Consider the following 144,179-nt stretch of genomic DNA (forward strand, 5'->3'; position numbering starts at 1 on the left):
GGGCTGACAAGCTGCCCTCCTGGCCTAGGGTCATGGAGAGAAGCCAGAAATCTGTAGGTTCCTGGCGCGACTCCCAGTAGAGCATTATGCATGGTACTAATGTTCAATTGGCCATGTTTGTATGGAGATTTCTGGGTTTGAAAAGGGCTGTTTTAACATTAATAAATGGCATAGTAACCTTTATTATTTTTCTACTTCCAAGTGTTTAATTTCTGTTTACATGACAAAGAAGTTAATGATAGCAGGAGCATAACTGAGGATTTCCCATGCTTCTGGCATGTTTAAAAAAATCTCTACACTGAATCCATAAACATTGGATTGTATATGTGATTAGGCAAATGCTTTTGGCAACAATTAGACAGACAGCAGCAAATACAAATGATTAATACAAACCACAATATGCATTTAGCACACACCCTTATTAACCTCAGGGCAACTTAGATGCGTGTGTGTTGGAACATGATTGTGTACATATTATTACAACAATGTATTCCACTGTAGGCAAAGTTGTGTTTTATTACATAGACCAGTGCTGTCCAACTTCTACGGTGCCGAGGGCCGGAATTTCTCTAGCATACACGGTGGAGGGCCGCTAATGGAAGCCAGTTTTGACCACTCCCCTTTTTGAAACCACACCCACTTCAAACCACACCTATTTTATCACAATGGTGGTAGCACAGCAAAATCCCAAATGCTTGGTCCTTACTGTGGGGATATCAACCATCATTCATATGTGAAAGAATTATGTCATATTAAGATATACCCTTAAATTCCATATGCCTCCTCCTCCCCTGTGGATAGCAGAGCAACCCCCAGTACATAATTACAAACCTTTTGGACCATTTAATGGCTATTTCCAACTGCTAACAAACTCCCACAACAAACCCCTGCCAGGTTCACCTCCCACAAGCAGCATAGGGCAAGCAGAGTACGGCACACACAGGCAGCACTCTGCCTGTCCTATGCTGTCTGTGTGTGCCATACTCTGCCTGTCCTACCCTGCCTGTGTGTGCCATACTCTGCCTTCCCTATGCTGCCTCTGTGTGCCATACTCTGCCTGCCCTACCCTGCCTGTGTGTGCCATACTCTGCCTTCCCTATGCTGCCTCTGTGTGCCATACTCTGCCTGCCCTACCCTGCCTGTGTGTGCCATACTCTGCCTTCCCTATGCTGCCTCTGTGTGCCATACTCTGCCTGCCCTACCCTGCCTGTGTGTGCCATACTCTGCCTTCCCTATGCTGCCTCTGTGTGCCATACTCTGCCTGCCCTAGCCTGACTGTGTGTGCCATACTCTGCCTGCCCTACCCTTCCTGTGTGTGCCATACCCTCCCTGACCTATACTGCCTGTGTGTGCCATACTCTACCTGCCCTATGCTGGCTGTATGTGCCATACTCTGCCTACAGTACCTATGTCTGAGGTGTGAAGAAGTGAACAATGGGAGTGATTACAGTCTGAGCCTGAGGTGTGAACTCTGCAGGGGGTGAACAATGCGGGTATTAAAAGGTGTGAAAAACACAGGGGATTACATTTTTAAACAATACAGAGGGATTACAGCCTGAATCTGAGGTGAGAACCATGCAGGGGGCCAGTTAATCTCAGTAATGATACCATTTAATGCTCACTCAAAGGTAAGCCATCAAAGCAGCCAGACAGGTGGGGGGCCACACAGAGGGGGGTCGCGGGCCGCCAGTTGGACAGCACTGACATAGACCATAAATGCTGTGTGACGGTAAAGGGTAAACCAGTCAGTGTAAACTTAAAAAAGAAGCATAAATATATAATTATATGTTTCCTTTATAAAAAAAAAAAAAAACACTTTGAAAAAGCACAGGTCTAAGGTATTCAGCAGGAGGCAAATATATAAATGCCATATAATCATCACCCTTGGGAATGCAGCCTTGATTGGAAGCTGTTTTCAACACATGCTGTAACATCTAAAGCACCTTCATTAGGGGTTTCATTTCAGTTCTTAAGTGTGAAAGTCATTTGGGTATATTAAAGATTGCATAACCTTTGATATTAATGTTAGAATTATGATATGCAATCTTTGTTAAATTAAGGCGCCCTGATAATAACTTAATTTACCTTTTGCAAAAAAAATACCTTGTGTACAGTTGTAGGATCCATTATCCGGAAACCCAGTATCCTGTAATCTGGATTATGGAAAGGTCATCTCCCATCGACTCCATTTTAAGCAAATGATTCTAATTTTTAGAAATAATTTTCTTTTTCTCTGTACTATTAAAACAGTACCTTGTACTTGATTCCATCTAAGAATCCAACAAGATAATTAATCCTTATTGGATGGAAAACAATCCTATTGGGTTTATTTAATGTTTAAATTATTTTTTTTAGTAAACTTAAAACATGGAGATCCAAACTACAGAAAGATTCCTTATTCGGAAGACCCCAGGTCCTGAGCATTGTAGATAACAGGTCCCATACCTGTACTAGAAATTTGCCGTGAATCCATGCCTCATGGAAAAAATTCCCCATCCCTAAACAGTTTAGTTAAACAGGTATTGGACCTGTTATCCAGAATGCTCAAGACCTGGGGTTTTCCGGATAAGGGATCTTTCCGTAACTTTGGATTAATTTAAATATTGAATATACCCAATAGGCTTGTTTTGCCTCCAATAAGGATTAATTATATCTTAGTTGGGATCAAGTACAGGTACTGTTTTATTATTACAGAGAAAAGGGAATCATTTAACCATTAAATAAACCCAATAGGGCTGTTCTGCCCCCAATAAGGGGTAATTATATCTTAGTTGGGATCAAGAACAGGTACTGTTTTATTATTACAGAGAAAAGGGAATCATTTAACCATTAAATAAACCCAATAGGGCTGTTCTGCCCCAATAAGGGGTAATTATATCTTAGTTGGGATCAAGTACAGGTACTGTTTTATTATTACAGAGAAAAGGGAATCATTTAACCATTAAATAAACCCAATAGGGCTGTTCCGCCCCCAATAAGGGGTAATTATATCTTAGTTGGGATCAAGTACAGGTACTGTTTTATTATTACAGAGAAAAGGGAATCATTTAACCATTAAATAAACCCAATAGGGCTGTTCCGCCCCCAATAAGGGGTAATTATATCTTAGTTGGGATCAAGTACAGGTACTGTTTTATTATTACAGAGAAAAGGGAATCATTTAACCATGAAATAAACCCAATAGGGCTGTTCTGCCCCCAATAAGGGGTAATTATATCTTAGTTGGGATCAAGTACAGGTACTGTTTTATTATTACAGAGAAAAAGGAAATCATTTAAAAAAAAACAAAAAAAACCAGAATGATTTCTTATAATGGAGTCTATGGGAGATGGGCTTCCCGTAATTCTGAATTTTCTGTATAACAGGTTTCTGGATAAGGGATCCCATACCTGTACAGCAATACTGCATTAAGCACAAACCGCTACGCTATAGGTTGCACTATGCAAAGCACTGCCTTGTACTGTATAATCAAGCTCAATCACAGTTGGCAGGGTGATCACACTAGATAAAGATATTGTGAGTGAAATTAAGGAACTAATGTGAGTTCTATGCTGAGTTTAATCCCATATGGTTATGTATTGTGGTTGTGTGCTTGCGCTTTTATTGCCAGACAAGAGTGCCAATAGATAGTCTTTTCTCTTTTTGCTATACCTTTCAGACACAACAGAATACCTTCCGAGTAGAAGTTTTAGCATGTGTTGCAAATGATGTTTCTTTAAAGAATGAAACTGTCTGGTGGTAGATAATTAATCACCGCTAGCCTTTTCCAGGTTTAATAGTAACGCATTCACACTTAGCTCATTCGCTCCTGTATCCTACAGCTTGCCACTTTGTATTTCCGTCGCTTATCTTAAATTATGACGAACAGACACTCATTTTTATTGTTCTATCAAGATTGATGCATTTCCCTCACTCTTTATTTACTTCTCCTGCATTTTAGGATGCTTACAACAAGGAATACAATATGTAACCTATAGTTAAGATGTATTTGGAAACCTAATTCTTTGCTTAAATGGCCTACTTCATTACAATTATTTAACAAAATGTATTTTAGTAATTGTCATTTTTTATATGAAATAACATTGAAATTCAGTCCTAGTTTTATTGTATTTCTTTCCTGCATTTACTTTTTTTCTTTGACAGTGAAAATTGATCAACTGGCCTCTAATATCATTTATAGTCATGTCATTGAACATAAATATATTTGAGAACTGCCTTACCTTACTGGTTGGTTTCACTCTGAGAGTGATGGTGTCCTCTGCAAGTCAGGCACCAAATGCCTAAATACAATAAGGAAGAAGAAAAAGAAGTTTATGGCAAAATGTTGGAAATGTTGGTAGAACCCTAGGTGATGGTTATAGGGAATAAGGGCTAGTAGAGTGGGAAGCAAAGCCTCACTAAGAAGCTGAGATCAGGACAGAGAGCAGAGTAAGAGCAATTTCCAGAGATCAGTGCAGGCCATAAGAAAGAGCCAAAGATGAGTACCGGTCTCCAATAGTGATGGGCGAAATGTTTCGCCAGGCATGGATTTCCGCGAATTTCCGCGTTTCGCCATTGGCGGATTGTTTTGCGAAATGGATGAAAAAAATTTGCCACGCAAAAAAAAATTGTCGCCGGCATAAAAAAAGAATAGTCACGGGCATCAAAAGAATAGCTGCGCGACGATATAATAGCCGCAAGTGACAAAATAATAGCCGTGCGACTAAATAATAGCCGCGGGCGTCAATTTTTTTGCCGCACGACATTTTCGCCGTTTTGCGAATTTTTTGCCGTTTCAAGGATCTTTTGAAAGATTTGCGAATTTTGCAGCGAAGCGAAATGGAACAGATTCGCTCACCACTAGTCTCCAACAGAAAAATCAGAATTTAGAGCCAGAAATTAATCCTCCCAGTAGCTAATATATTACCAAGCAATGAGAGCAGGAAGAGGCTCCTAATTCCTGAATTACCAGCACCTAGTCTTGATACAGGGACACAGAGCTGATGGTTATGGCAGTTATAGGCACAGTACATTACCCAGCTTCCTGTGGTTCAGACAATGGAGAAGAGGACTTCTTATGCACGGCAAAGACTAAAACCCCCTCTTACAATATCATCTTTTCGTAGGTATACACATTAGTAAATAAAGATACTGACTAAGAAATTTTGTACAAATATAGATGCATTGCTCATATGAGAAGCGTGAAAAATTTTCCAAGTTTCTCCAATACTAGGAATGCATGATAAATACAGAAAGAGACTTTATTCATGCTAGATACATGGTCATGTTTATTGAAAGGTGAAAAAGAGCTTGTCACAGTAGTCATCAGTAGGAAATATCACATCACTGGTATGGGATTTTTAAAGATGTATTTTTACATCTTTACTTATTTATTATAGGTGTTAACTCTCATCAGTTAGTGAATATGAAGTATACAGGGACAACATTTGGGGCATGTATCAAAAGATTAAACAGAGGTAGTCACAGTTCACCAGTGAAATCTCACAATCGTGTCTGCTCTCTCTTTCTCTCTATTTTATTGGGAATATAATGTGAAAAATAGGAAATTTTCCCGAGCCATTGATAAAATTGCTCCTTATGGTATAAATGAAGTAGGTTTTATTAAAATATTTGGCACTTTTGATGAGAGACAATTCTTTTCAATGTGAGAGACAATTCTTTTCAACGCGAGAGATAATTATTTTGATGCGCAGCAATACGTTTGATGTGTGATGACAATTTTTGCACACGGGTGACAATTTTTGGATGCATAATGGCAAAACGCGGAAATTCGCCACAAATCCATGCCTTGCAAATTTTTTCGCCCATCACTATTAGTCTCCCTCTGTAGATAAGATTTCTCGTGGCCGACTAACCTAAATGTGTGCCATTACCCTTACAGACAGGTCTTCTTCCTGCTCTATCACTCCTGTGTTTTTCTAATCAGAAAAAAAAATGTTCTTCTTTTCAGCTTTCTAAACATTGCCAGCTATAAATTAACAGTGCGAAACTTCCCCTTCCATTAAAGCTAATCAATTAACCACCAAAGTATAGCAATTAAATTTTATATGAACACATATTTTTCTGCAGACAAAAAAAAAACCCTCATCCCTTTCAGTAAAGCATGGATATAGCTAAAGTAAAAGCATTTGAAATTAGATTTGCGTAATAGCAGCCAAATTATTTCTCAGAACAGATTACTGGTAAACACTGATTAAATTCAACAGTTTATTCAGAGTAAGACTGGCCATGCAGCGTATCATTACACTACAGTACACGAGACACAACTAATCCGCACGCTGTTCGGAGCACGTGAAGATGGGTTTATAGCAAACAAAAAAATGGAAGCAGTTTTTCTGGTTCCTGTAGTTTTACAGGTCTGTAAACTTTTTTTTGGAATGCAATAAAGGTCTTAAAAGCTTAGGGAACTGATAGTGGTTTCAGAAAGCAATGATGTAGTACTGGCATAAGGTAAGGAAAAGTAGGCGGACATTTTTATATTGAAGTTTTGTTTTACTGTTATTTACTTCATAAAACACTTGCTTGTTAAGTGTGTTTCTCTGATAAAAGTTTCAATCTTATGGGCTTTTTATCCATAATAGAAGATGCATCTACCTGCTTCCAAAGGCAGAATTGGGACAAAAACATTACAAACTCACCAACTTTAAAACCAAAGACAAGAAAGCAAGAAGAAAGAAGGAAGGAAAGAAAGGTAAACGCAATTATATAATTAAACTAGCAATTTAACATATGCATCTGAACCGTTGTGGTTGCTTAGTTATCCATTTGATTTCATTTTTGTTTCAGTTACCATATATATATATATACTTGCGTATAAGCCGATCCAATTTAAGCCAAGGTACCTGATCATTGCTAATACTGGTAAATACTGTACTTATCTACTAATTATAGGTAATTATTGATTGAAGTTAAACACACATGATATGTGTTTAACTCCAAATATGATTACCTATAATTAGAATCTATACGTATCAAATATAATCGGAACCGTTATATAGATATAAATCTATCACTGGTACCTTGGAAGACGTGGCCAGGATTAACTGCAGGGGCGCATGATGTCACTTCCGCCCCAGGCGCCACTGCGGCATGCAGAAGAGCGCACTAACAGGTCGGGTTGGCAGGGGCAGCAGGAATCATTAGTCTGGAGGGACCCATGGCACCCGACTCAAGTACAAGCCATTTTGGGTGCTGAAAAACTTGAGTATATACGGTAAAAGCTATTCAGCCAGTGTAACCAGTAAAACCTGTCAGTGGCTCACCACATACCTATGCCATCTGCTGCCAGGTAAAAAAAAGTTGAGGGAATTACATATAGTTAAATAAAATATAGAATATACTGTTTGGAAACTTCTACTGTTTGTTTGTGACTTTATGGTCAGTGGAAGTTATGGTTGGGTGGAAGCCGTTTTGGTTCTAGACATTTTATTAATCTGGAACTATAGCCCTTGTTTGTCCATGGACACTCACCACAGGTGCAGCCTAAAGGTTATCTAAAGGTGATTAGATAACATGTATTAGAAGTAAAAAGAATATTCCTATTACTATACAGACATCAGTTATTCCACAGATTTAAACAAAACCATGATAGTATTTTTTAGTAGCAAGTAGAAAATATTTCCCCGCCCCCTTAGGTTTGCAGAGTTGAACCCTTCCCTCACATTTTGAATGAAAGGACTTGAAGTGATTCTGTTTCCAAAGAATCTGAACCCCACCCACTACAGAAATCTGAGGAGAATCCAAAATCTATCATATCCCAGGTCTCAAGCATTCCAGATATTAGAGCCCATACCTGTATGTGTAAATATGCTGGGGGCGGGAAATCAGGTCTTTCTGCAGAGTTATATGAGTAACTATATATCATTCATTTGGAAATAGAAAGCAACAACACTTTTCAGGTATCGACAACAACTACTTTTCCTCTACAAAACATCATTTCCTTATCTACGATGGCCACCAAAGAGTCAACAAAATATGTACCTTGGAGTTTAACTTACCATACATATTTAGTAGATGATTATTTTCGATGTACTTATTTGCTCATTATTTACAAAATAACATTAGGGGTCCAAAGTCATATTTTAAGGATTTGACTTTTTTGAAACTGGGTATACTTACTGTATGTTAAAAACACTGTCATGTAATAAAAACAAGATTGTAATAAAGGACACCAAAGCATTTGTTACACACAGTCTCCTTTGTCCAAGATTAATACAATTGCCCCAAAGTCTGTCTTGTAGCTTAGTGATGAGTAGGGCTTTTCTAATTTTTTTAATGGGGGCTAGTTTCATAGGTTTTAATTAATTGTTTGTAAGCTAGGATCTGGATGCTTTCTTTACTCATTATTATGTACCCTACTGGTTTGGTCTTGCTCAATAGATTCTTACCCCACCTATATATATATATATATATATTAAAAAAAAGTTTGCCGCACTCATTGCCAAATGTTCTATCGAGATGCACGGTCATAAAAATGCATATATTTTGTAGGGCCAGCACTCTCTTGTATTAGACTTAGAACAACAAGATTCACATATAACTAGTGCCCAATGTTTTGGTCTATATTAGGATGTGGGAGGATTGCTCAATTAAATAATGGATTCTTAACCCACCTTATTGGTGGATCGATCAACGTTTCAGTCCCCCCATGGATAATACATTCTATACCTGTATTTACATGTATAACTGCCTGTAAGCCTTATTTATTAAATGGCTGCATGCCACAAAAGAATAGAGCATGGCACTTTCCCCCTACTAGTAGCTGCCACATTATATGTGAGCCTTTATTCCTGTGTCTCTTAACATGTGGAATCTAGTCCTTGTAACTGACTTATTCCCAGTGTCATACAAGGGCTCTCATATGTATGTATGTATGTATGTATGTATAACTTTATTTATAAAGCGCCACAAGGGTACGCAGCGCTGTACAGTCTTACAGAATACAAAATTACACACAGGGAGGACAAGTGATATAATAAATAAATACAATAAATACATATATGTATATATATATGTGCCAAGAAACCCATGATGGGGTACAAGAGACACAATAGTCTCAGAGACCTCCTGGTCAAAACGGACTTTAAAGGCAACCCTTCTACCCAGACGGATTGGCTCTCGGCACATAAGAAACTGGGCTGCTATAAATGCCCAGACTGTGTAACCTGCAGATGCCTACTCACAGGACCCGACTTTCCCCATCCATATACGGGCAAACGTTTCAAAATAAACCACAGATTGACTTGCACTTCAACATATGTCATATATATTATCACCTGCCCATGTGGCAAGTACTACGTGGGTAAAACTATCACTACGCTTCGCGAACGCATCGGGAACCACCGTTCTGCTGTCAGCAGAGCTATAAAAGAAAACAAAGCGGATCAACCAGTGGCTAGGCACTTTATAAGTATGAAACATCCCCTGCCCACTTTCAGATGTATGGCTATAGACTACCAACCCCCCCTCTCAAGAGGAGGGAATAGGGAACAAGCCCTTCTTCAAAGAGAATCTAGATGGATCTATAAGCTGGACTGTGTAAACCCCAGGGGTCTGAATGAAACTCTACCTCTGGGATGCTTCATCTAACTCATATGTCATAATTTACACTTAGCTACATTGTGTTCTGTCTGTGTATACGTTAGTTCGATACATTTATTACAGTGCTACACTTAATGGCTACATGAGCTAGAGAACTATTGGTTTTGCTGTACTTTTATCGTTTTTCCCTTTTGTATGTGTCTTCATGTCCTCTCTTTTCCCTACATGTGTACTTGGGCGGTCATCATTCCCCGCGGTGCATATACCCCTAATTGTGCATTTATACTTGGGTAGCAGGCGTACCCGTCTACTCTACACGCTTTTGCCTTATGCGTCTAAGGACAGGACCGAGTGTAATCCCGTTACTCTCCAAGCCCTGAATAGGGCCTTATCCTACCATTGGCACCAGCATTCTCCGACCCGGGTTCCCCTGAAACCCTGGACCTCTACGGCGAGGTACGGCCTTCCGGCTTAAACCGGCAGAACCGTACCTCACACTGATCCACAACAACAGCGCACGCTGCGCATGGGGCTCGTGACCTATTGGGTGACGTACGGCCAAATATGGGGACCCGCGACGATGGTACTGAGCGATGTTGCTATGGCTGCCTCATACATGGTTACGGATCCATCACTGCCCCCTAGTGGGCAATACGGGTGATACATGGTCCAAGGCGTTTCCCTTCATTCAAGTGAATATGGCGCTACTATGACGGCCGCACTCAGCGCTGGGTTAGGACATGCACGGGGATTCCGAATATTGACGCCACACACATGTCTGGTACTTTACTTCCATTCTTTTATTCTCTTTTACTTTTCTTTCTCTCACTGTATTTGCACTACCTGTATGATAGCTTTTTGCATATTGTATCCTAGCAACGGTATATTGGCGCCAAAAGGGCTATTTAAATCTCGCTCTAAACGCTGTACTGTCATCCCTGACGAAGGTTTCAGTAGGAAACCGAAACGTAGGATCAATAAAAAACCTCTGTTCACCGTATCTTTACATCTCTGTTATTTTGACTCAACTTTGAAAGACCCGTGAGTGCTGTCATTTTTGTTCCTGCATTTCACTTACTGCTCTGGCACCCGGGTATCGTCACTAAGAAGGAGTGCTTCCAAACCTGGACTTCCCTATATATATATATATATATAAGTGCCATGTGGTATGAGACACAGTAGGAAGGAGGTCCCTGCCCCGTAGAGCTTACAATCTGAGTGGTTGGGTAACATACAGGCACAAACTGGAAGGTAAGAGTGCACCAGGTATGGGCATTTGCCCTTAAGCGCAGGACTGGGCAAAATAATGTTTTAGTGCTCCAGAAGGTAACAGCTGAGTTTTTTCTTAAAGAGAGTGGGTGAGTTTTCCCTACGGAGGGATTCAGGGATAGAGTTCCAGAGGTAAGGAGCAGCGAGATAGAAAGGTTTAAGACGCAGTGGGTGTGGATGGTGTAAAGAGACGGAGGCTCTGAGAGGAGCGGAGGAGACGACCAGGAACATGTAGGGAGACCAGTGAAGAAATGTAGTGAGGAGCAGAGGAGTGAAGGGCTTTGAATGTCAGCAGAAGGATTTTGTAAGCTATTCTTTGCTTGACAGGCAGCCATGCTAGTGAGCTTAATTGAGGCTGAGCAGGTTCCCTCTTAGGAGAGAGCAGGAGGATCCTGGCAGCAGAGTTTAAGATTGATTGCAGGGGAGAGAGGTGGGAGTCTGGGAGGCCGGTTAGTAGGAGATTGCAGTAATCTAAGCGGGAAAGGATAAGGGCATGGATTAGTGTTTTAGCTGTTGCTTGTGAAAGAAAGGGGCGTATCTTGGCAATATTGCGGAGGAAAAAGCAGCAGGTTTTGGCAGTGTTATTAATATGGTTAGAGAAGGAGAGTGACTGGTCAAAGATTACCCCAAGACAGTGTGCAGAATTTACAGGGTTGATGGTCATGCCATCAATAGTAATGGTGAAAGGAGGAGGAGGGCCAGGTTTGGGCGGGAAGACCATGAGCTCTGTTTTAGCTAAGTTAAGTTTGAGCTGGCGTCGGTTCATCCAGGAGGAGATAGCCAGGAGGCAGTTACCAATCTGGGTTTGGACATCAGCAGTTAGTGCAGGGGTGTCTAAATATATCTGGATGTCATCTGCATATAAGTGGTATTTAAGAAATAAATAAGGTCTCCTAGAGAGAGAGTGTACAGGGAGAAGAGCAAAGGACCAAGCACAGAGCCCTGAGGCACCCCCACACTAAGCGGAACCGGGGTAGAGGATTTGTTAGTAAGAGCGACAGAGAAGGAGCGGTTAGAGAGATAGGAAGAGAACCAGGATGCTGCCTGATCCCGGATACCCAGAGAATGGAGAATTTGCATAAGAATAGAATGGTCGACAGTATCAAAAGCAGAGGAAAGGTCTAGGAGAATGAGAACCGAGTAGCATCCTTTGGCCTTCGCAGTCTGGAGATCATTTGCCACTCTACATAAGGCCGTCTCAGTGGAGTGCGCAGGCCGAAAACCAGACTGCATAGGGTCCAGCAGATTATGGGTGCAGAGGAAGTTAGTGACACGAGAAAAGACAAGACGTTCCAGGAGTTTAGAGGCTAGGGGCAGGAGAGAGACAGGACGGTAGTTAGAAAGGCAGGACGGGTCCAGCGTAGCCATTTTAAGAATGGGTTTGACACATGCTTGTTTGAAGAGAGAGGGAAAAGTACCAGAAGCCAGAGAGGAATTGAATATGTGGGTAAGAGCTGGAGTAAGGGCAGGGGCACACTGTTAGTAGGGACGAGGGCATAGGATCCAGCGAGCAGGTAGTAGGCGGAGAGGATCGGAGAAGCTGAGAAACTTCAGACTCTGTTACGAGACTGAAGAAGCTGAATACGGAGAGAGGAGATTTAGGAAGGTTGAGATTACTGGTATCTGAGGGTTGGGAAAATTGATTGCGGATAGAATCGACTTTGCTTTTAAAGAAGTCAGCAAAGTCCTGGGGGGTGTGTTCAGATACGATTGATTCATTAGGTGAGGGATGAAGTAGCAAGTTAAATATGGAGAATAAGCGCCGCGGGTTTGATTTATTATTATTTATAAGTGTGTTATAGTATGCTTGCTTGGCCTGGGATAGGGCAGTATTGAGGCACACCATAAGAAATTTATAGTGGAGGAAGTCAGCTTTAACGCGTGATTTCCTCCAAATGCGCTCAGCAGATCGTGCACAGGAGCGCAGAAACCGCGTCTGAGGGTTAAGCCAGGGACGGGGATTGCGGGCACGACTGCATTGGGGCTGCAGGGGGGCATGGGTGTTAATTGAGTTGGGTTGATAAAATTGAGTTGTAGGTACTTACCAGTAGCTCAGGATCAGAGGAAGCACAGGAGGAGGAGGGGCTAGAACTAAGAGAGTTAGAGAGAGCAGTTATATCAACCATTCGCGTGTTGCGAATCAGGGTTTTAGGCTGAGAGTTAGAGGGAGAATGAGCCACGTGCGAGATAGAAAAGGAGATAAGATGATGATCTGAAAGAGGAAAAGGCTCACTGTTAAATGTAGATAGATCTAGATTTTTAGAAAAGACCAGATCTAGAAAATGACCATCCTTATGGGTAGCTGTATTAGTCCATTGCCGGAGATACAGGTATGGGATCTGTTATCTGGAAACCCATTACCCAGAGTTCCAAAATACGGAAAGGCCATCTCCCACAGACTCCATTATAAGCAAATAATTCTAATTTTTAAAACTGATTTCCCTTTTCTCTGTAATAATAAAACAGTACCTGTACTTGATCCCAACTAAGATATAATTAATCCTTATTGGGGCAGAACAGCCCTATTGGGTTTATTTAATGGTTAAATGATTCCCTTTTCTCTGTAATAATAAAACAGTACTTGTACTTGATCCCAACTAAGATATAATTACCCCTTATTGGGGGCAGAACAGCCCTATTGGGTTTATTTAATGGTTAAATGATTCCCTTTTCTCTGTAATAATAAAACAGTACCTGTACTTGATCCCAACTAAGATATAATTACCCCTTATTGGGGCCAAAACAATCCTATTGGGTTTATTTCATGGTTAAATGATTCCCTTTTCTCTGTAATAATAAAACAGTACCTGTACTTGATCCCAACTAAGATATAATTACCCCTTATTGGGGGCAGAACAGCCCTATTGGGTTTATTTAATGGTTAAATGATTCCCTTTTCTCTGTAATAATAAAACAGTACCTGTACTTGATCCCAACTAAGATATAATTAATCCTTATTGGTTGCAAAACAATCCTATTGGGTTTATTTAATCTTTAAATTACTTTTTAGTAGATTTAAAGTATGGAGATCCAAATTATGGAAACACCCCTTATCTGGATACCCCAGGTACCGAGTATTCTTGATAACAGGTCCCATACCTGTGTCACAGGGTAGGAAAGATAATGACCAAATGATAGTAAACCAAAGAATAAAAAGAAAACCTAACCCCAGAATGAATACTTAACCAACAGATAGTTCATGTCATATTAAGTGGTCTAGTAAAGAGTCTAACCAAACTGTAATATATATCAGTAAATATTGCCCTTTTTTTTTTAAGTATTCTTTATTTTGATTTTTGCAGAGTAAATGAAAAAGTAAAAAGGGGGTACAGAAAAAAGAAGGGTAAGGGGTAAGTATTTTGTTTTTATCTTCAGTTACAATCAGCTTACAAATGTAGGAGATAACAATAAGATATTCCTAAACAATAAAATTCAATAATTAAAGTCGTTCATATTATGAGAATGAGTGTCTATGTTGTTGGTCAACGGGTATGTTATGTGTGGTGAGATGTTATGTATGTGGTCCATGGTTCCCATAGCCTTTTAAAGTCTGAGCTCTTGTTTTGGTTCATAAAGGTGATCTCTTCCAGTTTTCTTATTTCTTCCACTAAATGGATCCATTCTAGATATGTTGGGGGGTTTCTAGCTTTCCAGTGTCTCGGGATTAGGGTTCTAGCTGCATTTAATAGTTGTTGTGTTAATGTGTCTGGTATAACCGTGTTCTTAGTGGGGATTAAGTTTAATAGTATGGTTGGTATTGCATTTTCTTTTATTGATATTTTTGTTACAGATGATATGGTTTCTAAGATTTTCGGCCAGTATGATTGCAGTTGTGGGCAGGTATACCATATGTGCGTATGGTTGCCTATTTCCTCCTCACATCTCCAGCAGGTATCATTGCTATTTTTGTAAATTTTGCGTAGTTTTGTGGGGATATAGTGCCATCTTGTGACTAGTTTAAAGTTCATCTCTCTGACCCTTACAGCTCTTGATGATTTGTGGATTACAGTGAATATTCTAGTCCAGGCTATTTCTGGGATTTCTATCTCAAGTTCCTTTTCCCATTCTTTGCAGAAGTGTCTTGTAGGGGTCTCGGAGTTATTTATCAAGAGCTTGTATAACGTGGAGATGGGTTTTTCTATTGTTTTAGGGAGTTCAAGTAGTATTTCCCAGCTTGTTAAGGGTCTGCCCCAGTTCTGACCTCGGGTAGTTTGGATGAAGTGATGTAGTTGTTGATAGTTCCATGTATCTCTAGGATGGGTTCCCCACCGCTTTTGGATTTCGGCTAGGGGTATTACTTTGTTGTCTGAAATAAAGTCTTTAATTTTGGTTGGTTTGTCTTTGTACGTATGCCATCTTCTGAAAGTGCCTTCCAGGCTAGGTGAGAGTTCAGGGTTTTGCTCTAGCGGCTGGAGGATATGAGGCGTGGGGGATAGAGTGTACGGATGGTTGTATTTGGACCAGACTTGGAGTGTGGTCCCTGTTAGTGGGTGACTTTTCACTAAGTTGGGGAGAAGATCTGCTTTTGCCCACATGTAGTTTTGTAGTGGGATGTCGGAGGCAGAGTTTTCCAGTGTAACCCAAATCTTACTTTTGTTGTTGTGCCACGCTAAAATCCGGGATAGATGGACTGCAATCATATAAGTCTGGGCGTCTGGGAGGGTTAGCCCTCCTTTTTCTTTAGGTAGAATTAATTGTTTGTATTTCAGTCTTGAGTTTTTCCCTTGCCAGACGAATTTATTAATTATTGCTTTCAGACTTTTAAAAAAGGCTTGTGGCACCTTTATTGGGAGAGCTTGCAGTGTGTACAATATTTTGGGCATTAACATCATTTTTATTGCTTGTATTTTTCCAAACCATGATAGGTTAAGTTTTGCCCAGTAGTCGGCTGTTTTTTGAAGAGATCCTATTAGTGGAAGATAGTTGTCTTGATATAGCCTGTTATGGTCTGCTGCTATCCTGACTCCTAGGTACTGGATGTTTAGGTTGTTCCATTTGAATTGGAAGTTACTTTCTAGTGTATTCTGGAGCGTCTTTGGCAGGTTTATGTTCAGTATTTCGGATTTGCTAAAGTTGACTTTAAAATTGGAGAGGGAACCGTATTCATTTAGTAGGTTTAATAGTATCGGGAGGGAGATTATTGGTTTAGTTATAAATAGAAGAAGATCATCTGCAAATGCTGCGATCTTGTATTCTTTTGTTCTAGATATTATTCCTGATATGTCAGGATTGAGCCTTATGTGGGCTAGTAAGGTTTCCATGGCTAGGACAAATAATAATGGGGATAGGGGGCAACCTTGTCTTGTACCGTTGTGAATATGTACGGTTGGTGAGAGTATACCATTTACTTGTATACGGGCCGTGGGGTTTTGATAAAGCGCCAATATTCTTTCTATCATTTTTTCCCCTAGACCAAATCCTAATAAGGTTTCTCTAAGAAATGTCCATGAAACTCTGTCGAACGCCTTTTCGGCGTCTGTGGTGAGTATTATGGTAGGGATTTTTTTTGTTTTAGCTATTTGGATTAATGATATCACTTTATAAATATTGTCTTTCCCCTCTCTTTTAGGTATGAAGCCTGCTTGATCTTGGTTTACCAGGAAAGGTAAGTGTTGTTTCAGTCTGTTGGCTATTATTTTTGCATATGTCTTTAGGTCTATGTTTATTAATGAGATTGGTCTGTAACTTGCCGGTTGTTGGGGGTCTTTTCCTTGTTTTGGTATGACTATTATGTGCGCTTCATTTGCTTGGGGGTGGAATCTATGTTCTCCTTCTATGGAATTAAAGTATTCACGTAGTAATGGAGCTAGTTCTTCTTTGTATACCTTGTAGTATAGTGTAGTGTAACCATCTGGCCCTGGGCTTTTCCCAGCTGGGAAGGATTTTAGTGTATCAACTATCTCGTGGGTGGTAAAAGGGCGGTCTAGTATATTTTTTTGTTCTAGTGTCAGCGTGGGTAAGTGTGCTTCCTGTATAAATAGTTTCAAATTTTCTAGATGATCACTATTCGTACCTTGGGTCTGTAATTTGTATAGGCTTTGGTAGTATTGGTGAAAGATTCTAGCGGTACCTTTTGTATCATATGTGGTCTTTTGCTTTGTATCTTTTATTGATTGGACATGGGAAAGAGGTTGAATTTTCTTAAGAATTCTCGCGAAATGCTTATTGCATTTATCTCCCAGCTCGTAGTATTTTTGTTTTGTTTTCATATAGGCCTTGTATGTGTATTGGTCTATCAAGGCTTTGAGTTGAATACGTTTTGCTTCTAGTTCATTGTAAGTGTTTTGTTCAATTCTTGCCTTGTGGGTTAGTTCTAGTTTGCGGATGTCATTAAGCAGGTCATTAATTTTTTTCTCTCTTTCTTTTTTTAGTTTACTGCAGAATGAGATTAGTTTACCTCTCAAGACACATTTTAGGGTTTCCCATAATGTTGCCGGTGATGTGTCAGCCGAGTTGTTTTCTTCTATTGTTTGTCTTATCATCTTTTCAATCTTGGATTTGTTTAAATATTGCCCTTTTACACCCTTTCCCTTGAGCCGCCATTTAGGGATGGGCTAATCAGAGATCAGCTGACAGGAAGTGATGCAGCTCTAACTGTAACAGGAAGTAGTGTGGGAGTAAAACACGGAACTTGGGCCACTAATTGGCAGATGGGGCCTAGCATGTATGTGTGCCTTGGCTTGTTTGTATTCCTGAATCCTATGGCCCTTAGTAGTTAAAATGGTAATTTTCTATTTATCATTACCCAATGGCACATACTACTAAAAAGTATATTTTGTTTATGAAAATGGTTTATTTGTATGAAGCAGGGTTTACATATGAGCTGTTTTATGTGATATTTATGTGTATATTTTTATAGAGACCTACATTGTTCAGGGGCATAGCATCCTTTAATGCATATCAAGACATTGTATAAACTACAAAAATGCGACAAAGAGTTAAGATTTGTTATTTTTCTGGCATTGTGTGTTGCACATTTGGAAAAGGAGCTGTAGCTAACTGGAGCATGTCTAAAAAGTTGCTCTCCAGTCGAGCAGAAAGCTGAAAGATCAAGTAAAGCCCTGAACATAAGTTCACATTAGATGGAAGGGATTATTGCATAGTGCTGAACCACATTTGAGATTCAACCAATTAATGATACATGCCATATTAATGCTTGTTGCTTGCTGCTCCAGCTCATGGTCCTCTCTCTATCACTCAGCAAAGCACATATGTCATTTAGATTTGGCCAGAGAATGTACCTCAGAGTGGGGCTTGTGAGTGAGTGTGACTGTGCATCGTCAGTTGAGTCGGCTATTTCTTTTGACCTGAAAGGGTTCCCAAACTCCCACCCCCCCAGGAGGCAATAAGGACAACCAAGGTTGGGATAAAAACAGGCCACAGCTTTCTTAACAAATTGTTAAGATTTTACAATACCAATCAACATTGTATCAACATTATTTCCCCACCCGGAATGCTTGCCCTCCGTAAGACCACCACTAACTGGGCTACCTGCCATGCCAGCCGCCTGTCACAGGAGCAACAGGTGGGCAAGTGGGAGCAGGTAACCATAAAAGCACCGTCCTGGGACCCTTGTCTGAGAAAACCATATCCACCTAAATATATGCCTAAAACTGGTGCATATTTGCCCTTCCCCATCTCTATCCCTTGCACATGCCTGATTTAAAGTCAAAAAAAGAATTCAAAGTATTTAACCCCTTGTGACTCATCACTTAAGTTTTTTTCTACAAAGGTGATTGGCTAGTTAGTGACTCTTTACAATTGGTTGTGCAAATAAATGAATAGTATAATGTGATTGGCCTATTCTTTTGGGATTTCCTGATTGGCCACCAGGACTTTAAATAGTGTATGTCTTTGTGATGAAAAAGCAGCCTATGACTAAGTACCCTCTAGGTACAAAACGCATAAGGCTACTGCTGTTGTTGTTTTATATGGATTGAATAAAAATGCCGTTCTAGACTTCATTCACACATTTTTTGGATACCAGATGTGCCTGCCTGTTGTTTGTTCCTCTATATTCCTATATGGCTCTCTAAGCTGAAGGTCTGGGGCATGAGCACCTGGACCCACTATTATCAGGGGTAAGACTCTACATAAATACATTACTACGATTATGCCTATGTCCTGTGAACAATCATGTGTATTCTTTACATGTCTGACCTTCCTCACCCAGTCAAGGCCCTTCCTTTTAATAAGTCTGAGCCCCATTACAGCTAAGCTACTATCAGTAGCATTCCGTTAGCTCTATTCAGTGATCTATTCATTCTAGTATTAATTCACAGATACAGAACAGTTTATATAGGAATTGGTTTTAGATGTATCTTATGTTCAGCCACACCATTTAAACAGGTTATCATAAAACCTATTTCCCTTAACATGAATGCTATAACATATTGTGCCTTTGTGGGCCATGGTACGCAATGCGACCCATATGATGTCAAAGCAAATTTTGTTTCATTAAATGACGTGGCCCATAGGTCAATGTCACACAGAGCAATCAATCAGTTGCTCCTCAGGTGGGAAACAAAATGCTCAGTATCAACTGGGGACCAACTGAATTGTGGCCAAGTGATTTGTTTGGAGCTATTGTTTGACCTGGCAACAAAATCCCTATTTCCTATTCTCATGCCATTACTAATAATTAATAAAGTAATACTGTGCAAATTTGCTCCACTTCCTAGCAACCAGTCAAAGATCCAGTGTCATTATTGTAACTGCAGTAGACCAACCAAGGGTCTAGTTGTCAAGAGCTGCAAAAGGGTAAACAGTTTTACAGACTAAATCCACTATTACCCTTCTTAGCAACTCATCTTAAGGATTACTTATGCTATGGACATTCTACAATGAGATGAAGACTATAACTTGCCTCAGGCTAAAATATGAAGTGACCCGTCCTTAAGAGCAGAACTTAGGTAGACCACTGAATATTACCTGCTGTGCAGTGGGGTTATAATATTTGGCCACATCACGTGATGTTAGAGCCTTTATTGCTGTCATGGCAATAAGATGGAGCACATACACCAAAAGATGACCTGGTCCAGGCATTTTGTTATTTTACATGCTCCAGGTTGGCAGTGACAGCAGTGAAAGCTCTGATAAGGAAGTGAATTGGCCAAACATAGCAGCCAACTACCCCGCAGTGCAGCTCTGCCTTTTGGCACTAGTATGAAAGAGCAGGGGCACCTTCTGGAAGTCTGATGGAGTACTTGGGGAAGGTGAACTCTTATCTACTTAAATACTGCAGAGATATGTATATTGTTGAAGTCGTAAGGTAATTTCTTAGAAACTGGTATTGCCCATAAAGATGATGGTGGTCTTGTGCAGCAATTTTAATAATAATCCGGATAGTGATGTTGCAGCCTGAGTAAGTTAGGTATCGAATGGGAAAATGTTGCCCTGGGGTGACAGTGGATGAATGTGTGGTGGCTCTATTTCCATCTTTATCTTGTTCTCAAATGGCAGAGGGTAAAGATAGTGGGTTGGTGAAGATACTCAAAGCTGACAATGGCGATGCAACTCTACTCGTAGATATTATTTATCTATGGAGTAATGACATTTACAATGTGCTTTTTAGACTGCATTCTACTGCTCGGATAATACGCCATCTGATGCACAACATGTGAGGCCATAAACCGACCAAATGTAATATGTTATTTTATCCAATAGTAGTGGTTACTGCTTAATTGTATCCTTTTGTATTCTCTATATTTAGTGTTACATGTGGGAAATGGCATGGGGACTGTCTGTCCATGTCACAATAAATTACTGGTGGGGCATTTTGTTATATATGGCATGGGTGCTGCTGCAAGTTGCATTTTATCTCCTTTTGGGGTATAATATATTGTTAATTTGCTATTTCTGTGCTATGTGCTATTTTTTTCTGCTGTTGTTTCTCATCATATCTGCAGAACCTATTTCCTTAAGAACTATGTTACTTTATTCAATGGCAAAGACATGTTTTAGGCATACTGGAAAAACTGTAACCCAAGCACCTTTGCATTTATTTTGTTTTTAGACAAATGTATTTTCACTTGAGTGTTTTTTTAGGCAACGTTGTGGCCTTGACAACTACAAAAAAGAATAAAACAGCCATGTGTCAAGGAGTAGAGCACAAATGTAAATACAGACACTTCAACAAACACTAACTTACCCTTTTAGGAGAAATAAACTCATCAGCTCACTTCCATCTTAATAACGTGAAGTATAAAAAGCTGCCCTATGGCTATGCTAACGGTGTGCTGGGTAATCTACATACTAACATTGAATCCTACATCGGGGGAGTTAATTTGATATAGGAAGGCCAATTTGTGGATTGCTTAACCCTATGAGGGAATTATTTAGCCCCCTGTCTCTTGGTTGGATGGATCCAGAACACAACAGGGCTCATTTACATCTACAAGTGCAATTAGAAAAACACAATAACCAATGTAGTGGGGTTTTTTTTTCCAGGATTGCAGTAACATTGCGGTTGCAAGGGGGTGATACGCTTGCCACTGCTCCTTTCATGATTGCATCCAATTCACTAAAATAAGTGCATTTCATTGCAAATCACACTCAGTTGTGCTGAAGACCATCAGCCGATATTTCCAGTATTCAGTGTGCGATTGACATCTACGTCTTAAGGCGCAAATGTGCTGCACCTATTGATGCTGGCCATGAAGGGAACTAGTGTCAGACTGGGGTGTCCGAGGCCAACTGGGGTTACTGTCTGGGAGTCCCCTACCCCAGTCCGGAGCTGCTACACATCCTTTCTCCCCTCCACTGAGTACCACACTTCCTCCTTGCGGCCATGATGGGAGGAGGAGATTGGTGCCCGAAATTATTGGTGGGAGAGGGAGTAGGCCGACACTGAAGGGAACCCTGGAGTTAGAAGGTGGCAGTAGCTCCAGGGTTTTCCGTGTCAATAGTTGCGGCAGTGCTCTATTTAGAACAAAAAGCAGAAAGCACTAAGCAGCACCGAGCGCAATCACACGGAAGTGCAAGGGACAAATTTTGACACAAGTACCTTCAATAAAAGTGGTTTTAAGACAGGTTCAGAATGGGCCAGCGGGACACTGGGAAGAATCCCGGTGGACCGCGGCTCTAGTGGGTCCCAGTGACCCAGACCCAACCCATGCCGGCGCTCCACCTGCCCGACCGCTCCTCCCCTGACGCGTTAAATTTACGCGCTCGGGGGAGGACGTCTGGTGGGGGGCCCTACGACGGGGCCTAGGGGGGCGCGGGCACCTGCAGGGCCCCTGGGGCAGCCCTGTTTTAAGATCAACTGACTGTGGTGAAATTGTAGGGACCACAACTGCCCTTGCAGATCCAAATGAGTAAATGAGCCCTGATCTTTTTTTTTAGGGATCCGGTTTAATTGTACTGCATATGCCAACCCCCCCCCCCAATATATGGATCTCATATGCAGCTGGTAAGGATAGAATAGTAAGTATCATATAGTGTTGACATAGTGCAGTGTGTACATAGTAAGGAGGCTGTGTGTGTATAAGGAAAGGTTAAAAGGCAAGTTGGGAAGACAGCACGCATGTGTTAATCTCTGCAGCAGCAGCAACGTGCAGAAATTCCACTCTGACCTCCTGGTTAATCTGCATTCAGTCACAGGCTTCTCTCTCCCTCACAGATCTGCGGCTGCTACTGTGTGTGTGTGTATATGTGAGAGTGTGTGTTGTTTTCTCCCAGGCTTCCCTTTTTACCGTTCTATTTATTTCATTGCCCCCCCCCCCCCATACCCCTGTGATTCTCGCTGCTCTCACAAGCGGAAGGCGCACTTCGACGATCAAACGCGGATCTGCCGCCACAAGACGCGGAGAGCGGATCCCTTTCCTTAAATATTAATTGGCGCAGCCTGGCGGAATGTATCATTGCAGTCTATGTACCTGGTAGGGGGTTGGGGGGGGCACGACGGGACTATTCCATTTGCAACAAAGACGAGCGACAGAGGGGGGGAAACGAGAGGAGAGATGCGTTCACCAAAGAAGCCCAATTCTGGAAACGATGCTTTATCCGCTTCAGCGTTTTGCCACCGTAAAATGATCGTGAGGGTATTGCTGATCCTGTCTTTCATCCAATGGTAAGATCGAGTGGCCTTTAGCCACAGACTGATGCTCTCCTTTATATCATGAACCGATCATCTGCTGCCCAATGTATTCATTATGAGCGATACTAGCGATAAATGGCGTTTATTGAGCGGCTACAGTATAGACCATAAGACAATGGCCCGATGGTTATCGGTGATAGGGGGCAGCTTTAATGGACGTTGGGGAGAGACAGGGAGGGGATAAGTGTAACTGGAAATAGTCTGTATGTATTTATGTTATATTACATAATGCCTGGGATTTAAGTCTTTTAGTGATGGTGCTGTTTGCCTGCAGCGTTTGGGAGCAGAATGGAAGGCAAGGAGTTAATGGGGGGTTCAGCACCATGGACAGTGTCTGCTTCCCCAGCCGGAGAGAGAGCGCTTTATGGCTGCAGTTAATCAAATGCTCTTAAACGCTGGTTTTGTAATTGCCACCGCTTAACGCCGCAATGCTGTAAATGGAGGGCTGGTTGAGGTTTGCTTTTTTTTTTTCTTTGTTGGATCTTTTTATTTCACACCTTGTGTCTGGGGCCAAACTGCAGTGCCAGGGATTGTGCTGATCAGCCTTTCCTGGGAGAGAATCCTTAGGTAGGCTGAATGTGCAGCTGGGATGGCGCTAATAAGCAGGAGGCGCTGATTTCAGCATTGTGTGATTCATATATTTAGTATTGACACGGCTTGAATTTCCTCTGTAGGCATTCAACCTCCTCCAGTTGCTGCACTAGCCCCCAGCCACTCAGGGCTGCCATGTTGAAATGGTTTGTTACGGAAATGAGCACACCATTTCCAGTGGGTTTCCAGTAGTGGAGCCTCCACTATTCATGGGGATGGTTTATTTGCATCCTCACATTTTCCCCCCACTCAGATGAATCATGCTGGCTATGGGGCTGGGGGCAGGGAGACCAGTAAACCAAGGGGGATGCTGTATTTATAAATGTGAAACGACAGAGCAAAGACACTGAAAAGATGAGCAGCCTTAAACAAGACCCTGTGCTGCTGTGTCATTTATATTATTGTGGAATTTCTGTACTTACCACCTCTCTCAGACAGGCTCTCACACACATATGTAATGCTAAGGATGAAGCAAATAGAAAAGGGAGATGAGAGGAAAACTATGAGGACCATGGTTTACCAATAATTTTACTGGGCCTCGATAGCTTGAACGTCCTACAAAGGTGGTCACTACTGTCCAAATGAGAACAGTTTGTCCAGTGTTGGACCAGCCCACCAGGATATCTACCAATGGGCCCAGGTGTCAGTGAGTCTTCGTAGTCACTCTCCTATTTGGCCTTGTATCTTGATGGTTCCTCCTTCTGTATGTATAATAGTATGTAAAGAGGGAAGCTGGATGAGGAGAAGAAGAAAATATGTGGAGAATGGGCCTAAGATTTCATTGACATCCCAGTCTGACACTGTGTATGGCACAATTGTATCTTCCGGCAATGTAGGTACCAGGACTGTTTAGAAGAACCTACTACTCTTGTCCACTTCATGGTCTTTTTCTAAAGATGTGTATTGGTTCCCAATATTTGCCTTAAACCTATACCTATAGTATTCATCTAAATCAGGGTTGTCTAACTGGATGTCCATGGGCTGGATGTGGCCCTCCGAAAGCTTTTGATGGCTCCCAGTTTGCTTAAGGGCTCTATAGAGTTCACTGTATGACATCATCATTTTAATTAAATCTGGCTCTCCATCATGCTATATAAGAAATATGTGGCCCACTCCTTGTAATAAGTTGGACAGCACTGATCTAAATGATATATATACATTACTTACATTACATTACTACATATATTACTTACATTTAGTTGCAACCATGGCCTTATTTACATTGATAACATGAAGTTGTCATGTTTGCACTATGTAGGTGTCTGAAGTTTTCAGAAAGGCCCAAACTAAGTGCTGAAACTTACCTTAGTACTAACATTATCAGTACAACTTAAATAAGTGCAAGTCATATGTATGGATAATAATCCAAAAATTAGGGACTACCCACATTCTTCACAGTGGCTCTTTCATTGTTAAAGATAGGGGTGACTGGTAAGGAATCAAGGTTTTGGCAGGAAAACCTTTGTGCATTGGGGGGGAGGGAGCGGGTTCTGAGACCAAAAAATGTTTCTGAGAGAAATCTGTGTAAGGCAGAGGCCACTTACTAAGGTTTGTAGCTTGCTGAGGCTCAGTTTATGCACAATGCACTGCATTTCTCTATAACGAAGCACAATTTCCCAGCATGCATTCTCTATATATTCAAGAAGATTTGTTCTAACATTGTAAATGGCAGTGTAAGGCTAAACTCCAGAGCAGGACACCTCGGTACTTAATATCTACATTAGGGCCCTGTGCATGTCCAGTATGTTAGCATCAATGTGTCTGTTGTGTGATTTTGCACAATGAGGCAAGCTGAGAACCTTTCTTCAGACAGAACTTACTAGGGGGGCAAATAGTTCAACTGTTTTAGAGACTTGGCCCCCTAGTTCTGCTCCATGCACCTGATACTTTAGTGCAAGGGGATGGGGGGAGATCTATCTATCATCTATCTATCCATCTATCTATCATATATCTATCTGTCTATCTATCCTCCTTCAGGACCCACAATTTCAAAGAAAGCTTACTCTCCTGGAGTTATGGTTATGAAATCCAATTGTGTGAAATTAAGTTATTTATAAAGAATCACAAATTAATTAGTGACTGGCCAGTCTACCAATACATACATATTAAAAGGCTAAAAAAAATCAAATATATACACCATATAGCATTCATATAATTGCAATTCATTAACTTTAATAATTGCTCACTCAAATTAATATTAGGTAAAAGAGCCGAAAAAAACGTTTTAGTAAACAGTCTTTTCAAAAAAGTTCCAGTTCAACATGAAGGGTATAGCACTTCTCCAATATTTGAAAAATGTATGGTTATAGACTTCATTCAAATGTATACTTCATTTAATCTATCTATCTATCTATCTATCTATCTATCTATCTATCTATCTATCTATCTATCTATCTATCTTCCTTAAGGACACACTATTTTAATGAAAGCTGACTCTCCTGGTGTTATTGTTATAAACCATTAACATTTATACTTCATTCATATAATTAATTTTCTCTGTATCAGACACAGTCACACGTTTTTGTAAGAAATTCTTTTTATAACAAAGCCAGTGTTTTTAGTTGTTTCTACAACCTTTTTCAAGATCTTCACAAGGGTTGTGGGCAACAACTGAAAAGTTTACTTTTGTTTACAATAAATAAAACATTCTTGCAAAAACTTGTGAGTGTGCCTGATACAGAGAGACATATCGATGTACAGATAAATAGATAGATTGATATATAGATAGATAGATAGATAAATTGATATATAGATGATAGATAGATAGACTGATATATAGATAGATAGATAGATAGATAGATAGATTGATTGATATATAGATAGATAGATAGATAAATTGATATATAGATGATAGATAGATAGATAGATAGATAGATAGGCTGATAGATAGATAGATAGATAGATAAATTGATATATATAGATGATAGATAGATAGATAGATAGATAGATAGATAGATAGATAGACTGATATATAGATAGATAGATAGATAGATAGATAGATAGGCTGATAGATAGATAGATAGATAGATAGATAGATAGATAGATAGATAGATAGATAGATAGATAGATAGATAGATAAATTGATATATATAGATGATAGATAGATAGATAGATAGATAGATAGATAGATAGATAGATAGATAGATAGACTGATATATAGATAGATAGATAGATAGATAGATAGATATATAATTGATAGATAGATAGATAGATAGATTGATATATAGATAGATAGATTGATATATAGATAGATAGATAGATTATCTATCTATTTATTTATCTATCAACCTATCTATTAACATATCAAGACTTTAGACTGCAGTAAGAGCATTTTAAACAGTTCAGGTTGACTACTTATATCCCCTCATATTATAGCAGGTAGTGGATTATTTTTAGAATTCATACATTTTAATGACACGTGACAAAATTGACATCCCTATAACGCTTTCATTACTAAGCCCTTGTTTGCAGCTTAATCGTTTCTGGGGGGGGAGGAAACTAAGGGCAAATGCACATAAGATAGTTTGACCCCATTAACCTCAGTAGGAAGTGCTTTTTTTTACCTGCTACCTGTATCTGTGATCAAAATGCCTGCTAGTTGCTGTGAGTAATTTACAAATGACATCAATAAGAAATGCCTTTAGTTGCCCAGCCCTAGCAGTTTTAAGTTAGTAATCACTGATGTAGTATAGCCTGCAGCCCCTCTCATTCACATCAGTGGGAAGTGACCCACAGCCTTTTAATCACTGATACAAGTAGCGTCACAGAATTATATTCCATACCGTAACAATACCGTACAACTTACACTAAACCAGGACCCAAAACTAATTAGAAGCCTAATACATAGTGTAAGACACCTGCCTTCTCCTCCCTTATTAATTTCTTCTTAATCATTCATTGACAGACAACAAATGGATATTTCTTTCTATCTTCTTGGCATTATATCATTTTCCATTTTGGCAAGCCTAATTGCCTTTGGTCATGGTTTTTGGCTTTCTTATAATCATTCAAAACTATTTTGGCTAATTCTGCTTTGTGAACATTAAATTTAGACTTTATCCTCATCCACTAAAAACCTAAGTAACTCTGAGTAAATAATCAAAGAGGTGACAGTGTTGTGGTTCCTACTCCCTATACTCCTTCATGGAAATGAATGCTGCATTATTGTTAAGCGCAAGGTTTACTATATGTCTAGAGCAAAAATATAGTCTGAAATCCAACACATTATTTCAGGAATACCTGTACTTTAAATCTGACATTCATTTATCATTGTAATGGTAGAAGTAGTTGCCCTGCATTGTTCTACGTGTTGTTATCACTTTTTTCTGCCCAATAAAATGAATGTTGGCATAGAGCAGATTAATCATATGCTTTCATAGTGTTTGTCACTCTGTTGCCAAGCTGCTTAAACCTTTTTATAGGGACTAGTGATGAGCGAATCTGTTCCGTTTCGATTCACCGAAAAATTTGCGATTCTTTCAAAAGATCCGCGAAACGCAGAAAAATTCGCGAAACGCAGAAAAATTGTCGCCTGCGACAAATCTTTTGTCGCCGCGGCTATTATTTTGTCGCGCGGCTATTGTTTCGTCGCCCACGGCTATTATTTTGTCGCGCGGCTATTGTTTCGTCGCCCGCAGCTATTATTTTGTCACGCGGCTATTGTTTCGTCGCCTGAGGCTATTATTTTGTCGCACAGCTATTATTTCGTTGTGCGGCTATTCTTTTGACGCCGGCACCAATTTTTGGACGTGCGGCGAATTTTTCCGCAGCGAATTTTTTCAGCCGTTTCGCGAAACAATCCGCCAATGGCGAAACGCGGAAATTGGCCGCGAATCCATGCCTGGCGAAACATTTCGCCCATCACTAATAGGGACCTTGATAAAGTCTGGGATTCAGCTTTGTGACCCCAAATATTGTTTGGAAAAAAAGAGCTGTCCCGTAACTAGTAATGTGTACTAACTAAATGCAGAGTATTGTTGTAGGGGAAAACTTTGTTGCATTAACTTGTAATGATCAACAGGCTTTAAGTAGCCATGCTTATAATATAATATATACATGCTTATATACAGTATAATATAAATTATTGCCTGGCCATCACTCCACATATTAATTCCCCAAAAGAGAATTTACCACTCAGTCCTATGCTGCTATTTGTTAATATTTGATCTGCTTTGCTGATGCCTCCAATAACTGTGCATCATTTATTGACAGATCATGGACAATAAATCATAATATCAAATTACATTTTAACTTTTATTGTTTCTCCTGAATATGGTTAAAAAATAGAAAGCACTTATTGGTTACTATAGGTTACTGCCCAGTGTGGGTAAATGATGTATATTGGGATTATCTGTAACCATATATGTTACATGGAACTCACATGCATCCTGCCTATCCTGAGATCCATTGGTTCAGCCCATGGCTGAAAAGGGCAGGTATTAGACATCAAAACATACATCTTGGTCCATGAGAAAATCTTGTTGTTTATCTTATAAAAACTCAATAGGAGTATATGGGGAAATCTAATTTATTGTGGCTCAGGGTGATAAATATAACAAATGAATACACAACATGGAGCTAGAAACCAAAGCAAAAGTAAAAACACCAAAAGAGTTACCAAAAAAGACCTTCCCAAGCTCAGATTTGTCTGGAGGAGAGTACAATTACTCATCACAACATGGAATCCAGTCCCTTCCCCAACAGGCAGCCAATAAGTTCAAACCAAGACTAGTCCAAGTTGGCCACCCCTCGTCCCAGTAGGAAGGATGTTGGCCAAGCTTTCTTGTGTGTGATCAAATGATGAAATATCTGTTGGATATCACACTATTTCTTTGACTTTTTAGGTGTTAATAAGAGTTAAAATCCTGTATATAGCATAATTCATATGTGTGTTGGAAGTCCCATTTCTAATATTTTTGTATGTTCTAAATAAAATATTTAGGTATGAGGGTTTGGTTAACATGTTGGTGTTTATTTAAGTAGGTTAAACAGAGCTTGGAGAGAGTTGTGTGACGAGTATAAGATCTGTTTTTCTTTTAGAGTGAGCACTTTCATTGTAAATTCCTTGCAGAGAAGATTATTGTCTTAGAAAAGAATGTAATTATTTAGCAGCTTTGATTGCAAATGCAAATGATTCCTCTTTCAAACAGATTTATTTATCTTTAAACCTCTTAAGTTTTTGAAGAATACGAAAGTAGACGTCTGTTGCATCGGCCTTTTTTCTTATTGCAGTGAGTACACAAAAATATGCCTCCAAATCAAACACCTGGCCTGAATGGCCTTTGTGTTAACAGATGCCCTGTATTAGGCGTTTTTCTTACAGCAATTGATCTGTAGCGACAAGAAATAAGATTGAATTTTTTTCATCAATAATTAATGAAACACAATATAAAACCTCCTGAATGCTTGGAATCCCACCTCCCTTGGGAAGAAACAGTTGTACATTCCACATCTTACAGATGCACAGGCACCCACCCTATGTTTTGGTTGTCAAATTCACCAGGGTCAATAAAACATATTGATTAACATTATTCAAAGCCATTTTTCCTGTTTAACAAAAAGGTTATGTTTTTTGTGGTCTAAGAACAGAAAGATAGTTTTTTTGTTGCTCTAAATTGTATTGAATTGTGATGATGGAGGGGTCATAACCACCATCTTTAAAAAATGGACCATTTGGTATCATATTGCTCTGCGGTGTTAGTGAAAATTAAGTAGCAGAAAGCTGCCTCTGCTAAAAGCTTTTATAATCCGTTATTATCTGTTGGTTCCAAATTCAGCTTTACATTCTGGTGATTTTTTTTATTGGTTAATTATATGGTCATATTCTGTAAAGTTAGTTGGGCTTATTTATGAATGCAACTAGGGGACTGATTTATCAGTGTTCGAATTTCAATTTTTGGACTGATTAAAAATTTGAATTAGGGCTTCCAAAGCTTGAATGTTCAATATTTATTAAGCGCAAATTATTCAAAAACCTCAAAAGTGAAACTTCACCATCTATCAGCTTGCGAGTTCATGTAGAAGTCAATGGGAGTTGTCTTAGGCAAAACTGAAGTGATTGATTTCAATTGGAATATTTTACATTTTTTGTAGACCCATTGAAAATAATAAGTAGAATATGAAATTAAGACATTTGAGTTTTTTTTCACAGTTTTGAGTTTTTTAGATTCTAAATTTTTAATAAAAGAGTAAAAATACAAATCTCAAAAATTCACGAATTCAGATTTTGATGAATAAGCCTCCAAGAGTGTAGCACACTAAAATGGACACACAATTGTACATGCCTTAACATTATTTAGAAGAGGTACTTGTGCTTATACATGTTCCTTGCTCTTCTGGGTAGTGGCACATACCAGCCTGTTCTGATGAATAGTGCACAAGGGTTGATAGAAGGGAGCTCTGAAATTGCAGTTAGCCTGAATGTGGTGGTAGAACCAAGGTTCCATTAGCATGTTGCATCAGGGGCTACAAACTTGCTCCAAAAACAGCATTGCTGAGAGCAAGCTACTCTTAAACTAGGCATAATCTGCTAAAAAACTAGGAATTTGGAGAAGATTGTGGCCTTCCACCTCATTCCTGTTCTTTTTAATATGGGAAGAGACAGGAAAGGAAAGGAGAGTCAAGCATTGAAGTCCCAAGATCCAAGAGAAGGGGTCCCATACCTGTACTCAGTTTACGCAGTACAGGTATGGGATCAGTTATCTGGAAATCCAGAAAGCTTTTTTCTCTGTAATAATAAAACATTACCTTGTATTTGATCCCAACTAAGATATAATTACCCCTGATTGGGGGCAGAACAGTCCTATTGGGTTTATTTAATGGTTAAATGATTCCTTTTTCTCTATAATAATAAAACAGTACCTGTACTTGATCCCAACTAAGATATAATTACCCCTTATTGGGGGCAGAACAGCCCTATTGGGTTTATTTAATGGTTAAATGATTCCTTTTTCTCTATAATAATAAAACAGTACCTGTACTTGATCCCAACTAAGATATAATTACCCCTTATTGGGGGCAGAACAGCCCTATTGGGTTTATTTAATGGTTAAATGATTCCCTTTTCTCTGTAATAATAAAACAGTACCTGTACTTGATCCCAACTAAGATATAATTACCCCTGTAATAATAAAACAGTAAATTGTATTTGATCCCAACTAAGATATAATTACCCCTTATTGTGGGAAGAACAGCCCTATTGGGTTTATTTAATGGTTAAATGATTTCCTTTTCTCTATAATAATAAAACAGTACCTGTACTTGATCCCAACTAAGATATAATTACCCCTTATTGGGGCAGAACAGCCCTATTGGGTTTATTTAATGGTTAAATGATTTCCTTTTCTCTATAATAATAAAACAGTACCTGTACTTGATCCCAACTAAGATATAATTACCCCTTATTGGGGCAGAACAGCCCTATTGGGTTAATTTAATGGTTAAATGATTCCCTTTTCTCTGTAATAATAAAACAGTACCTTGTACTTGATCCCAACTAAGATATAATTACCCCTTATTGGGGGCAGAACAGCCCTATTGGGTTAATTTAATGATTAAATGATTCCCTTTTCTCTGTAATAATAAAACAGTACCTGTACTTGATCCCAACTAAGATATAATTACCCCTTATTGGGGGCAGAACAGCCCTATTGGGTTTATTTAATGGTTAAATGATTCCATTTTCTCTGTAATAATAAAACAGTACCTGTACTTGATCCCAACTAAGATATAATTACCCCTTATTGGGGCAGAACAGCCCTATTGGGTTTATTTAATGGTTAAATGATTCCCTTTTCTCTGTAATAATAAAACAGTACCTGTAATTGATCCCAACTAAGATATAATTACCCCTTATTGGGGGCAGAACAGCCCTATTGGGTTTATTTAATGGTTAAATGATTCCCTTTTCTCTGTAATAATAAAACATTACCTTGTATTTAACATTTATTGATTTTCAAGTAGACTTAAGGTATGAAGATCCAAATTACAGAAAGACCCCTTATCTGGAATATCCTTGGTCCCAAGAATTCTGGATAATGGGTCCTATACCTGTTCTTTACATAGGCAGTAGTATTTTTTTAAGTTTATTGAAATTGAATCTCTTCATCATTAATTCTATTTTGCAAGATACCCTTTGATGTCATGGCACACCCCTTGCCCTAGGCGTGCCTACTTATGGCTTTTTGAATAGTCATTGTAACATAATAGAATAGACAGAGGTAGTGATAAAAAAAAAAATAGTGGCATCCTGTCTTTAGTTCACTGGAAGCTTAGGCAAGGCTTCATCTGAAACCTAGTGGAAAGAAAATACATTAATAATCCATTTCTATTAGAAAAATAAAAATGAAATTAAGAAAAAAGTAATAGGTGTCCTTTAAAAATATACTTTCTTTTACATTAAGCAAAATTAAAAAGGGCCAGCATTGCTTAATACCAAAAGGTTTCCCAGGCCATAGAAAGAAACAGACATAAAAGAAATATAAATTAAGAAAATATATATACATTCGGTCTAACAGCTAAATTATAGAGTAAAGATGAGGCTAAGCCACTGTGAAAATAGCGTTTCTATTGTACCCTCCAGACCTATTAATATGGTTCCAAGATAATATGATTTTTCAGGGCACAAACTCCTGTTATTTTTTCTCTGTAAGTCTAATGAAAGGTCAGTTTCTTTTTTAGCAGCTAATCAAAATAATAGAAGAAAATGAATCCCACTGGGAGACAATAATTAATATTGCAGTTTGTGGGTATTATACTTTTCTTTAATTAAGAGGTCAGAAGCATATAGGAAAAGTAAACGGTTTACCTGCGTTTACATATATACGTTGCTCTGCATTTCTACAAAATTCTTCATGATATCTACAAGCTTTGAACATTTTATTCAACATAGTCAAATTAGATCAAAAGTATTTTCACTGGATAGAAGACAATGGGCCTGATTCACTAAAGTGCGATAAAAATTGTCGCACGCTTTTTTGCGGTAAAAAAGACGATAATTTGCACGCCATTCACCATAGTATAAATCGCATGCGATAAATAACCATTTTCGCATGCGGTATTTCTCGCGCTAATTTTACCGCACGCGCTGAAAAGTATATGATCGCATAATTCACTATAACTTTTGCGCGCTAAATATCGCATTCGGCTATGCGAAAATTAACACCTACTACAGGCAGGCGATAATTATAGAAAAGTACAGTAAATGAGTTTTTTGCAATAAAATATGGACTTACAGTGCTATTTATTGAAGTCTGTGTTTCCCCTAGAGTGACGCAGCCGCCAGTTTGCAGTGAAATGTTCATTTTTTAAACAGTAATTTTCCGCAAGTATTGGCGTGTATGGCTAACATGGCGTGCGTTCATTTGCGCGACTATTTATATTTGGCTACAAGTGATGAAATGTTTCGCCAGGCATGGATTCGCAGCAAATTTTTGGATGTGCGTTTTATTTTTTCGCGGCGGATTTTTTCATGCGTTTCGCAAAACAATCCGCCAATGGCAAAACGCATGAAAAAATTTGCCACGCAAAAATTCAACGCACATCCAAAAATTTATACAAGCGTCAAAAAATAATAGTCACGGGCAACAATTTTTTTGCCCGCACAACATTTTTGCCGTTTCGTGGATCTTTCGAAAGATTTGCTAATTTTTCACTTAAGATAACCAGAACACATTTGCTCATCACTAGTGGCTACTATTTATAAGCATCTACTATTTATATGATACCATTTATATGTGGCTAATAGGGATGTAGCGAACATCGCCAAAAATGTTCGCGGACCCGTTCGCGGACTTTCGGCAAAACTCGCGAATATTCACGAACTTTGCGAACCCCATAGACTTCAATGGGAAGGCGAACTTTAAAACCTAGAAAAGCCATTTCTGGCCAGAAAACTGATTTTAAAGTTGTTTAAAGGGTGCCACGACCTGGACAGGGGCATGCAGGAGGGGGATCAAGCAAAAATTTATCTGAAAAATACTTTGTAAAAAAAACGCAAAAAAAAAAACGCAAAAAAAACCCGCCAAAAAATAACGAAAGAAAAAAAAAAACGCAAAAAAATAACGCCAAAAAAAAAACCGCGGCGAACCCAAAATGGCAAACATCGCCAAAAGTTCGCGAATTTGTGGACTTGCGAACACCCGATGTTCGCGCGAATTAGTTCGCCAGCGAACAGTTCGCTACATCTCTAGTGGCTAATATTTATATACACTATTTATATGTGGCGACAATTTTTATACACGATTTCTATGCTACCATTCATATGCGGCGACTATTCGCGTGCGTAATTTAGCGCATGTACCGGCAAATACCGCATTGAAATAGTCTTCGCGAGTTAAACAACGCATGTAATATCGCGCGTAAAAAAGCGTGAGTATGCTTATAGTGAATCGTGCGAAAAATCGCCAAAATTAAGACGCGGTAAAATTTATAGCGCACGCTATAAATAGCGCACATTTTATCGCACTTTAGTGAATCAGGCCCAATGTATGTCACTTTTTAAATGTCATTGTTTACTATTTGATAATTTGTTAAGTTCTAAAGGCTGCCTATCATGTATGTATTGTTATAAACATGTATTTATGGAGTTCCAACATATTTAACAGTGCTTTACAATAAATGGGTGCATACATTGAATATACAAATTACATACAAAAATAATAACCAATATAAGAGGTAGAGAGGGCCCTGCCCAAAAGAGCTTTCAGTCTAAAAGTGGGAGTATGAGATCCAAGCTTTATGGATAGGCAAGATCAGAAGATGGCAAGGTGAGGGATGTAGCACTTGGAAACTATGCTTAGCTTACTGAGTGTAAGTTTCTCTACAGAAATGTGTTTTAAGAGATTTTTTGAAGGCAGAGAGATTGGAAATAAGTCAGATATAAAGTGAGAGAGAGTTTTAGATCTTGCAAAGTCTGGAATGCGAGTGTCTGGGGAGGTCATGAGAATAGTGTTGACAGGCCAATATAGGAGAGTAGCAAGTGCTTGGGAGAGTTCCTGGAGACAGTTTCACAGATGTAGGAGGATGGGGTAGAGTTATAAACAACTTTTGTACAGAGAGAGTTCTATACAGATAGAGTTTTGACTCAATTTGGGTTATGCATTAGGGGATGATTTGTAAACATTCAATTTCTTTCCACAATTCAAATTTCTTTGAGCTATAACTAATTTGATTAATATTCGAATTATGCTTCAAAAACTGAAATGTTTGATATTTATTATGTGCAAGAAATCTGATTGAGTTTGCATTCATGGCTATATGGTTAAAATCTATAAATGAAAGAACATTTATTCTTCAGTCGTTACCTAATGGAGGTATCTAATTTGGCCAATTAATTTACATGGATTTAATTAATTTGCATTTATACAGTATATTATTTCTTGCAACTTTATATAACTAAAATTCTCTGTGATTTATGTTTTCATATAAGGAATTATGGGGTATGAAATCAATGAGGTTTAATAAATTTAGCATTTATTTAAATTGAAAAAACTCCAAAAATTCACAAAATCAAGTACTGATAAATAAGCATCTATCAGCTGATGTGAAAATCTGTGAATTATGAGGATAGGATCACTATATAGCCTTGTAAGCAATAATATGGGAAAGAAAGGATTTGCCCCTAACTAGAGAAGAATTAAAAATATGGCAAAAAAATCCTGACTAGAATTATTTTCACAGAATTTGAAAAGAAAGCTATTTCCCCTTTAAAAAATCTGCTCCATAGACTATATCAGTGCTGTCCAACTGGCAGCCCGTGACCCCCCTCTGTGTGGACCCCCACCTGTCTGGCTGCTTTGATGGCTTACCTTAGAGTAAGCTTTGAGTAAGCTTTAAATGGTATCAGTACTGAGATTAACTGGCCCCCTGCATGGTTCTCACCTCAGATTCAGGCTGTAATCCCCCTGTATTGTTTAAACATGTAATCCCCTGTGTTGTTCACACCTTTTAATCCCTGCATTGTTCAACCACAGCTTTGTTCCCACCTCAGGCTCAGGCTGTAATCACCCCCATTGTTCACACCTCAGACATTGTAGGTACTGCTTGGCCTATGCTGCCTGTGTGTATGGCACACACAGGCAGCATAGGGCAGGGAGGGTATGGCACACACAGGCAGCATAGAGCAGGCAGAGTATGGCACACACAGGCAGCATAGGGCAGGCAGAGTATGGCACACACAGGCAGCATAGGGCAGGCAGAGTATGGAACACACAGGCAGCATAGGGCGGGCAGAGTATGGCACACACAGGCAGCATAGGGCAGGCAGAGTATGGCACACACAGACAGGGTAGGACAGGCAGAGTGCTGCCTATGTGTGCCATACTCTGCCTGCCCTATGCTGCCTGTGAGAGGTGAACATGGCAGGGGTTTGTTCTGGGAGTTTGTTAGCAGTTGGAAATAGCCATTTAATGGTCCCTAAGGTGTTTAATTATGTGCTGGGGGTTGCTGTGCTATCCACAAGGGAGGAGGAGACATGTGGATTTAAGGGTATATCTTAAAATGACATAATATAATTCTTTTACATATGAATGCCGGTTGATATCCCCGCAGTAAGGACCAAGCATTTGGGTTTTTGCTGCACTACCACCATTGTGATAAAATAGGTGTGGTTTGAAGTGGGTGTGGTTTAAAAAAGGGAAGTGGTCAAATGTGGCTTCCATTAGCGGCCTTCCACTATGTATGCGAGAGAAATTCTGGCCCTCGGCACCGCAGAAGTTGGACAGCACTGGACTATACCATTAGTTTTGTTTTAATGTGCAGTAAATGCTTGCATTTTTTAGAGACAAACAATGGCTCATCTTCCTAATAAGTATATTACTGATAGATAGAGAGATAGCTAGATAGATAGAGACAGATAGATATGCTATTAAGACATTTTGTATATAAAGCCAGTAAATAATGCCTCCCTTTAAATAAAACAGACACTGTTTGTCCATATATTGTAATATATTTAAGCCAAATACATCAAAGGTATCCCTGATCTGGTCAATCCTACACTCACTTTTACCTTCCATTATTTATAGGGGTTGGGTTATAGTTGCAGCTGCATTTCTAACATTAAACTTACCAAATGCCCTTTTTATTGGACACCACAGGGATAACCTGTTGCGATTATCAGAGCTACAAAATCCATAATAAAATATGGGTATGGGTTCCCTTATTCAAAGACTCATTATCCAGAAAGCTCTGATTACATGAATACCATTTTCCCTTGAGCCTATTCTAAGTAAACTGCTCTCATTTTTTTAAAACAGCATCTTGTACTTGATAGTAATTATGCTGAATGAATGAACAAATTATGAAAAAACTCGTACCCATAAAATTCTAGGTCCCACACATTCTGGATAATAGGCCCGATACCTAAAATTCTTAATAAAAAATCCATAATTTATATATTTGTCCAAATACTCAAAAAAGTTTTGGCTGAATTCTGAGATCCTGTATTTAATCTCTAATTTTTGAATTATTATTGTGAGCTAGCATGTAGCTTTAGGGAATGATGTATGTATAACTTTATTTATAAAGTGTTACAAGGGTACGCAGCGCTGTACAATCTTACAATATACACAATTACACACAGGGAGGACAAGTAATAAATAATAATAAATACAATAAATAAGTATAAACACACAAAGATTAAGGGGCACATTTACTAAAATTCATTTTGTTCTGGCCTTGAAAGTCATATAAACCCGACATGGTATAAATTCGAATTAAACTCGATCACTGCTGTATTTATAAAATGTCACAATAATGCTTGAATCCTTCCAACAAATTTATGAGTTTACATGCGAAATTCCCAAATTTTTCGATTTGAAAGCATTGTTAAAACTTGAAAACATTGAGTTTAAACTGACATTTGTTTCAATGAATCCTCTTTATTTTTCCAAAACAGGAATTGCTCCAGCAGCCATTTTAGTAGCATTGGCACTATTAGAAAACAGTAATGTGTTTAAGTTTCACTTTAAAGAATAAGTAAATCAGTAAAATTCTAAACAGCCTCCAGAATTACCTACCTTTGTCCCAGCATTCTGTCTGACCTGGTTCCTCAGTTAGAAGTTGATCATTTCCCTTGCTTCTTTGTGCAGAGTGAAGGCCCCCCCACTTCCTGTTCAGTTCTCTCATGACTTCGACTACTGTAGTCAACCTGGAGAGCATTCTGCACATACCTGGAGGCAGCAGGAGCCAGTTTATGCACAAGCAGGTGGGGGCGTGACTTCACTCTGCACAAGAAAGCAAATGAAACGAATAACTTCTTACTGAGGAACCAGGTCAGACAGAATGCTGGGACAAAGGCAGGTAATTCTGGAGGCTGTTTAGAGTAATTTTACTGAAAGGTTTACTTTTTCTTCAAACTGAGTGAAACTGAAAACAATGATAGGGTTAACTTCCCCTTTAAAAGCTTGAACCTGAAAACAATAAGGGGATTAAATTCCCCTTAAGGGCTCTGGCACACGGGGGAGATTAGTCGCCCGCGAACAGGGAGTTTTATCGCGGGCGACTAATCTCCCCCGTGTGCCAGAGCCCTAAAAAGTGTGAAACTGAAAACAAACAATGAGGGGATTAATTTGTCCTTGAAGGACAGGCTGTCACTGACTATTCTATTCCTCTACTATTCTAAGCCTCCATAGGACTCAATGGTACTGGACAGATCAAACCTGTTTATTTTCAAAAAAGTTAACTAATAAATCACGAATTATGGGAGTAATTTTCGGAAAACTCAACTTGTAAATCTTGAAATTATCCAGAAGTATGAAAAAAATCCGACTTTATCTCATAATTGCTTAGTAAATGTGTCCCTAAGTGCCATGTCGTATGAGAAACAGTAGGAAGGTCTCTACCCCATAGAGCTTACAATCTAAGTAATGCTGGTTATTTATTTAAACGAACTAACCTATAGCAATACTTTTCACAGTATAGCTTATATTATTTTATAGTATAGTTATACTATAGTATACATTACTGTCTTAAATAATGGCAACTGAGCATTTAAGCAGAGCCAAATGACTAAATGACTAAAGCATTCAGCACCTAGCCATTTTCTACTTATACATCAAATTGTTCCTCTATTCTGTGACCTACCAAGGGAGCTTGCTAATAAAATATGATTTAATAATCAAAAGAATATGTAACTAACTAAAATATTGTGAAAATCCACTAGTGCTTTATTTATTCAAATCATTTAGTACTGCAGTATGATTTGCAGAACAAAGAAAATAGTTGTGTAAATGCGTAAATAAGACCAACCTTAAATTCTAAGAAAACCAGAAGAGGCAGAAAACATTGTTTAGGTTCATAACTAAGAAGATGAAAGCTTCATGCAACTAGTTATTTTTAAATAGTCACTGTTTTTGTTAAGTACGAGGTGAGGTTTATAAATAATAAATTGTGGCTGCTCTCTGTATTTATCTCATTCTTATTATCTTGCAACAAGAACAAGATTAATTTTCATTGGCTGATGATAAAGTAGAGATTATTATTCCAGATGCCTAAAATGATGTTATTTCTAGACTGTCATAAGACAAATGGAAAGTCTTTTGGACTGGATTGACAAATGTTATTGAGGTTTTTCTATACATTTGACTAATAGTCTCACTGCTAGTTCCAAATACAGTACCTATTCTGTTTGTACACCAAAAGCACAATGTTATGCAGCATTGATCTTGTAGTCACATTTTGAAGGCTCATGAAATCTGCTTACTAAAAGATTAAAGGGGTCCTCCACTCAACAACTGCCTTTGCATAATGAAAAAAATGCATTTCTAAGCGATTTTCCAATATGCATTCATGTTATTGGTTTTAAACTTATTTGCAAATATAAGTGTTCAGAAAAGAAGTATCTACCTGGCTATTTAATCTAGCGGATTAACAGGCCTGGAGAAGAAGGGACTTTTGCCAGCTGAATTTTTTAAATATATAAATAGTAAAAAAATGAAGCAAGAAAAGGGTGGGAGTAATTTTCGGAAAACTCAACTTGTAAATCTTGAAATTATCCAGAAGTATGAAAAAAATCCGACTTTATCTCATAATTGCTTAGTAAATGTGTCCCTAAGTGCCATGTCGTATGAGAAACAGTAGGAAGGTCTCTACCCCATAGAGCTTACAATCTAAGTAATGCTGGTTATTTATTTAAACGAACTAACCTATAGCAATACTTTTCACAGTATAGCTTATATTATTTTATAGTATAGTTATACTATAGTATACATTACTGTCTTAAATAATGGCAACTGAGCATTTAAGCAGAGCCAAATGACTAAATGACTAAAGCATTCAGCACCTAGCCATTTTCTACTTATACATCAAATTGTTCCTCTATTCTGTGACCTACCAAGGGAGCTTGCTAATAAAATATGATTTAATAATCAAAAGAATATGTAACTAACTAAAATATTGTGAAAATCCACTAGTGCTTTATTTATTCAAATCATTTAGTACTGCAGTATGATTTGCAGAACAAAGAAAATAGTTGTGTAAATGCGTAAATAAGACCAACCTTAAATTCTAAGAAAACCAGAAGAGGCAGAAAACATTGTTTAGGTTCATAACTAAGAAGATGAAAGCTTCATGCAACTAGTTATTTTTAAATAGTCACTGTTTTTGTTAAGTACGAGGTGAGGTTTATAAATAATAAATTGTGGCTGCTCTCTGTATTTATCTCATTCTTATTATCTTGCAACAAGAACAAGATTAATTTTCATTGGCTGATGATAAAGTAGAGATTATTATTCCAGATGCCTAAAATGATGTTATTTCTAGACTGTCATAAGACAAATGGAAAGTCTTTTGGACTGGATTGACAAATGTTATTGAGGTTTTTCTATACATTTGACTAATAGTCTCACTGCTAGTTCCAAATACAGTACCTATTCTGTTTGTACACCAAAAGCACAATGTTATGCAGCATTGATCTTGTAGTCACATTTTGAAGGCTCATGAAATCTGCTTACTAAAAGATTAAAGGGGTCCTCCACTCAACAACTGCCTTTGCATAATGAAAAAAATGCATTTCTAAGCGATTTTCCAATATGCATTCATGTTATTGGTTTTAAACTTATTTGCAAATATAAGTGTTCAGAAAAGAAGTATCTACCTGGCTATTTAATCTAGCGGATTAACAGGCCTGGAGAAGAAGGGACTTTTGCCAGCTGAATTTTTTAAATATATAAATAGTAAAAAAATGAAGCAAGAAAAGGGTGGGACCCTTATTATCACAGAGGGGTCACTTTGTTGATGAGAACAGGGAAAAAGCAGAAATACTGAACTCTCATTTTTCAGCTGTCTACAAATGAGAAGGCAGGTAATCGAGGCTTCAATTTTAATAGACCCAATTCTAGTGATATAACTACTGATGCATGGGTCACTCAGCAGGAAATTCAAAATTTAAAAGTAAACAAAGGTCCAGGACCAGATGGTATTCATTCCAGGGAATTAAATGAGCTTAGCTCTATGATTCCTAAACTTCTTCACTTCATTTTTCATGATTCATGGAGGTCTGGCATGGAACTGAGGGACTGGCGAATTGCTAATGTGGTTCCATAATTCAAAAAGGGATCCCGTTCTCAGCCTGAAAACTATAGGCTTGTTAGTCTGACATCAGTAGTAGGAAAGCTTTTGGAAGGGGTAATAAGGGATAGGGTACTTGAATACATTTCAAATCACAATACTATAAGTTTGTGCCAGCATGGTTTTATGCATAAAAAATCTTTATGCAGTATCTTTGACCAGTCTCTCTCCTTCTCTAACCATATTAATAACACTGCCAAAACCTGCCGCTTTTTCCTCTGCAATATTGCCAAGATACGCCCCTTTCTTTCACAAGCAACAGCTAAAACACTAATCTATGCCCTTATCCTTTCCCGCTTAGATTACTGCAATCTCCTACTAACCGGCCTCCCAGACTCCCACCTCTCTCCCCTGCAATCAATCTTAAACTCTGCTGCCAGGATCCTCCTGCTCTCTCCTAAGAGGGATCCTGCTCAGCCTCAATTAAGCTCACTAGCATGGCTGCCTGTCAAGCAAAGGATAGCTTACAAAATCCTTCTGCTGACATTCAAAGCCCTTCACTCCTCTGCTCCTCACTACATTTCTTCACTGGTCTCCCTACATGTTCCTGGTCGTCTCCTCCGCTCCTCTCAGAGCCTCCGTCTCTTTACACCATCCACACCCACTGCGCTCTCTCGTCTTAAACCTTTCTATCTCGCTGCTCCTTACCTCTGGAACTCTATCCCTGAATCCCTCCGTAGGGAACACTCACTAACTCTCTTTAAGAAAAAACTCAGCTGTTACCTTCTGGAGCACTAAGACATTATTTTGCCCAGTCCTGCGCTTATGGGCAAATGCCCATACCTGGTGCACTCTTACCTTCCAGTTTGTGCCTGTATGTTACCCAACCACTCAGATTGTAAGCTCTATGGGGCAGGGACCTCCTTCCTACTGTGTCTCTTACCACATGGCACTTATACATATATGTATTTATTTATTTAATTATTATATCACTCGTCCTCCCTGTGTGTAATTTTGTATTCTGTAAGACTGTACAGCGCTGCGTACCCTTGTGGCGCTTTATAAATAAAGTTATACATACATACATACAATTGCCTGTTATGAGGAGGTGAGCAGGAAACTCAATGCTAGAATGGCAGTGGATGTCTTTGGATCTACTTGGAATTTACTAAAGCATTTGATACAGTACAGCACAGAAAGTTAATGATAAAACTGAGGAATATTGGCCTAGAACATAATATTTGTAATTGGATAGAGAACTGGCTGAAGGATAGATTACAGAGAGTGGGGGTAAATGGAACATTTTCTAATTGGGCCAGTGTGGTTAGTGGAGTACCGCAGGGGTCAGTCCTTGGTCCTTTGCTTTTTAACTTGTTTATTAATGACCTGGAGGTGGGCATAGAGAGAACTGTTTCTATTTTTGCTGATTATACTAAATTGTGCAAAACTATAAGTTCCATGCAGGATGCTGCCGCTTAGATAACAATTTGTCTAATTCTAAGCAGCGTCATTCTGTGACTACTAAAGCAAATAAAGTGCTGTGTTGCATAAAAAAGGTCATGGAGTCAAGGGATGAAAACATATTTTTGCCCCTTTATAGGTCCCTGGTAAGGCCTCACCTTGAGTATGCAACCCCGACAGTCTAACCTCATAGCTTAACTCTCCCATCCCCTTTACCAGTTTAGTTGCAGTTTTGGGCTCCAGTCCTTAAGAAGGATATTAATGAGCTGGAGAGAGTGCAGAGACTGCAACTAAACTGGTAAAGGGGATGGAAGAGTTAAGCTGTAAGGTTAGATTATCAAGTTTATAGATCAAGGCATTTGCGAGGGGACATGATTACTCTGTACACGTACATTAGAAGGGATTATAGACAAATAAGGGTGTTCTTTTTTTCCCAGAAAAATGATCATCACACCAGAGGCCTCCCTTTTAGATTAGAGGAACGGAGCTTCCATTTGAAGCAGCGTAGGTGGTTTTTCACAGTGAAAGCAGTGAGTTTGGGGAATGCCCTTCCTAGAGATGCTGTAATGGCAGATTCTGTTAATGCTTATAAGATGGGCCTGGATGTGTTCTTGAACAAGCATTGTATTCAAGGCTATTGGGATACTAAAATTTACAGTAAGTATTGATGTTGGTATATATGGTCTGTATGTGAGTGGATAGATAGGTCAGTGTGGGTCTGTATGTGAGTGGATAGATAGGTCAGTGTGGGTCTGTATGTGAGTGGATAGATAGGTCAGTGTGGGTCTGTATGTGAGTGCATAGATAGGTCAGTGTGGGTCTGTATGTGAGTGTATAGATAGGTCAGTGTGGGTCTGTATGTGAGTGTATAGATATGTCAGTATGGGTCTGTATGTGAGTGGATAGATAGGTCAGTATGGGTCTGTATGTGAGTGGATAGATAGGTCAGTATGGGTCTGTATGTGAGTGGATAGATAGGTCAGTATGGGTCTGTATGTGAGTGGATAGATAGGTCAGTGTGGGTCTGTATGTGAGTGGATAGATAGGTCAGTATGGGTCTGTATGTGAGTGGCTAGATAGGTCAGTGTGGGTCTGTATGTGAGTGGATAGATAGGTCAGTATGGGTCTGTATGTGAGTGGATAGATAGGTCAGTATGGGTCTGTATGTGAGTGGATAGATAGGTCAGTATGGGTCTGTATGTGAGTGGATAGATAGGTCAGTATGGGTCTGTATGTGAGTGGATAGATAGGTCAGTGTGGGTCTGTATGTGAGTGGATAGATAGGTCAGTATGGGTCTGTATGTGAGTGGATAGATAGGTCAGTATGGGTCTGTATGTGAGTGGATAGATAGGTCAGTATGGGTCTGTATGTGAGTGGATAGATAGGTCAGTATGGGTCTGTATGTGAGTGGATAGGTCAGTATGGGTCTGTATGTGAGTGGATAGGTCAGTATGGGTCTGTATGTGAGTGGATAGATAGGTCAGTATGGGTCTGTATGTGAGTGGATAGATAGGTCAGTGTGGGTCTGTATGTGAGTGGATAGATGGGTCAGTGTGGGTCTGTATGTGAGTGGATAGATAGGTCAGTGTGGGTCTGTATGTGAGTGGATAGATAAGTCAGTGTGGGTCTGTATGTGAGTGGATAGATAGGTCAGTGTGGGTCTGTATGTGAGTGGATAGGTCAGTATGGGTCTGTATGTGAGTGGATAGATAGGTCAGTGTGGGTCTGTATGTGAGTGGATAGATAGGTCAGTGTGGGTCTGTATGTGAGTGGATAGATGGGTCAGTGTGGGTCTGTATGTGAGTGGATAGATAGGTCAGTATGGGTCTGTATGTGAGTGGATAGATAGGTCAATATGGGTCTGTATGTGAGTGGATAGATAGGTCAGTATGGGTCTGTATGTGAGTGGATAGATAGGTCAGTATGGGTTTGTGTGTGCTGGGTTCACTTGGAAGGGTTGAACCTGATGGACTCTGTAAAATCAGAACTAGGGAACAGAAAAAGCTTCTGTCTCTTTACTGTCCTCATACTATGGGTAACTCTAATTTATGGCATCAAAATTACCCTCTCATTTAGCTGATATGAGCCAATGTGCTGAGTAACCACTTGCAAACATAGTGAGGTAAAACAAAAGATTTAATAATGGAAAAAGCAGAGACAATAACCAAGCAGAAATGAAGATAAAAAGCAGACCGTTAAACAATATCTGAGTAAAGGCAGTGGTCTGAGAAGGCAGCAAGAAAGTTCATTCATTAGGGCAGGGCAGGCAGCAGACAAGCAGAAATTTAAAAAATAGGCCAGGGGTCAAAACCCAGACTATGGGGAACAAGGGCAGGGCAGGAACAGACTTTGGGTCCTTTGGAAGGTTTGTCTCAGCAAGAGCTTAATAATTCAGCACAGGGTATAGGAGGAAACAGCCTTAAATTGCCCTTTCATTGGGCTCTTGTCTATAGATGGATCATAATTGTTGTCAGCAGGGAAAATGGATAGGTGGGGCCCTAATCTTTAGCTCCTTTTCCCACCCACACACTAGGACTATAGATGTAGCGAACTGTTCGCCGGCGAACTAATTCGCGCGAACATCGGGTGTTCGCAAGTCCGCAAATTCGCGAACTTTCGGCGATGTTCGCCATTTTGGGTTCGCCGCGTTTTTTTTTTGGCGTTTTTTTTTTGGCATTATTTTTTGGCGTTTTTTTTTTTCATTATTTTTTGGTGGTTTTTTTTGGCGTTATTTTTTGGCGTTTTTTTTTTGGCGTTTTTTTGCCGTTTTTTTTACAAAGTATTTTTCAGAGAAATTTTTGCTTGATCCCCCTCCTGCATGCCACTGTCCAGGTCGTGGCACCCTTTAAAATCAGTTTTCTGGCCAGAAATGGCTTTTCTAGGTTTTAAAGTTCGCCTTCCCATTGAAGTCTATGGGGTTCGCAAAGTTCGCGAATATTCGCGAGTTTTGCCGAAAGTCCGCGAACGGGTCCGCGAACATTTTTGGCGATGTTCGCTACATCCCTAACTAGGACAGCAGATTCAGATGAACTGAAGCTAAGGGTAGGAAAGAAGAGGTATTTATCCAGCGCCAATCACCATTGTACCCTAGATACACTGACTCCTGCTCAACCTGGAGGAACAGCAGCCAGTACACTTCAGCTTCTCAGTCTCAGACCAGGGAGTTCCTGACACAGGCCTCTCTTACACACTATACCTTCTACTATATTCTGTTCAGGGAAGAATGCCTTTCCCATTTTATTCTAGAAAACTTATTTTGTTTTAACTCACCTGTCCTTTGAATTAGGGATGCACTGATTCCAGGGTTTGGCTCAGGATTTGGCTGAACCAAATCCGAATCCTTAATATCACACGCCTTGTTGTCACATAAACAGGGACGTTGAAGTGCTCAGTTCTCTTTAACACTTTCATTTCCGTATTTGCATTTGCAGTATTTGGATGAATCTTTCATGAAGGATTTAGGGTTCGGCCGAATCTAAAAATAGTGGATTCGGTGCATTCATACTTTGAATGGAAGCTCTCGGACAAATCAGTGCATTAGTAAGGTTTAGTTTTATATACAAGCTTATACTACTCTGCATAAGATATTTGGCTTGTGCTAAAATTTATTGGATCTCCCCTTCAGAGTAAGTTAATGTATATGTAATTTACAGTTACTCTTATATTAGAATTGATAGACACTTTGGCTTATGTAACACAAGATTTTGTTGGAGGTGATATTGGGGGAAGGGTGTACATGCTTGAGATAATCTTTTCAATGTAGGAAAATGTATTTTTATTAGATATATAAATAGCGATTGTATTACATAATACACAAAGCTGCTGAGTGGAGACATCTGTTAAATGCCTAATGGAACATCCCTGTATAGCGGGCTTATGTAGGATTAGGGATTTCCAGAATTCCTTGCAAAGAATGTTTCATAACTCATTGAGGGATCCTAGTGAAAGTGAAAGCACTTGTTTTGCCTGCTACCTGCCCTACACTTGACTTGTATTCATTTAAGGGAGTTGATTCTATCCTCCAATGAGTTATTAGGGGTGATATATGAATATAAAATGTGAATTATATTTCAGATGAATAATCTAAATTTAAGAAAAACTACGATTTAAAAACATGATCAGTGCAAATGTGGCTATGATGAACTGGCAAATAATAGGTAGGTCTTTAAAAATATTAAAAGGTATCTGGTACAGGGATGGCTGAGTTCTGTCCTTGGTTTGGAAATACTCATATGATTTGAATTATTCCATTTTCTGCCAGCACCATTTTTTTTCTTTTACTGATCATCAATAGACTCCAAATTTAAAATATAACGTCTTAATATAGTTTGTATATTTTGCATGTGTATTTTTTTATTTACTAAATATAAAAACTAAACTGCATTTTCAAGATTATTTTGCAATCAGCTGAATAACATTATTTACCATAGCATAATACTCAGCGGAGAACAACTTCCTTATTAAGGAACATTCATAACTCTTTGTTAGGTCCTATGAATGGTGAAAAATGACTTACTGGAAAGGTTTGTGAGCTGAAATATGATTTGTCTGACAGTTTAATATTAGCATTACTAACAGTGTTGGATAAACATAACCTGCCACCTACCATGAAAATTACAGAGACCGACAATTCTCAGTTTGTGAGATAAACACTTGTATGGAGCTTGTTTAAAATGGTGGTTTATCAGGATTTAAAAAAATAAAGGTGATGTAAAATGGTTGATCTATGTGTAGGACCAAATAGGTGAATCCGTTTATATACGCAATACTTGAAAGAGGAAACAATCAACCAGCAACAAATGGATAGATTCAATCAGAACATTCATGAACATGCTATTAAGAAGCCTAAAGATCCATACAGAAGGCAGAATTGTCTGGAGAACCACCATATGGTCTTAAAGGTCAACTTGACAGCAACAAAGAATAATAAGAGTTAATTAGCTTTTTAGTATTTGTTTATAAACAGTCCCCAGAGCCCACAGACAGCAGTAGTCAGTAGTCAGACACCAGTTAGAGAAATCTGCCTGAAATACCTGCTTATTGAACTACATGTATTGCATTTTAGATATTGGCCCATATTCAATTCAATGAGAAAAAGTTAAGAATTGAATCTGGCCCATTATTGGAAAACATGCAGTATTTAGTAAATCAATGACTCACTTTAGTCATATAATAATTTAAGTCTATTTAACAAGCTGTCCAGGCAACTACTTGTTAGTCAGTGACATTGCAGGGTGTGAGTAATTACATACTGCACATACAGAGCTACAACATTTTCTTACTGTGGATTAGGTATTAATGATCAGTGTCGGACTGAGATGGCTGGGGCCCACCAGAAAACCCTGGACCATGGAGCTTTAATTCCTCCTCTCCTCCCTGAAACTCTTTATTATCCTAGTCTCTTTCCTCTACATACTATATACTCTATTGTTGCATCCATCAAGCTTCCTTGTTCCCATACAGAAATAGGGAATGACCATGAAATAGGCTAAATAGTTAGAAGCAAGAGGGCTCAGTGACACCTGGGCCCACCGGGAGTTGTCCTGGTATCCTGGTGGGCCAGTCCGACACTAATGCATTGCTTGATTTTATTAGTATCTTTATGCTTTATTAGTATTGTTCCTTTATATAGCTATAGCAAAACTAAGATATAATTAGTTATTATTAGTAGCAAAACAATCCTATTGGTTTTATTTAATGTTTAAATAGGTTTTTTTTTACATAAGGGATGAGGTCCCATACCTGTACAGGTATGGGACCCATTATCCAGAATGCTTGGGACCTGGGGTTTTACGGATAAGGGGTCTTTTCGTAATTTAAATCTCCTACCTAAAGTCTGGTAAAAACATTATTCAAACGGTAACTAAACCCAATAGACTTGTTTTGCCTCCAATAAGAATTAATTATATCTTAGTTGGAATCAAGTACAGGTACTGTTTTATTTACTACAGAGAAAAAGGAAACATTTAACCATTAAATAAACCCAATAGGGCTGTTCTGCCCCCAATAAGGGGTAATTATATCTTAGTTGGGATCAAGTACAGGTACTGTTTTATTATTACAGAGAAAAGGGAATCATTTAACCATTAAATAAACCCAATAGGGCTGTTCTGCCCCCAATAAGGGGTAATTATATCTTAGTTGGGATCAAGTACAGGTACTATTTTATTATTACAGAGAAAAAGGAATCATTTAACCATTAAATAAACCCAATAGGGCTGTTCTGCCCCCAATAAGGGGTAATTATATCTTAGTTGGGATCAAGTACAGGTACTGTTTTATTATCACAGAGAAAATGGAAATCATTTAACCATTAAATAAACCCAATAGGGCTGTTCTGCCCCCAAAATGGGGTAATTATATCTTAGTTGGAATCAAGTACAAGGTACTGTTTTATTATTACAGAGAAAAAGGAAATCGTTTTTAAAAAATGTGAATTATTTGATTAAAATGGAGTCTATGGGAGACGGCCTTCCCGTAATTTGGAACTTTCTGGACATTCTTGTTTTGTAAATGAGTGGGCTGTGTTGCTTAAGCTACTATATGTGAAGATAAAGCTGTTTTTTTTTATAAATATATAGTTATGTATATGCAAAATTAGGTTTCTGAAATTAACATTTGTAATTAATTTTAGATTTTGTGTATTGTTGCAGTTCTTTCCAAAAGGATGATGAGGACTATGAAGATGCACCCTCTAATAACACATGGCTTTTGACACGTAAATTCCATGATAATGATGTAACTTCAATTTTAAATGGGCTTTTAAAGGGATATGATAACAAGCTTCGACCAGATATTGGAGGTAAGTGTGCACCATGGTTGGTACAATACCTCCTTTATTGTAAAAACATTTCAGGTTCAGATATGATGCAAAAACTCTACTGTGATAAAGTAGTCAAAGCTATGACTATGAAGATTTTCATTCATCCAGGTCATGGTATATCTAGTATAAATAAATCTAAAGCAACTGGACTTGTTAATCACTTAACAAGTCCAGTTGCTTTATATTAAGAATTTGGATATGAAGCTGCCAGAAGTAATACAGATCAAAATCCTAAAAAAGAAGTTGTTTAGAATTGGCCATTCTATAACATACTAAAAGTTAACTTATAGGTAAAGAACCCATTTAATACTATGGGATGTGAATACTGTATTGTGTGGTTATCTATTAGTGCTGTTTAATTTTATCAAAATGTGAGTTTATTGCTTAATACATAAAAACTCATGCATGTTCTGTTCATTACTATGGTATTTGTGAAAAGTGTATTTATATAGTAGACTCTAACTTTCACCCATTAATAAATAGGCTTCTAAAGATCCCATAAGAATGAACAGAACATGGGTGACTTTTTATGTATTAAGCTTTAAATTCACGTTTTGATAAATCTGCCCCTAAATGTTTTATTAGCTGAGTGCAAGGAAAACCACACACAAGCTTTTTGGGGGGACTCCTTTATCATTTGTATAGGTTTACCTGATAAAGGAGTCTTCATCAAGAGCTTACTGTATGTGTATGTTTCCTTGCACTTGGCTAGTAAAACATGTGGGCTCTGTTGGACCCACCAAAAGGAATCTTTTTTGTGCTATAGTAGCATAGTAGTATAGAAAGTATTATTTAGAACTAATGAAAAAAAGCACCTACATTGTACTAGTGCAGATAGCAATACAGGTATGGGACTTGTTATGCAGAGTCAATGGGAGATGGACTTCCCATAATTCAGAGCTTTCTGGATAATGGATACCATACCTGTATCAGGTTTATAACCAATTAGCCTAAATTAGCCAATAAAACTTGTTGCTAATTGCTTGTACCAGCACTGGTGTAATTTGGCACTGATTTTGCTAATGGACTACATTTATATGTAAAAAGACAATTCCCTAAGAATTTAGTACATTTTGACTATAGTTATAAAATCATGTTGATATTTTAACTATTTTTTATAACACATGTATTTATTTATTCATATTCTTTGAGCTATATTTTCTTTTGCCTACAGTTAAACCAACAGTAATACACACGGATATGTATGTAAACAGCATTGGGCCAGTAAATGCTATCAATATGGTAAGTATATTTAGAAGATATAAGGGCAGAGCTGTTAACGTTATAGTTACAGAACATGGGAGATTTGAGGGGCGTGGCATAAGACAAAATTCATTATATCACCACACATTCACAGAAGCCGTTCTGATGCTGCTTAAAATTTACTGCACACCCACATTAGGCCCTGAGTGTAAAAACCAATTACTGTGAATGTGGAAACATATTCAAGGATTAGCTGAAATATCGGGGGAATTATTAGGAGACTGAGGCATGGGCCTTGAAAACATGTAACTCCCAGGGTAATTAGGGGGTTGACAGCTCTGTAAGGGAGGTCAGAAGTTTCACATCATTCATGACAAAAATAATAACTTGATGAACTGGTAAAAGTCTGGTAAAGACATAAATAGTATATATATATATATATATATATATATATATATATGAATTATTGAGAGCACAATACGAGTGCTAAACCTGATAAATATAACAAAACTCAATATTAAAGGGTAATCAGACGTAGAAATAAATTAATTCCAGTCAGTGTCTTATTGTTTTGAATTACTGTTGATTTATCAACTGTTGATGATATCAAACTGGCGAATCCTGAAGGATATCAATATATTTGTCCATTTAACAAGACCTTATTGAACTTTTAAACAAATGTTCACATTTTTTTGCAATTTAACTCCAATATCAGTTCATAGAATGTGCTCTGATTTGTGCAGTCAAACACCATTTTGATTTGTGAAGCAATGCAGTGCCAAACACTATCATCAGTATAAATCCTCACTGTATTGTATGTAATGTATGCTGGGAGAAAGGAGAATAAGAAAGGAAATCCAAATGGCACAGAAAGTTAAAGTGTTGCAATATTATTAAATCAACCCCACCATTTTTACCAACTTTCACAAAACTTAGCAATGGATTTAAAAAGGAATTCATTAAACTTCCTTCCCATAACTTTGTAAATGACCCCCTGTAGTGTTTAAAAATAAAATCAAATGGTAATCCAAAATGAATGAATAAGAATACACACCCCAATATACAACAGAGTAATACTAAAAAAGACTTTGTTTCTTGTGTTTAACTTTCCATATTTTTTGTTTCAACAACTACAGGAATATACAATTGACATCTTTTTTGCCCAAACATGGTATGATAGACGGCTGAAATTCAATAGCACTATAAAAGTTCTCAGATTGAACAGCAATATGGTTGGTAAGATCTGGATACCTGACACATTCTTTCGCAACTCAAAAAAAGCTGACGCGCATTGGATAACAACACCCAACAGAATGTTAAGGATATGGAATGACGGCAGAGTACTTTATACTTTAAGGTATATTCATCTCATAATTGTAATTACTCAGCTGTGTTAATGAAGATAGATAGATAGATAGATAGATAGATAGATAGATAGATAGATAGATAGATAGTTATTATAGTTCAGAAATTGGGGGGGGCATTTACTAAACTTGATATTTTCTTGGTTCAGTTTTTGATGCAACAACCCAACTTTTCTGCAATTTATTATGCCGCAAAACAGTGACAATTCTGAATGCAAAAATATGCCATCTAAAACCTGTCGAGAACATGTAGAAGTCAATGGCAGATGTCCCCTTTACAAATGGAAGATCTTTCTTTGCTTCGTGGTTTTTGAGGTTTTCGGGGGGTTTTTTAATGTTGGTGTTTGTGCACCATATGTGCTTTTTCAGTTTGGATTCTTTGATAACTAGCATTCTTGGAAATGAGCTTTTTTACAATTTCAAAAAAAGTATAAACCCAAAAAAAATCAGTTTTAGTAGGACCCCCCCAAAGCTCCTGGGCTGTGAAATGAAGTGCAGAGGCCTCTGGCAATTTCTCAAAGAAGAAAGGCAGCATGCAGATTGCAAAGGGCATATTGCACCTGTTGCATATTTCCTTCAAAGTCATAAATTACCTCTTATATTGTATTCCTACTCATTTAAGGAAAACCCTAGGGCCCAAACATTAAGAATAACCAATCCTATACCTTTATCGGTTATGTAATATGCAAAATACAAGGAAATATTTAATTTTGTTTTTAAAGTTTATCAAAATATCATGGACAACAGAAACCATATCTCCAAACTACATACTTCTTATTGAGCATCTGTATTCAGCATTCTAACGAACAGAATGTTAAGTGTAATTAATTACTAGCTAAGATTACAGTACCCTGCGTATTGGCCAAGATTAAAGAAGCTGTTTGACAAGATTACAAGAGCTATTTGAAAGGGGATATGTAGGCCTTTAATCCCCCTAGGAGAATAATAAAACAGTTGCTTGTTCATCTAAAGTTTTCAAAGAATCAAAACTTGATGATAATTTGATGGCACATTTTTATAGTAATATTCTTTATATTAACTACCTGGCTTGGAGGTTAACATTTCTACTGGATATAAAAAATAAAGACAAAAAGGAACACCAAGAGCCCCAATAGTGTAATATGTTTTTACAAGGAGTAATGGTAGAGTAAACAAATTAATACATTATCTACATTGCCTGATGAAGCAGGAAAAGCCTGCGAAACGCGTTGCAATATTGTTGTGAATAAACTATTATTGAAAATTACCACTTTTGTTGGTATCTGCCTGGAGGAGGTGCCTCTGTTTTGTCTTATCATTTCTACTGGATATGTTTGGCATACCATTGGTAAAAAAACAATATGACAAGGCAGCAAGTTTAGAACACCTTGACTGCATACATAAGAAATATATTTCTTACCATTTAAATCAAAGAGCATTGATTTAATGTAGTTTCAGTGATAAGTCTGCAGTTTTCTGGCAGGAAATCTAGATGTGCTATTGCAAGTGAAATAGATGTAAAAAGTTTAATACAAAAGTATTAATTGTATAATTATCCATTTATGTACATTTTAATGTTGCTCTACGGCATTTCTTTGCATTCTCATTAAACCTAAGAGTTCACATGTGCTATATTTTAGGCTTACAATAGATGCTGAATGCCAGTTGCAGTTGCACAATTTTCCGATGGATGAGCACTCTTGCCCTCTAGAGTTTTCAAGCTGTGAGTAAAGTATTTTTTTAAAAAAATAATGTTTAGATATTGTTTAAACATAACCAGTTAGGAAATGAATTTGTGTTAGGTTATTTTAATGTGAATGACTCAGAGCTAAGCAAGATATATAAAGATTTCTTAGTCATAGATTGTCAGTGTGGATGTGCATGCTTGAGTGTGTAAGTGAATTTGCTTATCTAAGTGCCTGGATCAATTATTTACTGCACAGAACACAAAGACAAACAATGATTTTTGACTATGGGGCCATTTGTGATTGCTTGAGTCTTCCAGCTATGTTCTATTAGATTAGTTAAAAAATAAGAAGAGAGTCATGATGCAGCCTGATTATGGATACCAATTTGCAGTTTGATTCAGGAGAGAGTGGTCAACTATATAAAATGCAGATAATAGGTCAAGAAGGATTATGATAGAGAAGTGACCTCTGGCTTTGGCAACCTGAAGATGATTTGTAACTTTGCACAATGCAGTCTCAATAGGGTTTTCAGGCCAGATTGCAGTGGGTCCAACAAATTATGGATGTGTACAATATGGAAGAACACAATATGTTCAAGGATTTAAGAGGCAAGAGGTAGAAGGAATAACAGGATGGAAATTTGCAAGACATCAAGGGTCAAGCCTGGCCTTGTAAAGAATAGGCTTGACGCGGACATTTGAATAGAGAAGGCAAAGTTCTAGAAGTCAGTGAGGAATTGAAGATGTGAGAAAGAGCTGGAGTCAGCTCAGCAGCACAGTGTTTTAGTAGAGAAGAAGGCATAGGGTCAAAAAAACATGGGTTGTGAGTGGGGATGACAAGAGAAGTTGGGAGACTTCAGAGACAGTTACAGGTTTAAAAGAGTTAAGGCAGGCAGAAAGGATCTTAGGAAGGAGGAGATTATTTGTGTTAGCAAAGGTGGGAATCTGATTGTGGATGGACTCTACTTTGTTTTGTAAAAAATCAGCAAAGTCCTGAGGAGAGTATATGGTGATCTGTAATTCAGTTGATGAGGGATGCAGATGGGTTTTAAAACATTAATACAAAAATGTTTATTTCATATAAGACTTATAGTTGGTAAATGAGGCTTTATAAGTTTAGAAAATATACTTTTTTACTATATGTAGAAGGACTTACCATAATTTTGATGAACTATTTCTATTTCAATGAAGATGGATACCCAAAGGAAGAAATAATCTATCAATGGAAGCGCAGTTCAGTTGAGGTTGGAGATGTAAGATCATGGAGGCTTTATCAGTTCTCATTTGTTGGATTAAGGAATACAACTGAAGAAGTGAAGACAACATCAGGTGAGGAATTATGAAAGGTATCAAAAGAGCAAGCCTTTTATGAGTCAAATGTTTTAGGATTTTCAGTTCTGTTGGGATGAATGGCAATTTCAAGGTTTATACAAAACCCTAATTATAAGCCACTTTACAATGATTTAAAAATGATCAGAGATTTTTAGTTATTTGTAAATAAAATTACAGTTGGAAGCTGTTTCTGTCTGTCCTGTGTTGTTACCTTCTCAGCTTTCCCAAAGACCAAACCCCAACTCCTATAAAATTTTCCTTCTCAGTCTCAGAACATGCTCTTCTCAATCTTAGAACATACAAGCCATTTTGGGAATTGGGCTGGAAGAAAACTTGCTATATTAGCAAACAAAAATTGTAATTATTTATTAATATGTACATTTTAATATTCCATAGAATTGAATTGTCTTTCCTCATGCAAAACAGGTTTTGGGTGGACACCCCCTTTAAAAATGATATGTTTGATAAAGTGTAATTTAGTTTAGTCCCAATCAATGCCCAATACATGTATTTCAACCATTATTACCGCTGCTTTAGATGGTGTAAACAATTGAAATAAATGACAAGTAGAGCAGAAAGTCTTGAGAAAAAAAAAGTAAAAAAAACTTTGGATGGGGAGGAAAACTTAACAACAATTTTGACAGATGGTATTAAAGAGTGTTAAAGTGATGATGAGTGGTGAAACCACTTTTTTACAGAGTTTATTTTGATAACATGGACATGATTTTTATTTCTAGTATGTGATGATATACATAAATGTATCCAAAATTCAATAAATCAACCAAACCGAAAATACAGTGTTACCTCAGTGCTCCATGGCCCCTGAGCTCCTCCCACCTAACTGTTTCACATAATGAATACCTAATCTGATAATGCATCCAGTGACACAAAACAAATTAGAAAGGAGGAATTCGGAGCCCCTGTTGCACTGAGGTACCTCTGTCCTTTTTATATGCTTTAGTTTTTTTTTTTTTATTTATTTTGTAATCATTTATTGTTGTTTTGTGCACCAAATCAACATTTCATGTATGATACTGCCTACTGGTTGTGTAACTATATTATTGTTATAATACAATAGATTATAATAAAATACATTACTCCAGATCTCACACAATTCTATCACATAAGGAGGCATGAAGAGGTGTATATGCTCCCTATCGGATGTGGGAATTGTGTGAGGGAATCTTCAGTATTTTGGTGACTCTTTATTCTTTGTGCTTTTATGTATTATTAGTATACTACTCAGTATTAGTTTTACAATTATGGGCCCATTTACTAAAAATTTTAAGATATATTCCTATTTTTTCTACATTATAGAAAAAATTGTTAAAATTCCACAAGTCTTTCATGGTTTTCGGTAAATTTCCATGAACAAATTGTATTTTGTGCAAAGAATACAAACATTTCGGAATTCGTTAACGCTTTGGTTACACTTTCATCTGGACTATCTTTTCGCCTGGTTTGATCTGTCAAGTGCCATTGAGTCTTATGGAGGGCTTCCAAAGCCAGAACTGTTTCCGTGGTGCGTGGTGTTTACGAACTTTTCGGCAGGAACATTTTGTGACTTTTGCAAATGCAATTGCGCTATTTTCTTACGAACGATAAAAGCATTGCAGTGACATTTTAGAACTACAGAAATTATTGTGGTTACTTTGAATTTATACCATAACGCATTTCAAAGCTAGAAAAAAACGCATTTTAGTAAATGTGCCCCTTAATATCAGTATTTACTTTTAATATTACAATTAGTTCTTGCAGCATAAGTTGTATGTTTTAGTTTACATTTCCTTTCTGTGTGCAGTTTAGTACGTACCTGTATCTGTGCTTCTTTTCTCAAAGCGTATTTTTACTCTTTTAATTAATATCCAACTCAACAAATCATTATTGCCAAAGGCTGTTGTTGTACAGGGAGGCATTATTGGGATTGGCATTTTGCCAAGTTACAAGGTTGTTGGTATAATTGTTTGTTTGAAAAGCGGTTTTGATCTTTTCCTGCTCTTTTAAAGCACTTCTGGTTGTCTTCCATTATCTCTACCTCTTTCTTAACATGGATTATTGTTATAGGGTTTCATATTAAAATTGATTGTGGGCCAGTTGTAGGCTACAGTACCTTCTGCTAAGGAGCACATAGGGATGATAAGGGCAGGGTATGAGTGCCAAGAAAGCAAAGCAGCAATAGTAGTGATAATAAATAGCTGCACTTTATTATAAACATTATAGCAATGATTATACTTCACCTTTAATGCTGTGATATTATATGAGAAGCCTTAGCTATTTTTTTTCTATTAATATGGTGATGTCCTCTCATTTTCCCTATTAATTAGACAGATAGGGTAATCATTATTTATAGCCAAATGACAAAGAGGGTGCTACAACAACTAATTAGATAATGCCAATAAAAAAAGTTAGATGATGGATATTTTTGTTTCCTGACATTTAATGATAATAGCGGCTATGTCACTTTAAATATTTCTTGAAAAATTGCATTCTGTAAAGAATGCCGCTTGCTTATTATTTCTCATTTGGAAAAGGCATTCATCAGTGTCTTTGAAATTCAATGTGCCTCTGAAGTATAAATCTGAATATAAATGACATTGTACTGTGCAGCGGCGTGTTAAATCCTTCCACAGCGCAGGTGCGCTAAGAAGGGACTTCATATGCAAAGTTCTGCTTAACAAAAATCGATTCATATACATCAAACATTTTTGTGTTTGCATTCAAGGACGCATTAATGAACAGTTTCAAGTGGAGAATGGGGGGCTTGGCGACCTCAAGCAAGCTGCTCACAATCTATTTTTCAAGAAGCAAAATATAGAGCAATAATATCAGGATACTGTTATCTAAAGGATCAGATATTTTAATTATTGCTTGGTTTATTTAAATCCACATAGCCTAATAAAATAGGTAGTTTAGCATTTTCTTGTATTTTTTGTTTGTTTTGTGTTTCCTGATTCATTCAAGGAGAGAATAACGTTGTGAAAAACTATAACCAGAGAGGTGATTTGTATTTCTATTTATATTCTGCAAGTCATCCCTGTGATTCATCTACTTCAGTGCTGTCCAACTTCTGTGGTACCGAGGGGAATTTTTCCGGCCTCCGTGGTGGAGGGCCGATAATGAAAGCTAGTTTTGACCACTCCCCTTTTTAAAACCACACATATGTTATTGCGTGGCCATATTAATGGTGGTAGTACAGCAAAAACCTGCCTACTCTGCCTTTCCTACCCTGCCTGTGTGTGCCATACTCTGCCTGTCCTACTCTGCCTGTCCTACCCTGCCTGTGTCTGCCATACTCTGCCTGTCCTACCTTGCCTCTGTCTGCCATACTCTGCCTGCCCTACCCTGCCTGTGTGCCATACTCTGCCTGCCCTACCCTGCCTGTGTGTGCCATACTCTGCCTGCCCTACCCTGCCTGTCTGTGCCATACTCTGCCTGTCCTATGCTGCCTGTGTGTATGGCACACACAGGCAGCATAAGGCAGGCAGAGTATGGCACACACAGGCAGCCTACAGTGACACAATGCTGGCACTGCTCCTACAGTCTGCACAATAACTATAAATTAAAAAACTTTTTAATTGCAGTACCACCACAGTATATGTTCTTTTTATAGTGTGTAAGGTTTATTTGTGGGTTTCTACTGCTCCTACAGTTTGTCTGAGGTGTAAACAGTTGAAGAATGTGGGTGATTACAGCCTGAGCCTGAGGTGTGAACACTGCAGGGGTTGAACAATGCGGTGATTAAAAGGTGTGAACAACACAGGGGATTACATTTTTAAACAATACAGGGAGTTTACAGCCTGAATCTGAAGTGTTAACCATGCAGGGGGGCCAGTTAATCTCAGTACTGATACCATTTAAAGCTTACATCAAAGCAGACAGACAGGTGGGGGGCCACACAGAGGGGGGCCGCCAGTTGGACAGCACTGATCTACTCTATCTGATAACATTTAACACAAATATCCTTCTATGCAGAGTGGGCACTTATTTAGCCGTGAAAGACATTATGCATTTGTATATATGGTACAACATTATGGTACAGCAAATCTCCTTATATATAAATATAAGCACCTACACTAAAATATGAAAAAAAATAATATCTAATGATTTTACCAAATGGGAACAATCATTAATAGGATTGTATGTCTATATGCATGCTTATAAACAGTGTCAGTATAGGCTTTGCTAGATTCCAGGGCAGTCAATGTATATGGTTAGAGCACTCTGTATAAGCTCTAGTATGACATACTCCTCTAGGACTCAGTGCCAGCTTCTTTCTGTTAAAACACACATTAATATACCTGCCAGCCCTTTGGTGGTTTCGTGTTGTTACCCAAACCCTCGAGACTCATTAGAAATGCTGCCTTCTATTATATCCTGCTAACAGCAGAACTGTCACACTGTAAATAAGTAATAGCTATGCTTTTAAATGTGAAGATAAAGGATTCCTTGTTGGGAATTGTTAGGCAGAAAGCAAGAAGGTATAAATATACACACCCTCACCTTCATACAACTAGCATTAGACTATCATACTACTGCCTTGGAAATTATGGCTGTCAAAGAAATCAATCCATCCCCTATAGAAAGTATTAAGGGAATATGTCATTAATTAGCATGATCTAAGAGTGTGAAAAAAATCTCTTGGATGCAATTGTGGAAGGTGATAGGTGTGGGGTTCGATAACTACACAGATGAGAAGATGGGAAAAAACTGCATCTGGGATTTTTCAAGGGGGTAAAGGTTTTAGGGAGAGCAGAAACTGGTTAAAGGAACTATAATGATATAACTATATTATGAGGTGTGGAGCAATGCACAGAATGGACCAAGATATGGAAAGAAAGTATTTTACAGGGGACAGGAAGAGGAAGAAGTTAAATGAATAGTAACACCACAACCACACACACAAACATATGTTGCTAAGGTTGTTTCTTTATTTAATGCCATGTAACAGTCAGTCACTAATCTTTTTGCTATTTGGGTATTACTTGAATCCTGAGCTATTTACTAGGTTTCCCTTGACACTACGGCCAGTAATGCCATTAGGTAGTAACCTCTCTATTTTCCTCGTAGAGGCCTGGAGCTGCCCAACTAAATAACCTTACTATCTTTTCACTCGTAGAGTAACTATAACAGTTCTAGCTACATTAACTAAATGCACTCCTGTAGATACCACTTAATGAAATAAAGTCCCAAGAATAAGACCTCATGAACATGTGAGTCATTTCCTTTTATACTAGGGAACACCTCCACCTAGTGGGCATTCCTGAACTACAAGGAAAATTTTCTTTAACCTGGAAAGAATATTTCCCAAAGCACATTATTAGGACCACCTTTGGGTCACTTGCTGGCATGCCTGCCTAAAGGGGAACCTAAGTAAAGGGACTTAAATCTTAGGGTTCCTACATAAATATAAAGATAAAGCAGTTAATTAATTTAAATCAGATGCACACATCAAATCTTTATTGTCTAATACAAAAAACTGATAACAAAAATGAAGATTGTTGGAATCACTCAGGCTTCATTTTTACAGTTTGTGTGCTATAAATTGTGTGCTCTCACAGCTATAATCTGTTAACAACTTTCATTTAATTGTGTGGATGTGTTAAATTTTATTCATACATGTGACTCATTACAGTTCAATAAATAGATGTTTTCATTTCAAAAACAACATTTGGAAAAGTATAGACTAGTACTGTGCATTGCTTGTGAGTCATACATATGATTACTTACGGTCTGACTTATTAAAATTCAAGTTTTACCGCAATTCAAATTGTTTTATAAAACTCCCAAATCTGAATTAGGGTTTCCAAAATCTGAAAACTGGATATTTATTAAGTGCAAAAAACTTGATAAACTCGAATGTAAAAGATCGGCATCTAAAAGCTTAGGGGCTGATTTACTAACCCACGAATCCGACCCGAATTGGAAAAGTTCCGACTTGAAAACGAACATTTTGCGACTTTTTCGTATGTTTTGCGATTTTTTCGGATTCTGTACGAATTTTTCGTTACCAATACGATTTTTGCGTAAAAACGCGAGTTTTTCGTATCCATTACGAAAGTTGCGTAAAAAGTTGCGCATTTTTCGTAGCGTTAAAACTTACGCGAAAAGTTGCGCATTTTTCGCGTAAGTTTTAACGCTACGCAAAATGCGCAACTTTTTACGCAACTTTCGTAATGGATAGGAAAACTCGCGTTTTTACGCAAAAATCGTATTGGTAACGAAAAATTCGTAAAGAATCCGAAAAAATCGCAAAACATACGAAAAAATCGCAAAGTACCGATCATTACGAAAAAAACGCAATCGGACTCCATTCGACCCGTTCGTGGGTAAGTAAATCAGCCCCTTAGTGTTTAGTGAGTTGATAAAAAAGATAAGGGGGTAGGACGATCTTTATTATACTTAAGATACTTACTTTGTTTCAAATTAGATAATAAACCAGAAGGGACATCCTTATCTTTGCCTTTGAACAATATATCACCCAGCTTCAAGGGGAACATAATCCTCCTCATTGATTTCAGTTTCACCCAGTATCAAGTTAAACTTAAACACATTATTGTTTTCCAAGAGTGCCAATGGCTGCTGGAGCAATTCCTGTTTGGGAAAAATAAAGAGGATTCATGGAAAATGAACATAAGCTTAAACTCAAATTTTTCACGTTTAAACAATACTTTCACTTGAGATTTTCGAATGTAAACTCAAAATTTTTGTACGAATGATTCAAGCATCATTGGCACTTTATAAATACAGCAATGATCGAGTTTAATTCAAAATTATACCATGTTGAGTTATACGACTTTCGACTTTAAAGTGCCTAGAAAAATAGAAACTTGTTTCTTGGAAAGAGTAATGAAAAATTTAAACTGAATCCTAAATAAGCAAATAGCGTCTTCCTAGAAGGATCAAAGAAAACTAAATATTTAGACCATAGTGAACAGAAAAGGGTACTGAATTTTTTTTGTTTTCAAAATCATAGCAAAGGGCTTCTTGTAAGCTTATTTAACCTAAAAGAGAAGGGAAGGTAAAAACTAAATAAGCTTTATCAAAAAGGTCTATGTAAATACAGCCATAAGCACTCACAGAAATGCTGCACTCAATGCTGCACACATGCTGCACAAAAGAGTCCTCTATAAAAAGAAACACAGGATTTCTTGTCTCCTTTTTTGTAAACATGGTCTTACAGTATCTGACTTCCTCTCTCAGAAAAATCCTTCATTCCCAGGGCCAGAGTCTGCTCAGCTCTCTCATCTCTCCCCTCTCCTGCTCCCCCCTCCCAAAAGAATTCATAAAACTCACTCCCCCACCCTTAGGAATGTGTAATCTGAACTATAACGGCTAGAGCTATACAGCAGGAAGCTATGAAGACCAAGCTAAAATGGCAGCTGCAATCTTTAACAAACAGAGAAAGCTTCTAGGGCTCTTTATTCAGGTATGGTAAAAAGCTTTTTGCAGAATAAATATAGTGTTCTAGGTGGCACTAATGTGGCAAATATATATTGGCAGTAAAAAAACAAAATGACTTTCATTCTCCTTTAAAGAAGATAATAATTCCTTAGTAGAAGGAACATCTTTTTCAATCCAATAAAGTGAAATAGGTTTTCTTGTAGAAAAATAGAAAATATTTTAATCTAGGCTAAATCTAAGAGAGCAAACATCAGATAATGTTTCATCTTTGTTTGTAATTTATGTGAAAGGAAGAATTCAAAATTATTCCATTGTTTGAGAAATAAGTGGGCAGGACCAAAAAGCAAGAAAAATGTTAATATTTTCAGAATTATATTTTGGGCAGACTGAAATAGAATTTCGGAGTCTATCTTTTATCAAACAACAATTATATCAAAAGTAGATTAGTTTAAGATGTCGTAACCTCAAATTTTCAGGATAGAACCTATCATAATTGTTTAGTGAATTGATAAGAACAATAAGGAGGTAGGAAGGTCTTTATTATAGGATACTTACTTTGTCTCAAATTAGATAATAAACCAGAAGGGAAATCATTGTCTTTGCCTTTGAACAATATTTCATTGAAATTATTGAATACAAATGGAGCCATTGTGGAATTTAAAGATTTGTAAAAGGAAGGTAATTGACCACTATCTGGCCCACTATCCTTTTCTTTTTGGAGAAATTTTATCATATTTATAACCTTTTTGTGTTATCAGTTTATTAAAACAATTTAACCTTGTCAGATGAGGGTAATTGAAACTTTTTTTTAAAAAAAATTGTCTTTATGAGATCTATCAGATTGTACTGAATAATAAAGACATTGGAAATAATTCTTTAAAGGAGAAGGAAAGTCATTTTGGCATTTTACTGCCAATAGATTCACCACATTAGTGCCACCCAGAACGCTATATTTATTCTGAAGAAAGCATTACCATACCTGAGTAAACAGCCCTAGAAGCTCCCTCTGTTTGCTAAAGATTGCAGCTGCCATTTTAGCTTTGTCTTCATAGCTTTCTGCTGTAGCTCTAGCTGTTGTAGTACAGATTATACATTCCTAAGGGTGGGGGAGTGAGTTTTATGAATTCTTATGGGAGGGAGGAGCAGGAGAGGAGAGAGAGGAAAGAACTGCACAAACTCTGGCCCAGGAATGAAGGATTTTTCTGAGAGAGGAAGTCAGATACTTAAGAACATGTTTACAAAAAAGGAGACAATAAATGCTGTGTTTCTTTTGATAGAGGACTCAGTGCAGTGTTTCTGTGAGTGCTTATGGCTGTATTTACATAGACCTTTCTGATAAAGCTTACTTATTTTTTACCTTACCCTTTAAAATGTTTACAATATTCAATAAATCATTTGTTATTAATATGTTCTCATCTTTAAGTCTAATAAAGTGGATGTTTTAGACTAACATTTAGAGATAAATAAAAAAACAAAAAAGCTATTAGCAAATAAGTTGTTGAATCTCTAATATCTTTGCAGCATTCCAACTTTATTTGACTTATTTGAATTTATAAGAGTAATCTATTTCAGCTGTGGGAGATTTTTTTCATTTTTAGATATGTCATTTTTTTGTTGTCAAGCTGTAAAAGTTCTGAATTCACTTTTCTTTGCAATCTTTTTTTAAACGTAATTTTCTGTTGTATTATGACTTTCCAGATATCCACAAAAAAACTAAAACTAAAATTATCTATCTAGCAGCTAGCCTTTTCAAGAAATCCGGTTTATCTAGAAGAAAAGATGGCAATCACCCTGGAACAAAGTTGTTTTATTTGATGGGAACAAAAAATATTAATAGATAAAGGGAATGGTTTGAATAATTACTGAATCCTTTTCCCATTTGACTCATTTGATTTTATTAATTACATTATTGGTAACAAATAAATAGTCTATCCTTGTTTCCACCTGATGTGGGTGGGAAAATAAAGTTAAATCTTTCTCAGATGGGTGGAGTTTTCTCCATGCATCATTTAAGCCTGTGTTTTTAAGAAACTATTATTTAATTTGGAGAAACCAAAATTAGAATTAGTAACAGAATTAGTATCATCAATACTGAAATTATCTCACTGAAGTCACCTAAGATGTTTTTTTTTTTGTGATAATTCAATAATATTTACAACTATATGTACTAAAAAGCACTAATTTTGCCCAAGAGCAGTAACCCATAGCAACCAATAAGATGTTTGCTTTTAAACTTATAACCAGTAAATTCTACCTGCATATTGGTTGCTGCTCCTGGGCAAACAGTGCCTTTTATTACATAAACCCCTGAATTAATTGGGTATAGAAAGACTCTTTGCTGGGAGCATACATTGAGATAAAATACCATGTTTTGATAAATCTACCTTGATTATCTTTTTTAGTGTATGCTAATTTTGCATTCTTATTCATTAAAATTGCTACTCCATTGTTCCTTAACTGCTGCTGATACAGCAATTGTACCTACCCAACCAAATACATTTATCACTATCCATTTTATTTAAGTAGGATTCTTGTATAAGAGCAGTTATCTAATTTCAATTTCTTTTTGCAAAATGATTGTATCCATTCATGTTCCAGGAAACAACATTAAGGTTATTGGAATTATGTAACATTTCCCACTAAAAAAATCAAATATTGATAGAGGGGATTGTGGTGTGGGCCCTTTTACAGAGTTTGCTGAAGCTTGTTTGGCAAAGAAAAATGTGGCTTTATTTCTCTGAAGCAGAAGGCAAAAGTGTTATACAGCTCAATACTGCAGAGCAGTCTTTTAAAAGGTCTTTCCTTGCAGACAGCCAAAACCAGACTGACACTTGCTGACTGGGAGTGGCCTTTTATACCCAAGGCTCCCAGCATTCTTTGCAATTTAGTGACATCATGCATTTTAAAATTGAGCAAATATTAATTTCAACAATAATTAAAATTTTTACAAGTACACGTACATAAGAGTCTGTGCAGATTACAACATAAAAGGTAAAAAAGAAAATTCTCATTTAAACAAAGTTTAAGTTCCCAGCTATGCTGATACCTGTGCACAGCTGCCAATCATTAGGACACACCTTTGTGTTTCACCAAACCCAGAAAAAACTGAACAATTTGGAAAACTCAAGTAAAAACTAGTTTAAACTTTGCACTTTTACATTGAAACGTGTTTTGCACATGTTAGTGACAAGTTACAAGTTTTATTCCTAAGAGCACAATTGATGTTTAAATGCTTTAGCATTTCAGATCTGCAAACAGCAGGTTTTCACAATGGCTTTTAATCCTGTTGTTTCCATGTTGGATACAGAAAAAATGTGTTTCATTGCTGAGAATGGTGTAGGACAGACACAAGAAGTGATGTAAAAAGATTGTTTGTAAGAAGGAGATTGTTTTTGTTTGTGCTGGCCAGCAAAGGCAGAAAAGACAGAAAAGAATGAGATTTAAGCAACATGACTCCGTCACAAGGATAATAAAATCATTAGAAATCCAAGGCACTTGCTTATATATCTAAAGGAGGTTATAACTAATTATTTCACTTAGTTAGGAGAGCATAACACTTATGGGAACAATAAACATTAATAAGTATAAACCCAAAACAAAATGTAACTTTTCATTTTCTCAAATAGCTTAAAATCTAGAATTGTAGGAAAGTAGCACATCACTTTCTTTTTTCTTTAGAGATAGAGAATAAACACCTTTCTTCCAAGAAGAGAAATACAAGAAACCCAACCCATTTCAGATTTCCCTGAGGAGAAGAATACCATAGCAAATTTAAAGAATCATATTGTTATCTTGAGTAAATAATTGTCTTTTGGAGACCTGGGTGTTCTTGATCTTTGGGTGGAATCTGTAGGCTTTTTCTTCATGAGCTCTGTTGCTTTTAGAGAGCAAAGTGTTAAAAAGATTTCGTTTTTTCTTGTTGGTTTTGGAACATTAGGTTGAGGAGTTCCAGAATTATATTTATCTAATGGAAGAACAAATTGAAAAGCTTCCATTAGGTTAGTGAAAAGTTTAATGCCAGATGGCAAGGTAACCTTTAACATTGCAGGATAAGTTAAAGAAAAGTGAATGTAAAGTTTAGCTAGTACTTAACATGCATTGGAAAATTCTTTCCACTGTAAAGAGAGAAATTGAGAGTAATTCTGGAAAATAAGTATCTTATTTCCATCAGTGTTGAGGTTATTTTTCCTTCTCTAAGCTCTAAAAATTTGACTATAACTGTTCCTGGTTTTAAATGAAATAGATCCACATAGCTAGGACCAAATTTTGGGGTATAGTCACAGATATAAAAAATGTAGAGAGTTTCTGGAAAGCCAACGTAGCAAAGATTATTCTGTCTGGATCTATTTTCCAAGTCATCCAGCTTGAGTTGCACTTCCTTAATAGGTTTTTCCAGGAATTCAATTATATTCTGGCTATTGATAGAGTCATAAACTGAAAAAATACATGTTTTCCAAGTCCACCATTTTTTTGTTTTGACTCTCCAGTTTCTTGGAGATTAAGTTAAGGTTTAGCTGGAGTTTATCTAAAGATTTCTAAATAATAGAGGATTAAGCAATCTGGAAACATCTGAAGCAATAAGTAAATATTCTTTATTTAGAAAGACTTTAGAAAAGCACACAGATTAAAATAACATTCTGTATTTTCTTCTCTTTTTTATTTTCTATGTATTTATTCGCTTGTATTTTTTACTTACTAGATATTGTTTCTTTTCTCTTTTATTAACAAGGGATCTTTAGAGATGTAGCGAACTGTTCGCCGGTGAACTAATTCGCACGAAAACCGGGTGTTCACAAGTTCGCAAGTTCACAAACTTTTAGCCATGTTCGCAATTTTGGGTTCGCCTTAGCTGGAGCCAAATTTTGACCTCTCACCCCAGAGCCAGCAGATACATGGCAGCCAATCAGGCAGCTCTCCCTCCTGGACCACCCCCGGACCACTCCCTTCCATATATAAACTGAAGCCCAGCAGCCATTTTACATTCTGCCTGTGTGTGCTTGATGAGTTAGCATAGGGAGAGAGCTGTGCAGGGATTTGAGGGACAGTTTAGGTAGCTTTGCTGACTAGTAATCTACTTTCTACTGCTCTGTATGTAGCTGCTGTGGGCAGCTGTCCTGCTGATCTCATCTGCTGTAACCCAATAGTCCTTGTAAAAGCAGTTTATTACACAAGTTTAGGAATGTAGTGTGATTTCTGCCCTTTACAGCACAAAACGCAGTGCTGTGTCAACAACGTATTTTTCAGAGAAATTTTTGCCCTTGATCCCCCTCCGGCATGCCACTGTCCAGGTCGTGGCACCCTTTAAACAACTTTAAAATCAGTTTTCTGGCCAGAAATGGCTTTTCTATGTTTTAAAGTTCACCTTCCCATTGAAGTCTATGGGGTTCGCAAAGTTCGCAAAAGTTCGCACATTTTGGAAGAAGTTCGCGAACGGGTTCGCGAACTTTTTTTGTGAGGTTCGCTACATCTCTAGTGATCTTATTTACAGTCAAGATTAACAGACACTCAAAGCAAGCAAGATATCAGGAGTCACCTAAATAAGTACTTGTCACAAAACAACACCAGACATATTTGTTACTTTTATGTTTTGTCTGTTACTAGAACCACAGATCAATATTAGTTGTGCAGTAAGAATATCTGTTTAACAAATAGCTAAGTCAATATCTTGATAGGTAGGATTTGCTAAATAACTACAAGTTCACTAGAATCAATATTATGGGCGCTTAAGATGTTTTGGAAACAAAGCTTGTAGGTATTAACATTTGTCGTTAGTGTTTCTTAATTGCCGGTGTCTATATGGCATGTCAAACATAGCAAAATAATCTCTTGCAATAAAATAGATTACCTTAATTTTTGTTCTTTCTGAGACTTACCACTTACTAGAAATAGATACAGCTATAGCTTTACATGCAGATTTGTTAGGGCTAACATCTGAGCTGTGTTACCTCGCCTCCATTCTCACAACGTACAACACTGGAAGTCCCTCCAAAAGTATTCTCTTTCTCTCTCCTGTATGAATGAAGGAATAAATGAAACAGTCCCATTTCACTTCAAAGAATTTTCAAAACCAAGAAATTTGGAAGGCAAAATTACATTGTGGTAAAGGTGTTTGTTTTGTTTTTTTTTAATGGTCTGAATGGTGCACTAGGCTTGGTGCAGGCTTCCTAGTCTTATTAACAAACACTTGGCAGTCAAATTCACATGTTAGATGTTCTGGCTGATCATAATGCAGGGATGTGAGAGGAGAGTTGTATGGCAGACAAGTTGATCTTGGAGCAGCAATGTTGCAGGTGTCAGTCTTTATGCAAGATTGTGGTAGACACGTTGATCTTGGTGCTGGGATCTTGCTGGCAAGTCACTCTTGATGCAAGGTTCTGGCAGACACATTGATCTTGGTGCAGGGACAAGTCTATCTAGACGCCTAATTAGTGATGAGCAATTTTTTTCCGCAGGCATGGATTAGCAGCGAATTTCCACATTTCGCTATTGTTTCAAATTATTTTGCGAAACCTCAGTGAAAATTCGCCAGTGGAAAAATTTGTCACGCAGAATTTTTTTGTTGCGTGTCAAATTGGGTGCGGGCGTGGTCGCATATACAAAAGGTGTCACAAAGTGCGGACGACAAAAAAAATAGATGTGGGCGACAAAAAAGACGCCCATGACAAAAAAATCACGTGACATATGCGTTTTGTGAATTTCTTTGCGAATTTTATGGCGAAGCAAAACGGGACAGATTCGCCCATCACTACACCAAGTGCTTTTTATCTGTCGAAACAGACCACATAGCAAATTTAAAGTGTACATTCACCAAAAAACTGCCACTGGCAGGACCTTGCAATTTGCTGCTAATCTACCAGGCAAACAAGTTTGCCCATTCCTTCATTTTCCCTAACCTTGTTTTTTGTAAAGTAATGCTGTCAAAAATGGTCTCCCTAAAGTAAAATGTTCAAGATGTCATTAGCCATATTGTTGTTTCTTGACCTAATGCAAATTATCCTATGTAAAATGTGTTGAGACAGTCAGGCAATTTGATTGATGCAGAGAGCTATTTTCAACTTCTAAAATGCCCTGGCTTTTAGTTTCTAATGATGACAGGATAAATGTTGCCTTTTACCTTTAACTGGTAATTGTGCCTCCAATAAAAATGTATTTTATTTTTCACAAGATATATACAGTACATATTGCAGAGTTCATGCAGTAGAGTAAAATGAGCAATATTTGATTTTAATGGACTTTAAAACTTTAAAGCTTGTTGCATTTAAAATATGTATAATTTGTCACTTGATCCTGACATGGTTAGTCACTTGTTCCCACATACAGCAAAATCATTTCTTCATTAGTTCCAGTTTGTGTTGCAAATAAAAATATTTATCTGAAATGTAATTTCTTATGAGGAAAGCATATATATATATATATATATATATATATATATATATATATATATATATATATATATATACATACATAATGTGGAACCCCTACTTTCATCCATTGTTCAAAACCATGAGCTTATAAATGTTGCAAAGTAGGATTTGGAGCACAACCCCAATGTTTTTACCTACAATGCAACATTTTTTCCTAAAATTCCATTGCAGTTGCCAGGGGTTGTTGGGCTTGATACAGTTGTGTCCAGTTTGCCAAGATGAATGCAACCAAACATACATTTTGTCAAAAAAACAAATGCAATTATCTGAAAATCTGTTTGGCATGATTTGCGGTTTTGGCATACAAGTGCCATCCTTTGGGCCCAAGTGTGATGGGCCTATTAAAACTGGACATGGTAGCTCCTGGGTTCCCCTGCATCAATAGGTTCAGCAGTACTCGATTTAAAGTACAAGGTAAGAATGGCGGAGTGGCACCAATCAGCTATACAGAAGTACAAAGATCACATTTTAATGCAAGTACCGTTGATGATCTCTATGGTCTGGTTACAACTCTAGCTTCTAGGGATAATTACTTTAAGATAATAATCCTACCCATACTTTAGTGTAGATACTGTAGATAGATAGATAGATAGATAGATAGATAGATAGATAGATAGATAGATAGTCTGGTTTCCCCAAAATATTTGTAGCCATATGTTATTGTTTTTGTAAGTATTGGGTTGGTAAGACTTAGGGGCAGATTTATCAAAACACCAATTCGAATCCTGAATGGGAAAAATTCGGATTGAAAACGAAAATTACATGATAATATCGTATTGGCGATCCGAAAGTCACAAAATTTTCGTACCGAATGATTGTAAACAGCGGCAAAACCGATCCGCGCTTAAAAAAAAAGGCTGCGGAAAATACGCTTGGACCGATCGAACGAACGCTCGGATCGTTCGTGAATAAGTAAATGTGCCCCTTAATGTTTTAAAAGGGATGGTACTCTATTTAAATGTCTGTTCTGAGGAAGTGGCTTGGACCCATTAAACATGTAAAATCTATTTTTCTTTTTTATTCTTTCATTATGCATATTTTTTTCATTACAAAATATTTACTCTATAAGTTTGACTGTGAAACTACAGAAATAAAAATCATGGTAAATAAGGACACACTACAGATACTAAATTTAAGAGCAGTGCACATAAGGCATTAGAGCAGTCACGAAGCAGAAATGCATGTTGTGTACCAAATGTTATATTAAACCTTGCTTAAATGCTAAATTGACCTGTGGGAATTTAAGAATAATTCCTAGTACGCTAAAATTAGAACATTTCATATTTTGATTTAGATAGCACTTGGCAACAATTGCATACACTGAATGTAGCTTATCACCATGATTTACAAGGGAAATATCCACTATCCTCTACTGCAAAATATCCACTTTACTGCAGTAAACCCTTAATATTTTTTAATAAATAGGCTTTATTTTTTCGTAGTTGTGTCTCTTATGTTTTTGTAAAACCAGTGGTTTATTAGCGTACTTACCTAACGCACAACCTAACCATGCTTTAGTCCTGTTTTGTGTTTGTGTACAGAACTTTGATACATATCTTGGTTAAAGATACAGAACAAGTTTCCCAGGAAATTATGTGATTTTATTATGCACTTTATCAAATATCTAATTTAGAAAAAGAAGAGGTAACCACTTCCTAAGAATGTTAGGAACAGAAGAGACAGACATTACACTGCACCATACTGTAGATAAGTGTGTGCCCCACATGCAACCTAGTAGGCCATCTTCTTCCCCTTGGACAGATCTGCTCCACATGGAATTATTTTTAGGAGCAGGATGTGCTGCCTTGGCACAGAATTTCTGGGAGGGTGTGGTGATAAAGATACTAATCAAAGTGTTGGACTACGACACCAAGGGTCCACCAAAGAACATAATATAAATGGGCCCACCAGCTCGAGCCCAAATATATTTTCCTCCTGTTGAGTAAAATACTGGTATTCATTAAGTTTTAGAGATTGGGGGGCCGATTCACTAAAGGCCGAAAAAACAAGTGTTATTTTTAGCACGCGCTAAAAATATTATCACTTCTTATATTTGGAGAATTAACGATCGATTCACAAAAAAGACACATGTCTGAATTAAGAAGCAATGTTATTGTCGTTATTTATTTTGCGATGACATATTTTTAAGCAATATTTTAAACCGTGCAATATATTTATGCGTTATTTCGTAGCATGTGATATTAGCGCACGCTATTACGCACATAAACGTTACTTTCTGAAAACTACTGTTCTGAAAATTACCATTTCCCTTAAAACTGGAGGCTGCATCACTCTAGGGCCAACACATACTTGATTCTCTTCTTCAGTGCAAACTCCATCTTGTCACCACAGACACCATCACCAGCTGCAATGTTGTTTAGTAACGCCTACTGCTGGGAGGCGTTACGTCTCACAGTAATTATCGCCACATTTTACACTTTTAATGCTTTAAATATGTCTGTGGATTATGTGTTAGTATTATTTCTATTCGATAATTACCGCAATGCGATGGAAATAACGCTTCGTGATAATTGGGATTATTGTGCATGCAATATGAGTAGTAACGCATGCAAAATTACTTTGATGAATTGGTACTTTATTTAACGAACACTTTTTAACTATGTGTTAAGCGTTGACGACCTTTAGTGAATTGGCCCCTAGATGTTCAAATGTAACTTATTAATATAGCCAACAATACTGTTTTTTAAACAATTTGCTGGCTATATGTCAGTTCAGTGTAAATCTAAGGAAAACATTTTATACATAGAGATATCACAATAAAGTGTGGTAGCTTCCAAATAACACATTCAAAAATAATCCTATATGGGAATCTGTGCTTTCCTGTATGTTTTGTTTGTGGTGTTATTGCTAGTACAAGCTGTGCAAGAGACCAGAGAAATTCAATGGATACAGACAGTTTAAACCTCTCCTGTGCTATTTACAGCTCAGATAATATGGCTGTTGCATTAAAAATGTATTAGTTTTATTAGCTTTTTTTTATTAGCTCCCTGGATTTCCCTCCTTTAGGTTGCTTTTAGATGACTCCCTCTTGTTAGTAGAGAAGGAGACTAAATTATATTTATCTGTTAATAATAACCTGGAAGTAAGCAGCCCACTTCTGTGGGAAGCACATAAAGCACTTTGGGAAGGCCAACACAAAAGAAGGAATAATAATACAACCCATAAGAGTGAAAAATTGATCTACTACTTACGAATAACACTCAGATACATTTTTTTCATGCGCCTTTATTCAGATAAAAGCAAACAATGGGCCACTGACATCAAATCCCTTGCAAATAGCACAGGAATTTGCACTTCACTAGAAATTACTTTATTACCTTAGATAATTTCCTACAAAGTTGAGCCTACCTTCCATGACCTCACAACAAATAACCATGCTGTCTAGCCCTATTGCCACAGAGGAAACAGAAGAGTCTATAAAACAAATAAACATTAAAAAAATCTAAGATTTACCCATTATTACAGAAATGTAGTTATGGTTAAAGTACAGGTATGGGACCTGTTATCAAGAATGCTCAGAACCTGGGGTATACCGGATAAGGGGTTTTTCTGTAATTTAGATCTCCTACCTTGAGTTTACTAAAAACATTATTTAAACAGTAATTAAAGCCAATAGGATTGTTTTGGCTCCAATAATGCAATAATGATTAATTATATCTTAGTTGGGATCAAGTACAGGTACTGTTTTATTATTACAGAGAAAGGGGAATCATTTAACCATTAAATAAACCCAATAGGGCTGTTCTGCCCCCAATAAGGGGTAATTATATCTTAGTTGGGATCAGGCACAAGGTACTGTTTTATTATTACAGAGAAAAGGGAATCATTTAACCATTAAATAAACCCAATAGGGCTGTTCTGCCCCCAATAAGGGGTAATTATATCTTAGTTGGGATCAAGTACAGGTACTGTTTTATTATTACAGAGAAAAGGGAATCATTTAACCATTAAATAAACCCAATAGGACTGTTCTGCCCCCAATAAGGGGTAATTATCTTAGTTGGGATCAAGTACAGGTACTGTTTTATTATTACAGAGAAAAGGGAATCATTTAACCATGAAATAAACCCAATAGGGCTGTTCTGCCCCCAATAAGGGGTAATTATCTTAGTTGGGATCAAGTACAAGTACTGTTTTACTATTACAGAGAAAAAGAAAATCATTTATACAAATGTGAATTATTTAATTAAAATGGATTCTATGGGAGATCACTTTTCCATAATTCAGAACTTTCTGGATAATGGGTTTCCGGATAAGGGGTCCAACACTTGTACTAAAATGTTGATGGTATCACCATTCTCCAACAGACAGAATGCTACATGCTCTATTTTACTTTACACATTATGTTGCCTTTGTAAATAAACCAATGTATTAGTTACCTTGTGGCAGCCCCTGTGAGTGTTTAAGGTGCCTAAACGGGTTAGGTGGGCCAAAAAATGTTTTATAACTATGTTCAGGAATGCCTGATTTATATATAAGTGCACACAATATTAAAGTATAACATTGTCTATAGTCTATATACCCTTCTACTAATTCATAAGCACAGAGGATTACATGAGAATTCTGTCCAATAAATCATTTAGTGATTTAAATTTACATAGTGGCATTTACTTAAGACTAATGAAACCCATATCTTGAATAAACAGAAATGTTTACACAGTGTACAGCATATTCACAGTGCCTTCTGTTGAGTGTCAGAAATGATAGCTTATAAATATGACTTGACTTGCATATTAAATGAACTTGCACTGCTGTCTGCCTACATTGCTCACCATTTCAGCTACATGAAAGAAGCGAGAACATTCATTTCCCGTATCAAACAAGTCAACTGCAGTAAGAACAGCAGCAGAATGTGTGAGCATTTACTCTTTGTAACTATTACAATGTGTATCTTAAAACTTGAATATTTACATTTATCAATTGAAACACGTAGAAGTGAAATTTAAAGAAGAGAATTGGCATGTTTTACTTTATTATAAAAGACTAGCATAACTAAACTTAGCTGAAAAATGAGCAAAATCTTTTCATTTAGGTAATTATTTTTTGACCTGGTTTGGGAGGGTTGGGGGATTTAGGAGCTTCATCTCCAAGGTTACTGGCAAGTTACACAACAAGCAGCTGTTACTAGTAGCACTGTATGGTTACACCCTTAAGGTAATGGTAATGAGGTTGGGGCTATTAATGCCTTTAAAAATGGCTTGGATAACGTCTTGGAACACATACAATATCCAGGGCTGTGATCTTAAGATCTACAGTTAGTTTAGTATAGGTATCTGTACATATATTTAATTATGTGAGGGCACTGATAGGTCTTTATAGATACAGTATGTATTCACTAGGGCAGGGGTGGGCAAACTTTTTGGCTCACGGGCCACATTTACTTACCCCCGGGCTGGACCGGGCCAGGGTGAGCAGGGCCAGGCCAGCGTTACGCCCCCTTCATCTCTTTAATTCCGGCCCGCCAATGACACCAAGTCTCGCGTGATGAGACTTGGCGTCGTCGGCGGGCCGGATTAAAAAGGCCAAGCGGCCGGATGTGGCCCGTGGGCCGTAGTTTGCCCATCCCTGCACTAGGGGGTCATTTGGAGGGGTTGAACTTGATGGACTTTTGTCTTTTTTTCAACCCAAATGATCTATGAAAGTATGTAACCTTGTTTCATTAGCTTTAGAAGGGTAACATAGTGTAAAGAATATGGAATTTTGGTTAAAAAAGTGTCTTGTGTACTCTACAATGTTATTACATTATCCCATTGACTATTATTCTACAAAATAAAAGGAGGGGTGACAATTTAATATTCTTGAATAGGATGCTTAGGTGAAATGTAGGAAACATGATTGTATGAATCTTTGAACATGTTTTATTTTTTAGTTTTAGTATAAGATTATTAATAACATTGGTGAATTAGAAACGTTAGACAAAATCAATAGAATGAGTGATACATGGCCTTTAGATATAGCCAAGTGTAAGCTGTGAGAGGACTAAATGCATAGGACCATCAAAGATATATAGTCAACCAGCCTGCCAAGTGGTATTGAGAATCCCATACATGCAGGAACAAATTCATACATTTTTCCACATACTGATAACTAAAAAAAACTAGAAAATGGGGCAACCAGCAGTTAATAGTGAGCAAATTTTTTTGCCAGGTTTCACCAAAAAATGCCCATAGACTTCAATGGCCTAAAATGGTAAAAAAAAAAGTATGGAAAAAGTCACCATGAAAAAATGTTTGCCATTTCCCAAATGTTGTCACAAAACAAAATGGGACAGATTAATTCTTCACTGCCAGCAGTTAATTCAGGTATTAGATTCTTTTCTATATCTTTTGTGAACAGATTCCAAAGTAACCAGAGTTCTATAGAGAAAAAAAATGATTGCGTTGAATTATGGGATTATTTTGCTAGTCTGGTTTACTTAATAACATTTTACTTATAATTGGCCTAATTCTGTTTGATGAGAAAATCTTTTGGTTTATCAAGTGAAAACTCCATTATGGTCTATAGGAAATCTGGATTGAATTAGAATATGTTTTCTCAAGTCAGATTGAATCTGATCCATATTTGATATATGAAATAGCATATTATGTATGAAATATAGTAAATCCATTATTTAATTTCAGCATAAGCCCCATCTACAGTAGCATGATGGAAATATAGCTGTGTCCTTTCCTGTATCATGGAATCTGGCCCTACTTTCAGTTAAGTTTTGTTCAAAGTTCTTTGGTGCCACAAGCTCTTTATGTTGCTCTTTTTTCCAGATAAGGACATCCTTACATAAAAAAAGGGTCGACATTGTTCCCAGATATTGCTGGTGGTTATGTCTATTTCATAATGTCCAGTTCCTCCTGTGTAGTTTGTATCCAACAGAAGAATCTTTCATCCTTACTGTATGGTCTTCTACAGCCTCTGTCTGTTCCTAATTCCTTGGACCAATATTTCTATATTACACCTACAGTATTCTGGTAGTGATTGACAGGTTTTCCAAGATAGCTTACTTTATCTCATTAAAGAAATTTCTGTTCCTGCTTATGCCAAAATCTTAATTATAGAATTTTTTTGTTTACATTGCATTCATTGCCATTGACTGATTCCCAATTGATTGTTGCCTCCATGTTTTATTGTGGTTTTTGATAACTTTAAGGAAGTAAACTACATTTTTCTTCAGCCTATCATCCTCAGAGTTATGGTGATTGGTTTGGATGTGCATGACTTCATATAGTAAGCTAATCATTTGATAAGATAACGTGCCATAATGTATACAGAAGATGATGGAACATTTGGGCAGACAGTGAAGTAATGCAAATCTTTCACAAGACAGAATCTTCTCTGCTTTTTTCTAATTACAGTTTATAAATTATTGGTTTATCCTGTAAATATAAAATTTTATTTGTAATGTTTGGGGGGGGGGCTGCAACATGTTTAGTATCAGCTCCATTTTGTTTGGTCAAATACGATTGTCTAAACAAATCTCCAACCTATTTTATGAAATAAAACTTTAAGTAATATGTATTCAGGTATTGCTTATACCAGATACAGGTATTTCAAAAAATACATGTTGTTCTTACAAAAGAATGAAGCAAACAGTATTTGTTAAAGTGATACTGACACTAAAAAACGACTGCTCAAAATATGAATGTACATAAAAAGTTGCCTATAGGTCGTGTTGATTGATTTTCACTGAGAGATTTGCTTTTGTAAGTAATTGTTACTTGAAGTTCCTAAACCTGACTGTTTTGCCAGCCTGACTGCCCCTTCTCAGCCTGTCAGTTCTAGCTTCTAATGCTAACGGCCTCCTGCTGGACAAATATGGCAGCCCCCTTATAGGGGAACATGAGGGATCAGACAGGTAATATAAAAGCACTGGGCAAATACCTTTATGGCAAAAATGAAGGTCATGCAAAGACAATGTTATGATAGAGGTAAAAAAAGGTTTAATTTCTGGTGTCAGTATCACTTTAATGTTTTATGGCATTCGTATTTTGTAGTATTACTGGTCCTTTAAAGTGCACTCTTTGCTTACTTACAGGAGATTATGTTGTTATGACAGTATACTTTGATCTAAGCAGAAGAATGGGATATTTCACAATCCAGACATATATTCCATGTACACTTATTGTGGTTTTATCCTGGGTGTCATTTTGGATCAATAAGGATGCAGTTCCAGCCAGGACATCTCTGGGTAAGGAACAGTTATATTATTACTTTTACTTTACTTTTTGCTCTACTTTATTCTCTACTTATTTATTTTATACTTTTTACACTTTTATAAAATCTATGGTGGTATATTTCATTCAAATTAATGCATTTAGATCATGTGTATTTAAGTTATTGCTGTCAATATTCCCATACTACTATCTATGCCATTAATATCTTTACCTAGTATTGTTAATTTCCATATGGAGTGACAACAACAGAATGTGATGTCAGTGCAGCTACGTAGGATCATTTAGGTTAATTTGCTGTTGTCCATGAAAAATGTCTAGTTTGCATGTACTAGGAAAACATGTACTACTTTGTCTGGTATAGAAAAACATGCTTTTTACAAAATGCATCCATTGATGCTTCTCCAACAGATTTTTTTATATTCAATTTTGAAATTTGGCATGGTGTTAGACATATTCTAAGTTTCCCAGGTGCCCTCAGTCATGTGACTCATGGTCTGATAAACTTCAGTCATATTTTATTGCTGCACTGCAAGTTGTAGAGATATTACATCGCTCCCCCCCCCCCACCACCACAGCAGCCAATCACCAGAACAATAGAATGGTAGCAAGATAACAGCTCCCTAAAAAAGCATTGCTAAAAATGCTCCCATGACCCACCTAGTGGTAGATATGAGAATAGCATTCAGTGGTAAAAATCCAAGTCAGGCTCATGACTCCTTTATTTACATTGAGTAGGAGAAACAATAGCTTATCTGAAAGTAGTTCTATTGTGTAGTGCTACATGTAACATTTTACATGTAGAATCACTAGTGAAAGTTGTGTGTTTGCCTCAGAAAGACTATTATAGTTTATATAAACAAATCTGCTGTGTAGCCATGTGGGCAGCCATTCAAAGGAGAAAACAGATAACAGATAAAACAACCTTTTATTCTACAGAGCGTATCTGTTTTCTATGGAACCTGTGCTTTTCTCCTTTTTTCCAGCTTGAATGGCTGTCCCCATGGCTACACAGCTGCTTATTTAAATTTACTATAGTAGTCTCTCTGTAGCAAACACACAACTTTTATTTTTTGGCGTTACTATTCCTATAATAGAGCATTTAAATATGTGGATGGGGTAATCCATGTGCAAATAATTTTCCTATGTAGGGCTACATTTTTGGCTTTCTTTCACTTGCAGGTATCACAACTGTTCTAACAATGACCACTTTGAGTACAATTGCTCGGAAGTCATTACCTAAGGTGTCTTATGTGACAGCTATGGACCTTTTTGTGTCAGTTTGCTTTATTTTTGTGTTTGCTGCTCTTATGGAATATGGAACACTCCATTATTTTGTGAGTAACAGGAAGCCAAGCAAAGACAAGGAAAAAAAGAAGAAAAATCCAGTGAGTATTAAAGAAACTGACAGTTGAATTTCATATGTAGCTTTTTGTTTGTTCATTAGACTTTTGTAAAAACTTGGTTATTAGGAAGACACAAGGATGTACCAGTCAGACTGTACTTTGATATTTGTAACATTCAAATAATATAAATCTAAATTCATGGTGTAGGCCAGAAGTATAAAATAGAAGACAAACATTAAAACTTACCTTTAGGGGGTGCATAATTACAGATATATATGACAGCTTTGATATTTTTTTTTTCTTTTTAGAAATTGGTTCTTCATTAAAAGCTATATAAAGAGGACCATGCTTGGCCACTTTTATGGTCAGCAATTATGCTGTGACATGGATAGACCTAAAATCAACAGTTTAACAAAATATTTTCTCATATATTGATATTCGATTGGAAAAAACATCTACTTTTCAATTGAATTTGTTAGGGGTTTGTGTCCAAATCTGGCAAATGGCTCTTATTATAAAGGATTTGTACCAAACTGTTTGTTAAGTACACTATAATTCTGAGAAAAGATCAAGCTAACAGCCTGTTTTAATGAACACTTGTAGAGTTCATACTTCTAGCGGGTAGGTGGAAAAATAGTTTAGAAAATGTTGACAATCCAAGATAAAAATGCAATATTGTAAGGACATATTCTGTAGGCTGTATCATTGAAAAGACCAATTAACATTCTTTTGTGGTATCCATTGATCAAGTGTTAGTAGCACAGTAGTTTAAAACCGTTGGGTTTGCCCGATAGATAAGATAAAGCTTTCTGCACAAAGCATGATTGGAATGCTTGGTGCATTGTTTCAGGTGTCTTTAGAGTATGCTTGGTGTTTTGACTCTTTTTAACATTAGGCTTTTTTGAGAACTTATTGAGTATTAGGCATAATTGCACTGTGCATTTTTTCACACTCCAGGTAGATTTGAATGCTTTTGATTGCTCTTTATAGCAGTTTTATTTTATTTTTTTGGTTAAAGGCTCCTGGTCTTATGGTGCCAGTGGATTTCTGTGTTATACTCCTGGGAGGCCCTGTCAAATAGTCATTAAAAGGTCAAATGTGCTGTCATATTGTGAAAAAGTATGGGTATTCACAGGGAAAAATGTCAAGCTTCCCAGGTTTCTTTACCTCTTTAGACAAGATATTTAATAGTAGTTTGGAATGACAAACATTACACTTCTTTCTTTCGCCTTGGAAATGTGGCCCTCAGGAATATTTGTGAGGATCAGGAGCAATTTTGCTTTTCCAACCCAAAAGGATTAGGTATACACAGCTAATTCTGATGAATCATGGAGAATACTGGTAACTACTACAATATTATGCATAGATCTAAAAAAAACTTTTATTTTTCACGATTCAGATTTTTTTGGTGCTAAAAATGTTTTCAGTTATCCTGCGACAAGTCAGAAAAGTTGTAGTTTTCACAACATTTCTGTGATTTTTTTTCCTGCACATGCTTTTTCAGTTCAGATTTTTTGATAAATATCTAACATTCATGGAAATTGGTTTATTCGAAGTTTAAAAAAAACAAAAAGTGACAAATATATGAGTTTTAGTTAATCTGCCTCCAAGGCTTACAGTTTAGACGTATTCAACATGGGCTATCCGATATTGTGGATACGATGTTACAGTCTAGACAACCTTTTACTAACAAATGATAAATCATTTAGATGTCTGACAATGCCCATTATTTGTCCTTTTGTGCACTATACATTTTCTTAACAATTTTTCAAATTGTTTTAGTTTAAATTCTGGTTTATCTTTAGTTAAAATGCTAATAAGCATTTAATATAATCAGATTTAATTGTAACATATCAACATATTGTTACCTTGCTGACTGTCCCCATTTCCACTGTTTAGGCTATGCTGAAATATTAAGATGTTTGCCCAAAACACTAACATGGTGTGTTTTATTTTTATTTGTTTTATGTACAGATATTTAGGTATTTTGTGCACAAAAAACTATGGCAGCACAAATAAATTAGTATTTTCACAGACAGGAATGTATCAAACCATGCTATGTTGTTTCTTTATAGGGTTTTTCTATATATTTAATATAATGTCTTGAAGCTTACAAACCTAATAAAGATGATAAGATTATATATCTAATATTCCTAAAGAAAAAAATCTGTAGCAGAAAAAAATGACTGAGGGTATAGGGTGACACATTCTATTTATCAATGCACAATCATAATCTAAAATACATTTCCCAGCCTTTGCTATTAACAAAGCATATATTTTATTTCTATTTTTTTTCTATTTTTTAGCTTCCCATGTCTAGAAAATGCTGAAACTATTTTTTTTCTCTTCCTTTTTTTTTAGTTTATTTTATCCATTCCTTTCCCTGTAATCTGATTTTTTTTTCCTTATCTATACAACAATAGCTTCTCTGGATGTTTTCCTTCAAGGTATAATGTTTTTAGAATGGAAAGTCCACTGCATGTGTCTGCTGAATTGAGCTATCAATGATAAAACACCTTTCTTTTAATTGGCAAGATCTACAATCACAATAAGGACATCAGTCTGAAAAAAAAAATGACAAATATTTATGTCAATATAATGGTGCAATGAAGTCAGTTCAGCAGCAACTACACAATTTCAGCTTATTTGGATGGTATTGGTCTTAAATGGATAGCACAATAGCAAATGAATATGCCATCATATCATCTTCGTCATATCATGTCATTGTAGCACACAATTTTAGCAATTAATGAATGATGCAAATTTTTAGCTTCATGCATATATCATTTGCAAGACGTGCCAAAGTTCTGTCAATATCTGCAAATCCACATTACTTGCATATCTGCAGATAAGAGCTGTTTGTCACTGCATCTGCAACGCGTTATGTGCATTCCTTCCACTCTCATCATAATCCGTATGGGCGAATCTATATACTCCAAGTAGCACTGTTATAACTCTGCCAACAGAAAAATACCTTATTACTCTGGGTTGTAGTATGTGACAATTGGTTGCACTGACCTTAAAATATGAATATTTTGCTAAAATTGCAGCTTGCTTGGTATAGAAACACGCATGCACATTTGCAAGTTAATAAAAAAAATATGAAAAATCTAATCAATATTTTTCTTACATTGGAAATTCTGTCATTAATGAGAAGCATCCGCATTTTCTTCAAGATTTTCAGTAACATTACCCATTATAACATTGACATACATTTCCAATTGATACTGTAATTATTAAACATATATAACTAAAAATTCATATATACATATATTGAGGTCAATTTCACTGTTTCCTAAAATATTAATATTCGCCCATCCTTTGATAAAAAGTCACTTTGTATGAATGAAAACTGCATTGCTGTCTGAAATAGAATAACTGCATTTATTTTATAGTGTTTGTGAACTTAAAGTTATGTACGAGAATATTAATATACAGCAGAGTTTTATATCATTTTACCTATTCTTAGATTAGCTGCTTGATAAAAGCTTTTTATTTAGTTATTTGGTTGAATTTAAATCATACTCTTTATAATTAGTGATGAGCGAATCTGTCCCATTTCGCCGAAAAAGCTGAAAAATGTGAAAATATTCGCAAAACGGCAAAAATGTCGCACATTCAAAAAATTTTTTTGATGTGCACGTCAAAAAAATTATGCCCAATTGTAAAATAATCTGCCAATGGTGAAATGGGAAAATTCACTGCAAATCCATGCCTGCCGAATTATTTCACCCATCACTATTTATAATATAACAAAAAGCTTATATTGACTTGATGAGCGAATCGGTCCCGTTACTTTGGCGAAAAAATTGAAAAAAAATTTACGAAACAATTTTGGCACACAAATTTTTTTAAGTAAGCGTCTTTTTTTGCTTTAACTGTGCCTATTTTGATGCAACCTATTTTTGTTATTGTTTTGCAAACCTTCCATGAAAAAATTTGTTGCGTGTCAAAATAGGCATGGTCATGTCAAAAATTGGTAGTGACTAGTGATGGGCAAAATGTTTCGCCAGGCATGGATTTCTGCGTTTCGCCATTGGCCGATTGTTCCGCGAAATGGATGAAAAAATTTGCCGCAGAAAAATTCGCCTCGCGACAAAACAATAGCCGCGGATGACAAAACAATAGTCGCGGGCGACAAAAAAATAGCCGTGCTACAAAACAGTAGCCACAGACGACAGAACAATAGCCACGGGCGACAAAACAATAGCCGCGCAACAAAAGAATAGCTGCGGGTGACAAAAGAATAGCTGCGGGTGACAAAAGAATAGCCGCGGGTGACAAAAGAATAGCTGCGGGTGACAAAAGAATAGCCGCGGGTGACAAAAGAATAGCCGTGGGTGACAAAAGAAAAGCCCCGCGTCAAAAGAATAGTCCCGGGTGACAATTTTTTTTGATGCGCGTCATTTTCACTGTTTCGCAAATTTTTTGCCTTTTCGCGAACCTTTAGAAAGATTCGCAAATTTTTCGCCAAAGCAAAAGGGGACAGATTCGATCATCACTAGTAAGTGACTATTTTTTACATGACCATGCCTATTTTGATGCGCAGCAAATTTTTTCAGTGCAAATTTTCGTGGAAGGTTCGCAAAACAATTCGCCAATGATGAAATGCGGAAATTCGCTGCGAATCCATGACTGGCAAAAGAATTCGCTCATCATTAATATTGATTGCTGATATGTGTACTGTATGTTATTTAAAGGAGAAGGAAAGGTTAAGTCACTTGGGGGTGCCAAAATGTTAGGCACCCCCAAGTGACTTAGAACGCCTACCTTGTACCCCGGGCTGGTGCCCCCGTACGGAGAGAACAGCACCAGCCTAACATTTTGGCACCCCCAAGTGACTTAGCCTTTCCTTCTCCTTTAAGTGTTATGAAATGGCAAGGGTTTTGCCATGAAGGTTAGGAAACTCTATATCAGATATTTCTGGCCAATTTATAAACATTCAAAATTCAGTTTTTACCACTCTTCAGGTTTTTTTTGTGCTAAAATAAAATCAGAGTTCCGAAACTAAAAGCACAATTTAAAAAATTTGAAAGTAAAAATGTGGCAAATTCATGTAGAAGTCGATGGGCGTTGCCCTAGCAAAATTCAAAGTTATTTAAGTTTTTACATTTTTCTTATTATTTAAAAAGTTGGTAGTTTGGTAGTCTCTTAATTACAATGAAACATTTGTAAAACATCATTGGTCTAATCAATGGCTTAAAACTGTAAATTAGTGGGTATTATTTGTGAAAACAAATCTTTTGGAGAAATTTAAAGGTAAGTACTAGACAAATGTATTTCTGACTATATAAAAGTATGTATGCAATGGTATTACAGGTATTCAGAATACTTGGAACTTGAAGTTTTCTGGATAAGGGACTGGAAATATGGAGCACAGGGCTACTTCAATTTAAGAATTATGAAAAAAAAATCCATTAAGAGCTTAGTTTTGTTATTGACATGGAAAAATCAACTCTAAGGGCTGTGGCACACGGGGAGGGAAATTAGTTGCCCACGACAAATCTCCCTTGTCGCGGGCAACTAATCTCCCTGAAATGCCATCCCACCGGCGAGAATGTAAATCGTCGGTGGGATGGCATACGCGGCGCCTTCCTTGAGAGAAAATGAAATGCCTTAAAGTGTGGTATTAGTTGCGGTATTAGTCGCGGGCGAAAGCCCTAAGGGGGAAGACACACAGAGCTACTAGTAGCAGCTACTTGTCATGGCTACCAAAAAAATGCTGAACCTTTACTGATAACTGTCTTTACGTGTGTTTTAGCAGAGGCAATTCTTAGTATTGTCTGTGGCAGGGTATTTTCTGGCATTTAGTAGCTGCTAGTGATGAGCAAATTTTTTCATCAGGCATGGATTTACAGTGACTTTCCGCATTTCATCATTGGTGAATTGTTTTGTGAAACTTCCACAAAAATTTGCAGAGGAAAAATTCATTGTGTGTCAAAAAAAGTTGTGATCGCATCAAATTGGGCACGGTTTTGTCAAAATGCCCATGGTCGCTGCAAAAAAGTCTTTCGCAAAATATCTGACAAACAAAACGGGACAGATTTGCTCATCCCTAGTAGATGCTACTAAGTAGCACAGTGTGTCTTCACCCTAAAAGCTTTCCAGTTCTTCTAATATTCTAACTACTAGGTGTGTATATATATATATATATATATATATATATTTTTTTTTTTATTTTTTTTTTATTTTTTTTTTTATTGTCTTAGTCATAAAAGGTATAACCACATCTAATTAAATTAGAAATTGCTTGAGGAACCATAAATCGGCCACTTAGTGTTTTTTTTTTTATATTTGCCTTTCTACCTTGCTGAATGCTAGTCAATGACCTCCACAACCTGAAAGCAGATTTTTCCTGAGGCTAAGCTGTTATTATATTTCTATTCAGAACTTAAATTTATATTTCAGCCACCCATTCATGGGTTTACTTAGTTGCTAGAATAAGTGGGGGCATAGCAATCCCATTTCATTTCAACTAAACTTAAAAAACAGCCGAACATAATGTTAGATATCGCTAAAACTACAAATAAAAAACGAATTAGAGACCATACCATTAACCAGCTTAAAGCAGCTTTTTTGGAATTGAATAATATTCAATAATATGCTAAAACCTTATTTAAATTTCAGGGAATGGTGTTTACTATGGTCAGCTGTAATGAAATACTAAAGGGGTAGTGAGTTATTTTTATTTTTGTTAAATATATATATCTTGGGGGGTCTGCAGCTCTAACTTTAGCTTTAACTCCCGAATTAGGAGTTTTAGGGGTATATTTTTATTTATCATCTTGTGTAAAAAGTGGAGTGAAGCATTAGCAGTGATGTTGCCCAGGGCAACCAATCAGCAATCAGATTTCAACAGCTAGAAAACCAAAGCAATGCATCTGATTGGCTGCTATGAGCAACATCACCAGTAATGTTTCACTCCACTTTTTACACAGCCTGATAAATACACCCCCTAGTGTTTTCATTAGTCAAAAGTCTGTCAATGGGGGAAGGCCAAAAAGTATGTTAGTTAAAAATAAAAGTACAGGTACATAGCACCCGTTATCCAGAACGCTTTGGACCTGGGGTTTTCGGGATAAGGGGTCTTTCTGTAATTCGGATCTCCGACCTTAAGTCTACTAAAAAAATATTAAAAAAAAAAAAAGGAAATCATTTTAAAAAATGTGAATTATTTGATTAAAATGGAATCTATGGGAGATGGCCTTTATGTCATCTGGAACTTTATGGATAACGGGTTTCCAGATAAGGGGTAAAATGTAACCCTTACTATGGATTTGTTTTTCTGTTGCTGGGGGTCAATGTGATAGAATTATTATTTGCAGGCTAAAAAATAAATAGATGAAGACCAATTGTAATGTTGTATACAATAACATATTAAAAAGTTGCTGGTTCAAAGTCAAATCCTACTTTAAATCTTGCTTCTGATGTAACCAGTTTAACCAAAACACAGTTTTTTTTAATCTTATATTCATGTTTTTGAAGATGTTTTTGCATTTTTTCATACATTTCCACATAGTTTTTCACCCTTTGATTTATCTTCTATTCTGATATGCGGCATGGTTTATTTAGCATTACGCATTTCTATGACATTATTGTCTTCTAAAATACGTTGATAAAATGTACAATAGAAGTTGAAAATATCTTTATAAGTTCTAACTGCCTACTGTTTGCTTAAAGGCACCGACTATTGATATCCGCCCACGTTCGGCAACTATTCAAATGAATAATGCCACACATCTGCAAGAAAGAGATGAAGAATATGGGTACGAGTGTCTCGATGGAAAAGATTGTGCCAGTTTCTTCTGCTGCTTTGAGGACTGCCGAACTGGAGCATGGAGACATGGAAGAATACATATTCGAGTTGCAAAAATTGACTCCTATTCCCGAATTTTCTTCCCAACTGCCTTTTGCTTATTTAATTTGGTTTACTGGGTATCATACCTTTATCTTTAAAAAAACAAACAAAAACCTTAGTAATGGATAAGTGATATGGGCCTTATAAAGCATAAACAGTATCATTTATTATGTAATTCATGACATTTAACAGTACAATACTCAGGATTGGGTGACTCCATTTACTGAGTGCCATAGTTCACTTTTGCTTTTGAGCTCTTGTATCTGAAATGGTAATTTGCACTGACCTTTCAGATGTCGATGTTAAATCTTAACAACTGTATTATGGGATCATGCAAAATATTCCTATTGTAAGAACACAGTTATTTAGAAATAGTTAAGGAAATTGAGTTGACTGCAGTATGTAACCAAATCCCCATTTTATAGTTTTTTAAAAAAAATATATATAACTGAATTTTCATTTTGTAGTACAGGTATAGGACCCGTTATCCAAAATGCTCGGGACCAAGGGTATTACAGATAAGGGGTCTTTCCTTAATTTGGATCTTCACACCTTAAGTCTACTAAAAAAATCAATAAAACATGAATTAAACCCAATAGGATTATTTTCCATCCAATAAGGGGTAATTATATCTTAGTTGGGATCAAGTACAGGTACTGTTTTATTATTACAGAGAAAAGGGAATCATTTAACCATTAAATAAACCCAATAGGATTGTTCTGCCCCCAATAAGGGGTAATTATATCTTAGTTGGGATCAAGTACAGGTACTGTTTTATTATTACAGAGAAAAGGGAATCATTAAACCATTAAATAAACCCAATAGGGCTGTTCTGCCCCAATAAGGGGTAATTATATCTTAGTTGGGATCAAGTACAGGTACTGTTTTATTATTACAGAGAAAAGGGAATCATTAAACCATTAAATAAACCCAATAGGGCTGTTCTGCCCCCAATAAGGGGTAATTATATCTTAGTTGGGATCAAGTACAGGTACTGTTTTATTATTACAGAGAAAAGGGAATCATTTAACCATTAAATAAACCCAATAGGGCTGTTCTGCCCCAATAAGGGGTAATTATATCTTAGTTGGGATCAAGTACAGGTACTGTTTTATTATTACAGAGAAAAGGGAATCATTTAACCATTTAATAAACCCAATAGGGCTGTTCTGCCCCAATAAGGGGTAATTATATCTTAGTTGGGATCAAGTACAAAGCACAGTTTTATTTTTACAGAGAAAAAGGAAATCAGTTTTGAAAATATGAATGATTTGATTAAAATGCAGTATATGGGAGACGGACTTTCCATAATTCTGAGCTTTCTGGATATTGGGTTTCCAGATAACGGATCCCACATACCTGTACTATTTGTTTAAAAAAACAAACCTGCAATCATCCAGTTTGGTGACGTAAACCAAACAAAATTCTTTTACATATGTTAAAGAAACTTTAAAAGACACGTTAACATTTTGTAAATATTTCTCTCCTCTACAATCCTGTACTACATATAAAAGATAATGCATGCATTACTGGGGCCAAAATTTAGCAAAATGTGATGTACTATACACAATTTATATATATGTACTATACAAAGTTCTACTTTCTTTATGTGTCTGCCTGCACTGCCTGCAGCTGAACCATGGATAGATTCCATCATCCTTTTTGTTTTTTCCATCCTCATGCATGAACTTTGATTCATTCTGACTGCACTTTTTATTTATTTTTTTTTACCATTACATATGCCTTAAAGATATGAAGACATAAAGGAAACTGCTTTTGCTGCAGCCCTCCCTCTTTTGTATTTAAAAAAAAAAATAACCGCCAAGGGGGCAATTAGGCAGTACGATTGAAATTTATATGATATGATATATTGATTTTTTTTTTAATCCGTGTATATCTTTGCTAATTTTTTCATAATTGCAAACACGTTGTAGCCAGTTCCTGAAATATTACTGTTAGGTGACACCAATGAGCTTATTTATCAAATTTCGAGCATCAAAATGCTTATTTATTAATAAGAAAAAACTTGTTTGAATAAAAAACTCGAATACCTCAAATTTTTTCAGTTTGCAAACTCCAAAAACTCGAAAAAATATTCCTTGGGTTTGTGTAGGACTAATGATGAGTAGTGATGAGCGAATCTGTTCCGTTTCGCTTAGTCGAAAAATTTGCGAATCTTTCAAAAGATCCGCGAAATGGTGAAAAATTTGCGAAACAGCGAAAATGTCGTGCGGCAAAAAAAATAGTCGCCCGCAGCTATTATTTTGTCACGCGGCTATTAATTTGTCGCACGGCTATTCTTTTGTCGCCCGCGGGTATTATTTTGTTGCCCACGACTATTATTTTGTCGCACGGCTATTCTTTTGACGCCCCCGACTATTCATTTTTGATGCCGGCAACAATTTTTGGACACGCAGCAAATTTTTCCGCAGCGAAGTTTTTCTTCCGTTTCGTGAAACAATCCGCAAATGGCGAAACGCGGAAATTTGTCGCGAAAACGAAACATTTCGCCCATCACTAATGATGAGTGAATCTGTCCCGTTTCGATCCGCCGAAAAAATAATTTTTTCCGTGGCGTATTTTGACGCCTGTTTCAAGGAAAAATCGCCAATGGCGAAACGCAGAAAATCACCGAAAATCCATGTCTGGTGAATTATTTTGCCCATCACTACCTAGGACAACTCTCATTGACTTCTATAGACACTCGCAAAATGGTACATTTTTACATTAGAGTTTTTGAGGGTTTTACCCTTAATAAATACCAGACATTCGAGTTCTTGAAAAATAATTTGAATTCAAGGGTTTTTTTTGCACACAAACGTTGATGGTCACTGCAATATTTATTCACGCATTACAATTATATTTGGACACAACACCTTAAATAGATACCCCTTAAATAGGTACACACATAAAATAATGCTTAACACAACTATTTAATAATGTCATATACAGTTTTTTTTTGTGTTAGTCAATAAAATCCCTAATTTGTTTTGTTTTCTTTTTTGCTTGTAAACTATTGTGCCAACTATACAGACATCATCCTTTGGCCATTCTTTTATAAGGCACCGAGGGATACTGTAAATAATGTGATTATTTTTCTTTGAAAGAGATTGTTTTCAACATGTATATTTATTTTCATGGCTAGAAATGAGGAACCATTTTATAAATTCATGGTAACTACATCAACATTCTGGGAAAAAAATACATTATTTCAGATTAACCAAGTAAAACTCCAAAAGGACTATTTAAAGAGAATTCGGCAGAAGAAGGAAGGTAGATTTTAGTCTATTTAACAAGGGGACCACAAGATGTTTTGGTCTTTCATATTGCTACTTCTGCTACTTCATATTACTACTATTGGAGGTGATTTTTATGTACAGATGCCAAGTTCCTTTACCACATTGTTACATTACCATGTTGTTGCTCTTCCAGTTAACACAGAAACAAAAAAAATCCAAAATGTACCACCCCGTAGTAGGTACATGGGCTATGACATTTTCTATTGTGTTTTGCTGGCAAGTCTTTGCACTCTAGCACCATCTAGAGGCAGCATTTTACACTTAATAATTGCTGTCTGGACATGGTGAGACAAAATGGGAAAACTTGCTGGCTGCATCTGTAGGTCTAAACCAAACCCTATCACTTTAGAGGGGTTTGAGAATTAATGTCATATCAGCCTCTTCCCAATCATTTTATTTTGTAAATGTAGCAAGTCATTTATGTATCACAGTGCACATAAAATTATCCAATAACAGTTTTCTTAGTAGCACTATTTTCTAAGTGAGAAAATATACTGTAACTTAGTTATTCTTGCCCACTCAATGTGAATGACAAAAACAGGCTTCTATATTCTGTCTGCATTGTATACAACATTGTGCTACAGACACCAGCAGGAATATGCCTTTGGAAACCCTCCTGATGAGCGTTTCAATTTAGAATAGAGTAGGAATAGAATGAGATTCATTTGTTTTACAGAATTATAGAAATGCAATGAAATGTCCTAGTAAAAACATCCCTGTGCTTCATATTTATAACTTTTTGATACCAGAGCAGGAAAAAATATTATTTGCCCATCAATACTACAATATTGCATATTTACTATTAACAAAGAGTAGATGACACATTCTTTTTTTATGGTAATATACAATATATTGTGGAATATGTTATTATACGTATTGTTAAAGTGTGTGAATGAGGAGAGAAGCAAAATCTTGGAAGTTCCAGAGATTCTGTTTGGTGGATAGGTGATGTATAATATGGCTGTCTATAGAGAGGCACTGTTTGGTTCTGATGGTGTCTGAAGTGTGGAGAACCAATGTGCAAGTTAGTTTACAGGTAGAGGCATGACATGAGTAACGTCGGATCCTGACCCGCCCTTCTCCCAACCAACACCCCCTTTTACCTCTTTACTTACCATCCCCAATAAACACACGAACACCAATTCTTGGGATAAAATGGCCGCAGAAAATTTATTAACAACAATCAAAGTTTTAATTTAAAACATAACATAAATAACAAATGTGAAACAAAACATCTCAAACATAACACAAATGTTTGTATAACAAACAAACCAACTTTTAAATAACCAAACACTGTAACAATCCAATAACTGCGCTGGCGCTGCCAGCTGCCCTTCTAGCCCGGAACCAACTACCCAACAAAACTCACCTCCTAATCCACTTTCTTACCCCTGAGGTTCCAAGCATGCCAGCCCCAATTAACTATAAAACTCCCCTCCTAACCCAACCATTGTTTTCCCCCAACTCAATTACCCCGCCCACAACACTCCTCTATCTCCACCTCTATAGGGAGGGAGGGTGGGCGTTTTACTATGCTGACTAAAATGGATTGAGAAGCGGGAATGGTTTACCAGCATTTATACCTTTTATGAATCAAGGAATCACCTGCAACTGGGAGTGGCTGTCTGTCCAACGTATCTGTCATGCCCCTGCTTCCCTACGTTACACTATGGGTCATTGGGCTACTGGAGAAGAGACACCTACACACCTCCCAGCGCTCACCCCTCATGAATACAGAGCTGCTGAATGCCTGTATCACTGTTTTTATGGAGAAAGGCAGGTTCTTATACTCCATTGTGTTGGCAGAGGCATTAATGGCTGGACAATACACACATATCAAGTTTTCAGTTGCCAATATTACCTGTCTGTGTAATTTTGGTTTATATTTCTCCATGCAATTTGGGGTTGCACATTAATCAGTATAAGATTTAAAGACAGTTGATTTTATCTATTATATGAAAGCCAAATATCTCACTGCAGCATAACATCATCTAAATCATTTATCCAATTTTATGCCATTAATAGCGAACAATTGAGTTTATTTTTTTAATACATTTATTTTTTGTTTATTTTTCATGCCGTTGTTATCCTATATATGAGATATTTTCCCTAGTGTTCAAAATTGAAATACAGACCAAATTTTTGCATAATGATCTTTCACAGAAAGCATTAAATATAGTGTGTCTAAATCATTCCTCATATTGCAACAAAGGTTTCTTAACAAGGATGTTACCTTGACATTTTCTTATGTAAGTACCGTCATTTTTTTCTTTGATTTGTACAATACGAATATAACAGTGTTATCCTACAGTTTCTATTTGCCATTGCCTTGTGATGTAATAAACCATTTGCATAAATATATTCATATTCATTAATTAGATGTTTTACTTATGCTAATATCATTACATATTTGATTGACTTGTTTTATTTTGCTAAATTACCATTTGAACCAAATTATTGGTTTTATCATAAGATTTTTATTTTGACATGCCCTACCAGCATCGAACTGGGCCGCTGGGGCACCGGTGGGCCCCGGCCCTAGTGTTCCCTCCCCCAACACGCCGCAGTTTCATTTAGGCGTGCTCAAGGGAGGGGGTCGGAGGGTTTTGGGGGCTAATGTGGAGGTGGTGTGTGATGGCGGCGGGGGCCATTGGGGGGTGCAGGGGTCCCTGAAGCAGAAGCCTCAGTGGGCCCTGTACCCCCCAGTCTGACCCTGTGCCCTACATACTGTAAAGGGCAGATTGTTTTTGTTACATGGCAATTTAGCACTGTCGTTAATGTGATAGAGAAATAAGAAAAAAAATCTAAAAATTGCTTGCCTTCTGCAGAGCTTACTGCTTGTGCGAGGTGTAATGCCTTGATAAACTCGTTCCAATACAATTTCTCTGATTTTTTGATGAGATGAATGAATCACAGGATCAGAGAGCTACGTTTATTGTAAAAACTTTCGTTTTTTTAATCCATTCAGAAATGTTCCATTCCCCGTTTTGTGTAAATAAATGCAGTATTAAATGGTTATGATATATATTAAGTTGGAAAAAAAAAAGGGTTTATTGATTTTAATTTTTTTATGAAAGTCCTATAATAAAGAGCAAAATATAAGTGTGTGTATAATCTGTGTTTGTTAAGTGTTATATGTGAGATTGACTATGTTTTGTTGTTAAAAAGAGCAATATTCTGAAATGCTGCTTTTTGTTTGAAACAAGAGTGTAAACGACGGCATCCGCACACAACATTGTATAAACCAAAAGAGAATATGGTGAAGCGATCATCCCATGCTCAATGTATAGGCTACAGGAAATGTAGTTCTGATATATTCGTTTTGTTTCAAATCATTTTGTAATAGATGTTGTTAGATTCTTATGTAATAAGGCCATGTCTTTCAAATCTAAATGTGAGCAGTATGTTTAAAATCCCTTTGTACTTTCTAACCTAAAACTGCAAAATAAATGACTGCAATGCGAAGGGACATATGCTAAAATGTTTAGTGTCCTTGGCCAAATTCTTAACATTATTTTACCGGATATTGAATTGATCAAATAAACATTTCATGTAAGAATGGATTTCTAAAAAGTTAGTGTAGGAGTTTACTGCATCAGGTATAAGAACTAGTGATGAGCGAATAGGTCCCTGTTTCGCTGAAAAATTCGCGAAACAACTGGAAAATTTGCAAAACAGCAGAAAATCTGCAAAATGCATTTGTCACTCGACTTCTTTGTTGCCGCTTCTTTTTTTTACGCGACTGTGCCTATTTTGCCATGACCACACCCATTTTTAGATGCCCACGCCTATTTTGGCTTGACCGTGACTTTTTTTGACCTAACAAACTTTTCTGCTGTGAATTTTCGCTGAAGTTTCACAAAACAATACGCCAAACCAAGATTTGATGCAAATCCATGCCTGGCAAAAAAATTCGCTCATCACTAATAAAAACCATAGCAGGAGATATATAACAGTTCTCATTTTGTTTCTATGTATTGTAAGTACTGCTATTGGGCCTGTTATCCAGAATGCTCAGGACCTGGGGTTTTCCGGATAAGAAATCTTTCCATAATTTGGATCTTCACACCCTAAGTCTACTAAAAGATCATTTAAATATTAAATAAACCCAATAGGGCTGTTTTGCCTCCAATAAGGGGTAATTATATCTTAGTTGGGATCAAGTACAGGTACTGTTTTATTATTACAGAGAAAAGGGAATCATTTAACCATTAAATAAACCCAATAGGGCTGTTCTGCCCCCAATAAGGGGTAATTATATCTTAGTTGGGATCAAGTACAGGTACTGTTTTATTATTACAGAGAAAAGGGAATCATTTAACCATTAAATAAACCCAATAGGGCTGTTCTGCCCCCAATAAGGGGTAATTATATCTTAGTTGGGATCAAGTACAAGGAACGGTTTTATTAATACAGAGAAAAAGGAAATCATTTTTAAAAATTAGAATTATTTTCTTATAATAGAGTCTATGGGAGATGGCCTTCCTGTAAATCTGAACTTTCTGGATAACGGGTTTCTGGATAATGGATCCCTACCATATGATTTTAAGGGTCACAGTAATTATTTCTCGAGTCTCTGAGCTTGAGCAATTGGTTATAGAGGCTGCAAGTGAATTCCTAACCTCATTCACAGTTTCTGTAATCATTTGCTTCTGCTTGCTGCCGACTCCATGAGCAGGGTTTGGCCCTGACTATTTTTTTTAACTAGTGTTCCATGACCCCATATTTAATTTGTGTCATATCATTTTTTTATACAGAATAACTAAGCTAAATAAATATTTCTATTACTATTTGCAACATATCCAATTTGCATACATGTACATATTGAGGGGAATAACCACTCTTTCCAGGCATACAATTACTTGTTATATTTAGAAAATAGCATTACTATAGGTGTAGAATTTATAATAAGTAAGTTACAAAATTTTATAGGGCAACGTTGGGTTATGTAAAATTACAGGTAAATGACAATATTTTATAAGGTAACACTGGGTGACATATCGATTTTAGGTGAGAAGACATTAGCTTACTGATAGTAAGATTCCTAGAGAATATATCAAAGGAAACATTGTTCATGAAAAACATATCTCAGTCTTAACAGGTTGGAAACACAGGTATAGAAAGGTACAAATGTGTTAATTCTGAGCATTTTATTCAACCTTCATTGTGAAAAAAAAAATCATTCTTTGCTCAATGGATTTTAATTACCCTCTCTAGTTTAATAATTTAATGCTAATATCTTCTGTCTTATCCTTACTTCACAACATAGGATACTATTTATTTTTGTACTTTTCTGGGATACAGAGAATTTTCTTAATAATCCTAGAATTCTAAAAACAAAACTAAAAGTGCTAAAAATGTCCCAATAGATTTTATATTTATTGCATAGCTTCTATCAAACAACCTAGTTAAAAGCACTTCTGTTTGATTTACTCTTTACTTTGTCAACAAGCCCGAAGAATTCAGTCCAGATAATCATGATCTGTTAACAAAATTGTCAGATGAATGGCACTTGTTCACATACAATATGTTATGGAAATAAAAAATAAATACCTACAGTACCCCAAATCATGCAATGTTCTCAATTTCCAAAATTGTGATTATGCTGAGTGAATCTGTCCCGTTTCGCTTCGCCAAAAAAAGTGCAAATTTTCGTGTTTGGCACACTGACTTTTTGCCGCATTCATCTTTTTTTGTGCGACCACGCCTATTTTTCATGCAATCACACCCATTTCGATGTGACCGCAACTTATTTTGATGCGCGCCAAAACAGATTTTCGATTACGTTGCGCAAAACAATTCGGCAATGGGAAAATGCGCAAATTGGCTGCGAATAGTGATGGGCGAAAAAATCCGGCAGGCATGAATTTGTAGCAAATTTCCGCATTTCGCCATTGGCAGATTTTTTTGTGAAATTTTGTCAAAATTTGCCGCGAAAAACTGACGTCCACGTCAAAATAATTGTCACGAGCATCAAAAAGAATTGTCTCTCTCATTAAAAGAATTGTCTCTCTCATTAAAAGAATTGTCTCGCTCATTAAAAGAATTGTCTCTCGTCAAAAGAATTGTCTCTCTCATCAATAACGCGCAACATTTTTGCCAGTTCGCGAATCTTTTGAAAGATTTGCAAATTTTTTGACAAAGCGAAACAGGACAGATTCGCTCATCACTAAAAGTGATGAGATTTGAGCTGCGAATCCATGCCTGCTGAAAAAATTCACTTATCACTAATTGTGATCTCTAAGGCAAATGTATGCTATTCAAAACAATGATTTTGTATATATTTATTACCAAAAAAGAGGAGAAAATCTACAGATAAAGCATTAGGTATTCCCCATGATTATTTGTGATATCCTAGATATCCCTGATAGTTAAACCATCGTAGCTGTCTTCTTAAGAAAATTTGATAAAATGGCTTAAACTTGAACTTTTTTGGGATACGACTTCCAAAAGCTTTCATATTTAGGGATGAGCAAACTTTTTGTATCAGTTTATGCTGAAATTTGCATTTCACGAGTGGCAAACATTTTTCGGACTCTGCACTAGAATTTCATCATGCGGGAATCTATTGACGTCAATAAACTTGGCATGAGAAAATATGCCCACAGATGCATATGGCACAAGAAAAAAAACACCCATTGACAATACATGTGTGAGCACCATTGTCTCAATGCATTTGGTGTCAGAATAAACATAAAAAATTGACTCCAATGTGTTTGATGAAATTCTGGGCGAAATTTTGCTATTTTGTGAATTCTAGGATGAAGTAAAACAGGGAAGTATTGCTCATCGCTATCTTTAGCAATTTCAGTCCAGTAAATTACTAGAAATAATGCTTATAAAAAATAATTATATAATAGCTATAATATAACTATATAAATAGTTAAGATAGCTAGAGAAATAATTATTGATATATATCTAATAGATATACTGTATTACATCTATTTCTAAACGTTCATAGAATTACCACAAAGAGCTTTACAACAAAAAATTGTGCAACATTTTGTCAGGTAAAGTATAAGGTAAATAAATCATTCGATGTCATCTTTGCCAAAAAAATAAAAAGTATATGATTTTAATGTGCCAAAACCAGGTTTCTCAGCATGAATACGGAAAAAAAGTAAAAAAATCGACACGCGCAACAATTTTTTTTTGACATGCAACATTTTCAAATTGTGAAAATGTTGCGCGTCTAAAAAATTGTCGCACAAAGCATTTTTTTTTATTTGTTTTTGTCATTTTGTGAAAAAAATCTGCCAATGGTGAAATGTGGAAATTAATTTTTTTTCATGCATGCGATAATTTTTTGATGAGGAGAATTTTTCTGTGGTGAATCCATGACTGCAGAATTATTTCGCCCATCACTAGTGATGAGCAAATCTGTCCCATTTAGCTTCATCAAGAAACTGTGACAAAATGTGCAAAACAATGAAAAATTTGCGAAACACTTATTTTGATTAGATTCCTGCAAAGTTATTAACACTATCACTTGTGTAATATTTGCTCAATATTACTATGCAAAGTTGAGGAAACATTAAAAACAAACAAACTCGACATGAAATATGCGAGTAAGAAAAAATAATCTGCTTTGCCAATATTGGGTATAGTTGTATTTTAAGTCTAACAAAAGGAGTATCTACAAAACAGAAGAATGCTTCAAATGATTCAGTCTAATTATTTTCTAATATACATTTCTATAAGTAAAAATAAAATCAGTCCAAGTGTGCCCAGACAGAGATAAATATCTTGCCTTTGCTGCATGCATTGTTTCACTGGTTGGTTGAACCTCTCATGAGTTGTGAATGACAATTTTCCATTGTTTCTATAATTTTAACAGTCACCTGAATTATTAACCTACATGAATCTGATGTCTAATATCTGTGAAAACCTTTCAGAAATTGCACAAACCTGTGAATTTTTTTTTCAATAAAATTGCTGCACTTGACTGTCTGCTGTGTCCTTATAATTTTCACCCTAATAGGATATTATTGGACACAAGAAAGTGAAACACGTTGTGCCAGCGCATTTTTTGGAACTACACTGTTGGATGAGAGGGTGCCGATCCCTCGTATTGAGCAACGAGCAAAAATCTTTTGTAAAGGCCAGGGTGTGCCGGTGAGTGCTTCTCTATATTCTGGATAATGGATCCCATACCTGATAGAGAAAAGGCAGCGAGCTATGGGTTTTCCCATAACCAGAAATATGTTGCCACCTAAAATCGGCAGAGATGCTGAAACCTTAGATATCAATAGAGGAAAAAATCTTCATGGCAAAAATTGTTGTCCATCAAGTTCAACCCTTCCAAGTGAATCCAGTACACAAAATGAGTGAAATAATTCACCAGGCATGGATTCACGGAAAATTTTTGCATTTCGGCATTGGCAGTTGTGCAAAATGGGCGTCAAAATTCGCCATGTAAAAATTTGCTGCGCCACAAAAAATGTCGGCGCATCAAAAAAAGAATGTTGCATGTATAAAAAATTTAATTTTTTTGATACGTGACATTTTTTCCGTTTCACAAATCTTTTGAAAGATTTGTGAATTTTTTACCGAAGCGAAACGGAACAGATGTAATCACTAATACTATCTATACACTCACATACATAAACCATATATACCGACATTAGTACTAACTATAGATATTAGTATCACAATAGCCTTGGATACTCTGCTTGTTCAAGAACTCATCCAGGCCCCTCTTATAGGCATTAACAGAATCTGCCATTACCACATCTCTAGGAAGGGCATTCCCCAACCTCACTGCCCTCACCGTGAAAAACCACCTACGCTGCTTCAAATGGAAGTTCTGTTCCGTTGTGATCAAAAATTGAATATGAATAACAGCAAAACACAACCTCTAAAATTAATAAATACATAAATGCCCCTTAGTCTCTATATTCAAGACCAACCTTTATTGGGTTCCAACACCATCTTTCTAAAACCTATTATTTTAATGTTGTAGTGTATGTCATTGTTTTGAGTGGTTGCTTTTTAAAAAATGAAACACTCCGAACCTTTAGAATCACACGTGAAAGACAATCAGGTAACTCATTAACTCCTTATAAGATAAGGGAGATGTATTAAAGTCAATGGGCATTTTTTTTTAATTGTCTGGGTGAGACAATTAATACTCTGGACTAGTGATGATCATATCTGTCCCGTTTCACTGTGGCAAAAAATTTTCAAAACTGTGAAAGAATTCACAAAACAGCAAAACATGTGGGAAACATGCAAAAACATCCACTAATGCCAAAACGCGGCAATTCGTTGCAAATCCATGCCTGCCGAAAATGTTGCTCATCACTACTCTGGACCAGTGGCACAGACCCTAAAAATCAAAGTTTATAGAAGAGGCTGTACACTTTAATAATAACTGAAGTTACATAGCTTATGGGTAAAATATCTTCAGAAATATGATTTTATACCGCAATAAAAAGAAGAATAGGACAAATATTTTTCCAATGCTTTAATTTAGTTATAGCTGCCAGGTATCTATAGAGTTGTTTTTTATGAGTACATAACTGATATAGCTGAACAGGTTTCTCTCTGCAGTAGGGGCATTATTGTCACTTCCACAGGCACAGTTAGAAAAGACATGGTTACTTCCCTTTATTGTAGGTATTTTAGAAAATCTTGTGCCACTTATTCCATAGTTTATTCCTAAATAAGGGATTGGATGACTTTCCATCAGGTGTCAGGGTCATGTAGTTGCATGGGCACTGCTATGTTTATTCCTTTACATATAAAGGCTCATTTACAAGTGCAAGCACAACGTGCAAAGTGCAACAGAAATCACCATTTTACGCAGAACGCAACTTTACCCCCCATAATTCCAGTATCAGTTTGTCCCCCAGGGGAAGTTGCATTTGGTGCAATGGTGTTCAATGCATGTTATTGTTGTACCAGGACTTCATCCAGACAGACTGAAGTGGCACACTGGCACATGGTGTACCAAAGTGAAGTTCTAGCTCTAGTGGTAGTAATCATGCAACCACTATGGCCATGTTAGGGTGACCACGGCTACAGCTGCAGATTGTAAATTTCCCTTATTATGTAGACTACTTGTCATATCATAGGTAAAATTTATTGTCCCCTCCATACACTGCGCTCTGCACTGAGTGCCAGATGAAAACTCCATTGCCCAGTGAAGAGCCCAGTGTCAGGGTACACAGCTAGCCCTTAAGGCAGAATGACCATGCAGGACAAAGAAAGCAGAGTATGGAAGATGAAAAATTAACAGGCTTACCTTACTGCTGGCTTATTCTCATCAACTAGTGGCAGGTATGGATAATCAGATGTTAGTCAAAGGGGATTTCCTGCACATCAATCCCAGCAAGCATTGCAATTTTAACGTAAAAGTGACTGAAGTCTGAATCCATATTTTTTAAAAACATTCACATTTATTCTTCAAAGTTCAAAAACAGCAGAATTCACTAAAGTTTACTGTATATAGTTGATAAAATGCATACCCATAAAGGGAAAACATCAACAAACAGGCACAATGCACTGAGATGGCGCCAACACGCCAATATTACAACTAAAAAAAAAAATAAATGTGTTGGTTCAAGAATAAAATTTTAAATGGCAGAGAGAATTATTTGCTATGTAAACAGTGTCATTTAGAAATAAAAAGTACACCATGAAATTCACAACAGTATCCCTTTAACACCTAATGGGTTTCATCCCTTCCTGAGAACTTCATAAGCCGTGAAATATCATTTCCCAAACACTCTTATATACCCAGTATTTTGCACGTAATGATTAATACATTGCATTAAAGTGACACAAACCATGTTATCATGTGTATTATATAGCTGTCACGGTCGGCACCCAATACCAGAACAAGTGCCAAACACCCTGGTCTCGGCTCGTGCTTCACCAGTAGCGTGACCGCCTTTGGCTTTGGGAGGAGCCCTCAGCTACTCGGATGCCACCTGGACTTATACGAGAGGTGCAGAGCAGGAGTTCTGGCTAGCAATGGGGCACGACGGTAGAAAGTCTAAAGGCCAATGGTCACGGTACAGATAGGAGTAGGCAAATACGTGGTCAGACAGGCTGGGTCGAGGCGGGCAGATAACTAGGATCGTCAGGCAGGCAATGGGTCAAACCGGATAATCAAACAGAGGGATGAGGCAGAAACAGTAGTCAGGGACAGGCACGGATCAGGATACAGAAATCAGAGTCGTCAAAGCCAGGCAGGATCAAAACAGGAGCAACAGGACGCATAAAGCACAAAACAGGCACCAGGAGTAAAAACCTATCACGGGCAATGAGTAGCAAAAGAAAGGCCCTTAAATAATTCAAATTTGGCGCCATTGCGCGCTGACGTCATGCGTCATGACGTCATGCGTCAGCGCGCCTGCGCCTTTAAATAGAAAGAAGGCGCGCGGCGCGCGCACTAGCAGCAGGCCGGCAAGACGGGCGGTGCGGCGGGCGGCCCCGCCGATGGCAGCGCGGCGGGCGTCCCCGCCGCACCGGTAAATTCTTTACATTACCCCCCTCTCTAGGGGGGGCCCCAGGACCCCCAGGTTTCTCAGGAAACTTGGCATGAAATTGCCTCTGAAGGCGATCCGCCTTGATGTCATCTACAGAGACCCAAGAGTTCTCTTCAGAGTCATAACCCTTCCACCTGACTAGATACTGGAGTCGACCACGCACCAAACGAGAGTCCAGAAGCTCCTGAACCTCAAACTCGGACTGCCCGTCAACTAATACTGGGGGAGGAACCGGTAATGCACGGACCTGAGGAGCTGGCTTTAAAAGAGAAACATGGAAAGAATCAGAAATCTTAAAGGTTTGCGGAAGCTTAAGACGAACAGAAGAGGGGTTTATAACCTCAGTAATAGCATAAGGACCAATGAATCTAGGCCCCAACTTAAGAGAAGGGATTCTCAACTTAATATTCTTTGTGGATAGCCAGACAGAATCACCAACTTGATAGAGGGGAGCCTCCCTGCGAGATCTGTCAGCAGATTTCTTTTGGCTCGCGGTGGCTTTAGAAAGAGAATCATGAACATCAGACCAAATCTTAGCAAACAAACTAATCGAGGAATTAACAGAGGGCACAGATGACAATAAACCGGAAAACGAAAATGCTTTTGGGTGAAGACCATTAACAATGAAAAAAGGAGACTGACCAGTAGAGGAGTGAGTGGCGTTATTATATGCAAATTCTGCCCAGGGTAATAGCTCCGCCCAAGAGGACTGGTTGTTAGCCACATAACACCTCAGGAATTGTTCAAGTGACTGGTTAACTCTTTCAGTTTGGCCATTAGTCTGAGGGTGATATGCGGTGGAAAATGATAATTCAATCCCCACCAGAGAACAGAATGCTCGCCAAAACTTAGAAACAAATTGCACTCCTCTATCAGAGACAATGTTAATCGGAAATCCATGCAACTTGAAAATATTAGACACAAATAACTCAGCCAAGGATTTAGCGGAAGGGAGGTGTGGGAGGGGAATGAAGTGGCTCATTTTACTAAACCTATCCACTACCACCCAAATTACAGTTTTCCCTTGGGACGGAGGAAGATCTACAATAAAATCCATCGAAAGATGGGACCAGGGTCTGTCAGGGATTGGCAGTGACTTTAACAATCCCTGTGAAAGGTTTCTAGAAGACTTAGATCTTTGACAGACAGAACATGAATTGACAAAGGCTTTGACATCACGAGTGAGAGAGGGCCACCAAACACTACGAGACAGGAGGGACACGGTCTTGGCAATGCCAGGGTGCCCCGCCATTTTGGAATCGTGAGCTTCTTTTAACACCTGTTCTCTGAGATTTTCAGGAACAAATAGCCTCCCGGAGGGAGTCCCAATTGGGGCAGAAGACTGAACTGTGGACAAAAGGTTGGTGAGATCAACCCCCAGAGCTGCCACAATCAATTTACCCGGAATAATGGGTATGCACTCCCTAGGGTCAGGAGGATTAGCTTCAAAACTCCTAGAGAGTGCATCAGCTTTAGTGTTTTTGGAGCCAGGCCTATAAGTGATAGAAAAATTAAACCTGGAAAAGAATAGAGCCCACCTAGCCTGTCTAGGGTTCAACCGTCTGGCCGACTCAATATATAATAAATTTTTATGATCTGTAAACACAGACACAGCATGTTTAGCCCCCTCCAGTAAGTGCCGCCATTCTTCAAAGGCCCACTTAATTGCTAACAGTTCTCTATTACCAATATCGTAGTTGGCTTCAGAAGGGGAAAATTTTCTAGAGAAAAATGCACAGGGATGCAGTTTGTTAGTTAAAGGGTGCCTTTGAGAGAGAACCGCCCCTGCCCCAACCTCAGAAGCATCAACCTCAACAATGAAGGGGAGGGCAGTATCTGGATGACGGAGAATGGGGGCAGACACAAATTCTTTCTTAAGAAGATTAAATGCTTGCACAGCTTCAGAGGACCACAAACTAGGATCTGCTCCCTTCTTAGTAAGGTCAGTGATAGGGGCCACAATCAGGGAGAAATTCTTAATGAACTGACGATAATAGTTGGCGAAACCTAAAAACCGTTGGGTAGCACGTAAGGAAAGAGGTTGCGTCCAGTCAAGAACAGCTCTTACTTTCTCTGGATCCATTTCTAGACCCTTACTGGAAATATGGAACCCCAAAAACTGAACGGAATTAACCTCAAAGGTGCATTTTTCGAGTTTTGCGTACAAATTATTCTCCCTTAATCTTCGTAACACCTCTTTAACATGACTACGATGGTCACTTAGGTTAGAGGAGAAAATTAGAATGTCGTCCAAGTAGACTACTACAAACACCCCTAGTAGGTCCCGGAAAATATCATTGACAAATTCCTGGAACACTGCAGGAGCGTTGCAAAGACCAAAAGGCATAACTAAATATTCGTAGTGGCCATCCCTTGTGTTAAAAGCGGTTTTCCACTCATCCCCTTCCCTGATACGAATGAGATTGTAAGCACCTCTAAGATCAAGTTTAGTATAGATGCTAGCACCCTTAACGCGATCAAAGAGCTCTGAGATTAGTGGAAGGGGATAGCGGTTCTTAATAGTAATCTTGTTAAGCCCCCTATAGTCAATACATGGGCGAAGACCTCCGTCCTTCTTGCCCACAAAAAAGAATCCAGCACCGGCAGGGGAATTTGAGGGCCTAATGAACCCCCTTTCTAGATTCTCAGAAATATACTCTCTCATTGCCTGGGCCTCGGGCAATGAAAGGGGATAAGTTCTCCCTCTGGGGGGAGTAGAGCCGGGAATTAGGTCAATTGGACAGTCATAATGCCTATGAGGTGGTAGTGTCTCGGCAGCTTTCTTTGAGAATACATCAATATAGTCATTATAAGCTGCAGGTAACCCCTCCAGGGACGTGACTGCCATTATAGGGGAAATACACGAACCCCTACAGTTAGGTCCCCACTGAATAATTTTCCCAGATACCCAGTCAATTGTGGGGTTATGAGCTTGGAGCCACGGCAATCCTAAAATGAGCGGAGAGGTGGCACCTTTTATGATGAATAGTGCTAGCTTTTCACAATGAGAATTTATACTCAGAGAAAGAGACATAGTTTTCTCAGAAACCAATCCTGATCCTAAAGGTCTTTGATCTACTGCCATGATTTTCATGGGGGCACTTAAAGGAAGTAAAGGTACACCAAATTTGGCTGCAAAAGCAGCATCCAAAAAATTCCCCTCTGCCCCCGAGTCTACAAAAGCAGATACCTTGACCGAACCCATGGGCCATGTTAATTTGACCGGAATCAAAATCCTAGAGGCAGATAGGGGAGAGAAAACACCTGCACCCAAATGGAGCTCCCCTTCTCCATTTAGGCTTGGGAGTTTCCCGGCCTCTTAAGACATTGATTTAGGAAATGACCTTTTTCCCCACAGTATATACACAACCCTTGAGTACGCCTGCGAGCCTTTTCCTCAGGAGATAAGTGAGAAATGCCCAATTGCATGGGTTCTTCCTGAGGCAAAGGTACGGAGGGCCCAGCACATTCAAAATTAGATACAGCTTTGGAAGAGCTGAAAAAATTAGAACGAAGAGAGGAATTCCTCTCACCCCTTCTTTCCCTCTGTCTCCTATCTACCTGGATGGCTAAAGACATGAGGTCATCCAGGTTAGAAGATAGGGGGTAGTTGACCAAACTATCTTTGATAGACTCAGACAAGCCTATACGAAACTGGCTGCGTAAGGCCATGTCATTCCAGCCAGTTTCTACTGCCCACCGACGGAATTCAGTACAATACACCTCTACATCCCGTTTCCCCTGACGAAGCCTACGAATCGCGGCATCGGCAGTGGATGCACGATCCGGGTCATCGTAGAGAATCGCCATGGAGTCAAAGAAACTCTCTAAGGAGGAACGGGCTGGGTCTGAGGTGGACAATCTGAGGGCCCAAATCTGAGGGTCACCTTGAAGGAGGGTCATTACAAATCTTACTCTCTCCTCATCAGTAGAGAATGAATGAGGAAAGAAACTGAGATATAGTTTACAAGCCTCTTTAAATGTAAAAAATTTGGATCGATCCCCACAGAATTTTTCAGGGAAGGCAATCTTAGGTTCTTGGGGCCTAACGGTGTTACCCCACAAGTTAGCAGAACCTCCCGGAGGAGAAGAACCGGAACTGGACCGCTGCTGTGGGGTCTCCAGTTTACGGGTCAGATTATGGAAACCCTGCAGGAGATAGTTTTGTTTCTGCTCCTGTTCCTCTAGGCGTTGAAGCAAGGTGGTCAGCAACGCTTCAGTGGTGGAGGAGGCAGATGGAGCAGCAGCGGCTTCGTGACCATAGTCTTCCATGGGCCCGTGATAATGTCACGGTCGGCACCCAATACCAGAACAAGTGCCAAACACCCTGGTCTCGGCTCGTGCTTCACCAGTAGCGTGACCGCCTTTGGCTTTGGGAGGAGCCCTCAGCTACTCGGATGCCACCTGGACTTATACGAGAGGTGCAGAGCAGGAGTTCTGGCTAGCAATGGGGCACGACGGTAGAAAGTCTAAAGGCCAATGGTCACGGTACAGATAGGAGTAGGCAAATACGTGGTCAGACAGGCTGGGTCGAGGCGGGCAGATAACTAGGATCGTCAGGCAGGCAATGGGTCAAACCGGATAATCAAACAGAGGGATGAGGCAGAAACAGTAGTCAGGGACAGGCACGGATCAGGATACAGAAATCAGAGTCGTCAAAGCCAGGCAGGGTCAAAACAGGAGCAACAGGACGCATAAAGCACAAAACAGGCACCAGGAGTAAAAACCTATCACGGGCAATGAGTAGCAAAAGAAAGGCCCTTAAATAATTCAAATTTGGCGCCATTGCGCGCTGACGTCATGCGTCATGACGTCATGCGTCAGCGCGCCTGCGCCTTTAAATAGAAAGAAGGCGCGCGGCGCGCGCACTAGCAGCAGGCCGGCAAGACGGGCGGTGCGGCGGGCGGCCCCGCCGATGGCAGCGCGGCGGGCGTCCCCGCCGCACCGGTAAATTCTTTACAATAGCCATCATAAATAACTTAAATACGAGCCATGTGTGACTTACACCATAGGTTCTTATGTTATATAAATTTGAGTATTTTTCCACCATGCAGGACCCCGATGCAGGCTGCTTGCATTGCCACTCCTACCTTGCGCCTCAGAATGGCATGCAAGTTAGGGTTTTGGGAGGAGGGGAGGACACCCATGTGCCTATTCCCACCCACCACTTTAGAATGGAGTGAGCTTAATGCATACCATACTCAATCCTAAATACAGTCTGTAGGTCTCTGCACTCTCAAACAGTGCAGAGATCGCTACACAATCATAATTTGACCACTCATGATTTTTAATAACATGAGTAAAATTGCTCGTTGGAAAGGTCACCATCACGATTAGTTGCGATTAGCCAAAATGGTCTGTAAACTTTACTGCAACTTTTAGGGCACATTCATTAAAGTACGACAGGTCCGATTACTAAAAATTCGTATTTTTTCTAAAGTTTAGAACTTTTGAGTATTTTTTGCGATTTTTGCGTTGCAACTTTTTGTTACTTTATGACAGTTTGCGCAACAAAATAGCATTTTTCGCAAGGAGTACAAAAGCTTCGGATTCATTCAAGCTTTGGTATGGTGACTTTCCTTGGGCCAGGTTGGAGCTGCAGAAGCTTCCAAAATCATGCACTGAAGGTTCAAAGTCAGTTTTCCCGCCATTTACGATCATTTGAAACGGCAGTTTCAATATGAAAGTTTCAGATCATAACTACGAAATCTTCGTATTCAAACGAACGGTATTTTTGTGACTTTTGCAATCATCAGAAATGATTGGATTTCGTGATTCGGATTCGTACTTAATTAATGTGCCCCTACATAAATTTGCCCCTAGTGTCCACTGTATTGATAGAAATGCAAAAATAGTCTAAAGCCTAATGGAAGGGAATTCATATAATAATATTAAGAAAAACAGAATTCTTATGGAGTCCTCCCTACCAAATGAATGCTAGCATTCACTGTTGCATTAACGGAAAGTATATCACAAACTACCTGAGAATTGTTAACATAGATCTTATTTTTTCCACAATGGATAATGAAAATCCCTAGATGTGCCCTTTATTCCAAGGCACTAATTTAGCAATTGAATTGGTTTATAGCCGTTTTGAAAACACAGAAAAGAAAAGCCATTATTTTATATTATCACTATAGACTCAGTATTCCTGAATTTTCTTAGCCTTCTATTTTTTGTTACCAAAAACTAGATGTCTTTGAAAGACAGCGGAATAACACAATGAAAAGCTCCAAAATAGCTGTCCAATCTGTAATTGTGCATAATAATAGCAATGAAAAAGCAGCTTTCTCTCAAAGACTGATAGCCTAATTACTTGCTTGGTCTTTTGAACAATCTTTTCTCCCTGTTACTGACCAAATGCCAGCTGAAGGCAGGATGTTTGACTGGAGGAGGCAATAGAGTTTATTTATTATAGGAAATAACTACATTTCAAATTTGTTTCATGACCAATAGCATATTTCCTATGTGCTGGCAGAAAAATGTTTTAACTGCCAACAGGTCCTGTGTTTTGTGCAGTTAACCTTTTAAGATACAGGATTAGGACAATAAAATGCTTTCACTCTTATAAGCAACAAGGTTTATTTGTAGGATACTATTTTAGCGCACAATTCCAAAAACAAATGTTAAATGAGGTAATCAGGAAACGAACGCATTGCTATGCAGGGAGCATTTCTTGGTTATTCCCCTTATTGATGTTAAAATGAAGGGAGCTGTAGAGTTTGAAAGTAAAATCACCCAGACATCTTTTCTTTTGATCATTTTTGTGAATGACCCCTTTAAACAAAAAGTTGCTTCAAGAACTATCAGGATCTGATAAAATGGACTTCAGTGCACTAAAAGAGCTCAGCTCTATGGTTGCCAAGCTACTTAATTTTCAAGGATTCTGGTGCCTGGCATGGTGCCTAGAGATTGGCAAGTAGCCACTTTAGTGCCATTATAAAAAGGGACCCTAAGCCTAAATACTACAGGCCTGTTAAAATGCTTTCCTACAACTAATAGCAAACTGAGGGGGTACTAAGGGATACTAAAAGACTTTTTAAATCACAATACCATGAGTTTGTATCAGCCTGGTTTTACATTTAATACTTTTTGCCAGACAAATGTAAGTGCAGTAAATTTAAGGTGGCAGTGGATGTTATCGATTTAGATCTACAAAAGGGTAAGGGTATCTTACATAGTTTTATTTATATAGTGCTTTTCTCCTGTAGGACTCAAAGAGCTTTATAGAAAGCAAGAGTTGCATTATGTATCCTGGGACACCAGGAAATTAATTGACTTGTCCAAGATCACAAAGAGTTGCCACAGGGAATAAAGCCAGGGTCCCTAGCAACAGAGCCCGCATCAAATGCCGATTACTACCATAAGCCAACTACTATTTACTTTTACATAACCAAACAACCTTTAAGATGACATATTTTTAAATTCGAGTTTTATGTGGTTTTGACGCATTTTTTTTTTTTATAATCAAACAAATGCAATGTTTTGCAAAAAAAAACATAAAAACAAATCACTGAAGAATGATACAACCTTTGCTAAATCTGTCCCCCTACCCTGCCAACATATCTGATACAATAACACACCGAAGGTTAATGGATAAATTAATATTGGCCTCATTAATAGAACTTTACAAAAAATAGGACAAAAGGCACAAGAGGCATGAAGAATGACAACTTTCTCTTGAAGTTCTTCATAGTGAAGTCTTTAATGCTGTGCAAGGTAAGTCCACTGCTGATTCATTGTAAGAGAATAGCTTCAACAAGAATTCGAAGGGTTGAAAGCTCAGAAAACAAAGAGAGCCAGAACCCAAAGTGAGAAGAAACCTTCTGGTGCTAGCATGGTAAAAGTTGGTACAAAAGTACAGACTGTACTGGTGAGGCCAACACCACTCTGTCTGATGAAAGACATGTCCCAGTTTCAGAAAAATGAATGGCAATGCTAAGTATGGTGTCATCAGGCCCAACATAAAGAATTATAAAAGTGCAGAATAGTTACTGTTACTGTACTATTTCTAGAGAGGTGTGCAAGAAAGTGGTAGAAGCCATTTTAGCAACTGAGAAAATACAGTTACCAAATCAATGTACGTACCTTAGGGGATCCTGAAAACAGTAGCGAAAGATTCAGTCTAATGCCCAGCTACAGTGAGCTTGTATTCACTGGTCTTAGATATACCCCGAGCTATAGTCCGAATGCATTTTTTCGTAATGATCGGTATTTTGCGTTTTTTTTCTCCGCGTCGCGACTTTTTCGTAGCCGTTACGACTTGCGCGAATTGTCGCGATTTTTTCGTAGCCGTCGCGAAAAAATCGGAAAGGTTTGCCTGCCGTTTACTAACGCTCAATACGAAAAAGACGCGACAATTCGCGCAAGTCGTAATGGCTATGAAAAAGTTGTGACAATTTGCGCAAGTCATAACGGCTACGGAAAAGTCACGACAATTCACGAAAAAGTCGCGATGACGACGAAAAAATCGCAAAAAATACGAAAAAGTTGCAAAATGTTCGTTTCCAATCCGATTTTTTCCCATTCGGATTCGTGGATTAGTTGTTCCTGGATTAGTTGCTCAGAAAAATCTGGGTTAAAGTCGGGGGTCGTCTTATACGCCGGGTACTTGCTTGCAGGGCCCCCCAGCGTCCTCCACCACCCCTCCCGCTCGCCTGATTCATCCGGCTTTGAAGGAACGGCTTTATCCACCACCCCTCACGCTCGTCTGGTGCTTCCTCCGGCTGCTTAGGTTGCGCCCCGTGCCCCCGTGCCCCGCTGACGTGACGCGTATGCTCAGGGCGCAACCAATAAAATTAACCGTTAACGGCGCGCACGGGGCGCAACCTAAGCAGCCGGAGGAAGCACCAGACGAGTGTGAGGGGTGGTGGATAAAGCCGTTCCTTCAAAGCCGGATGAAGCAGGGGTGGTGGAGGACACTTGGGGGAACTGAAGTATGTGGGGGAGCTGAAGTATGTGGGGGAGGATGTGGGGGAGCTGAAGTATGTGGGGGAGCTGAAGTATGTGTGGGAGGATGTGGGGGAGCTGAAGTATGTGGGGGAGGATGTGAGGGAGCTGAAGGATGTGGGAGAGCTGAAGGATGTGGGGGAGCTGAAGGATGTGGGGGAGCTGAAGGATGTGGGGGAGGATGTGGGGGAGCTGAAGGATGTGGGGGAGGATGTGGGGGAGCTGAAGGATGTGGGGGAGGATGTGGGGGAGCTGAAGGATGTGGGGGAGGATGTGGGGGAGCTGAAGGATGTGGGGGAGGATGTGGGGGAGCTGAAGGATGTGGGGGAGCTGAAGTATGTGGGGGAGGATGCTGGGGGGAGCTGGAGCATGTTGGGGAAGACGCTAGGGGGAGCTGGATGATGTTGGGGAGGACGAGCTTTAGGACGCTGCAGGGGGGAGATTGAGGATATTTTAACTGCAAAAGTTGGGGGTCATCTTATATGCCCAGTCGTCTTGTACGCCGGAAAATACGGTAACTATGCAAGTAATCCATTGCAATATTACATGTATTTTCATAAGCATACACCAATTAACTAAACAATTGACATACAAAATCATTATACTTGTCAGGGCCCCTGAGAAATCAATATGATCACATTTCAGTTGCAAAACTTCATTGTATGAATTCAATTTTGATAAGGGATATTTTTGAAAACTGAGGACAGCAAGGATCAGTAATTATATCATCTATGTGGCATATTCCATAACATTATTCCTAAATTCTTTCTATCAATATAATTGGGATCTAATCTACCCAGTCCAGGGTTATCAAACCATGTTCATATTCTCAGATAAGATGAAATAATAAACTAAAGTATAAAGGGAACAATGGAATTAGAAATATGCAAATTGTTGGGACAGTGTCTCATTAAAATGACATGATAATTAGAAAACCCACATTTACTGTGATCTGTAACTCAGCAGATGGGAGAATTGTCAGATTTCCTGTATGAGTCAGCTAAAGACGCACTTAACACTCTTTTATGTGATTTTCTTCTTTTTTCTTGAGTCTCTCACATCGTGTTATGCTGATGCTTTGGGAATGGAAATAATAGAACGTTTATACAGTTTTAGGATCTCACTATGTTAGAATGAATTGCACTGAATGTATCAGAACAATTATTGATGAAATGAGCAATACCGAGAAAATGATCCATAATCTCAAAAAAATGTGTACGTTTCTAGAAAGAGAAAATATTTTTTGGATGAATGTATTGCTTTTTCCATGAGACCATGAGGTTGTTAAAATATAAAGTGTGGATAAGTGAATATAAAAACCAGTTGACATCTATGTGTGAATTTAAGCTAAATAAACCCCAGTAAGGCTTTACTAACTAGATAGTATGCTGCAAGGGTTTATTGACATTATTTGGTGGCAACATGGCGGTCAGAGAAAGAGACTGAGGAAAATGAAGGTTTTATCCTTCATTTCACTTGCAAACATTAACACTGGCAGCAACAGGTACAGGAGCCTAAGTGCTTGGTAACAGCAGCTGCTATCTATCTATAAGGATTGGAAAGACTGGTTTTGTATATGGATAAAGCTGTTGTTGAAGAAGCAGGCAGGATCCTAGATTAAGGCCCTCTCTTTTAAAAATGGTGTATTGGCAACCTCAGATTAAATACTGGCTATGGCAGAGGTCCCCAACCTTTCTTACTTGTGAGTAGCGATGTAGCGAATTGTTCGCCGGCGAACAAATTCGCGCGAACATCGGGTGTTCGCGAACGCGTATGTTCGCAGTTTGGGTTCGCGCCACGTTTTCCGCCGCGTCTTTTATCGTCGCAAAAGTATTGTACAATACGCCGCACAAGTCACACATGGCGTTTTCCCGCAAATCCCATTTTTATGGTGTTTAAGCGCGACATAGCAAAAAAGCCGCGTATTTTCGCTAGAATAGCTTGCGTTTTTTGCGCAACTCTGTGCCAACAAAGTATTTTTCAGAGAAGTTTTTGCCCTTGATCCCCCTCCTGCATGCCACTGTCCAGGTTGTGGCACCCTTTAAACAACTTTAAAATCAGTTTTCTGGCCAGAAATGGCTTTTCTAGTTTTTAATGTTCGCCTTCCCATTGAAGTCTATGAGGTTCGCAAAGTTCGCGAATATTCGCGGGTTTTAGCGTATGTTCGCGAACATGTTCGCAAACTTTTTTTTTTAGGTTCGCTACATCCCAATTTGTGAGCCAAAGTCAAATGTAAAAAGGCTTTGGGAGCAACACAAGCATTATAAAAGCATATAAGCACCTGGTTTGGGGGCACTGAGAGCAACATCCAAGGGGTTGGTGTGGAACATGTTGGCCCGAGCCACTGGTTGGGGATCATTGGGCTATGGCATATGAGCATATGAAATGCATGTAGTCATACTCACTTAAAGATTCAAAAGTGGTAGTTTTCAGAAAAGGACACTGTAAGTGCATAGTTGCATGCAATTATGATAAAGTCCAGTATAATATCTGGGTCAGTCCCTAAGAGAAACAAAACACTGCAGGGTGGCATATGGGAAAATCACCTCTGCTAGACTTCTGTTTGTATGCTCTCCCTCCAAATATACCTCTTTAGGGCATTAAAAGTATGTAAGTGAGCTTGTCTGGATATAAGGCATTCATTTCCCCAAGCTTACCAAGGATAAATTAAATAAATGATTACGTGGGTATTATTTACTTTTGTAGTTTACACTACTTTTGTAGTAGATGCTTCATACCCATTGTGACTGCAGTTTTACAAAGAGGAATTAACACCCTTAGCAGTATCCATTTTCCTTATATTTATTTATTGTAACTTAAATTTTATTTAGAATAATAACAGGTGCTGCAGTTTTCAAGTAAGCCCAGATAGATTTATTTCAGGAATGGGCTTAATGGGAGCAATACCATACCTGTATGGCGGGCTGTGTTGGTATACACGATGGAGTGGTGTTATGCAGGGAGGTTCCATTGTGGAGAAAAGAACTGAAGTAGATCCAGGAAGGACCAGTCGCCCAGGTGGGTGTTGTGGGCTTTCGGGGTGAAGTGATTCCAGGAATGTCGATTATATATGAGTGGTCAGTGTGATCCGAGAGCCCCTCAACATAGAGTGGAGGATAAGGGTGAGCTTGAGGGTGTTTCATGTTGCTGAATAGGTTCAGGGACCTTTTACCGTTGGGGCGAGATGTTGTTTCATGGAGGAGAAGTGAGTTTGGAGGCTAGGGGGTTATTGATCTCAAATGCCAAGGGCTGTTAAGGGCGGCTATTTTCTGGGTTCTGGAGGATGTAGGGTTTGCCCAAGTGATTGGCTATGAGTGTGAAAGGATAAACCCAGTGGTAAGGGATTTTCCATTAACTTATTCCACTTCTGTATGACTGGTTTCAGTGCTCGCCTTATGGCTAGAGTAATCAGAGATACAGATTTTGTGATTTAGATACTCGATTGTTAAGGTTCCATGCATGTGAGTGATAATGGTGTTTGTAATAATGAAAAAAGACCACAATGTCTCTGGAGGGTTTTGTAGGAGGTGGCTTTGGGCCCAAAGAGCGATGAGCTCTATCAAATTTCCAATCTGCCTGTTGTATTTCGAGGCAGAGTTGAGAGAAGAAGCATTGTAAATATTGTGGGATGCTTAGGGCTTACATCTTCAGGGACTCCCAGTATTCAAAGATCATGCCTCCTTGACCTGTTTTCCAGGTCTTCACACATGTTCCTAAGTTGCCAGGGCTCATCTCTAAGCATTAGTGTTGTATTAGGTCATCTGTAGTGCATTCTAACAGTATGAGTGCCCAGTTCCATTAGTTTAGTGTGGATGTCTCAAACAACTGCTGCCACAGCCTCAGTAACTGCTTTAGTAAGGGCTGTTGTGAGCTCTCCCTGGAGTTTAGTAAGATTTTGGGTTAAAGTATGTGGGCGGTCACAGGAGGGTTGTCTGACAGTGCGGTCAGCACGACATTTAGAATCTGATGGTGGGACTGGCTCACATGTATGTGGGTGAGCAGTCAGAGGACTGGGACTGACCTGAATGCATATGGTGCAGCTGACTCTCGAGGCTTAGCAGGTCCATCAGTGGGGAGTGCTGGGATGAGTCAGTAAGCACTTCAGGTTCATTTTCGCCGCCATCTTGGGAGACAACGTGTATGACCGTTGTGATTTTGTGCAGGAGAGGAAATATTGTGGCGTGCTGTTCTTTCAGTCTCTTTTTACCCATATTTTCTCTGGCAGAGATTTCCTGAAGTCATTGGCCACCCAATCATTTGAAAATTGGAGGTAAATGCAGTTTTCTGGGGGCCAGTTATTGGACATGGAGTTTAGTTGTGCATTCCATTATGGCCAGCCATACTCAAATTTATTAAGAAGCTCATTGAACTTTTATTGATTTTATTTCTAGCAGGGTTGGAGTCACAGAAAAAAATGCATTATTTATTATTATACATTGTAGATCCAGGAGTCTTCAAAGACACTGAAGGTGAACAAAATGAAAAAACGAAATTTCTGGCCAAACCATAGCAGTTTCTGCAACTATCCCCTCTTCTCTATTCTTATCTATCCTGCCCAGTGCAATACTGGACTAATACTGGCAAACTGTTTGAATTTCAGGATTCAATTCTCACATCTTACAGGAAAAAAGCAGGTTGGGCTCTCACTGCCATAAAATCTCCATACTGCACAGTGTCTAAAATTTGTATCAAATATTCTTATATTAACATTGTGTAAATGCAATGCTTTCTTCAGTATTAAAGGAAAATGAAAGGTAAAAACTAAGTAAGCTTTCTCAGAAATGTCTATGTAAATACAGCCATAAGCATTCACAGCAACACTGCCTCTATCAAACGAAACACAGGATTTCTTGTATCCTTTTTTGTAAACATGCCCTTGGGTATCTGACTTCCTCTTTCAGAAAAATCCTTTATATCCAGGGCCTGCGCAGTTCTCTCCTCTCTCCCCTCTCCTGCTCCCACCTACCATATGAATTCATAAAACTCACTACCCCCACCCTTAGGAATGTATAATCTGAGCTATAACGGCTAGAGCTGCAGCAGGAAGCTATGAAGGCCAAGCTAAAATGGCAGCTGCAATCTTAAACAAACAGAGAAAGCTTCTAGGGCTCTTTACTCGGGTATGGTAATGCTTTCTGCAGAATAAATATAGTGCTCTAGGTGTCACTAATGTGGCAAATCTATTGGCAGTAAAATGGCAAAATGTCTTTCCTTCTCCTTTAAGGTTCACTATTACATAAAGAATTTTTAAATGACTCCTTACTTTTTCAAGGTATAATAGGTAATTATAAGTGCACTGTACAATAAATTTTAGTTGGCTGTTGAATAATGAATAAATGAATAATGAATCAAAAAGACGATGCTTGCTTTTACGGAAATATATGCATAGTCAAGATTTTGCTCAGTATAATTTAAATGCGTCTGTGTTGACTATGAGAAAAACTCGGGGGAAATTTGTATTTAAAAGACAAGCCATGATTCCCAAGTGCATAATATGTGCAGCACCACCTTTCTTTCATTAATCCTCTAGAAGCTGAAGACTGGAGAGAAGTTTAGTGTGCTGCGTAATCATAAAAATATTTCCAGCATAAGCTGTCAAAATGGCAGTGTCAGGCTCTTTGAGCACTGAAAATCTGTATTACCTGCTACATGGTTTGGCAAGCGAAAAATGAGCAGAAGATCTAAAGCCACCAAAATGACCTTTTATTATGTGTCTGTTAATTTAAGCTTTTTAATATATGAAAAATACAGTCCTTACAGTTTGTTTTCTTTATTAAAATCTACTTACAGTTTTTAGATAGCTATTTGCTTTTATAGCTACCAAATTCAGTAAAACTCTAACAATCATTGACATTTAAGTCTAAATACTGAAGGTATGAAATATTAAACATATATAAATGGATAACATAGGTAAAAAAAAGTTTCTTAACCATCTACAAATTTCATCTTAAAAAATGAAAAAGTACCTCTATATATATATAAAGTACTAAGGTTTGCTTACTCCGAATCCAAAGTGTATGTTGTTATTTTTGGGCAGTAGATGACATAATATTATGGTCACTATTAGCCAAGTATGTGGACATTTGTCATTTGATTTGGGTTATTAGAGATCACTGGGTCAAGTACTGCATCATTTCGGGTTGAGTCAATAAAACTTCAAAGATGAAATTGTCTTGCAATATATTTGTCTCCATTAAATATGCTGCTAGTATTATTCCTTCAGGTAATTAAAACCCTTATTATTAAGACTTGTAGTAAACTTGGAGATTTTTCTATTTTTCCTTTGATACTTGGTATGCTTTATATATAGACAGGGGCACATTTTTATTAAGAACACCCCTACGACAGAAGATGACCCCTCATATAGCTCCTAGTCTCTTCCTCCTCCAATCCTCCCCCACTCCATGTACCACTAGGCAGGAGTACAGGGTGCAGCTCCCTTCTATCTAGCATTGTGCGCATTCTGTCAAGTATATGGCCCGTGGGCGACTCGCTTCCCCTAAAAACTTGCCTAGCTTTGTGACATATGTAAGGAGCACCTGTACTTTGTATTTTGAAACTCATCCTCCTTTATTGTTTGTACATATAAACTGGTAGCTCTGCCTTATTCAGTAAATGGAATTCCCAGCATTGCTAGTATTGCGCTTGAATATCCTGCTCTTCAGCTGTAGCAGAAAATGTGGACAACCACAGCTAACAGCAAATAAAGTGGGGACATATTGTGCAGGCAGTGGTGCAACTATGTATACAGCAGACCCCCCATTCCCGAGCAGTAGGGGGGGGCCAGACCATGGGGTCTGCTGTAGTGATTTGCGATAAATTTGCAAAACCCATTTGTCAAGCAATATTTTTTGTCCTCCACATCTATTCTTTTGGCGCCCTTGCTTTTATTTACACAACCGCGCCCAATTTTGACACAACTGTGCCCTTTTTTTACATGACCGTGCCCAATTTGACACGCCCGCGCCCTTTTTTTGATGCAACCACGCCCAATTTGACATGCAACAAAAAAATCCACGTGACGAATTTTTCCACTGCGAATTTTGACAGAAGTTTTGCAAAACAATTCACCAATACCGAAATGCGGAAATTCACTGCAATTCCATGCCTGGCGAAAAAATACGCTCATCACTAGTCTGCGCTACATTATTCCCCCCCTACCCTAAATATATCATCGTGGTCTGGGCCAGGAGATGTGGTCAGGGCTGGGGGTGGCGGGGAATTAGGGACATGTCGCACTGAGGCATCTCAAAAAGTTTTTCTGCAGGGGCGCCCAGCGTGACCAAGTTACACCACTGACTGCAGGGCTGTGATTGGTTATTCCTCTCCTACAGAGCTTTTGTAGGGAATGCTTGAACATGCCCACCCCTCTTTTGAAACAAGGGACCATATCAGATCTAAGGGGCCATTTTTAAAGGTAATGATCATTTTAGCCCAGAGTGAAACAAGTACCATAAATGATTTATTATTGCCTACAAGATTAGGGGGTGGAGGGGTCATTTTTGCTATATGTCTCCTTTAAAAATAACATTGGATTTATTTATAGTTCTCCCACTGGAAACATTTATGAAATTTTAATGTAAATATCAAACAGAATATTTTTTTTTTCTGTATACATTGCCTTAATGGAGAAATGTTTTGCTGACCAGATATAGATTTGATGCAATATGTATAACTGCAAGCATTTTGCTGTTTCAGTTGCTTAAATTATTTATTTAATTATGTCATTATTAAATCAACCCTGCAATATGTCAAGTAATCTGTATTATTCATTAACTGATGTTATCACACATACAAAAAAAAAAAATCTATTTTAAACATTTATCTGCGATCTCGCATCTTATCAATAGAAAAAATGAATCATAGAATTTTTATTAGTGCCTTGAGTCTGTTCTGCTGGAAGTCAAGAGTGCCATCTTTTGGTTCTAAAGTTAAGTAAGTAAATTATTCATCTATGAAAAAGGAATGTTCCATTAAGGATTTTTACCTTACGTCTTATTAAAATAAATGTAACTGTGGCCAAAACTAACCAATTTTTTTAAAGAAAATATCACTTTAAAATGTGGTTTTGTCTTTTTACTGATCGTAAAATCATTTTTGTTTTTTATTTATTAGTTTACATCACTAATTCTAAGGTGGTTGGTACAGTAAAATACACTGATATTATACTCATAAACAAACAGGGCAGAAAATGCACCTGAATGTGGTGTTAACAACTTTTGTTGTGGTGCAATATTAACAAGAAGATAAAAGAACAAGAAATGTATGTATAGGTATGGGATCCCTTATCCAGAAACCCATTATCCAGAAAGTTCCTAATTACGGAAAGGCTATTTCCCATAGACTCCATTATAAGCAAATAATTCTAATTTTTAACATAAAAATAATAATAACAGTACCTTGTACTTGATCCCAACTAATATATAATTACCCCTTATTGGGGGCAGAACAGCCCTATTGGGTTTATTTAATGGTTAAATGATTCCCTTTTCTCTGTAATAATAAAACAGTACCTTGTACTTGATCCCAACTAAGATATAATTACCCCTTATTGGGGGCAGAACAGCCCTATTGGGTTTATTTAATGGTTAAATTATTCCCTTTTCTCTGTAATAATAAAACAGTACCTTGTACTTGATCCCAACTAAGATATAATTACCCCTTATTGGGGGCAGAACAGCCCTATTGGGTTTATTTAATGGTTAAATGATTCCCTTTTCTCTGTAATAATAAAACACTACCTGTACTTGATCCCAACTAAGATATAATTATCCCTTAATGGGGGCAGAACAGCCCTATTGGGTTTATTTCATGGTTAAATTATTCCCTTTTCTCTGTAATAATAAAACAGTACCTGTACTTAGAGATGTAGCGAACCTCACAAAAAAAGTTTGCAAACCCGTTTGCCAAAAAGTGGGACCTTTTGCGGACTTTGCGAACCCCATAGACTTCAATGAGAAGGCGAACTTTAAAACCTAGAAAAGCCATTTCTGGCCAGAAAACTGATTTTAAAGTTGTTTAAAGGGTGCCACGACCTGGACAGTGGCATGCAGGAGGGGGATCAAGGGCAAAAATGTCTCTGAAAATACGTTGTTGACACAGCGTTGCGTTTTGTGCTGTAAAGGGCAGAAATCACACTACATTTCTAAACTTGTGTAATAAACTGCTTTTACAAGGACTATTGGGTTACAGCAGATGACATCAGCAGGACAGCTGCCCACAGCAGCTACATACAGAGCAGTAGAAAGTAGATTACTAGTCAGCAAAGCTACCTAAACTGTCCCTCAAATCCCTGCACAGCTCTCTCCCTATGCTAACTCAACAAACACACACAGGCAGAATGTAAAATGGCTGCTGGGCTTCGGTTTATATATGGAAGGGAGTGGTCCGGGGGTGGTCCAGGAGGGAGAGCTGCCTGATTGGCTGCCATGTATCTGCTGGCTCTGGGGTGAGAGGTTCGAACTTGCGAACACCCAATTTTCGTGCGAATTAGTTTGCCAGCGAACAGTTCGCTACATCTCTACCTGTACTTGATCCCAACTAAGATATAATTAATCCTTATTGGAGGCAAAATAATCCTATTGGGTTTAGTCCATATTTAAATGATTTTTTAGCAGACTTAAGGTATGGAGATCCAAATTTTGGAAAGATCCCTTATCCGGAAAACCGCAGGTCCTGAGCATTCTGGATAATAGGTCCCATACCTGTATTCATATATGCAAAGAGCCAACACTGATACAGGTATCAGCACTAGTTTCCTATGTTGTATTATTTCCTAGTAATACAGCTTCTTACACTATCCTAGATTACAATGCTTTTTAGGTTGGGTTCTACTTAAGTTATTTGTATCTTATATCAAAGCTCAAGCATATAAAATATTGTTCATAGTAACAAACCTCCTCATGAATCTACAGATTGCCATTCTGGGTTTCCCAATATCAACCTGGTTGTCCTACAGCAGTGATCCCCAACCAGTGGCTCGTGGGCAACATGTTGCTTGCCAACCCTTGGGATGTTGCTCCCAGGGGCCTCAAAGCAGGGGCTTATTTTTTTAATTTCTGGCTTGGAGGCAAGCTATGATTGCATAAAAACTCAGTGTAATTGTCAAACAGAGCCTTCTGTAGGCTGTCAGTCAACATAGGGGCTATTGAATAGCCAATTATTGCTCTTATTGGCACACTCAGGGACATTTTTCATGCTTGTGTTGCTCTCCAAAACTTTTTCAATTTGAATGCAGCTCAAAGGTTGGGGACCCCTGGCCTACAGGATGGGCCAGAAATATATGGCAAATAAGTGTTTACAGATGTCTCATCCTTTTTGGCCTCCTGTTTTGTAGCCTTCTATTTAATGATAAGTGAAAGAGGCCCATTTTCTTCTTCTCTAGAGTAAAAAAAACACAAACATTTTTTCGCTAAACAAATTATTACAAGATTGTAATTTGCGAAATTCTTTGCAACTCGTGAAAATGTGAATTTTAGAGTGGATCTGTGTCAGGCGAAAAAAATATGCTCATACCTATCTCTAATGCTTTGTACTGGGCTACTTTTGGGGGCATACTCACAAAAAAAATGCAAACACACATAGGTACCATATACTTGAGTATAAGCCAATCCGAATATAAGCCAAGGTACCTAATTTTAGAATAAGAAAACTGCAAAAACTTATTGACTTGAGTATAAGCCTAGGGTGGGAAATTCAGCAGCTACTGCTAAGTTTCAATAATCAAACTAAATACCAATAAAATTACATTACTTGAGGCATCAGTGAGGTATACATTTTTAAATATGTATTTCAAAGAGAAACAGTAAACAAGCTCTGTAAGTGGAGAAAAGGGTCAACAAAAACAATACGGTATTAACAATGATACTTTAAGAGTACTACCCCCTTAGCTCAATCAGCAACCAAGCTAAAACACAAATCCTTCAAAACCATATATAGTTTATATAGAATATAAAGTGCAATGTCTAGTGCAGAATGGGGCAGGTGCAATGGAAGATGAAGATGACTTGAGTATAAGCCGAGGGTGACTTTTTCAGCACATTTTGGGTGCTGAAAAACTAGGCTTATACTCGAGTATATACAGTATATATTGTACTACTGCAAGCAGATGCTTAGCAGTATTGATGGTAAAACATTCTTGCCAGCTCAATGTTGCCAGTAATGTATAAAGTCAAATTCATTTTTTATTATTTTCATTTTTGCATGATGAGAAATTGACATTCCACTCAGAGAACTGTCTAAGAATAATAACAACCTGAGTGGTCATTTATACAGAAGTTGTCTGTGGAGAATATTATTGCTCATCTCAGAAAAAATTAAACTTGAAAATGAAAGAATACCAGTCTGATAAAACAGAGCAGTATTTACAGAATGAATCCCAATAAAAAGGTTATTATTCATAAGATTCTAAAATAACTGGTTCACGAGCGCATTAGGAAAATACATCTGTTCCCAGGGCTTCTTTGCCTGACCATCATGTTTTACAGATTCCATTTTGTTTGCACAGCTCTTGGAAATGTAAGCCCTATTTTAAACACTTTTCTCTGTCCTGATTTATTTTAAACATTTTCTCAGTCCTGATGTGTGAATCTGAGAACATTGACACTTTTCAACAAAGTACATAGTGGCTGCATAGCATAAAGTGTGAAATAGAAAGCTTTCCCTGGGAAAAGTGGAAAAGAGAGGATGTAACATTCAGCAGGGGAATACTGTAGCTTGCCATAAATCACCAATAGAGAAGTAGGTACAGTACATAAAAAAATATTATAGATAAATTAATAATGACTCTGAAATATTCTGTCTGTAACTTCACAAGAAGTGTCAGCATACATTAAAATGCTCTTTGACTTACAATATTGCAATAGGAGAACATAAGGAAATATAATATTAATATTCATTTTGCCTACATATTAATTTAAAGAACAAACTGTTTATGATACAGAAATGTACTTTTTAAAAATTCAACCAGTACATATGGTTCATTAAAAAAATTACGTTTGAGGAAAGAAATATGTGAGTGTTAAAAAAGAGCAGCTTTTAGAATACTATTAAACTAGTCAAACCAAGTTTGTGTTCTTTCATGGAAAAAAGAGTCACATGCTGGTGAAAAAAAAAGTATTTTCCTTTTCAGAGCTTGAAAAATATATGTTTTTAATATTATTATTTAATATTATTTATATGATTTAATTTTTGATATTATTTATTATTACATTTATACAGTACAGGTATGGGATCCCTTATCTGGAAACCCATTATCCAGAAAGTTCTGAATTACAGAAAGCCCATCTTCCATTGACTCCATTATAAGCAAATAATTCTAATTTAAAAAAAAAAAAAAAAAATGATTTCCTTTTTCTCTGTAATAATAAAACAGTACCTGTACTTGATCCCAACTAAGATATAATTACCCCTTATTGGGGGCAGAACAGCCCTATTGGGTTTATTTAATGGTTAAATGATTCCCTTTTCTCTGTAATAATAAAACAGTACCTGTACTTGATCCCAACTAAGATATAATTACCCCTTATTGGGGGCAGAACAGCCCTATTGGGTTTATTTAATGGTTAAATGATTCCCTTTTCTCTGTAATAATAAAACAGTACCTGTACTTGATCCCAACTAAGATATAATTACCCCTTATTGGGGGCAGAACAGCCCTATTGGGTTTATTTAATGGTTAAATGATTCCCTTTTCTCTGTAATAATAAAACAGTACCTGTACTTGATCCCAACTAAGATATAATTACCCCTTATTGGGGGCAGAACAGTCCTATTGGGTTTATTTAATGGTTAAATGATTCCCTTTTCTCTGTAATAATAAAACAGTACCTGTACTTGATCCCAACTAAGATATAATTACCCCTTATTGGGGGCAGAACAGCCCTATTGGGTTTATTTCATGGTTAAATGATTCCCTTTTCTCTGTAATAATAAAACAGTACCTGTACTTGATTCCAACTAAGATATAATTACCCCTTATTGGGGGCAGAACAGCCCTATTGGGTTTATTTAATGGTTAAATGATTCCCTTTTCTCTGTAATAATAAAACAGTACCTGTACTTGATCCCAACTAAGATATAATTACCCCTTATTGGGGGCAGAACAGCCCTATTGGGTTTATTTAATGGTTAAATGATTCCCTTTTCTCTGTAATAATAACACAGTACCTGTACTTGATCCCAACTAAGATATAATTACCCCTTATTGGGGCAGAACAGCCCTATTGGGTTTATTTAATGGTTAAATGATTCCCTTTTCTCTGTAATAATACAAAAGTACCTGTACTTGATCCCAACTAAGATATAATTAATTCTTATTGGAGGCAAAACAAGCCTATTGGGTTTATTTCATGTTTAAAAAATCTTTTAGTAGACTTAAGATATGGAGATCCAAAATACAGAAATATCCCTTATCTGGAAAACCCCAGGTCCTGAGCATTCTGGATAATGGGTCCCATACCTGTACTAATTTATTTGATTTTTTGTGATTGGCATTCTCAGTTATATAGACATTTCTACAGTAATGAGATATTCCTGTTGCTTCAATAGCGGCTACCTAGAATCAGTCCACTTTAGGATCCCTTTTGCCATTGTACTATTTGTTCTTCCAGTCTTTGTCCTGTACTTTTATATTTTTGCACTACTGCATCATTTAATAAGAGTTACGTTTTATATATAAATAAGATCTAATGTGCTTTGGTGGGTTGCTGCAGTTTCAATACAAATGGATTCCTTCCATTTATTGATTTTCAAGCCCTGTATTATGATTAAGCTTTGCTGGTTGAAAATGGAGACTTATCGTCTGTTTTTACCAACATTCCTTTCTAACAGACTTAAGTGAATCGATCCAGATTGTGTTAACTAAATACTTTATATATGTATTAAGATTTTCAGCCAAAAACAATAGGTCTTTTGTTTCCAACCAGTCTGTGTTGACTTGTTTTATTGTAGTTGGTTGATGTATTGTAACTTTAGCTTCCCCCATGCATAGCAATTAACCCTCAGCTGTGAATAAATTGGCAATGATGCCACAAAGTGCCAGTTTTACCTATTCGTGACACTGAAGAATTGTTTTCATAATCATGCCTGACTAATCTTCTCTCCCTATTTACATGGTACAAAATCCTGACTCTACAATATTCATATCCAGTATTTCTGCTCCAAAATGTGCATCTGACCTGCCAGGCTATATTATAATTGTGATATTTGATGTTTCTTGGCTGTCTAATTAAACCAGACTGTTTGATATTCCCAAAAATAAAACTGGGAAATGGGCAATTAAGGAATACAATGATTGCAAAAATTATGACTAGAAAACAAAGAAAAACTCAAATGCTTGTATATACCACTTGGTTAAACCTGTATTATCCTATATGTACAATTAGCTCATCGTGGCAAACTATATTTTTATTTCCTTTTTGGTCATCACCTCTGGATAATGTTCCTGGGTAACTGACTGCCCTAAAGAAGTAAATGCTTAGCAGCAGTAACTAGATTTAGGGACACATTTAACATAATGTGAGTTTAGAGCTTAATACATAAAAACTCACCAATGTTGAATTTATTCCTATGGGATTTTTACAATCGTATTTCTCAAATAGTGACCTCTACCTTTTATCCATTGACAAATATGTTTCTAAAAATCCCATAGGAATGAATAGAAAGTGGGTGATTTTTTCTATGGTGGGCTTTACTTTAAAGTGGACCTGTCACCCAGACATAAAAAGCTATATAATAAAAGTCCTTTTCAAATTTCATCCATACCCATTTGAAATGCATTTAAAAATCTCAGCAGTCAATCATATATTGCCTGCCCCGCCTCTATGCCTTAGGATCCCCAACCAGTGGCTCAGGGGCAACATGTTGCTCACCAACCTTTTGGATGTTGCTCTCAGTGCCCCCAAACCAGGTAGTTATTTTTGAATTCCTGACTTGGGGGCAAGTTTTGGTTGAATAAAAACAAGATTTACTACCAAATAAAGCCCCCTGTAAGCTGATAGGGTGCATAGAGGCTGCCTAATAGCCAATCTTAGCCCTTATTTGGCTCCTCCATGAACTTTTATGGTGCTTGTGTTGCTCTCAAGTCTTTTTACATTTGACTGTGGCTCACGAGTAAGAAAGGTTGGGGAACCCTGCTTAAGGCATAGAAGCGGGGCAGACAATTACTTTCACTTTTCATTCAGCATTAACTAATTGCATAGCCAGTGCATGAGCATGTGCATCAGCTCCCCCCATTCTGGCACATAAACAAGATTTGGGGGTTATACAAAAGCTTGCCTGTCCACAAAATTGCACCTGCCTGCCTGCTTGCTGGTATTGTGTAATTTAAAGACTGAAGGAAACAAGATTTATATTACTTACACAGGTGACATTCATTAAAGTACGATTGAGTCCAAATACAACAAATTCTTACTTACAGTTTTCATACTGTGCGTTTTTTTTGTGACTTTTTCATTCATTTGCGTGATTTTTTAGTACTTTGCAACAATTTGCAAAACAATTTGTGCGACAAAATCGTATTTGTCACAACGAGTACGAACGTTTTGGATTCGTTCAGGCTTCCATATCGTGACTTTCCTTGGGCCAGGTTACATAGTTACATAGTTACATAGTTACATAGGGTTGAAAAAAGACCAGTGTCCATCAAGTTCAACCCATCCAAGTAAACCCAGCACACTTAACCCACACCTACCAATCTATACACTCACATACATACACTATATATATACAACCACTAGTACTAACTGTAGATATTAGTATCACAATAGCCTTGGATATTCTGATTGATCAAGAACTCATCCAGGCCCCTCTTAAAGGCATTAACAGAATCTGCCATTACCACATCACTAGGAAGGGCATTCCATAACCTCACTGCCCTCACCGTGAAAAACCACCTACGCTGCTTCAAATGGAAGCTCCTTTCCTCTAATCTAAAGGGGTTGGAGCTGCAGAGTGCCATTGAGCCCTATGGGAGACTTTCCTTGGGCCGGGTTGGAGCTGCAGAGTGCCGTTGAGCCCTATGGGAGACTTTCCTTGGGCCGGGTTGGAGCTGCAGAGTGCCATTGAGCCCTATGGGAGGCTTTCCTTGGGCCGGGTTGGAGCTGCAGAGTGCCATTGAGTCCTATGGGAGGCTTTCCTTGGGCCGGGTTGGAGCTGCAGAGTGCCATTGAGCCCTATGGGAGACTTTCCTTGGGCCAGGTTGGAGCTGCAGAGTGCCATTGAGCCCTATGGGAGACTTTCCTTGGGCCGAGTTGGAGCTGCAGAGTGCCATTGAGCCCTATGGGAGACTTTCCTTGGGCCGGGTTGGAGCTGCAGAGTGCCATTGAGCCCTATGGGAGGCTTTCCTTGGGCCGGGTTGGAGCTGCAGAGTGCCATTGAGCCCTATGGGAGGCTTTCCTTGGGCCGGGTTGGAGCTGCAGAGTGCCATTGAGCCCTATGGGAGTCTTTCCTTGGGCCGGGTTGGAGCTGCAGAGTGCCATTGAGCCCTATGGGAGACTTTCCTTGGGCCGGGTTGGAGCTGCAGAGTGCCATTGAGCCCTATGGGAGACTTTCCTTGGGCCGGGTTGGAGCTGCAGAGTGCCATTGAGCCCTATGGGAGACTTTCCTTGGGCCGGGTTGGAGCTGCAGAGTGCCATTGAGCCCTATGGGAGACTTTCCTTGGGCCGGGTTGGAGCTGCAGAGTGCCATTGAGCCCTATGGGAGACTTTCCTTGGGCCGGGTTGGAGCTGCAGAGTGCCATTGAGCCCTATGGGAGACTTTCCTTGGGCCAGGTTGGAGCTGCAGAGTGCCATTGAGCCCTATGGGAGACTTTCCTTGGGCCAGGTTGGAGCTGCAGAGTGCCATTGAGCCCTATGGGAGACTTTCCTTGGGCCGGGTTGGAGCTGCAGAGTGCCATTGAGCCCTATGGGAGACTTTCCTTGGGCCGGGTTGGAGCTGCAGAGTGCCATTGAGCCCTATGGGAGACTTTCCTTGGGCCAGGTTGGAGCTGCAGAGTGCCATTAAGCCCTATGGGAGACTTTCCTTGGGCCGGGTTGGAGCTGCAGAGTGCCATTGAGCCCTATGGGAGACTTTCCTTGGGCCGGGTTGGAGCTGCAGAGTGCCATTGAGCCCTATGGGAGGCTTTCCTTGGGCCGGGTTGGAGCTGCAGAGTGCCATTGAGCCCTATGGGAGACTTTCCTTGGGCCAGGTTGGAGCTGCAGAGTGCCATTAAGCCCTATGGGAGACTTTCGTGACTAATACAATCTTTTCGTAAGCATTTTCGTGACATTACCAATCATCGGAAATTATCATAATTAATTCGAATTTTTCCCATTTCGGGATTCGAATTTGTACTTTGATAAATCTGCTTGACAAACACACAGAACAAAATGTTGCTTAGCTTGTTCAGCCATAAGGTACGGATGCATTAGTAAGAAGGGAAATGGATATTTAATTCAAGGTAGGTTTAAGAATTTCATCCAGGGGCCATTATAATCATACTCCATATGACCTTTCTTTTACCCGTTAAACACACAATTCATCCTTCATCTTCTTTAACTCTAAGTAGATGAGCTTATCCTCAGCTTTCCACCTCATTACCTTTAACTATGACTCTATTTCTGCTTATCTTCTGCAGCCCCTTTCTGTTTCTATTATCTTAACTGAGTTTTAAATTATCAACCCATCGGAAGAGTGTAGGTGGCTATCAGTCTCCATTTATCTTCGGTTATTTAAATCACCTTTCTTGACAAAGCTATCAAAATAGGGTTAGCATGTGACAAGGAGGGAACATTTCTAAACAATGTTTATGTGAATAAGGAATATAACCTATAAAGAGGCTCATAATGGACATTACATCTCAATGTATCTGCAGACTTACATTGTTGAAGAAAAGGCCAACCACAATGACACTGGCTGACATCTATTATCTAAGGGAAACTTTCAATACAGTAAGCATTTATTAATAGTGCATCACAGAAACAAAAATGGTTGCCTTGACAGGTCCTGGTAGAGAGTTTTCCAGTATTCAAGATGAGTTTACCCCAAATTGCCAACCTCTACTTCTCATAAATAATACATATATTGTTATAAGCAGTACAGGTATCAGACCCCTTATCCGGAAACTCGTTATCCAGAAAGCTCCAAATTACAGAAAGCCTGTCTCCCATAGACTCCATTTTAATCAAATAATTCAGAATTTTAAAACTGATTTCCTTTTCCTATGAAGAAATAAAACAGTACCTTGTATTTGATCCCAACGAAGAATCCTTATTGGATGCAAAACAATCCTATTGGGTTTAATTAATGTTTTATTGATTTTTTAGTAGACTTAAGGTATTGAGATTCAAATTATGGAAAGATCCCTTATCCGGAATACCATTGGTCCCGAGCATTCTGGATAATGGGTCCCATACCTGTATTGTGTTTTTGTTGCTACTCTATCCACATCCTGTTTCATAGTCTATCCTTTACTTTATCTGAATTTAATGCAGTTTGTCATGGTAACCCTTGAACAAGTAGATGTGATGCGTAACTAGTGGCTCTACAAGGAATAATTCAGTTGTTGCATGTCTTCATTTTTGCAAAATATGGAGAAGGAATGACAACAACCATTATCTGACCTTTTTAAGAATACCACCTGTACCCTTTCCCATTGATATACATAATTAGTGCTGAACCATTTGAAGAGCATCAGACTACCCAACTACATACATGCCTTTAACCATGTCTTTAAACATTACCCAATGATCATAAAATGTCTTTTCTGTTTGCAATTCAAATTGCTCTAGTACTGTAAGTGCCACCCAATCCATTCAAGAGATTTTTAACATCCTTGCAGAATTCATCAATATATTGGGAATAGTGATGAAATCTATTCCGTTTCTCCAAAAAAAGTCACAAAACTGTGAAAAAATTCACGAAACACGACTATCCTTCGATAGCAAATGTTTGTGCAAATCCATGCCTGGCGAAAAATTTTGCTCATCACTAATTGTGAACATTATGAACTTAAGACAAAACTCAAGCCCTCCCTGTGGGTCTGTTAAACATGTATTTAATAAAAAATATGCTTTGTTGCTTCCTCTCCAAAGAGACTCCATAGAGTGATCTTTGCCTTTATATGGGCTCATAAAAATCAAGACTCTCGAGAAGTATGTATACATTTAAGAAGAAAACAACTGTAACCTGCCCTACTCTGTATACATATTATAAAGTCAGAATGTTATACAGTGCTATATGGCCAGGAGGCATCTACCAACTGGAAACCAAAAGAAAAAAATGATTTTTAAACTTTCAGAACACATATGGTCCAAATAGTCATGTAAAAATCTTATTACAGACCACAAAGACTCTATTCTGATAAAGACACTATACAAGTGTGCAAAATAGAAAAAAAAACAGCCGGTAATTCATGAACTTGGAGATCACACAGAATGCTACATTCAACAAATCGGTCACCACTAGTGATGAGCGAATCTGTCCCGAATCCATGCCTGGCGAAAAAATTCGCTCATCACTAGTCACCACTGATTTGAAAAACAGAACATCTGCTCTTTGTACATGCATGTACTGATACATAATGAATACACAACAAAAATGTTAGCAAACCACTGGTTCCATATAAATAACCTGCAGAGAACCATGTTCCAAATGCTAACTTCTCTCCATTCTTTCTCTCTTCCTTCACTCTCCCGTTATCCTATTCTTTCTATTGCCTTGGGCACCGTGATCACAAATCCGGGATTGATTTATAGAATCTGCTGCTATCAGAGGATTCCACAACCTCACTTACTGTGAAAAACCTACAATTCTTCGAATTAAAAGTTCAGATACGTTTTAATAGATTAATTCTGGAGATATGGTTTAAATAGTGAGTTGTGTTCATGTAATGGAATCTGTAAAGGTCTTAGATCAAAGAAAGCACATAATGTTTAAATATATTATATATATATATATATATATATATATATATAAATTATACCACAAAGAGTTGTCATTTCTATTTGTTCTAATTGAAATACTTTTCTACGACTTCCATTATTAAAATTGAATAACCGCAAAGCCTAAAAGCAATTTTCAAAGAAGATCTCAAGGAAGACATTAAGAGTAATGAAAACAATCAGCAATACTTTGTTTTCCAAAAATATAGGTAAATAGTATATACTATACAAATCTCTTGGAACTTATTTCTAATTTATATTATCTAAAGTGTAATTTCTTTATGTTGCTTTTTAATCTTGTTTTTTTTTTGCTTGCAATAAAAATTGAACATTTCCAGTGTTAAGTCAAAAGTTTTATATATATATATATATATATATATATATATATATACTGTATATATATATATATATATATATATATATATATATTTTTATTATTAGCTATAGGTTGAAGGCCGCTTGTCATTTATTTACTCATTGTCTCACTGCCAAACAAGCATGAAGTGATCTGTGGGACATACTTCTATTTGTATTGACTTCACAGTGGGTGAAATTATGGCTAAAGTTTAGCTCAGCTACAATATTTAACATGTAAGCTTTAAAAATGCTGATTTTGTTTGCCATAAATACTTTGTGTATACTGTCAGCTCTTGGCAATAAATGGATTTCAGTTGAAGGTCTTTAGTATATATATATATATATATGACTTCTGTATTGATTTGTATGTTTAGGTTCATATCTAGGAACTCTATAAAACTCAATGGCTCTTGCAATTTTATAATGCTAACATAGCCAAGACAGTGACAGTGATAGATAGCAATATTCAAAGCTAAATTACACTTTCTTGGACTCATTCACTTTCACTTCCAGTACCAGAATTGGATGTGATCAAAAACATAACGTTGATTTTAGTGCGATAACACGGGCCCTTGGGAGACAGATAGCTCCACTCCCAAATATCATTTTGCAGTAATGACTTGTGACAGGGAGCAAAAGAGAAGTAGATAAGATAGCTTGATAAGGCCTTGTTCATCAGCTGTTTTGAGATTACAAGTCCTGATACTGTCTTCTAGGAAGTAAGCTGCAATTCTTGCTATTTTATTCGCCATGTTAAAGCAATAAACCTTTCAGAGAGCTATGCATTCCATCTAAAATACATTAATATATAGTACTACATCTTGAACAGGAGCCACTCCCTGAAGAGTATTTCAGAAATATTTATTTCCCGCAGATCAGCTACTACAAATCAACTACCCAATAGCTCATTCAAATACCAAGTTGACTATGTATTTATTCTGGGCTGTGTTGATCCCACTTGTATTAAAAAAAACAATGGCAAAGGAGAAGTCTGCCCCTTTTACTTCCTGTTGGCTAGATATGTTATCGAAATTTCATTTATCTTTTAAATTACAGTCATGGGATCCGTTATTCGGAAATCCATTATCCAGAAAATATCTCCCACAGACTCCATTTTAGTCAAATAATTCAAAAGTTAAAAACATATTTTCTTTTTCTTTGCAAATATAAAACAGGACCTTGTACTTGATCCAAACTAAGATAAAATGAATCTTTATTGGAGGCAAAACAATACTATTGGGTTTATGTAATGTTTAAATGATTTTTATCAGACTTACAGTATGGAGATCCAATATAACTGACGCCTTACCTGTATTAGCAAATGTGGTGAAGTATTCGGGTAAAGTGTAAACGTTCAAAAATTATTCATTTACAAGCCATTAGAATAATGTAAAGTACAGACTCATTTAATAATACACTATAAGGCAGCAGACAAACACAAGATACAGTGTTTCTTAACTGTTAGCAGCTTAAATCCCCCTTCAGCCTTTACCCATACTGGTGGTATGTATCAAAGGTAATCATGCCTCAAGTAAGGTTGAAAAGAAAATATATTATTTTTCAAACTCTCCAAACTATTTTTCCTCCTTTCATCACTCAACCTCTTTATTCTCCTAGTCTTTTTTATTAACATGCTATTATCTATTCTTCCATCTATTTCTCCTCTTTGTTCCCATTCAGAAATAGGGAATGACCATGAAGTAGGCCAAATGGTGGGGAGCAAAGTATATTTAATATATATTATTATTATTATATAATGTTTATAATGTTCCTTAATGTTCAGAGTTAGACTGGGTGACAGCAAGAAGCAGGCTGTTAGGTTACATCCTATACTTGTGCATCAGTTCATGACTCTTGTCAAATTATATTCTCTGTACTGTAGGTGAAAGTGATGGAATGATTGCTAATTGTTAAAATGAAGACTCATTCTTCAATGGATATTTTTTTACAGTATCAAAAATATAAATATATTTATTATGGTATGGTCAGTATGTATAATTGCCCTTACGGCACTGGTAAGAAACTGCACCCACTCCCCATAGCAATGAGCAAAGATTTTTTTTTTTATAATTAGTCCCCTAAGAGTCTAGGATCATGTATTGTGGCACGCACTTGCCTATATTAGCTGTCAACTTTTCAATTTTTAGTAGCTCAAGTCAAAACAGAAAGGATTTCCCTGTGAATAAATAAATAAAATCTTTATTGGAGAGTTTTCAGTCCAACTTTTTGTAATTTTAATCGCAAAACGACAGGCTGAATTCATATACTGTACAAAACTTTCACATTACACTAGAAAGAATACAGCTACTATAATCTGTATTATATCCACACATATATTACTATTACTATTGTAAGCCTATAGTGAATTGGTGCTCCCAAATCCATAAGACTTACGAATACGATTCCCTCTCAGGCGTGAGCCCTCACATATGGTGCAGGCCGGGGTGTATTTTAACTATAACTCCAAATTGACAAAGTAAGGGTACCGGTGGTTCTTGAACTTAAACCCAATTCCACATGGGAGTAACAGCAAACAATAATGCATTATTTACACATTGCATAGATTAGGTATATATACTCATAGACACTCTCCAACAGCACTAGCCCAGTAGAGTCAAATGGCATAATATTTAGGATCCAATATTCAGTATCCAAGTGGAACCCAGGCTATATCTATTTATTCCCCACTTCTGGCCAATAGTAAAACTGGCCAATTCCAATGACCTCCTCAGCTGAGCTGCTCACTAACTAGCCCTATCTGTCACACCTAGCATGACCTATTACCAGCCTAACCTAAAGCTAGCTATACCTACACCACCTAGGTTCCACTATCCTCTCCAAAATGGCTCCAGGACATGAGGGGCTCACTTATATATTTTAACATAATGCCATCTAGTTGCCAAACTAGTGAATTACACTGGATTTACTTCTCTTCTAAAAAGGACCCCCATAGGCGTCTAAAGTCCTAAGAGACCGCCAGGTAAAGTGGTAACCATTTTACCAATCCTCTACACTAGTATTGTTCATTTTGTTCCCAAATTATTTTGTGCTGTTTAATGCTTTGCATAGTTTCTATAATACTTTGCATGGTGATAAACGAACAATGTATGAATGGCTTGATCTGATATCCAATTCTTGCCTTTATTTCTTAACAGTTTGCACACTTATTTTGACCCAATTACCCAGGCCAATGCAATCCTTCTTTCTATTTATCCAGAATACTATTTCCCCTCACACTGACACTGCCAGAATGGCCGCCTCCTCTTTATTTCTTGTTTCCTTTATTACCTTCAGATGCATTGGGGGAGAGAGATCAGCAGGCTGGGTGAGCGCAGCAGGGATCTGGTCTGTGTAAGAGGGGTCCAACAGGTTTTTTCCTGGTGCCCCACTGGTGCAGCCGACCCTGGGGGGGGGGGGGGGCTAACAACTTGGCATCCTCTTTCCATTGATTCTAGCCTGCTACACCAAGCTACCCCATTATTTTATAGAAGTTCTGTATTGCATTTGCTCACATTCAGGGTGGTGCATGGAATCCTGTGACACCAGAACAAGATGGCAGCATGGTGCTCCTTAAAAAGTACTGAGGCTGGGGCATTTTTTGTAGAAGAGAGCAGCAACCTGGGGTAAAAAGGTAAAGTAACTTTGCTATCATGATGTATTACAATAAACTGGATTTTTGTTTTAAAGTTTTATTTTGTTTGCACGTTTTATTATCAGACAGGTATATGTTGTAGTAATTACATATTGACTTCTGCGGAACTGTCTACTATTAAGCCTCTGTCTGCTATATTTTTTTCTTCTCAAGGACACTAGCTCTTTCCTTTCACATCATGTCTTGCACTAGCACAGTTAAAGAAATGTTATTTCTTCTGTTACTGTCACTTCCTGTCAGACACTATAGCAATAGGGTGGCGCATACGGGAAGGAAGTGGAGCTGAATGGAAGGCAAGAAAAGTTGGATGAGCTGGGCACTGTAAGAGACATGCTGAGGGAAGGGTGTGTGTCTCTTTAAGTTATAAATGGCACATTCTGACAAAGGAACACATCTTTCATAAGATCCCATATGGAAATTTCCAAACTGTGGGTTATATTCAATATATACAGTAAATTGTGAGTTGGTTCCTGAGCTCAGGTAAGTGACAGCAGCACAGAACATGTGAATAAGCAGAGAAGTATATGGGGAGCTACTGGGGGCATTTTCACATCTTCACTCCTAAAGATCTATAATTGTTTTGGGCTGGTATAGAACCCCAAAACATAATAGGGTTGATTCACTAAAGTGCGATAAAACGAGCGCTATTTATAGCATGCGTTAAAAGTTTTTATTGCATCTAATTTTTCGCGTTTTAACGCACGATTCACTAAAAGTATATTTGCGTTAATTTAGACGCAATGCTGCTTGCGTTATTTAAGTCGCAAAGACTATTTTCGTGTGGTATTTGACAAAACACGCGCTAATTAACGCATTGCGCACAAATAGTCGCTGCGTGCGAAAAAACACATGCCATATTAGCCATACACGGCATTACTTTCGTAAAAGTACTTTTAAGAAAACTACCATTTCCCTGCAAACTGGCGGCTGCATCACTCTGGGGCCAACACAGACTTGAATAAATCCCACTGCAAACTCCATCTTGTGTTGCCAAAGGCTCATGAATAGTGATGGGCGAAATGTTTCGCCAGGCATGGATTCGCGGCGGAAATTCGCTGCGGAAAAATTCGCCGCACGTCCAAAAATTGTCGCCGGCGTCAAATGAATAGCCGCGCGACTAAATAATAGCTGTGGAACGAAATAATAGCCGCGGGCGACGAAATAATAGCCGTGCGACAAAACAATAGCCGCAGGCAACGAAACAATAGCCGTGCGACAAAATAATAGCCGCGGGCGCCGAAACAATAGCCGCTCGACAAAATAATAGCCACGGACGCTGAAACAATAGCGACATTTTCGCCGTTTCGCCAATTTTTCGCCGTTTCACGGATCTTTTGAAAGATTTGCGAATTTTTCGGCGAAACGGAACAGATTCGCTCATCACTACTCATGAACTGTACTTTTCTATAATTACCGCCTGCCTCAGGTAGGTGTTAATTTTCGCACAGACTAATGCGATATTTAGCGCGTCTAAGTGTTTGTGAATCATGCGTTGTTATTTCAGCACGCAAATGAACGCACGCGATATGCGACTTAACACATGCGATAATACTTTAGCGGATCGCACATTTTTTTCTGCGTCAATTTTAACGCAAAAAAGCATGCGATAAAACTTATAGACCTTTAGTGAATCAACCCTAATGTGTAGCATTTCTACCCTACTTCGTCACCGTTAAACTTTAGTTGTCCTTTAAGGTGAAACGTGTGATTTAACAATAATAACTGTTTAAAACATTAATAGTGTTAAAAAAGAAGGATAATAAATAATAGTAGTACTTATTTAGGACTTTTCAAAATTTTACTCTATTCCTCACATCCTTTATAACAAAGAATGTAAAACAAACCATAGTTATTATTTAGCACCTAAGTATTCCAGTACAGAATATTTTCACATGTCTGCTCTCGAATTTTGCTATGTGTTTCATTTCACCCCCTTCCAAAAAAAATAGGTATTGCCTATTGCTTGGTTGATCCCTTGCCTTCCCTATCAACCAATTGGAATGAAGCCCTTCCCAGCCCTCCCACTGTCTGCATACAAAGCTATCTGGCCAACATGGTGACTTTTTTTTCTATTAAGAGCAGTTTAAAAAAAATAAAAAATGTTCCCAGTATACAAATATGGGCTCAGATTTGAAACAAAAATTTGGACCTTTTTAAAAGAACCATTAATGGGTCAGTTCCAAAAATGTTGTATTTGGTATATATATATATTTTAAACACAGAAACATATCTAAGGATGCTTTAAACTGAAAAGTAATAAAGATTTTAACACATTTCAACAGCTCAGCTTTTGCCCTTGAACTGTACTTTCAGCATTTAATAACCTACTGGGGGAGTTAAAACCCAGGAATGTTCTACAGTAAATAGAATGTAAGTGTAGAGACTTATATAAATTCTGCCAACATTGTTTATTGTCTTTGCTCTGTAAAGTACTAATACATTTGCTTTATCTTAATTACACACGCAGGAATATCTCAGCCTAACAAATAATGCAAATCCGTACAGAAAAAAATAATCTTTTTATTATTGTTATTCTTTTGAAAAGGAAGGCATATTTATCAAATTGATATACGTTTATTTTATTCTTTCAAATGAAGTTACTGCTAATAGGTTCAGGCTCAGATTAAAGCAAATGTTTAAAGTTCTTTTCCTGTCTTGCTTATCTATTTCATTATGAAAAGAAACAAGTTATATTAAGTTACATGAAAGGTATTTTACATTTCTGGAATACAAAAGAGATGCAATGGAAGGAGAGTGTGTTCATTTCCTATTAATACAATGCTTACGATAAATGCAACAAAGAGTCAAGGGAGGTGTTTGTCAGTAAGAGAAAAGCTAAGGTCATTTTCCAAAGATTGAGAATGGAAAGCTAAGGAGTAGTTATGAGTAGTGATGGGCAAAAAAATTTGACAAATTTTTTCATTTCGCAATTGGCGGATTTTTTCACAAAGTGGGCGTCAAAATTCACTGCGGAAAAATTTGCCATCATTATTGTTGTGTGTCAAAAGAATTGTCTCTCTCATCAAAAGTATTATCTCTTGCTTCAAAAAGAATTGTTTCTGATCAAAAGAATTGTCTCTCTCATCAAAAGAATTGTTGCACGTCTAATGTATTGTCTATCAAAAGAATTATCTTGTGCCAAGAAGAATTGTCTCTTGCAGCAAAAGAATTGTCTCTCGCAGCAAAAAGAATTGTCTCTCTCATCAAAAGAATTGTCTCTCTCATCAAAAGAATTGTCTCTCGCAGCAAAAAGAATTCTCTCTCTCATCAAAAGAATTGTCTCTCTCATCAAAAGAATTGTCTCTCTCATCAAAAGAATTGTCTCTCGCAGCAAAAAGAATTCTCTCTCTCTCATCAAAAGAATTCGCTCTCGCATCAAAAGAATTGTCTTTTGCGGCAAAAAGAATTCTCTCTCTCATCAAAAGAATTGTCTCTCACATCAAAAGAATTGTCTCTCACATCAAAAGAATTGTCTTGCGCCAAAAAAGGATTGTCTCTCGCATCAAAAGGATTGTCTCTCACATCAAAAAAAATTGTCTCGCGCCAAGAAAGAATTGTGTCTCTCATCAAAAGAATTGTCACTAGTGATGAGCGAATCTGTCTCGTTTTCAATAAAAAAAAAAGTTGTAAAGTTGTGTCAAAAGAATTGTCACCAGTGATGAGTGAATCTGTCTCGTTTTTAATAAAAAAAAAGTTGCGTCAAAAGAATTGTCACTAGTGATGAGCAAATCTATCTCGTTTTCAATTTTAAAAAAAAGTTGCGTCAAAAGAATTGTCACTAGTGATGAGCAAATCTATCTCGTTTTCAATTTTAAAAAAAAGTTGTGTCAATGGAATTGTCACCAGTGATGAGCAAATCTGTCTCGTTTTCAATAAAAAAAAGTTGCGTTAAAAGAATTGTCACCAGTGATGAGCGAATCTGTCTCGTTTTCAATAAAAAAAAAAGTTGCGTCAAAAGAATTGTCACTAGTGATGAGCGAATCTATCTCGTTTTCAATTTTAAAAAAAGTTGCGTCAAAAGAATTGTCACTAGTGATGAGCGAATCTATCTCGTTTTCAATTTTAAAAAAAAGTTGCGTCAAAAGAATTGTCACCAGTGATGAGCAAATCTGTCTCGTTTTCAATTAAAAAAAAAGTTGTAAAGTTGTGTCAAAAGAATTGTCACTAGTGAAGAGCGAATCGATCTCGTTTTCAATTAAAAAAAAGTTGCGTTAAAAGAATTGTCACCAGTGATGAGCGAATCTGTCTCGTTTTCAATAAAAAAAAAGTTGCGTCAAAAGAATTGTCACTAGTGATGAGCGAATCTATCTCGTTTTCAATTTAAAAAAAAGTTGCGTCAAAAGAATTGTCACCAGTGATGAGCGAATCTGTCTCGTTTTCAATAAAAAAAAGTTGCGTCAACAGAATTGTCACGCGACAATGTGACAACTCTTTTTGATGTAAGAGAATTCTTTTGATGAAAGACAATTCTTTTTGACCTGCAACTTTCCTTTTGATGAGAAAGAAATTCTATTTGGCACAAGACAATTCTTCCGATGAGAGGTAGGGATGTAGCGAACCTCAAAAAAAAAGTTCGCGAACCTGTTCGCGAACTTCCGCCGAAAATTGCGAATATTCGCGAACTTTGCGAACCCCATAGACTTCAATGGGAAGGCGAACTTTAAAACCTAGAAAAGCCATTTCTGCCCAGAAAAGTGATTTTAAAGTTGTTTAAAGGGTGCCACGACCTGGACAGTGGCATGCAGGAGGGGGATCAAGGGCAAAAACTTCTCTGAAAAATTGACACACGCTGTTTTTCGAAATGATCGGTAATTTTGCGACTTTTTCGTATTTTCCGGCGCTTTCGTAAAGTTATCGTAAGTTTTGCGACTTTTTCGGAGCTTTCGTACCGTTATCGTAAGTTTTGCGACTTTTTCGGATCTTTCGTAACGTTATCGTAAGTTTTGCGACTTTTTCGGAGCATTCGTACCGTTATCGTAAGTTTTGCGACTTTTCGGAGCTTTCGTAACGTTATCGTAAGTTTTGCGACTTTTTCGGAGCTTTCGTAACGTTATCGTAAGTTTTGCGACTTTTTCGGAGCATTCGTACCATTATCGTAAGTTTTGCGACTTTTTCGGTGCCGGCGAACCCAAATTGCGAACATCACGGAAAGTTCGCGAATTTGCGGACTTGCGAACACCCGATGTTTGCGCGAATTAGTTCGCCGGCGAACAGTTCGCTACATCTCTAATGAGAGGCAATTCTTTTTGACGCCAGAGACAATTCTTTTGACACACACAAATGTTTCTGCTGCAAATTTTGTCCCCAATGGTAAAATGCAGAAAATTGCCGCAAATCCATGCCTGCCAAATTTTTTCGCCCTTCACTACTAAGGAGTGTTTCTTATTAAACCAATCACTAGTGATAAGCAAATCTGGCCTGTTTTGCTTCGCCGAAAAATTTGCAAACCTTTGAAAAGATTCTTGAAATGGCAAAAATGTTGCGTGTCAAAAAAAAATTCCACTGCAAATTTTGTTGCCCATTTCACGAAAAAATCCAGCAAGGACGGAGAGCGGAAATTCGCCGCAAATCCATGCCTGGATTATTATTTTGCCAATACTACTACCAATCACAGGCATGAGGAGACAGCTTTATTCATTTTCCAACTCAAAATCACATTAAACTAGAAAACTAGACTAAAATTAGGTCATTTTTTTTCTTGATTTTTCTTGAAGTTGTGTTTTTTTTTTTACCACAAAAAAATGCTATTTTGAATTTTAATAAATAAGTCCCTATGCATTTGTTTTTAACAATTGGCAGGGGTAAATCACTCCATGGGGTATATTTATCATGCTGTGTAAAAAGTGGAGTAAAACATTACCAATGATGTTGCTCATAGCAGCCAATCAGATTTTGGTTCTGATTTTGCTTTTCTAACTGTTGAAATCTAATTGCTGATTGGTTGCCCTGGGCAAAATGACAGGTAATGTGTCACTCCACTTTTTACACAGCATGATAAATATACCCCCGTATGCCTTTTTCTGTGGATGCAGAGCGTAAATGTATGTAATGGTACAAAACATATGTAATCTTCTATCTGAATTGCTTGAATTACCTAAATGAAAGATATTTTTATATTTTTCCATCTCTGTCTTTTTTCTACACATTGTTTTCTTGTGCTTCGGCAAGTTGCACCTTACATCTGTTGTAGTAATGTAAGTTCATTTCCACCCTTTGTGAGGTTTTCATGTTGTTCAGATGGAGTGGCAGCTGAGTTTGGAACAAGAAGAAGTAACTTTTTTTTATTATTACAGAGAAAATGGGAAATCATTTTGAGAGATGGCTTTCCGGAAATTTGGACCTTTCATTCTTCCATATAAAAAATTCCATACCTGTACATTACTTTAGATGTGCTTATAGGAATGGAATATATACTTTTTAATGTAGAACATATTTAAATAAAACATATGGTTTAAATCATGGATGTTGACAGTATTAAGAGTGGGATTCAGGCAATGTATGATTTTTTTTTATTTTTCATTTTCAGTTTTGACTTGTATATGGGAGAGAGGTGTATAAAAGAGGCAGAGGATGATTTCAGTTATTCATGACTCGTGTTTGATGAAGCCAGTATTAAACTGGAGTTGCCTCATGTTTTTCTGGAAGAACTTTGTAGCAGTGGTAAAATTCAATCAGAAAAATTGTCAAGCATGTTGTTTAATCCCGAAGTGCCAACAGATATATGCTCCTTATCTTACTGCCTGACTCCAGAGATTACTGCTTCAACAAAATTGGCATTCTCTTCCACACTTAGCAGTCTTACACGTTTTAAAACCTATCTATGCTATAGGAAGGCTGCTTTCATCTGTTTTTCAGAGACAAACCAATGCCCAAGGTCTCTCACATGGGTTTGTATGGCTGTAAATAAAAATCCTTGGAAATGTATGAATACTGCATAAAGGGTTTCATAAAGTATTGCTTCTAAACATACAGGTGACGTGCCATACTAATATGATTTCTTTTTATTAGTTTCTATTACAGGCACGGATTCCTTATTAACAAATGTGTTATCCAAAAGCTCTGAATTACAGGATGCCCATCCTTCACAGAGATCATTTTAAGCAAATGACTCTAGTTTTTAAAAGTAATATTCCTTTTCTCTGTATGGGTATGGGACCCCCTATCCAGAAACCCGTTATCCAGAAAGTTTCAAATAACAGATGGCCATCTCCCATAGACTCCATTATAAGCAAATAATTCTAATTTTTTAAAAAGATTTCCTTTTTCTCTATAATAATAAAACAGTTCCTTGTACTTGATCCCAACTAACATATAATTAATCCTTATTGGAGGCAAAACAGCCCTATTGGGTTTATTTAATGGTTAAATGATTCCCTTTTCTCTGTAATAATAAAACAGTACCTGTACTTGATCCCAACTAAGATATAATTACCCCTTATTGGGGGCAAAACAGCCCTATTGGGTTTATTTAATGGTTAAATGATTCCCTTTTCTCTGTAATAATAAAACAGTACCTGTACTTGATCCCAACTAAGATATAATTACCCCTTATTGGGGGCAGAACAGCCCTATTGGGTTTATTTCATGGTTAAATGATTCCCTTTTCTCTGTAATAATAAAACAGTACCTGTACTTGATCCCAACTAAGATATAATTACACCTTATTGGGGGCAGAACAACCCTATTGGGTTTATTTAATGGTTAAATGATTCCCTTTTCTCTGTAATAATAAAACAGTACCTGTACTTGATCCCAACTAAGATATAATTACCCCTTATTGGGGCAGAACAGCCCTATTGGGTTTATTTAATGGTTAAATGATTCCCTTTTCTCTGTAATAATAAAACAGTACCTGTACTTGATCCCAACTAAGATATAATTACCCCTTATTGGGGGCAGAACAGTCCTATTGGGTTTATTTAATGGTTAAATGATTCCCTTTTCCCTGTAATAATAAAACAGTACCTGTACTTGATCCCAACTAAGATATAATTACCCCTTATTGGGGGCAGAACAGCCCTATTGGGTTTATTTAATGGTTAAATGATTCCCTTTTCTCTGTAATAATAAAACAGTACCTGTACTTGATCCCAACTAAGATACAATTAATCCTTATTGGAGGCAAAACAATCCTATTGGGTTTATTCAATATTTAAATGATTTTTAGCAGACTTATGTTATGGAGATCCAAATTAAGGAAAGATCCCTTAGTCCAGGTCCTGAGCATTTTGGATAACAGATCCCATACATGTAATAATAAAACAGAACCTTGTACTTAATGCCAACTAAGCTACATGAACTCTTATTGGTGGCAAAATAATCTTATTGGGTTTATTTAATGTTTAAATATTTTTTAGTAGACTTGTATGTATATGGTGATCCAAATTATGGAAAGACCCCTTATCTGGAAGTCTGCCCCACCACTACCCGTTTGCCTGCTTGTGT

General features: G+C 37.6%; 1 protein-coding gene across 2 annotated transcripts; it reads left to right on the forward strand.

The window, feature by feature from the left end:
• The first annotated feature begins 22,550 nt into the window (after positions 1–22,550).
• Positions 22,551–88,553, forward strand: gabrg2 (gamma-aminobutyric acid (GABA) A receptor, gamma 2). 2 transcript variants are annotated; one of them, XM_031898735.1, is made up of 10 exons: positions 22,551–22,879; positions 50,117–50,265; positions 51,461–51,528; positions 52,626–52,846; positions 54,473–54,555; positions 55,711–55,848; positions 78,724–78,876; positions 80,042–80,247; positions 82,629–82,652; positions 87,886–88,553. In XM_031898735.1, exons 1-10 carry the CDS (start codon positions 22,680–22,682, stop codon positions 88,159–88,161), a joined length of 1,518 nt encoding a protein of 505 aa, XP_031754595.1. In that variant the 5' UTR covers positions 22,551–22,679; the 3' UTR covers positions 88,162–88,553. The 2 variants fall into 2 exon arrangements, with proteins under 2 accessions (XP_031754595.1, XP_004912836.1); XM_004912779.4 differs by lacking the exon at positions 82,629–82,652 and having other exon boundaries at positions 87,886–88,161.
• The last annotated feature ends 55,626 nt before the right edge of the window (positions 88,554–144,179 follow it).

The sequence above is a fragment of the Xenopus tropicalis genome, chromosome 3 (genome assembly GCF_000004195.4).
Source record: "Xenopus tropicalis strain Nigerian chromosome 3, UCB_Xtro_10.0, whole genome shotgun sequence".
Classification (NCBI taxonomy): Eukaryota; Metazoa; Chordata; class Amphibia; order Anura; family Pipidae; genus Xenopus; species Xenopus tropicalis.

Coding starts and splice junctions, on each gene's coding strand:
- gabrg2 (XM_031898735.1), top strand. CDS start 22,680: ATGTACCTGGTAGGGGGTTGGGGGGGGCACGACGGGACTATTCCATTT. Junction 51,529..52,625: donor CAGTAAATGCTATCAATATG/GTAAGTATATTT, acceptor CAACAACTACAG/GAATATACAATTGACATCTT. Junction 52,847..54,472: donor AGAGTACTTTATACTTTAAG/GTATATTCATCT, acceptor GCTATATTTTAG/GCTTACAATAGATGCTGAAT.